The following is a 119176-nucleotide window of genomic DNA, read 5'->3' as shown; positions in this document are numbered from 1 at the left end:
ACCTATTCAACACTACATAAGATATTTGTCTTACTTTATACTTTCTCAATGGAAATATTTTGAACAAAATTGGGACCTAAAGATCAAACTTCAATCTCTTCATGTATTTTGATAAAGTCTTAAGTAAAAGTGGAAACGTCGATTTTTGTCTTTCTTTCAATAATTATAAAAAAACTATTTTTAACACAGAACAGGCCATAACATTTAGAACAATTAGCTGGATTTTATTTTATTTTCATTTCAATTTTACGACAAGCAGTTAATATAATATCTTCAGCCAAACTATGAGATTTTAATTTGAAAGCAATTTATTTAGTCACTTCATAGGAAGCTATCGGAGCTCTTAGAGACATACTAAATTGCTTTTCAAAAACCTTCACTTGTTTGAATCTTACAGATAATAATTTCCGAAACTAGCTTTCGTCCTTTGGTGACTAATGACTATTGTATGTTACAATTAGAAATGCAGTAGATGTAAACATGAACAGTCGTTTCTCAAACTATTATTTTATTATGACCAATTATGATGAGACTACACCACACTTATATCAGGTACGCACTAATTTTAGTTATTGAAATCCTTTAAATTTAGAAAAGTTTTATCTCAAGTTCTGTTTTCCATATTTCTCTTAAACTTTAATATTTTACTGTATACATTCATAAAATTTAGCGATACATTTCAAGAATCTTTATTAGTGGCAGTGAAGTTAGAACATTTTGAATTTAGTTTTCATCTTCCCGAAAGAATAACCAAAATGGAGTTAGTAACTTCTCATTTCCTAATCCAATATGATGCAAATATTTTTCAAAATAAAAAGAAAAAATTAACATTTATCTAATTTGCGGTTTTGTATTTTTTATCCTCATTTCTACACGAAAAAAGTACTAGAACAAATATTATAATCACATAACACACTATAGTTCAATTATTATATATACATCTCACTTGACCAAATTAGAGTATTAACAACAGCCATTACCCAATTTTTATACCATCCCAGTAAAATACAACAAATGATTATAAATATAAACGTTCTAAAATGTAATTATAAGAACTGTATTGAGTGTACTGAAAATAGGTACACTTATTTTATGAGACACTTGAAAAATGAGTTTTTTTAATGTCATCTAAGCCATCAATAACCAGGTCAAGAATAGTATGGCTAACCATAAAAATATCTTTGATAAGAATTGTTCTTCCATGTGTTGTTGAGTACCATGTGGACCTACTGTTCGAAGTTCACCAATATTAAAAGCAGATGTGAAGAAAGCAAAGGGAAAAGCTCCTATGCCAAATGACATGTGGAAACTGTTGTCGCCAAATCCAAATCCTGAAACAAAATTATTATAAATTTGCATTTTCCACGAGATTATCATTATGTATTAAGATAATTATTTTCTCTTAATGCAGTTTGTACTTTATCAATATCTATGCTTCTAAATTTAGGATGGGAGATATCTCTATCAACCAAACAAAGAATCACGAACCATAAGTAGATAAAATCTGTATCAATTTTTTTGTTGATATGAAGATTAAGTTCATTCTTTTGTTTGTTTTTAATTCAATAGAATTATTTATTATAAATAATTTGTTGTCTGCTAGAAAAATTTTCAAAAATTAATTCATTCGTTGTATCAATTATTTGGTTTTTCAATTCCGAAAGATCATTTTCAAGTTTGAATATTGTTTTTTGATTACAAACAATTTTATTATCAGAAAGCTTATGTACTAATTTATTTGTTCCTGGCTTATGAGTATTTTTTCTAAACACTTGATATTATTCTAAAGAAAAGTGGGAAAAATGTTCTTTTTTCGACACTGTAACAGGAAGCATCTTCTGTTATATATTTTTCCATTTTCAGTTTGATTTTAGACCAAATTTTTAACTGCTAACTGACCATAAGTTCTTGAGATGGTATGGAAGTATCCCATATTTGTACATAAATAAGAAGGAAGTCTTTGCCAACTAGTTTATGATCATTTTCATAGTGGGAGTGTGGCAAAATTAAACACCAGCCTACTCTATCAACTACACCAATTGTATCATCAATTAAGACTCTAATTGAACCTCTTACCAATTGTTTAACTGAAATTTTGACAAAAACTTATAACTGCTAGAAAAACCACAGAAGGGAGGCCCATAGAGTGGGTGAGATTCAAATTAGGAAAGGTAGATCACTGAGGTGGTGGAAAAAGCACCTGACCTAATTGAATAACATGGAGAGGATATTTTTTTGTTAAGATATGAATATGTAATGTCGACTTTGGAGAGTCATCATTGTGTAAACCTAAATACTCAATTGACTCAACAGCTTCAAATGAGTTGTTATTGACAATAAGTGATATAATATATTGTAAGATATATATATATTTCAAGAAATTACCAGGAAAGTTGATACCAGGTTCAGGTTCCGTTCTTTGTCCAGCTGGTCGAGGTGGTACTTTTTCCCTTGGGTCTTCCTGTTTTGTACTGCCCCTTCCATATAACGGCACAACTTTTTCTTTACTGATAGCAGCTTTACAAACTGGACATACTTGCTTATTAGGTCTGGTCTCTAACCATTGATGCAAACAAGGCCAGCTACACAGAAAAATTAAATATATTAATCCAATGGATAATACACATTTTTATGAAAATGCTGAACCATGATCATGTTTATATGTTTACAGTGTTAGGTCAGTTTTCAGAAAAAATGCAGCTTAGCTTTATACAATGATAATGGAATAAAAACGTAAATGAATGAGTTGACGATACTGTTTCTTAGACTTTATTGCATTGTTGATGCATCTTCCTACATCTACAACAATGGCCATATATCTCAACTCGGCATTAAATATAGGGATTAAGTATTAATTAAATCATTAAACAAATAACCTACTGGACCAAATTCTTTTTGCAATGCTAGAAAGATTCTAATTGAGATATTATTGTTAGCTACAATCAATTAAGGAAATATATCAGTACATTTTTCTTCTCCTTCCTAAAACATTCTTTTATAGTTGTAAGAAACAGTTTGCTAAATGATTCAGTTTATGGTCGAAATTATTTACTTTCAAATTTCTGTTGTGATGCACATAATCATTAAAATAAAATTTAGTTTCCTTATTATGTATGTATTATATACAGACATACACTCTAGAGACTATCACAAAGATTTTATTTATATTTGAAAATTGTCGCCCATATTATAAAAAATAAACTCAGAAATAGTTTAATACTAAGCAAAAATTTTACTTATAGACAACCTTCACCTATTAGTAATGTAATAATTAAAAACCTGGTCTAACAAATACTTATGTTAAATATATGACAAATCACAAACACCTAATTTAGTTTGTGTGAATAGTGGATAATAGATAACAAAAATGAACCTACCAAAACAGATGGCCGCACATACTAACTACTGCGTCTCTAGCAGTATCCAAACATATATTACATTCAAACATAGAATCATCCTTTCTTTCGTCATCTTTGGTGTTCGAATTTTGACTTCCGTCCCCAGTGGAGTCTTTGATACTTTTTTCTATACCTGATGCCATTTCATATAAGACTTGAATATTAACTTCTAATTAAAAGTTGAAATGACGTGGCCAAAAGTTGGTGTAGTTTTTTGCATTAGCTTCAATTGTGACCGAATGTGCTGGTCTTATCTGTTCCAATACTTTTATTGGTATTCATGCAAATAATTTTGAATCAGGTGATTACGATTAGTGTGTAGAACGTATGTATAAATAATTGTAACGAAGAAAAACAATTGTCAATTTGACATTTCTTGTTGCAATTTCATTCACTGTTCATATTATTGAAATATATACAGAGTATCAAAACATAATATAGTCTTTTACAACTTCCTATCACAACAACAAACACAAAAAATTATTAATCCCTTAAAAGTCAAAAGCCTATAGCCATTTATGTCAATTTCATATTTTTTGATAATGCAATTGTACCAACATATAAAATTTTGTCATTGTTTATCGAGGTTATACGCAAGCGTAATCTCCGAATCCAAGAAATCAATCTTTACCAACTTAAGGGTTAAATATATTGCTTGCTGGAAGGATATATATGTAATACTTACTACTACTGTATTACAAATATGGGGTGGGAAAATACTCTTTTGGGCGTTCCACATAGCGAATACGATCGTTGTGGTCAGGGCTTAAACATCACTCGTGACGTCATGATTAACGTTCACGACTCTTGTCACGGGTCGAACTGAGCGTTGAAAGAATTAGCGAAATTTTCAAAAGTAAGTAGACTCTAATCATGAGAATATGTATCATTATTTGATGCGGTGTGGGATATTATAATTCTTTCTGAAGCATTCTTGTGACGTGCCACCAAAACTTCACTATCGCCGCAGAAAATATTTTGATTTTACTTTAATGTAAATCAATTAGACACACCACTAAAAAATTAAACAACTTACAACTTGTAATATAATCTTTTGAAGCTTTCAGCCATTCCACTTGGGTTTACGATTATAACGCTATATTATAAGGCTAAGTAGAACGGGAAAGATCGTGTTTGTGAACGTGATTGTCGTGAGAGCTGAGAGCCAATTTTACAACCTATAGACTGGAGATTGATTTAAGGTTTAAACTCTGGCTTAAACCAAGAATAACCATATTGCTCCATTTTACAGGTCACAGTTAAATAGACATTTCTCTGTCAGTTGTCATTCGCGCGGAAATATAACCAAATTTGTTTAAGAAAGTTGTACAACTAAATAAAAATGAACAAGGAACAAAAAAGATCATGTAATTTCTCTGACAATGAAGAAGTAATATGTATTAGTTAATCTTGTAAAGAATACAAAGAAACAGTTGAATCCAAAAAAGGTTATGCGGTAGGAAAAGGAAAACGGTTGGGAGGAAATGACAAGATAATTTAATGCTATGAATATGTGGGACAATTTAAAGAACACTCGCAAAAAGTTTGCAATTGATGAACAAAATTTTGACAAAACTGGTGCCTGTTTCAGGCATTTTTATTTCATTAAGTGCTAGTCTTGCTATTGCTCCTGACACTCTTTTTACAATTTGGCATTCTGATGCCTCACTTATTCCTGCCAGGTCTTCAACTACTCTGCCATAACTATCAGTTGCAGTTTTAGTGCATTCAGGAATTGATTCATAAGTTAAATAACTTAATTCACAACGTTGAAAAATTATTAATTGACATAAAATATAAATAAATAAAGTGGTTTCAATAATCTGATTACTGTTATCATTGAATGTCAAGACTATATAGAACAATCTAGGAATTTGCCCTAAAACGAATAACTTTTTGTTATCTCGGCGCGCACAATGTTGATAATTTCTTCATCATCATCGTCCAGTTCATCAAATATAGTGCAAATCTTCAATCATTTTACCAAAACCCTTTATAATACTGTAAAAATGTAAACAATTTGAGAAAGTTAGGTTCGCATCCTCCGTTTTATGTTAAACTGGGGTTTAAACTACCCCCAGACCGTCGGTAACGTTTAAACTGAAGTTTGAGGTTTAAAGTTCACTTTTAAAATTAGTAGTAACGCCCACATTGAATATACGTATACTTCGAACGATTCCGAATGACTTCTGATTTAGGCTATGGAAGGTTGCTGGTACAGGACGGGAAAACGAACCGAAGCGTCCTCTCTCGCGTCATGAGCACAACTAATACGTTTATAGATTTGACGGTAGATGGCACTAAATTCAAATCTTCCGTCTAGTTACGATAACGATTGTTTCACGATACAATTCCATTGAATTGTTTTGAAAAATAACTCGACGAAAATTGGTCTTAAATATATTTTCATTCAAGACAGTTTTTTTCACATTCGAAAAAATACAAAATAAACATATAGACAAATACATGCATGAATGTATATATTAGAGCAGGGGTCTCCAAACTTTCCAGCCTTAGGGCCATACTGATTACTCCAGTAAGTTCCGAGGGCCAAAACCATATTATCATTGTTGCCGGTGGTAGAAAGTGGAATAGTCCACTGATGAAAAAAAAAGGACGCAACGTTTTAAAAAAGACTGCAAATCGGACTAAAGTCCGCAAAACGGCAACACTGCACATTATTAATTTTCCTGTCATTATCTGTAATTTCTAGATTAGTCGTAGAGTACGAGCCACGAGGAGTAACGTGACACGACATCTGGTGAACACAAGCGGAAATAGGTAGTACCTTCTATAGCTAACAGATGGCGCTAATAGCACGTACAGAATAATCTCGTTGGTTCGAGAAAGTTCTGTTGTCTTCCACTCACTTCTGGATGGCAGTAATTGGAATATATAAGAAGACAACCACATGTCAGTTCCTATGACACTGTTGTGTGTGCGTACGTCCTTTACACGTGTTTGTGCGTATTTGAGTTTAAGACATCTTTGTAACAGTATTTTGATTTGAATTGTTGCTTTTGTGTGTGATTTAGTAGTATGGAAAAGAAGCGAAAAATTGATTGTGAATGCAGAAAATTCAAAGATTAGTGGAACATTCAGTATTTCGTGATTGAGTCCAGTAACAAGGCGCAATGTTTGATTTGCAATGAAAGCATAGCTGTTCTCAAAGAATATAACATTAAACGTCATTATGAAACAAAACATTTTCAAAATTACTCAAAATATACAGGGAGTTTGCGTACAGAAAAATTCGAAGCTATGAAGCGCGGATTGAAATCGCAGCAAAAATGGACATGTTGAGTGGTTTTCTTTGGCCTTGGATGATTCATCGGATGTGTCAGATACTGCTCAGGTGTTGATTTATATTCGAGTAGTAGACAAAAGCTATGAATTGCATGAAGAGCTTCTTGATATGTATAGTATTCATGGCACAACTATTGGTACAGATATTTTTAAAAGAGTTGAAATGGCCATTAATCAAAAGAACCTTCAATGGAAAAACTCGAAATGTATTACAACTGATGGAGGCAAAAACATGAGTGGGAAAGATAAAGGAGTCAAAAACACAGTTATTTTGAGTTTTTGTTACGAAAAATGAGAAAATTTTATTTAATTTTCTTAATTAACCCTTATATATCCTACAAATGAATAATTTTTTTTTGTAATGTTACTGACTTTTTGACTTCATTTATGGATTTTTTTCGGAGTAAATAGAAACTTTAAACTCGCTCGAAACTATAGATTTTGTACATAACGTGTTTTTGCAGTAAGCCCACGATATAATTATGTTTTTAAAAAGTTTATGTTAAAAAAGAAGAATTTTTTTTTTTTGGTTCTTCCATATTATGACCAAAAAGGGTTTATTATAACGTTTTGTCGAACAGTAATAAAGTTGATTATAATCATCATCACAAAACGACGAATTGTACAAAGATCTGCTTAAGTATAATCAAGCGCCCATTAATATCTATTCGTTGATTTTGGTTCCAGGGTCAAAGTTAGTTGAGCTCTTAGTCAAATACCTAATGCGAGACGGCTTAACAATTCAAGTAGACAGTACGCGCTTATACCTAATTATGTAATGCATGGCTTAGCTTATAGTTATAGAATAGTAGACAATTCTTTTACATCCATAGGAGCTACTTCTTTATCCTACTTTCCAGGTGTAACCCTCTGTAGTAACCTATTCCCATTTTGAAGGGCATGAAGCATATCTTCAGACGTACCACACGGTACACTCTTCAAATAAACTGGTAACTAGGAAAATATAGATCCTGGCTGTATGTCGTTAGACAAAAGGCCAATAGAGAAGAGAAGAAGAAGAATAAAGTTGATTATAAAATTCATTTTATTTATACGTCATACAATACAAAATAATAGCTCCGTCTCACCAGCAACGCAAAGTCGAGAAATTGCATTTAAAAAATGCCAAAATTAGGTGCCAGGCTCAAAAATTAGGTGTTCTGTAATTTTCACAGTAACGGAATACTCAAAGTTGTGGTGCTAGAAACACGTGATACTAGCAACGCAATGAAAATACAATACATTGATTGTTAAGGTAATAAAATAAGGTGCTGAAGAATGAATATCGTGAATAGTAAATTCCTTATATGTTACACCTCGGGCGGCTTCTACTTTTATAACACCTAACCTAACCTAGTCTAAGAGTAGGTTAAGGTATGTTACGTTAGGTGTTATGAAAGTCTTAGCATCACGTTTTCCTAGCACTGCAACTTTGAGTATTCCGTTTATGTGAAAATTATAGAACACCTAATTTCTGAAATTGGCACCTAATGTTGGCATTTTCTAAATGCAATTTCTCGACTTTGCGTTGCTGGCGAGACAGAGCTGAAAATAATGATTCCATTAATTGATATTATATAAATAAAAATTCACTTTAACTATGTGGGTTACCACACAACAACCCGCGAGTGATCGCGAGGCTAAAAACCGTTCCAGTGATCGAGGGTTAACAAAAATAATTACATGATATTAAATTAGAATTCCCAAGAATTGGCAAATTTTATTTAATTGACGTCGATATAGTATAAATGTACGTCTATAGACAAAATTAATGATTGCATTTGCATCGATGCATTGTTTTGTTTATAGACGTTGCACAGATTTCCCCCATGGACTATGGAGCACTTGCACAGGTTGCTATTATCAATCGGTTGCCCAAGACACTAGTTATTAATCCTAGAGTACCAGACCGTCGTAATATTTACACGAACGCACGCACAATTTTACTCCTCCCCGCTAACTTATTCATAGATTTGTTCTTGGTAGCTGCACTGACAGAACTAGTTCAGGAAGTGTACACTAAAGCGTTCGTTGTAGCAGAACTAGCGCTAGTGTCAATTCAGTGAAAGAAAAATAGTTCACCCAGTTCACTGTACTGCTTGCACTAGGTCAGTTCAGCCAGTGCAGTGCACGACAGTGTAACCAAAAATCTTTTTTAATGTAATTTCTAAATATATTTTCTATATAATTAGCAACTTTGATGTGCTGTACTCTTCCAACTATTCCATAAACGGGATGTATTAAATATATTAACTCATTGTTTTCTAACAAAATCAATTAATAGATAAGATTCAATGTATATTTCTATTTTATTAACTATTTTACATTTATATATTTTTTCTTATCATTATTATTCTCATATAACAATTCTGAAAACGGTGGCACTACATCTTCGTCATCGGACGAATGTAAAATATCAAAAAGTACTAAATCGTTTTCCATTATTGTTAATACTAAAAGACCTAAATACAACAACAACAGAGGAATAAATTGGTACTGCTACTGACGACTATGCATGAAGGTGCAGTGTTAAATCCAACAACAAATAAACCAGAGATTATAACGCTACCAAAAGTGGTGTTGACACATTTGACCAATTATGTTCAAATATGAACTCCAATAGGAAGATTAGACATTGGCCATTGACAATTTTTTACAATATGTCAAATATTGCTGCAATCAACTCTTTCGTAATTTATAACTTCAACAGTAATAAGGTAAACAATAGAAATTTTATGCTCGAAATGAGTAAAGAATTTATAAAGCCCTGGTTACAAGTCAGAAAACGATGCAATAGTTTAAGAAGACCAAATTTACAAGATATTTCTTTTATTTTAAATCAAGATATGCCAGAACTCAATTATAAATGAAGCTTACTACTTCCTTTTATTACCCCAATAAAAAAGAAGAATGACAACTAATTTATTACATGAATGCAAAAAACTCGCGCTGATTGTTATGTGTATTGAGCAATAGTGTTTTGTTTCAATATAAGTTATCGTAACATTTACGACGGTCTGGTACTCTAGGGTTGAAATATGTAATAATCCTAGGTCTTATGTTTCAGGCGAAAAAAGAAAATGTAGATATAGAAAAGAAAGACGACTATTAAAAAAAAGATGTTTATTTGGAATTTGGCCAAGTCTGTAGGAGGTTGCTACCAACCACTCATGCAGAAAATCCCGGCTACTTTGTAGGTAATTTATTTTGTGGTAATTGAAAATTTCGTACAATACATTTTTTAAATGAAAATGAATCAATCACTTTTATTGATTCATTACCGTTCTATGTGAAGTATAGAATCGGGCTGACTAAAATTTTATTATATTATACCTATGAATCTGGAATATTCCCCCTTAAGGTAAAGTGGTGTAAAACGCCCAGGCTTATAACTCCCCCCGTTTTGAATGTGTCATTCAGTGCTTATAGCAACGTATTACTGAGTAGAGCTGCTTCATTTAGATGCATCAAGTTTTGTTGTGCAATTGCTACTGTTGTGAGAAATAACTTTTTAGGGTAAGTAGGACTGAACATTTGTTGCATAGTTTTATCAAAAATTCTGTAGTGCCTCTATTAATTGATGCTCTCAAATTGTGAAATATGTATGTGGTGCATGGTTATGCAGCCAAGTGTACTTTTTGGCGTATTTTATACGTATTAATACGCTCCAGATACATAGTGTTTTAAAAGTTGTAATCTATCTTTTTCTTATTCAAAATATGGGGAAGATTATCATAAGAAAAACAAAACGTGCCGTATGCATTGGAGCAGCAATAGCTACAGCTATAAAGTGAATAGTTGGGAAATGGGGGATGAATGTAGACAGCAGAGAATGTGGAATACTCTCCAGGACCATATAGGTTAGTGTCACACATACTTTTACTTGAAAAAGTGGAATTTGCCTCTAATAGAAATGACATAAGTAAATTAGAAATTTAATATAAAGGCTGATTTCACGGCTTCTTAAAGAGAAATAAGATTCTATCTTTTGGAAATCTGAAGAACTTTCATTGGCAAGAGCGCAGGGTATGAACTGAAAAGAAGTCGACTACTTTGATTTGTTACTTAGGGTATTAACCCAAAACGATTTGTTGGATAAGCCGTCCATGATATTCAATATGGCCGAAAATGGAATACAACGGAAGTCAACAAAAAAGCAGAACATGTCATTGCAACGAAGGGATCCAAAGATGTTTACTCATTATGTAGTACAGAAAAGGGTGAAAAAATTTCCCACATAGCCTGGTGCAACGGTGAAGGCAACTTCTTTCCACCGGTGTTGATAATGAAAGGAAAGTACATCAAGCCAGAATTCGCAAGACTGTCTCCAGGTTCCAGCGTTTACATGAATCAGAAAACTTCATACATCAACAGTGATTTGTTCATGAAATGGTTTCAAGAATATTTTATTCCCAGAAAAGGTGGCATTGGTAAAGCGTTATTAACATTGGACGGGCATGCATCCCAATGAACTATTGAAATTGGTTACGCAAAACGACGTTGTACTTTTATATCTCCCGAGCCATAAAACGCAAGCATTACAGCCTCTTGATAAGTCTTTCTTTAAGCCCCTTAAAACGTACTTTGCACAGGAGGCGAAGGCATGGATGCTCAGTCATATAAAAAGTAAACTTAACAGACGCAACGTTTCTACTTTGATAGGAAAGGTTTGGGGCAAGGCAGCTACTGTAAGTAATGGAGTTGCGATTCAAGGCAACTGGAATATCTCCATATGATCCAGATCAATAATTTCAGACCATATCTTCGCTATATCTGACGTAACTGAAATGGGAATAAATGATACAGTAGACCCTAAGTCCCAAACAAATGATCCAATACCTAAATCGACACCTGACTCAAAAGAAAAGGACCAAACGTCTAAACCAACAAAAAAGGACACTTCATCCAAATATCTTAGAGACCTTAATCCTATTCCAACCATACCGACCAATACATCTAAGAGAAAGCAGTGTGCCACAAATCTAACATCACCTAAACATAAAGTCAAGCGTCAAGTCTTATCGGATAAGAAGAAATCTAAAGGGAATGATGTTTTGGAACTAGAACTGAGTTTATCTGGCTCGTCTGCTATAACAACCAGTGTGAAGGAAGAAATCCTCTGCGAAAAATAAGATCTTTTACTCTTCCGATTCATCAGTTAATATGCGTTGCAAATCTTCAGAGGAGATTTCAGACGTTGAAGATACAGACACAGTGTTGAGTGTGGAGAGCGATGTTATTCAACTAAATCCAAGGATGACTGGATTCGGTGCATAATTTGCAGTAAGCAATTGCATGAAAGCTGTACCTTATATGCTAATATGTGCAACAGATGTGGCTCTAAGAAATAATTTGTCGCCTAAGGCTTATTTACCCATGGGGATGCTAATACCGTCCACTAAAGCATTTTTTAAATTTCATATAAATGAATTGTTTTTTATTTAAAAGTTAAATTCCAACAAAGCCTCGTTATTATGAAACAATAAAGTGTTACGTTATGACTTGGTTCGAAATAAATCTTAAGAAAAAATTTTTGAAATTTTGGGCGTATTACCCTACTTTACCCTATATCCGGTATATAGTACATAGAAATTAGAAAATGCAATTACTAGTAAATAATAAAATAAATCAGATAAAGTAGAAATAAGACATCTTCATTTTAGGATTGAACCGTGGAATGGAAACTAGTACAAGTTGTACCCCAAATTACAACTGCTGATTAAAAAATATATGTAATGTTTTTCAAGTTGTACTGGATAAAAATTAATACAAATGATTTAAAAGAAATTTCTTTGTAACCTCAGATAATTCCTGTGACAACAAGAAAAATAATACATTATGTCTCATTTTTTAACAAATTCGCCGTACCATTCAACTAGTATTGTAGGAAATTATCGATAATTCTCTTAACAATCACGTTTATAAATTTTTTTTAAAATTTTGAAAAACAAATCGTGCGGCAGTCCTTTCGAAATCTGATGAATGTGTGTTCTAATGATATTAAAACTTTCCTCTTCGTAAACCGAGTATGTAGAAGGAAGACCTAATTCTTCATATAATTGTTTGATTAATTGGACGGATTGCTGATCGTCGCGACCGTAATGTTCCTCCATTATTTGCCTTTGTGATGGTGTTGCTCGTTGAAGGGCGACTACTGCTAGCCAGCTGCATTTTCCGTCTCTTATATCAGTGCCTATTTTGCCTGTTACTGCGGGATCTCCGAATGTGTCCAGGAAATCATCCTGAAAAAATTGAAAACGTAAATTGTAATTATATAGATAATACAGATTATGACATAATGAAAATTGTTTTAAAGCAATTAACTCATAATGCTTTACTGGATCTATTTATTATAATATTATCTAAAAAAATTATAGATAGAGATAGATAGATAGAGATATTTTAAGAGTAATCTGCACTATGGTAACAAATCAAAAATAACATCTTTCATCAAAATCTATTCGCTTCTTAGTTTACCCAAATTTACAGTCGCAATAATGGCATTTGTACAGTGCCATTCAAAAGTTGATTCACCCTTTCTTATTCTTGGAACGATTATACATGAACTAGTGAAATTTGGAAACTGAATATTGAGGTGTTGTGAAGTTACCTACTAGTGATAATAAAAATGAACTTTGTAGTCTACTTAAACTACTTTTTAAAAATAATTTTCATTTAATAAACAACTCAGAATGAGACATACAACTCGAATTCTTATTCTACAAATGTAAAAAGTAAACATAGAAAAATAACTATGAGAATACAATGCAGCATTTTACGGTTATCTTGTTTCCTTGCATGTTTTCATAACTTCTTCACATTAGACAGAGTTTAAAAGTTCCAAATTTTGTGGACCATTCTGGATTTCTTGGCCTTGCTTTCTTCGAGTTCTTCTTGGTTGTATAAATCTTAAAGTCCAATACAAAATATTTACCTTTATATCAATCAATTTTTATTTTTGAATGTCTAATGCACTTTGAATAAGTTAAATTCGTCCAACTTTGTTGAATGTAATTTCATTTGATAATTTGATGTTTCGCATGAAAATGTTAAAATTGGAAAATTTATTAATGTTTTGAATTGTTTAATTGTATCACCGCCAATGTCGACTTCACACTCCAAAAGCAGGTTCTAAAATTAAAGCCGCTGGGTGCCAAATGGTGAATTTTGACTATAACGATCACCGAATTGTGAGAAGATTCGTTGTTCTGACGGAGAAGAATTTGTTTTTCCTTAAATGCGGTCGCTTTTTTGTGTGGTCCCTTTTTGTACAATTCACTGTCTTGAGTATGTTTTCGTTTCAGAAGTTTAAAAATTAATCTAGGTTTTATCTATAGTTATGAATAGACGAAAAAATCCGATTAATTTTACTCAAGACGCGTCAATAAAACCTAGGAAATGTTCATTAGAATTTCGTAAAAAATGAGCAAACCCGGGCATCCGAAACGCAGATAGCTTACACGTGCATATTTCTTTAGCAACTATATAGCAAATTATATTAATATCTAAGTATTAACATCTTAAGTTTAAGGTGGGAAACTTTTCGGATAGGCGTGAATACAATGATATTTCTCTGTTTTTGGATTCGTAATTTTGACATTTCAACGGTTAACTGCTGACACTTGAAGGCTCCTTTTGAATGATAACGGGCCCATTTTGATTGGAAATCGGATGAGACTTCTTGACAATTTTCGTCGAAAATATATAGGAGAGGTGGTTTGGGATGAGGAATTTTTGATAGAATTATTTTGAAAGATTTTTTTGAAGGTACCGATACCGTTAGTACAAACGGAAATAACTCGGGAGTTTCGCTTTCTACAATAAATATTTCAAAATTCGGATTTTTTCATATAAAATTCTATTTTTAGTTATTGGAAAATGTGAAAGCCGGTTCGATTTTCTCTAAAACACAGTAATTAATTGATATTTTTGAGCCACTTGCGAATCTAATAATCTACTAATCTACAATAGAGATTGTTGATTTTGTGCTAATATTTCAATATTATTTTTGAAGGGTTTGTTGATGTATATACAACATTGTTTGTAAAAGCGGCAACAGCGCTTAGAAGTAACAGTCAGTTTATAGGAGTACATAAGCTTTACAGTTTACCACAAATGATCAGCGTAGTTGGGTGTTGTACTGGAGAATTATATTTTATGTTCAAAATAAAGTGTTACAGTCCACTGAAGTACATAAGTTTTCTCTTAATCAATTTAATTGTACCTCTACATATTTTGGTCCAATCGATCGGATTGTGGTTACTCTTTAACAGAAAAATCCCATTGGAAAAGTGCATCAATTAAAAAGGGAGGTTAAAGAAGATACACAAAGGCGGGAACTCATCTCCATCATTAGCAGAGACGAGGAGAAGGTCAAGACAATGTGTTGTTTTCACCAAAAGTGAGTCCGTTCCTTTCATTAATCATATTCTTTATTCCTTATTTCATTCAAGTTATTAGTTTAAGTACTTCATTTGAATAATCATGGAAAGTGAACTTCGAGATTTGAAAATTAAGAAAAGTAATTTGAAAAGGAGATATACAAAATTAAAAAATTATTTCGATAAAATAGAGAAAACCGATATCAGATCTATATCGGGAACATCGGTCGACAGATTCTTGTATAGTAAATTTCGTATAATCGTATTTTATGCAATCGTGTACATTTAAAATGATAATTTTTTCATTCACTGATAGTGGAGAATTATTGGAACATCTTTTCGTTGGTGTAAATGTCGCCATTTTATTACTAATCTCATGATACCGATGCGTTAAACTAAACAAATATACTTGATAAAGGTCTAAAAATTTTGGGTAAGGCACCATTGCCCTTAGGGTGCATGGTTAAGCCGAATCTGAAATAGGGTTGGAATTGGGCAGAGGCACTAATAGAAGGTTGAACGGTACCTGTTAAACGCAAAACGTAACTGTATTAACTACTACCTAAGTAATCCCTGCACAATATTTCAAGACCTACACCTATGGCCAACACCGAAATTGAGCCGAACTGGACGGAATTTCCCATTTTATTGCTCTATAATGTCTGAAATAGACTATAATAATAAAAAATCTGGAAAAAAGGCTAGAAAATTTTGAGCCAATATTGCATGAATATTTTGAACTACAATCACGCATTGAGCTACTCTAGCAACCGAACGAAGATGCGGAAAATAACGAGGCTGAACAATTTGAAGATAATTATTATGAGTTCATTGGAAATATGAAATCAGTAATTGATACATATTATAACGAAAGTCGTTCTTCGGTCGGACGCTTCGAGGTTGGTTCAGTAACAAATAATTCTAATCGACAAACATATGATACAGTAAAGTTACCTACTATTCAATTACCTAAATTTGATGATCAATACAGTTCATGGTTCGGATTTAGAGATGCGTTTTTAGGGCTTGTAGACAAAAACTCTAGTTTATCAGATAATCCAAAATTTTATTATTTGCGACATTTACATGAAGAAACCTTCAATAGTCTTTTAGCCCTTAAGGCATTAGGTGAGGAGGTAGATACCTGGGATAGATTAATCATTTACATTTTGGTTTAAAAATTTGACATGATTACTAAACTAGAGTGGGAGTCATATAGATGTGCAGAAAAAAAGGCAACCCTTAAAAATATAAAAAAAGGTCGATCTTTTGGAGAAACTATCCACGGAGAAGATAAATAATCGAATGTCAAATAGAAAGGTTTCTACATCTTTTTTAACATCAATCGAGAACATAAATCAACATAGAAAATGCATTCTATGTAAAAACACACATACAATACAATTGTGAATAATTTTTTAAATTATCATAATCAGAATATCAGAAAAGTGGGTAAAATTGAGAGAGTTGAAATTGTACACCAATTGTTTAAAGCCGAATCACGTTTCGTGGAAATGTAGAGCAAAAAATGTTCAAAATGCCAAAAATCTCATAATGTACTACTATATTATAATAAACCTAGTGGTTGAATAGATTCAGGTGCTACCGAAACAACTGGCTACATTCCTCATAGCAACGTTCTGGCACAGCGACGATTTCAGTCGAGAATGAAGACGCTGCGAATAAAACGAACGTTTCACTGGTTAAACATGCTATTCAGAATCTATACAGAATCACTTTGATCGGCGGTTGTAAAAATAAAAAGTATTAATGGTGAGTGCGTAAATTGCAGAGCCTTATTAGATAATGGTTCTCAAAATAATTTTATTACCAAGAAAATGTGTCTAAAACTAGGTATACAAGCTCAACCGGTGAACTTTTTAGTTAAAAGAGTCAGTCAGTCCTTGGAGAACGTAAATAAACGGATAAATATTACATCATAATCTTGTTATTATGACTATGAAGCCAATATCGATTGTTTAGTTTTACCTACAATAACCGAAAAACTACCATTGACGTCTTTTGATGATGAAGTTAAGATGGGTGATTGGAGGAAATTTAAATGTTGCTTTTTTTGAAAACAATGTTAATTGCCATGTTAATGTAGATGTCGTACATGAAGAGATGACAAAATTTTGAAATGTGGAAGAAATTAAAAAAGCAACCATCCTTGTCGGCTGCACAACAGTACTGTGAAAATCATTTCAGCAAAACTACATGTAGAGACGAGTTGGGTAGGTTTATAGTGAAAGTTTCGCCTCGCTAGAAAAAAGACTTGATAAGGATTCCGAAATGAGAAAAGACGATTATAACTTCATTGATGAGTATTTAAAACTAGGACATATGAGGGAAAGAAATGTAGAAAATGATAATGATATGACGAAATTACCTTGTTATTATATGCTACATCATGGATTGATGAAATCGTCTAGCTTAACTACACGCCTACGGGTTGTATTTGACGGGTCGGGAAAGACGGATACCGGGGTATCTCTAAACGATATGCAATTCATAGGGCAAAAATTGCTAAACGACTTATTTGGTATTTAAATAAGATTTCGCAAATACTACTATGTATTGACGGGAGACATATCAAAGATATATCGGCAAAAATTGATTGCGGAAGAGCAATGGCGCCTTCAACGTATAATTTGGAGATCTTCACCGTCGGAACCATATAAAATTTATAAATTAAAAACTATGACGTACGGTTTAGCGAGTTCGTCCTATATAGCAGTAAAATGTTTACATTACTTGTCGGAGCAAAATATAGAGAAATATCCGGTTGCAAGAGAGAAAATAAAGACCGATTTTTATATCGATAATCTAATAACAGGGGCAGATTCAAAAATGGAATTAATTCAGATACAAAAGGACATTTCGAATATTTTACGCAGGGCAGGTTTTGCACTCAGAAAATGGTTGAGCGATAGTACTGATATTTTGAGCAAAATTAAACTAAGTGAAGGTCTAGATCTCAATATTTTGCAACTTAGCGAAAACGAGTCGAATAAAACTCTGGGAATTTTATGGAATGTACAATCAGACTCCATAAAGTATACAGCAACCAATATTGAGACGAATATTAAACAGGAAACAAAACGAAGTACCTTATCAGCAATATGTCAAATTTTTGACCCACTCGGTCATCTGGGTCCATACAGCCAGAGAAAAATATTGGCCTATTACCTCTAGAAATGCCTGTAAGAAAATTACTAGAAAATGTGTAATTTGCACAAAAGCCCAACCTAAAGGTTTACAATGTCTGGAGGGTGATCTTCCTGATGTTAGAATAAATGTTTATTCTCCACTTTTAAATTTTGAGGTAGATTTCGGGGGACCTTTTTTACTAAAAGATCGCAAAACACGATTTCCTAAGTTAATTAAAAGTTATTTATGTTTATTCATATGTATGAATACAAAAGCTTTACACTTATATATTGTTACTGAACTTAGCTCGAGCGCGTTTTTAGCTGTACTTAGAAAGTTCATTGGAAGGAGAGGAACTCCAGCAAATTTATTTTCGGGCAATGGTTCGAATTTTGTAAATGCCAATAAAGAACTTTCGGCAATGTACACTTTTTTAAAAAATAATCATGATACTATATCAAACGAATTATCCTCAAAACAAATTAAATGGTATTTTATTCCTGCCAAAGGGCCAAATTTCGGAGGACTCTGGGAATCGGGCATAAAAAGTGTATAATGTCACTTAAAGAGATTAATTGGGGAAAATCATTACACGTATGAGGATTTTTTAACCCTGATTATTCAAATAGAAGGAATCCTTAACTCCCGTCCTCGCGCACCTTTAGCCGCAGACCCCGATTATTTATTGCCGTTAACCCCAGGACATTTCCTAATCGGAAGGAGTTTTCTTAAATTTGGCCTTTTGCCTTTCGTTACCCAGCCAGATTTAAATGGTGTATTCGCGTATTCCCTCTATCGTTCGAGACCATAAATATAAGAAAAAGAAGCATTTCAATACATGTATGTTTTATTATTTTTTAGTACACGTGTGAAATAAGCTAGTTTCTTGGGTAGAAATGAGTGTGCAATCTATCATTTTCATAAGTGGTCGTAGGAAAAATAATATTACTTGTTCAAAGCTACGTTGCTACGTTTTTGTGTCAACTTCGATATTTTATAAATATCTATACAATGACATATTCAAAAAACCACATCAATATTATATAGAGAATTAATTGATCTGATAGATTATAATAGTTATAAAAATTTAGTCGAATTCATATATAGAATATATAATAAAAAAAAGTCATTTTTCAAATATAAGTGACTCAATATTACCACTAAGAGGCTTTATTATTTACTATACTTACAAAGCGTTGTGATAAAATTTCCAGAATATTGCGAGTATTTTAATTATTATAAATTACTTTTAGATTAGTTAAAATCTCTCACCTGAATCTGAAAAAATTCTCCCATTTCCAATAAAATCGTTTTCGCTTGTCTGTGCTGCTCTTCATCATACATATTCGCTAAATACATTGCAGCAGCAACTGGTAATTGGAAAGTATAATAGGCAGTTTTATATTTTACTATAGCGTTATATCTCTTCATAATAAACTGGTCCAGTCTGGGTTTTCCATTTTCCGTACAAAGACAATCTAGTGATTGACCCATCGCTGTTTTCAGTGTAATGTCATGGAAGAGTTCCATGATAGGTACGTAACAAGGAAGGTGGGAAATATATTTTCTCAAAATTGAGTAAATGCTATTTTCGACAAGAATAGCATCGTTTATAGCTATTAAACCCACACCCTTGTTCTTGTACCAACATGGTTGGCCACGACGGAGTTCTGAATTGTCCATAACGTCGTCAGTTATAAGGAAATATGCTTGTAGCTGCAAAAAAAAAAATAAATGGAATACACAATTTGCATTAATGCTTTAATATACAGAGTGAGTTTTATGTATGGAACGCCTCAATTATCTCGGAAGCAGCTTGTAAGATTTTTATAAATTTTTGTTTACAAAGGTCTTGTAATAACAATTCGAGTCAAAATTAGTTTTATTTTTTAAATTTTAATGCAATGTGTTTAAGATGTACAAAAATTTTGTATGCTTTCAAATTCCCAAATGGGGCGCCACTCAATTTTTTAACCTAAACTCAGAAAGGTATAGAAATAGGTTGAGGTATCTTTAGGAATAAAGCTACTCGTTAAGACGAAGTACAATGATCTATATTTAAAATTCGAAATTATAAAAAAACCCAGGTTAAAAAAATTACCCGCAAAACTCATGAGTTTGTCGGTTTACAGAAAATAATGAAGTAAATTTTACGACAAAAAAAACTATTATGAGTGGGTCTGACCTTTAGCAACAAATAAGGCTCCCTACTTGTAAGGAGAATACAAATAAGACCATAACCGTGGAATGCGGTTAGGAATTAAAGTTCAGTTAATTGTCCCTGACTAGGTAGTTTCACGAGTCGAAGTTTTATGTTAAATCCAAATCAAAGCCGTCTAAGTTTCAAACCCCAATAGAGGTCCTATGTCCAAAACTAAGTCTCTAAATTAAAAAGAAAAATATACAAAATGCAATTTGTGAAAAATTTTGCCAATTTATAGACTACTAAAACAAAATAATTTATAACTTTTTAATTTCAACATTTCCTGAATGCAATAAAAAAAGGTAGTCTAACCTAGTTCATAACTCAGTAATTAGAACTATTTCTGCTTTTACAAAAAAAGGATCTTATCTTCTTTTCTAACGAAGGGAACCTATATCTACTATCAAAAATCTCTGGGGAAATTAATGTTCACGCTAGCACGGTCGCTGACCAAAAGAAAAAGGTAACAATTGTCAAATTCTCAGTCGTAAACATCACGACTTCCGCAATTTAGAGCCAAATTTAAAAATCTATAATCAAATCTATAATTACAAATTCCAAATCGGTTGACAGTCAAAAGGAAAATATGAATGGAGTTAGCAGTAGACTTCTTGAGCAAAATCAGGTCACACGTCATGACGACAATCAAGCCAGGTGCAACAATAGCTCAATTCCAAAAACACCAGCTAACAAATCATTAGTCAAAACCTTTCAACCAACTGAACAACCAAAAATCAATATCCGCAAAATTTATAAAAATACTGCACAAATAACTTAATTCGTGAACAGTTAACTAGATGTTGCTCGAACCTTCTAAGGGGAAGCAACTTAACCTCAAAAGAAAATAAACCAAACATTCAATTTGTTTATATAAAAATAGTTCAACAAAAGGACAAATTATGCAAATTATCAATGTCATTCTTTGGTGAAGACTGAAATAGGCCAAAACATCTTTATTCGTTTTTTGAAAATAATTTTCTATCAAAATAGACTTATAACCAATGCAATTTATGAAAAGAAAACATTTAAAAAGTTCTAAGAATAAAAAGTTGCAGATATTTCATCGCTCATAACTAAATGAAAGTATTTGAAGTATTTTGAAATGGAAATAAAAAAGCAAGAAATTTATGTACAAATATTGACATCACATGTTTACGTGGCTATAGCACAACGCCGACTGACGCCTGAATGTCAACAATGGCGGAGTGTGTAGTGCGAGAGCTTCGCAGTCGCCTACAGCGCATCCCCGCTTTCTTCTGTCCGCGTAGCGTCTGCACCGAGCGATAATCATATGGGAGAACATTTTATTGATTGATTTAATTATCGTTGTTAATGTAAAATTAGAGGGTTGCTACTAATGTTTTGGGATAGACAAAGAAAAATAAAAATTTATAGCTGGATATGGCTTTATTGTTTTCCAAAATATTTCCCATTAAGATCAATACACTTTTGCATATGCTTGCACCAAGTGCGCGAACAACTTGTTGGATTTGGATCATTTTGGGAGACCCATACAGTCGATTGATGTTAAATGTCGGGTTCATATGTTTAAATCCATGTTTTGTCGCCTGTTACGATCGTATACGAGGTTCTGTGAAATGCTGTAATGAAATTTTTTTCAGCATTTCTATGCACCACTCGACATCTTGGTACATGTAGTTAATCATTTCCCAGCGCCATTCTCACTTACAACTGCGAAATCTATATTGTCGACGACTACGCTAGATTTCTACCTGACCAATGGTTCGCAGTTGGAAGTGAGGATGGGAAATATTTAACTATATGTACTAAATGCGACACCCTTTGACGTTGCCTTCAGTTCGAGTCTCAAACCCGAACGAGAGCACTTCTCTGATGAGACGTTATAATGTCGAAACTAGTCAGTAGTTACACCCTCTCCTTATAATTGGGGGCCATTGAGAATGTTAATATCGACAAAAAGGTCGATTTATATCACGCTCTTCAGAGGTGTTGTAATTCAATATTCGTCGAAGCATTAGCCAGGAAAGTAGTAGTTTTCTACTTTGAAGAACGACGGAATACAGTTTCGAAATTATTTCAGAGGTGAATAGTAGAAATCCTTTATTTTGATACATTTTCTTATTTCTTAGACCTTCTGATATATTAATGCATTTATATATATACAGTGCTTTTCAGATAAAAGTATCCACCTTTAATAACTTTTGTAATACTGGTATTTAGAAAAAATCCAAAAACACCTCAATTTATGTTGGAAGGGGCAAGCATTATGGCTTATTTAAACTTACTGGAAAAGCCACCCCCTCACCTCTAGCAGCATCCCCTTTATTTTTTTAAATTACTTTTCACATTTTTTATGTAAAATTTGGATACTCCTCTTTGAGCTGATTTCAAAAATGTATAATACTTGTAGGTTAAAGTGGATAGTTTATGAGATAAACAATTTTTCTTTTAAGAGCACAAATTTTACTTATTATTTACTTTCACCTTATTTGCCTGTACTAAAATGGGTTGTACAACAGTTCAAACTCTTTAATCTTTTTAACTGTGCTATTTATTCTACTTAAAAAATCCAAACAACAAAAAACTCTACTTTTGTTTCTCTGAAATGGTTTACTCTTTGCAAGAAAGAATTGAAATTGTAGGTTTATACTACCAAAATAATAATTGTGCAAGAGCTGCTGCTAGAATATTTAACGAATTACATGACGGAACACATGCAACTCATAAGTATGTAATTCAACTGATGGAGAAATTTACCACAACAGGGTCTGTTTGCAATAAAGTGCATAAGCGAGAGGGACTCGTAAATAACGAAGCAATCCAAGTGGCAATTTTAGGGCAAGTCAGCTTAGAGGCTCAACAACCCCAATCGTTGTCAACAATAAGTAGAGCGATCGGTGTTTCATCTTCTACAGTTTTCCGAGTTCTACATAAATTCAAGTACCACCCATACAAAGTTAAGTTGGTGCACGAGTTGAATGAAGATGATTTTGATCGTCGTCTAGAGTTTTGCGAATCAATGATGCAAATTATCAATAACAATCCACAATTGTTAAACAATATTTGCTTTTCTGATGAATGCTCATGGTCATTAAATGGCTTAGTAAGTAGGCATAATTGTAGATATTGGGCTGAAAGTGATCCACATATTATGCGTGAACTCCATACACAACATCCCCAAAAGTTAAACGTTTGGTGTGGTATCCTAGGTGACCACATTGTCGGACCTTTCTTCATCAACGGAAATTTAAATGGTGAATCATATCTTGAGTTACTCAGGGAACGGGTTGACCCACGTATTACAACAATAATAGAAAATGATGATAACCTTTCCGAAGATTTACTGGTATTTCAACAAGACGGAGAGCTCCCCCACACTATGCTATGCCTGTCCGACAATTTTTAAACGAAACATTCCCCGCTCGTTGGATAGGTAGAAGGGGGCAGATGATAGAGTGGCCACCCAGGTCACCGGATTTAACACCCCTAGACTTCTTTTTATGGGGGTATTTAAAAACAAAAGTTTATGCTACCCAACCAGAATCTCTGGATGATTTACGAGAGAGGATAGAAAATGAATGTCGACAATTAAATCCAGCCGTATTAAGCAATGTCAGAGAGGCATTTCAAAATAGATTATACCATTGTATGGAAGTGAATGGTACTCATTTTGCACACTTATTGTAACTTCATAATAAATAGCACAGTTAAAAAGATTAAAGAGTTTATACTGTTGTACAACCCATTTTAGTACAGGCAAATAAGGTGAAAGTAAATAATAAGTAAAATTTGTGCTCTTAAAAGAAAAATTGTTTATCTCATAAACTAACCACTTTAACCTACAAGTATTATACATTTTTGAAATCAGCTCAAAGAGGAGTATCCAAATTTTACATAAAAAATATGAAAAGTAATTTAAAAAAATAAAGGGGATGTTGCTAGGGGTGAGGGGGTGGCTTTTCCAGTAAGTTTAAATAAGCCATAATGCTTGCCCCTTCCAACATATATATATATATATTAATTATTTATTCGTTAGACCTTTTGATATGTTTGTGTTTCTAAATCTTGATTTTAGGTCTCTTCTGTTTCAAAATTAGTTTTTTTAATAATTATTGAAAAATAGATAGAACCGACGTTTCGACTTTTCTTAATCAAAATATATTTTGATCTTGATCAGTGAGTGTTAGTGTCAACAGTGTTCTTGGTACGCATATTATTTTTATTTTCTATTTTAATCATTTTACTTTTTTTTTGTTTCATTGTTTTTTGCTTTTCATTGCCTCGATGAATTTCCAAGGAGTAGGCAGAAAAAACATTGTTTTTGTATTTCTTATTGTTTTTTCTTTTATTTTTAGGAGAAAGATATCTTGATATTTTAACAAATTTAAAACAAAATTATTTAGACCGCTTGCTACCAGACGAATTAAACAATTTTTTTTATTCATGACGGTGCTCCTGCTCACAATTCAATCATCATAAATACATTTTTAGAAGAGCAATTTGAAGACAGGTGGTTATCAAATGATGGTCCTTTTCGGTGGCCCCTCGTTCTCCCGATATGACGCCTTTAGATTTTTTGATATGGGATCATATAAAACACGAGGTTCACTCACACAAGACTTAACAACTAGAGAAGATTTTGAGCTGAGAATTCGAAATTCCTTCAATTCCCTTTCTGAGATGATGATAAGCAGTGCGACGAGAAGAATTGGTCAAAAATGGTTGAATTCGATTAACTTTTGCTCCAAATGAACCGTATAGCTCAAATTGTTAAGTATTCTTTTAACAACGAGCGATTTCGATCGTGGTCTATTTGGATTTCTTACTGCAAAGAAAGCACATGTTCCTGTAATAACTTTGCCATATTTACTATGTATTAAAAGCAAATTTACATATTCTCTTTAATTTCTTACTGCTTGTATCAACGGGTCAAGGATCTGCATCCGTCAAATTTTTTACAAAAAAATTAATAATCCAAAAAATATGCATTTTTCGAAAAATGTTTTTGGACAAAAGTATAGTAAAATATTACGTAGATTTCAAAAATGTATTAATATACAGGGTGTTCTATTCAAAATAACAAAGTTACAGATACCCTATATATATAATATCATTCACGACCAGAATCAATATTTCTATCAACGTCAGTTTGAATATTGAATTTTGAATCCTATGAATTTAAAATTTTTACAAGAATTTATACAAGTTAAAGCCACCACAAATCTTAATTAATTATTGTAAGTAAAATTCTATTATTGTTATATATTCATATATATTTCTTACATTGTACTTGACCATAATTTCAGTCCCAGGTGACGAATAAATAAGTATTCAAAAGTTCGGAAAATATATCAAAGTTAATCTACTTTGGTGTTTCATTGCCACGTTCCCAATAAGTAAAAGATCTTATATATTATTGATAACTAAAAATGTTATATATGCTAATGTTTAGTTTTTGTTTTGTTCCTTGTTTGATTATGGTATCTATTTATCCTTTTCTTGAAAGTCAGTTTTCATTTTTTCAGGATAATTATTTTCTTCCAATGCAGTTTTTGCTTTTGAATAGCAAACCATCTAAAGTTTGGAAAGCTGATAGTTGGATAGCTTCATCCGTCAAACTTATAATCACTGTTTTTTGTGACATAGGATGGCACGAATTGAAGTTTTGAGAACCAAGTTGGTTTTGTATGACATGCTGTTGTTTTAATGTTATTCTTAATTCTATATAATGTGATATTAAGAAAATCATTATTCACTTTCCTCAATTTCGATTTTGATTTGAAGTTGTTTATGATAAGAAGTGATTTATGTTCATCTACAACGGAAAAAAGGATAAAATATTTGTATTAGGTTTGCTTAAAACAGTTTCCTCAAAATCTATTATTACTAATTGTGCTATAACACTTGATATGGATGCTCCCGTAATACAACCATTCATTCACTTCATTTGGTATTTCAGTATCCGTTGAATTTAAGATCAATTTCGATGTTTTTAATTTGTATTTTCAATATAAAGTTTTCCGTTCTTCCTCTACATTTTTTTTTCGAATTTTTGTAAAATGTAATTAGGAATTAATTTACTTATTTCAATTCTTATCTTTCAATTTTCATTTTGTAATTAGAGTTTTAGATTCGGTAACAGATAGTTGTGTGATTTGAAAAATAAACCTAAATAAAACGTGATTTTGCTATTCATGTTGTAAGCGAATATTTGTTTATTTTAAATGAGATAATTTTAAATTTGGAAATATAGGTATCAACTTGTCTTCTAAGCTGTAAAAAGATAAGTTGCTACCAACATTTTTAAATTTAACATTATCTATCTCAAATAAAATTTAGTATTACCTCTTTGAACAATTGTATTCAAATTCCTATCACCCCATTGTCTAATTATACGGAAAAAGATTTATATCAAAAAAAGAATATCAAAAAGACATGAGATTTCAAAGAAAAAATTGAAAATATCAAAACGAATTGAAGCTATAGAACTAACACTCAATGTTGGATGAGAGTGTTGGTTGTAGTGGTGATGTAAACAGTGTATTCAGTACTGCGTGTACTGGTAAAAGTAGCCAGCAGGCTTCAATGACAACTCCTGAACCAGATAATTCAGAAAATCCACAGAAGCGATGCTACATTTGCGAAATGAAGAAAAATCGCATGACTCGATACAAATGCTTAGAATGTAATGAGTTCATTTGTTTGGAACAAGCAAAAAAAATTTGCGCATGTTATTTTAATTTCATAACTATTATTTATGACTTACATGGAAAATATATTTGGTTAAAATTGATATTTTTTCTATTTTTCTCAAACCTTTAATGACCTTTTAGAAATCATTTATTTGGTAAAATGAAATACTAGTCTCTCACACGCCATGCGAACACCGAGAGTATAAAAATTGGCACGCCTAACAGAAGTTTAAATGAAGGAGACTTCCATCAATGGACGTCATCGGATAGGCTTAGAGACAATTGTCTAAAGGTATTTCTTTGACCACTTAATAGTGTGGGGAATAATATATTTCCATATTTTTCTTTTCATTTTTTTTACTTAGTTATCGTTTTTCGTTTTCTCTCATTTCTTTTCCTAAGTACTAACTAAGTACTCCAGCGTAATGTTCGTGCTCGCAACGAATCCATTTTAAGAGGGGGTCATAAAATAATAGCGTCCTTACATACTTTTTTTATACATTAACTACGTGTACTATATCGTTCTCAATCACTCACTATTTTTTAATTATTTTTAAACAGTATATTAGTTTATAAAAAAACAAATACCTAACTGACGCGCCAAAATGCACTTGTTGTCACATGACTGAGTGTGACATAGAAAGTAAGTAAAAAGCACAGATAATACAAATGTTTCAACATCGAAAGATTTAATCAAAACATAACCTTCGAAGCTATCATCTTTAGGACTAAATTTTAATAAAGTTCAAGCAAACAAATGTGATAATGACGTTATTTTAAAAAAGTCTAATTAGTATTACGCACGTATCTGCTTTTACTCCACGTATTTCAACCGGAGTAAATAATTGATTACTAGCAAAAAAGTAGGAACCATGAACACATCTACTTTAGGTAGATTGTCCGATCTTGCTTCGATAAATCCTATTTCGGCCATCATTTCAATTAGAATAGTCTTTGAAACCCTTACATAAACACAAATCGCACTAAATTACCTCCACTCACAACGTTAGAATGGCGTTTGAAAGGCGACACGCGCCGACCACATTTCAGTATTTACTTACTTTCTACGTCACAACCGCAGTAACTAATAGAAACATGTTTTCTGTCACATTGTTCAAATTATCATCAATTTATATTTTTGCGTTTAACAGGCACCGTTTAACCTCTTATAAGGGCAATGGTGCCTTACCCACAATTTTTAGACCTTTATAAGTATATTTGTTTAGTTTAACGCATCAGTATTTGCTGTTAAGCCGTAAATAGTGTTCACAGTATTATAAGATTAGTAATAAAATGGCGACATTTACACCAACGAAAAGATGTTCCAATAATTCTTCACTATCAGTGGATGAAAAACTTATCATTTTAAATGTACACGATTGCAAAAAATACGATTATCCGAAAAGTCCCAGCAGACCAGTAAAAGTCCTTGATGAAGACACCAAAAGTGTAATTCGAAGAAAAGTTCACTCTTTTTATTTTAAAAAATAAATACCCACCCTAGATAAGTTTTTAATGGAGCTTGGTCAGGATGACAGTATTCCGTTGATAATTAAAAACTTTTAAGGATCACTTTGAGAAATATGGATTTTGCCTGGGAAAAGCATAACCGTAAAGCACTTTTACTGAAAAGCGATGAAATTGTTTGCTGGCGACGAAAATGATGAGACATGGATTAGTGAAGGTTATACAGTACCAAAAATGTGGGAAGACAGAAGAAAATATAACCAGTGCTCGCCAAGCTTTCATGGAAAGCCTGTCAACGGGTATTAAGGTGCCTTCAGGTAAAGGGAAAATACTAATAACTGTCCATATTGGAAGCGAAGAGGGATTTTTAAAAGGTTTGCTAACCTTTCAGTCGTGCCATACGGGAGATTACCACGAGGACATGGATTCGGATGATTTTCACTATTTTGGTGAAATGATAGAATATCTTCCGGCTGATTCAGTAGTAGTTATAGATAACGCAAGTTATTATTCTCGACGCATAAAGAAGACTCCAACTTAATCTTGCAGAAACCAAGAAATTATTGACTGGTTAATCACCAAAAGTATTGAATTTGAAGATAATTTGATAACAAATACTATTAGCTATAGCAAATTTACACAAACTTCGTTTTATGAAATACGCCGTGGAAGATATAACAGAAAAACATAGTGTAACTGTGCTGCGCACATCGCCATATCATTGCGAACTAAATCCTATAGAACTTATATGGACGCAAGTGAAAGGATTTGTAGCAAGATATAATACGACATTCAAAATGAAAGACGTTAAGCTACTGTTTGATCAAGCCATTAAGGAGGTGACACCAGAGAACTGGCAAAAAGCAGTCCAGCATGTCATTAAAAAAGAGGAAAAAATGTGGGATCTTAACACTTGATCGATCGAACCGTCGACCCGTTAATTATAACGTTAAGAGGAGATGACAGTTCCTCAGATAACGAAGAATATTATGATTTTTTATAATTTAATTTCTGTATAAGGTATTTTTTGTATAATGTTCAATAAAAAATAAGTGTACCTAATACTACGTACATAATGCCTAATTTTATTTCGTTGAAATAAAATTTTTCCTTGTTACGAGTATCCAACGGGCACACCTTTGGCACACTATTTTCAGTGTTTGTGAATAGATAACAATAGACTAAATCCATATATTGACCCCAACCCGCTTGGTACTACCTGCACTTGATAAAAAGAAAGAATGAAATCAATGCCAAACTATAAAAGTGGCTTAAATATTCGTTGGGTCACTCTGTGGGCCCTTTGCATACCTGATGAGATTTTATTTCTCTATACCTTTCTGAAATAAACTATAAATATTCAAATTACCGACCACTACAAGGACCCTATTAGACGAGATTTAGTTGCTTTGAAAACGTGAGCACTGTGTTCCTAAGACATACTATTAATTGTTCTTTCTTTTGTTTCAAACTTTATATCGTAAACATTTTTTTTCGTGAAATAAACTTTTCATGTAATCTACCGACTGTTTTATTCTAAATAATACTCTACACAACACGAACTAAACCAGAACCGTGCACTAGTGCAGTGCTTTTATTTAATTAAATAAGAAACCTATTACTTATTTTATGATGTGCAATTACGGTGATATAGTGCTATTCTTTCCCGATCAGAACTTAATTTTTTGCACGGTATCTAAACAACGACTTGTTTATCAAAATCTTCTGACATCTTTTACAGGGTGCGGCAGCATAACTTCCTTTTTTAAAAAGTTCGCCATTTAGTCGGTAGATGTCGTAACGGAGTGCTAGTGGTCTCGTTCGAGAGGGGGGACTATAAAGTTTTGTCCCGGCACAGTTCAGTCGCCATCATGCGTTGGAACAGTGAGGAGCGTGCGTTTGCCGTTGAGGTTTACTTTTCGAGCGGATGTTCTGTGATCGCAACCCAGCGCGCCTTTCGGAATCGCTTTAATTTAGCCCCCTTGGCCCCTGTCCCGGACCGGAAATCAATTGTTACGTGGGTCACTACGTTCAGACAAACTGCAAGTGTGACAAGACGAAGAACTGGAGTCCCTCGGCCCATTAGATCACCGGAGAACATTGAGTTAGTTAGAACTTCAGTGTTGCGATCACCACGGCGTTCTGCGCGCAAACATGCGTCTGCCCTTGGACTTTCCGATCGTTCTGTGAGGAGAATACTTCATGATGATCTTCATTTTCATCCATACAAGATGGCAATTGTGCAGGAACTTTCTGAACGTGACTTCAATTCTCGGAGGAACGCGTGTGAGGTTTTTCTGGAAGTCGTTCCTGAGGACGCTATTGTTTTTTTTAGTGATGAAGCCCATTTTCATTTGTGTGGATCCGTAAACAAACAAAACATGCGCTACTGGGCTGATACCAATCCTCGACAATTGCATCAACGGCCTTTGCATTCACCTAAAGTCACAGTGTGGTGTGCAATTTACTCACGTGGAATTATTGGTCCCTGGTTCTTTGAGGAAAATGAAGTCACAGTGACAGTGAATTGGTGAACCGGTATGTAAACATGTTACAGGAATTTTTTTTCCCACGGCTAGATGAGTTGGACTTAGGGGACACTTGGTTCCAACAAGACGGAGCAACGGCACACACTTCAAGAACATCGATGGCTGTTTTGAGGGAACACTTCCCAGAGCGCCTTATCTCAATTAGGGGCGATTTGGAGTGGCCAGCCCGCTCTCCCGATTTGACCCCTTGTGATTATTTCCTATGGGGTTTTTTGAAATCCCGTGTGTATGTGAACCGTCCAAGGACCCTACAAGATTTGAAGACGAACATCCAGGAAGAAATTGCCAACATAACGCCTGCTATGCTGGCAAGAGTCATGACAAACGCCAGAAATCGGTTTACTCAGTGTATGGAGAATGGGGGACGTCACCTAACTGATTTGATCTTCAAAACTCAGTAAAACAAAACTTTATGTATGTGCCTGTATTATAAAAAACGAATAAAAATTTTCTGATTCATACAATAAGTTTTATTAACTTTTGAAAAAAGGAAGTTATGCTGCCGCACCCTGTACTTTAAATGACATTTTTCTATGCACAGGCAATAAACACAACTTTATTGAACCATATTTATTGGAAATAGTGGATTTTTATTGCACTAGTGAAATAAATATTTATAGCACTCATCTGTCATTATAGTACAGAGGTTTGTGATCAAGACAAACATAAACATTCTAATAAGCAAAATATTAAGTCCTTTTTCTGCGAGATTGTAATACGTTGAAAGAATTGCGGAATTTAATTTTATTGTTAATCATATTTATTATGTTCTGGGCGACAAAATTACACAAACGTAAATGCCTCAAACCAACGCGATCACGACTACTATGATTTAGATAATGCAACTCTGGAGTTCTAGAATTTTCAGTCAAAAATTAATTTCGACAATTAAACAAAGTTTAAAAATGAGTAATATTATTGGAAAAATAGATGATAGTGTGGGGAACCCACCAGAAGTTAGTGAAAAAGAAAATACAGCGTCATTAGAGAAAATGTGCTTCTTGCATATTTTTCAAAAAGATCGAAAGATATTAAACCCTCATCACTTTGGTCTGAGTACTCAAAGATAAGAGCTTGCCTTACTACAAAAGAAGATATTAATATTAAAAATTATAACAAACTAATATCATTTATAAAGTAGAACTCTGCAAGATTTCGGTAAAAAAGTCAAAAGTATTTGATAGGGGACACATTTACCAATTTCTGAGAGAAGCTCCGAATTCCCAGTATTTGATTAAAAAAGTAAGTCATTAATTATTTAGCTTTTGTAAGACATTTTAAAATTACTTGTTGTAGGTCGCTGCAATAATTGGAATCGCAGAAGCATCTCGTAGAGATGAGCCCCAAAAATTGAGACATAGAAGAAGTAGGTTCGATTTTAATTGTAAAAGTGCTAAGTTCAAAAACTGACAAGAAAGGAAGTTTTGTCATTAGAGGAGATGTTGAAAAAGGATTAAATTTGATCGATATATATCGTAAATACACGAAATTACGTCCCAGTCATATTCCACATAAACGTTTTTTCTCAATTACCGAAATGAACAGGTTTGCTAAAATCCCGTATGAAATTGCAAAATTTTTTAATTTGGAGATCTTGCGTAATACACAGGTCAATGCTCCAGTAGATCATTCGCAACACTTCTTGCAGATACTGGAGCAGATATACTAGAGCGAAGGATACGTAGAGCAATCACTAGCAAACAAACTTGATGTTGCAAAAAACATATTTCAATAAAAAGCTGAAAAAAATGATAATGTACAGATACCAAGTACTAGTACATTTAGAGAAGTCACAAATCAAGAAGTAGAATTAAAAAATAATTCACTAAGAAATATTAATATTGAAAATTGCGAAAATTGTACATTTACTTACTTAATGGTACTAATGTTTAAGTTAAATTATTCCTACTTACTAGTTCTTAACTTTCCCAATGTTAACCAACCCAATAATAGTGTTAATTAATTATTATGTTGCTCTTATATTACGCTTTTTATTTTTCTACACCTAAATAAAACATTTTTTTTCTTGAAAGTAGAAAAAATATTGTATGTAACTCTTCCAAATTTTCTACATCCGTTATAATATTCCCATTTTTTTTTCAGTTTTTTGCATTTATAAAGAATGTAATTTTTGAATGGGTCAAAAAGACTTAGGAAAAGGATTTTTCACGCTTTTGCGTTAAAAAAGTGCCGTTACGTGTCATTTTTTAACGCAATTATAAAATTGTTTTATCAAAATAATGGGCTGTGAACGCTTTCCCTAATATTCGTTCAAGAAAATCCGTTTCGTGTCTAATTAAAAGAAGTTTAGTATTATTATTAGTGATGGAGAGTAATAGTAAAGAATGTTTAAACTACACACCAGAAGATGTTGTTGAATTGGCAACTGCAGCGACTATTAATCTTCTCCCTGAGAAATCCAGGGAACAGTATTTAAAAGAATATAATTCTTTATGGAGTGGCGTACTAAAAAAGGTATAAACAGCTCCAAAGAGTGTTACTAGCATTCTTTGAAACAACATCCAAAATGTGGAAGTCTTCAACACTTTGGTCGACTGATTCAAAACTGAAAGGCACCCTAATGGTAAATAACGACGTAAACATCAGTAAATACCCGAAACTCATTGCATATTTGGAAAATAAATCAGTTGGCTATAGATCCAAAAAATCTAAAACATTTGTCCGTTAAGAAATTAAGAAGTTTCTGTTGCAATCTCCATCAACATCTCATGCATAAGGTATGACTGCAAAAAATTTTCATGCAAACTTAGATATTATTCGTATATAATATATAATATTTGATATAATATCTTTCAGGAATTATATAAAATACCGGAAATGTTTTAATTATCACAGTACCTGATACAAAAACTCATGTTCAACGTCGATTTACTGTTATTGGTGAAATATTTGACAATAAATTAAACTTGGTGATCGTTTATATAAAATATAAAAACCAACGACCCACAAATGTCAAAACAGATCATTTCTTTTTGCAGTATAGAAAATACAAAAGCCAAGTTGTAAGTATCAATACATTTTCAAAAATTCCCTCGCTTATCACAACATATTTGAATTTACCTAATCCAAAAAACTACACTGGGCATACATTTCAACGCCTTTTGGTGTCTCCGGTGGTGATATAATTCAACTAAAGAAACATGGTGGGTGGAAGTCCAACACTGTTGTGGAGGGTTACGTAGACGACTAAATGAAAAACAAAATGGATTCCTCAGTGAAAATTTTAACAAGAACAACTAGTTCGATTTAAAGCAAGATTTTAAATATTCACGATCCTACCAACTCCAATAAGTACTAATACAACCAACTATAGACGATGTTATTTCTTTGAACTCATTAAATATTGCCAATTCAAGTACCAATAGTAATGTAACTTCTTCTTCAATTCAAATTAATAATGATCAGTTGTACTTTTAGTATTACTATTACGAAATAAAAATTTATACAAGTCTTGTCGAATTTTTCCAAGTCTAAGGACGTAGAAAAAATTGTATATGAAACTCGTGAGTAAAGTAACTTTTTTCACTCGTAGGAATTGCCAAACCGTCCTACTTGTGTATTACTTTACTCACTTGTTGCATATATAACTATTAGTTTATACTATAGCGTGAAAATACATAATCTTGATTTAAAAAATAAATTTAGATTATTTCAATAATGACCGACTAGAAAGAGGAAAAATGTAGTTCCCTACGAAATCCAAAGCGCGATATGAAACGATATAAGGAAATCATATCGTGGAAAGAAAAAATGTTTTTCTTTAATTAGCACAATATCAACAACAAATCCCAGAAACATAGAACTGGTCAGTGTTTCCGCCGAAAAGGCGCTACGTTGCTGCTGGTTCAGGAACTAATCTAACTTCAGTTAAGTAGCTAGGGAATGGCGATAGGGAAGGTTTTATAGAAAATTCATTGGCAAATAGCAAAAAAATATATAAAACAGTAAGATAAAGGCGCCGGTACATACTGTGGCACAAAAAGATGTCCACAGTCAAATTATTCCTGAAACATCTAATGAAACTGAATAGGAAATTAGAGGAACGGCAATTTCAAGAAAATCGACTTTATTTGTGACATATCTGTCAAGTACGCATATACAAGTACGCACGAGCACATGGCACCATTAATAAAGTGCTTTAAATAAAGTTAGTCGTCTTTTAATAAGAAAGGTATTAGCTTTAACACGTTGAGATCCGGTGCAGTCAATAGGCATTAACTGCACTTTCCACACTGCCCATAACGATCTCATGGACCACAAGACGTATTTTATTTCGAACCTTCTCCGCGGACTATATTTAAATGTGTTTTACAGTTTGGTTGAACCGTCTTGGATCCTTTAAACATTTACTTGCACTTGGAGCTTCCTTCTTCACTAGGTAATGTGTTTATTCATTTTGGCGTCTTTGCTACCCTGATTTGGGAATCAGTAATAGAAAAAGCAAGTAACGTCGGCTTTTATAAAATAGGCATTATTCAGATAGTTTCCTAATGGCAAATAGAATTATCGGAACCTCTACAATATCTAGTCCGGGGAAGTAAGATCCAAAAATCTATCAACGAGAAAAATAATAAAAGTAGAGGTCACTATTTTTTTACGTAAGTGTACCGACCCCTCATCGCCTTCCTAGATTTTTGACCAAATCCTGAGAAAGCTCGAAACGCAGCTTGCAAGCACGTTTGAAAGCACTAAAATTCGATGGTATTTTTGCTTATAACTTTTTCTGACGTACTCGCACAAAAAAATCGTAGAGATCAAATTCATAAAAAATTTCATGTCCTACACGATAACGGAAGTCGATGTGTGAAATGAGAATTTTTTCGACTTGAAATTTTCCAAAAAATGTAAATTTTTTCGAAAGGTCGTTTTTTAACTGGCAATCATACTGAAAATAGCCGTATCGAGATCAAAACATATGGAAACATAGACTGTCTGCTTTAGAAAATTTACGTTTTTTCAGATTCGGAAAATTCAAAATGGCTGCCGCAAAAATCGGATATATATGCTTTTTTCTTTTCAATTACGCGTCCTTTTGGAAACATCAACGATATCGAAACGCGGTTGATTGCAATCGATAGGGGAAGTTATAGTTTTAGGTATAAAATAAAAAAAATTATAAATACGATAATTAGAAGCCGAGATGTAGAAGCTCAAAGTTCGCTTCTTACTGTGACTATTCAGAATTTTTATATTTTGATTGGTGCACTAGATTGTTACACCTGTGTACTGATTAAATACAGATTTGAAAGAACGTTGTGTAACTGGCTGCATTAAAAAAAATCAGTAATCTTACCGCGCTCGACCGAATCTGAGTGCGGCAGCTGCTCGGTGTAGTTGTAGGGGTAAGCGGTAGTACTCTACTAAAATGCATTTTATTCGAATATCTTGTTTATATTTGGATTTGTACTGATATTTTGCGGATCAAAGATTAGAAAAGACTTTTATTCAGTACAGGAACATAATAATTTATAACTAAGTTGGAATTTCTAGAGCCATTGGCGATATTCATACTGAAAACACTGTTTACAATACCACTACACCAACACTTACAATTACCTCTCTGACGCGCGTTTCGAAGATAATATCTTCAATTGCAATATACAATACATATACTTACAGAGTTCACATTTACTTGGATATTTTCGCTCTTTTTGGACTTGAAGGGCGTGGTTCTAGACATTCTATTTCGATATTATCATCAACACAGATATCTTCGTCGATATCAGCGTTACTATTCATCGCAAGTTCATAGTTATCTCTTTGACTCATCTCAAAATTACTACTTATAATTTCGCTTTCGATTATTTCATTACAATTATTTTTGCCTTCGCAGATTTTACATTAAACAATGAAGACCAACTTTCTTACAATCGCACCTGGCAGTAGAACAATATCTGATGCAAGAACATGAAATAATTTTCAATAATTCCTGAGATACAAGTTCTACTCTAGTAGTTTCGGCACAAGGCCGTAATTGTCAATAAATTTCCAATCCCAGTCGGTAGGCATTATTTTATCAACAATTGTTTTATCCTTGCCCCAAAGTTTACAATATTTACAAATTTAAATTTACCTTGTTGCTGTTACAACGGTAAAACTTTTTGGCACCTTTGTCTTTGCCCATTTGTAATAAGTAAATATTATATTTTTCGAAAGCTAATTGCATACATTCTAGAGGATAGCTTATAGAATAGTTTATCGCCGATCGAACTAATCTGCGTCTACATCGCACTCAAATTCGTTCGAGCACAGTAAGATTACTGATTTTTTTTTAATACAGCCGGTAACACAACGTTCTTTCAAATCTGTATTTAATCTGTGTCGAAAAAAATTTCATTTTACAAATTGACTTTAGTCATCATATATGGCATTTAATTTCGTATGAATTTATTCTCTACGATTTTTTTGTATGAGCACGTCAGAAAAAGTTATAAGCAAAAATACCATCGAATTTTAGTGCTTTCAAGCTGCGTTTCGAGCTTTCACAGGATTGGTCAGAACTCTAGGAAGGCGATGAGGGGTCGGTGCATTTGCGTAAAAAAGAATGTCACCCCTACACTTTTTTTAAATGCTTACTTCGCCGGACTAATCAGAATATAATCGGATTGGATTAAACAAAATCATTAATCATTAAATATATGAGTTAATTCAGAACAAAAAAGTTGAGAATTAAATAATTACAATGTGACAATTATTCTCCTTGCTCAATAACTGAAAAATTCAATAAAAATAATACAATACAAAAAAGACAACAATTATTATAACGATTGTAATCGTGTTCAGTGTTGTTATTTTTTTATATTTGCAAAATTCGTACCATCGAATCAACTAATTCAGCTGTAAAAGAAACCCTTCTCATTCCCTGGGTCAACAAAATGCGGCTATTCGGTTCAAAACCCAAGAAAAAACTTCTTCATTCTCCTCTTCGACTGTTAGCAACAGCGTACGATGAACTCCTTGAAATCTACCTCAACTTCCCCGATATCAATTAATAAAATTCCTCAAAAAGTAAAAAAAAACCCAAACCGGTTAGAGCCGTTTTTGCTTACAAGCTTCATTTTCGTTTTCTTCTGGCCAAAATCTACCTTCAGAAATAGTTAGGCAAATAGAACCCCACGCAACCACCACAACCCCAACCCTGCAGAGGAGCTATTCCTATATCAGGGCCTACTCCAACAAACCACCCTCCTTCCAAAAATCCTCCTTATCCTACCAAACTTTAACCAACGAATCTCTCTCTTTATATTTGCAAAATGTAATGAGTGTTAAATTAATGTAATTTAATTTAAGTATTTTTTCAATGAGGGTTTCCAACCTCAACCCCCGATATCTTTTCGTCTCGGCGAAAGAAAAAATAGTCACTCTTATCTAAGAAATTGGCAAAATCGCAGGCAGGAGTATGCTACTCTTTCCCTGGTAGGGAAGATGTTGGTCCAGAACTCTTCAAGAAATATACGAGAACAAATATATCACTGAGCTTGGTGTTTTGTGCAAAACGGAGCAAAAATACGAATTCGTGCCACTTTTTCTTACTTACTGTCGTGGCTCATGACTGGAGTGGGGATGGACAACGAACCAGCAGAGTGTCGTGGACCGTTCACACACAGTCACACTTACGATTTAGTTTTCCTTGGGTAGCCGACCGCCATGAATGAGCTTGTAATTGAAAGTTGTGCAGTTTTGTGTTCAACCTTTAGTGCTATTTTGAGTGAAAGATTGAGACAGTTACGTGGACAGATAAGAAAACGGAAGAAAAGGCGTTATTGAGTGAAGAAGTGAATACTGAAAAAAAATTCACAGGCTCAACATTTTGTTGACCATGAGCTAAGGATTAATCACCACCATAAAGATTTTAAAAACCTATTACGAATGTCTGAAGAACAGTTTGATTATCTCCTGGAAAGTGTATCAAAACATATTTTAAAATCCCCGGGGATCGCTAATTCTTTTCGCTGCGGCCAATCTTAAATCTCTATATTTGTAGTCTTTGCAGTTAGAATCGTACAATAATTCTAACTTAACTGTTTCACTATCTTGCTTCACTACTCGAGTACCTGATGGCTCAGACATCTTGAAAACTCAAAAAATAATCACCCGGGTCGATTCGTCAGAACCTGGCTAGCAACTGACGTATTCACGCCTGAATCCCATCGTGGGAAAGGGGCTTTACTCATAGTATGAAAGCTACAAAGCTGTTGGAAGTTTTCATCATAATAAATGTACTACAAGCCGGTAAGTAATCTAAAATATGTCTTTTTTGGTATAGGATGTCTCATTGCTATTAGAATGGAATGTATTTATTGAACTAAATTCGTAAATCTAAATTATCACATTTCATCACAAACTTAACAAAATGAAAATATATTATTCTATAGTATACAAGTTATCAAGGAGTGTAAAGAACAATTGGTGAGGAAGACCCTTTGAAATTTGTTGAATATGTGTTTGAATTATTTTGAAAGTCTGTTCTTCATGTTTTTTGTAAGTAGTAGGCAAGCTAAGCTGTATATACAAATTTTTGATAGCTTCAGTAGCTTCGTCTCCGGATTTTCCATAAAAGGTCTCCATTATTTTTCTTTGCTCGTTATTGACTCTTTGCAGAGCTACTACGGCCAACCAAGAGCATTTTCCTTCGTTTATATCCGAACGTATCGTGTCGGTTATTTTGTTTTTACCAAAACAGTTCAAGAAGTCCTTCTACAAGAGACGAAATTTTAAATCAGATATATCGGGATGTTTTGACAAGACAATTTTTTAGTCATCAGAACGACCAATAAACGTTTTTCCACATTTCAACATACAAATTATTACAATTATAAATGATAATACTGAACACTATTAACTCAGTAGCAATATTTATGTAGAGATAATTAATTTACCGCTTTCATAAATTTCATTATTTCAGTATTTTTTAATATGAACATTAAGCCGTGTCCTTCTGAATTACGAAGGGACACTGAAGACACTATTGGTTCCAAACGCGATACATGATTGAGGTTATCTTAACTGTTTGAGATTACGCCCATTAATACACTCATAACTTTGCTTTTCCAAAAGAAGCATAATTGTTGCGTGTTCTACCGACTGATAAAGGGAGCTTCGAAAAGGTCAAACGAATTTCGTAGATTATAACACTACCATAATGGAGAAATATTTTCAGCTTCACCTGCTCTTTGAGCTGAACTGAATTTATCCACCTCCTTAACAGTATTTATTATGCCCTTATTGAATCGCATCTTCGATCTGCCGTTCCCTTTTAGGGTAGGTTTGGTGCGACTCAATTTGTGCAAATCTTCAAACTACAAAAGAGAGCTGTTAGATATTTACTCAGACTAAACAGCAGGGAGCACTGCCGGGACTTCTTTAAAAGATTAAAAATTCCGACTCTTCCTTCCTTAATCATCTTTGTATCTAATTCTTTAGCACTCTTCTCCAACTTCAGAAAGATTATTGCACGGCTATTAAGAACGCGGAACATGACCTTTACCTACCTAATCCACATTCAGAATTAGTTAAGGGCTCATTAGTTTACAATGCAAAACAATGAACAATCACTTGCGAATTGAAATAAAATCAATATCATTTTTTCCCGTATTGCGCAACAATTTGAGGGCATATTTACTGGAAAGTGCGTTCTACTCTGTAAACGACTTTTATTCTTATGATATTGAATTCCGGGCTTGCTGCATACTGATTTAATTTTTGCTATGTAGTTATATACTAATTATTACCTATTACTATTACCTATAAGTTTGTTATTCATTGTGGTTTTCTCAGAAATTTTATTTGTATCTTTATTTAGTTATTTTTGTTTTTGGTTTTTATTTTTTACAAGCTTTTGTCTACAAATTGTAAGAATTCAATAATGATTCATTATCAGCATTTCCTTATATTTATAGTTGGGCTTTTAGTTAGACATTTCCTTAATAAGCAGTATAATATTTACATTTTTTACAGTAGTAAGATGTTTGTTATATTGTATAGTGTAAAATTTGTCAATATTATAGATTACAAGATGCATGGAAATGTAAAAAACACCATAAAAATCTTTATTTTCAACTGTTTCATTATATCACAAACATCGATTTGAATCACAGTTGAAATGTGTAAAAGTATTAGTTGTTCTGATAGCCTTGCATTGATCGTTCGTTGAAAACGTCGTCCAGTTCGGTACTTACCTGAACTTGGAAATACTGTCCCATCTCTAATAAAATAGTTCTAGCTTGCCTGTGTAATTCGGGATCAATCACATTAGTGAGATACATGGCGGAAGCTACGGGTAAAAGTAGGTTTAAATAACCCATTTTATATTTGGCTATTAACGAGTAATTTTTCATCGTCATTTTAGAAAAATTGTTCATCTCTCCGTTAGTACTCATAACATCCCTTTCTAAAGATTTTCCCATTGCATTATTTAATGCTATATCGTGAAAAAATTCAACTAAAGAAACGTAGTGTTCATGGTGAGAAAAATGCTCTTTCAGTAAATAGTATGCGCTGCTTTCCAGTAAGCAACTATTCGCTATGGCCTGTTTACCGACGGAATCAATTCTGTACCAAGATGGTGTGTTATCAATCGTATCATCTACTACAACATCAAATGATCTTAGCTGGAAAGAAAATGAAGAAGTCAACACCATCGGTAAGATCCCCATTTCGATAAGCTTTTTTATATGTTAGTAAGCAAGCTAATTAGATTAGAAAAAGCATTAATTGGGACCCAATATAACTTATTAGTTGAACTGAAATTCACCCTCTTTACAACCCTTCATAATTTAATCAAATGACGACTCTAGTTCAGACGATTCTGACTACCATTATTATTTATAAAGATACTTTGGAATTATTATGTTTTTTTCTTTTGTTTTATTTACAAACAACTTATTTTCCTTTATCGCTTTTGTTTTGAAATTTCGTTTTCCAGACAAAAAAACGACTCAGGTCACGTCTGGTACCCTGTCTAAACTAAACGCCTTTACAGGCAGGTACATTTTACTCGTCTATTTACATTTTATAATTTAATATTCAGTTGTAGCAACTAAAGTTAAGTTTCAAGTAGGACTCCAATTAAGTGCATCAGTCTAAATAACGGCGTATAAAGTCGTCCAATTTATAATGATTCGATTTATAAAATGAGGTATCTACGCTTATGGTAGATCAAACAAAATTGTCGGCAAGGGTTTTTATTATCTGCAATTGATATTGATTAGATTCTGCAAAAAAAAGTTACTGAAAATAATTTGCAGTTTGGAATATCGAGGAGGTAAAAAATATGGAAGAATGCAAAAGGGTTTATCAAAATGATTCCGTTTATCTAGAATTAATGCCTATCGTCCAAAGCCTGTTTATGAACGAATCATCGACCGAAATACATGACGCTTTTTCGAAAACCTGAATATATTTTCTATAACAGAGAGTTCAAGAAAGAAAGGTTTCATTACCAAGACTTTCCATAATATTCCAATTATGGAAATGCCAAATAAGTAGGACAAGTTTTCATTTCATTTTCATGGAAACTGTGACACTCTCTTATACAAAGTCAGTATGTAGATCATTTGAAAAAGATGTCTTCGCGCAATAAAAATTATTCATTTTTACTATATAACTTCCTGAAAAGTAAAATTAAAAAAAATCACATTTTAGAAATAAAAATCTTACTAAAATTTAACGTACGAAAATGATTCATGGCTTATTTATTTACTAATGTTATCTAATTTAAAGGTTATCAATAAATTTTCGATATGTTTTACTTTTTCTGTTATTAGCCAATAATTGAGCAAGGATTCGTGACAAATTCGTCTTTTTTTAAAAATAATAATTTTGAAAGCATGGTATCGATTTTATAAAATGATTTAACGCGTTTTATTAAACAAATAGCTGTTCATATTCTTTTCGCTAAAATTCATATGCATTATTCGCCTAAAAATAAAGTTGGTTGTTAATACCATAGAGTTTTTTATAGGAATTGATTTTAAAAAACCCAAAAGATATGCATAGATTACACTACATTATTTAAATGGACATGCGTCGCTAATGAACACCTGTCAAGATATGATTTGCTATCACTCTTGTGGGAGGTTATCCGATTGGTGAGTGACCTCTTCGATTGACCAATGTACTTCTTGTCACAATTTAAGCAAGGACTTTCATATACTATGTTAGGCAATTTATTGAATGGTGTTTTATCTTTTATTTTAGTAGAAATACATTGAATATTAAGGGTTTGACTGTACTCTATCTTAATATTGTATTGTTTGAAGATTCCAGAAAGTTCTGGGGTAATTGATCGTATAAATAGTAACAGTGTTTAAATAAGCGCGATAGAAATGTCAGAATCGACGTTTGCAGGTAATATTGGTTCAATATTTACCACAATGTCAGAATTGTTACACAAAATTCGTTTCAAAAGATATAAAAGGTATGAATTTTCATGAAAAAGTTTGGGAAGTAGTTTAAGGTTCTCTTTATGAAATATTGGATCAGAAATTTTAAAAACTATTTTTCATATGTTTCATTAAATTAATTTTAGTGTTACATGGGCGATATAAATGATAATTATGATATCTGTTATAAAAGCAGAATTAAATGATACAGAGCAAAAAATAGTTACGCCATTCCTAGAGGCCAAACTGCTACTAAATGATAAATTAGATATAGGTATATGAAATTTATGATTCAGGTTTCAATGTTTCCCTAATAAATTTAAAACTTTTGAAATTGAAAGGAAAAGTCAGAAAAACTGCTACTAAATGATAAATTAGATATATATGGAATCATGTTCCAAGAGCTAACTCTTAATACCAGCAGTGAGTGTGTTAGTGTCAACGGTGTTCTCGATGGTAAGCATATTATTTCTATTTTAATAATTTTATATTTGTTTTGTTTCAGCTTTCCATTTCCTTAGTAAAATTCCATGGAGTAGGCAGACTGAGGCCTTGGAATCCACCAGTAAAAAGGGGTGATTCGTTTCCTGGAGTAGGAAGATTGAGACCACGGAATTGGATCACTTCCTTAGTGGGAACCGAAACGTCGAGAATTTTTAAAATTTCTACGCGGTTCAATCCTGATCGCGAAAACCTTCTCGAACATAAATTTGACGTTTCAACCTGTTGCGGTCTTTATCAATGATCAATTTGTTTATACATTTCAATACTTTTAGTATGTCGTTGTATCACAAATGTAATTGGAATATTTGTATATGAAAAAACTAAATCTCATGAAATCAATCGATTTGCCACACTCCTGTGTTAATTTGAGATTATAAGTATTCACTGCTAACGTTATTAGATTTCATAGACTTAATATTAAGGATAGAGGGAGTGGTATATAAGTGGAATTTGAAGAGAGAAAACACTATCTATTCAACACTATACTCGCTATTAAAATCAAAACTTGTCATTCTTCTACTTCGCAATTCCCCCACCACTAGAAAATTCGACGTCACGGCGATTCACTCAGAATAGAGCAAAGAACAATAGAGAGTCGTATACTCTCTCTCTCTCTCTCTCTCTCTCTCTCTCTCTCTCTCTCTCTCTCTCTCTCTCTCTCTTTAATATTAACTCTGGAATATTTCCAACAAATTATAATGAAACCTTGACAATAATGGAATCCAAAGAAATCCCAGAATATTCATTATCAAGAGTTAAAATAAAAAAAAAACAATTGATCACACTTTTAGTAGTAGTAGATAAAACAAATAATTATAATTTTTCTACTTAATCACATATTTAGGGCAGATTTTCCTCTAATTATATGTCGGTCAATCTTGAATGTTGAATGTTTACGGACTGAAATTCTCTTACTTTCACAAGTTTATTATAAAAAATCGGTAGTATAGTAATAGTAGTAGTTCTAATGCTTATTTTCCACCAAGCGGACTTGACAAAAACAAAAAGCGAACTATCCATTTGAATCGGTTTCGTTTTGAAAGTGTTTCTACACGGTAGGGTTCCCAGCGAAATGTGTTTTTAAGTAACGAACAGAAATTAGTTTTATTCAGTTTACATAGAGACACCGAACAAAATTTCATGTCATGAGCAAGATTACCAGCTACAGAGTGTCATCCCAGCTCGGGAACGTTTTAACAGCACTTTAAGGTTCCTAGCAACAGGATATTCGTACCATACTTTAATGTATTAATTCAAAGTTTCGGAACCATCATTATCAAGAATTGTGCCAAAATTATTATCGAATTTATAAAGTATAGGGTTAAGCTAGGCATATAATAACAATATAGAGTTCATATTATGGGTGAAATAAGCTTTTATACGCACCAAATCAGACTACTACTAAATGACAATAACGAAAATAGAAACAAACTGATTCTAATGTAGATGACGTTCATACTAAGCTGACAAACAGTCCTAGAATAAGTGGACTCTTTGAAGTTAGCCGCTATACTGTTTGTGTTCGTAAAAACTCTATTTGCCGACTAACAAGTTTAGAAAACGCTCCAAATGTTCTAGAACAGTTCGCGGACAGTCACAAATGGACTGAGTTCGTGTTTTGTTTTTGTTCCGTCCGCTTGTTGGAAGCCCGACATAACAATGATTGCATAGACCAGGGGTCGGCAAACTATAACCCGTGGGTCACCGAATGACCCATTTTTATATTTCCAATGACCATATTTTTTTCTTTTTCCCAAAATATTGTTGTCGCAAAGTAAAAAATTTGAATACAGCGACATTGTCCGAAAAAAATGCTCCATTCCTCCATTCGTTATTTCAGTTGTATTTCAGTTAAAATTATAGCACGTGTAGTACAGTAGCACAATAACATTGACCTAGTGGCCTAGTGAAATGAATATTATTATTCAAAAAAATTACCATGAACAAACAAAAAGCAAAACGGAGATTATTTCAAGATGAGTGGACAGAAAAGTATGGGTTTATCGAAAACGGTGAAATGACATGAAGACGCGAGTGAAATGGCCAATGAAGATAAATCTGAATATATTGCTAAATGTGTATTACATTTTGGAAAACAAAATAAATTCTTAAAGAGTTTTTTACCAGCAACATTCACGCTACATCTGCCAGCTTTGTTGCAGCTCTTAGCGTTGGTACCAACGGAAAACCATTTACAGAAGGCGAGTTTTTGAAAAACGCATTCATAAATTGTTCCGAACACTTATTTACTGACTTCGCAAATGAAAATCAAATAATTGAGAGAATCAAGCTAGCTGTCAGCTAGAACAGTCCAGCGTCGCGTTGAAGATATGGACAAGAATATTGATGAAAAGGTCAAAAATGATTTGTTATCTTGTGACATAATTAGCATTGCAGTTGACGAAAGTACCGACATAAATAGTATTGGTGGGCTTACAATAATTATTAGATTTGCATCAATAAATAGCTTGAATGTTAATGAAGAACTATGCGTTCTTGTTTCAATGAATGACACCACCAAAGGTACAAGAGGTCAAGTACAAGAGATTTCAAATTTCAAAAATGGGCAAGAATTGGATTTAAATTGTTTTCCATAACAATTGACGGTGCTCCAAGTATGAAAAAAAACTGTTGGATTTGTTAAACTTGGCCGTTCACTTTTATCGTTTCATTGTATCACACATGAAGAAAATATGCGAAGGCATCCACACAACAACTTAAGGATGTAATGTAAAAAGTTGTTAACATATTATAATAACGCGATCAGTATTAATACACAGACGCTTTAAAGCTTTTTTGGAGGAAATTGAATCGAAACATGGAGATTTGTTATTACATTCTTTTATACGATGGTTAAGTCGGGGCAAGTTCTTAATAAATTTGTAGAGTGTTTTGATGGTATACAAATATTTCTTCACTAAATCGGTGAAAATGATATCGAACTCAATGATAAACAATGTTTTTTGTTCTTAGCAGACATAATGAACCATTATAACGATTTCAACGTACGACCTCAAGAAAATAGCCACACAATTTTGAGGACTGGAAGAGTTTTACTTCAAATTTGTTATTATTTGCAACTGAAATAAAAACTAAAAAAATTCATTTATTTCCCTTGTTAAAAAGGGAACATAAAAATGAAAATATCAATGAACGCAATCTAAATAATTATGTTCAAAAGAAGGATTTTGGTCATTAAAAGTTAATATGAAAGTCGGTTTCAAAGCCTTAAGAAACATGGAGAAATATTTACATTTATAATAAAGCTCGATGAAATAGAAGAAAATATTATAAATTTGCAGTATTTTGAATATCTAAGAATTGACAATTTCAGTTTAGAAATGATTGATTCGCAACATTATAGACGGATAAATTTAAGAAATTTATATAATGTCAATCTTAAACAAAAAAAAATATTTGCAATACTTCAGTATAAAATATTTAATCTAATAGCAAAATCAACGCACGAGAAAAACTGAACTGCACTCCAAAAACGTTCGTAAACAACTACTGAGATGTTGAATCGTATGCAACACCCTAAACCGTTAAACCATCCCTACTTTTTGTTCATACCGTCTGTGTAAGGGACTACGAAATAGAAAGAAAAGAACTTCTGGCAAAAATGATTTTAGTAGTTTTCATCATGCATAGTATTTGCTCTTAAGTAATTTCGCAAAAAATATTGTTTAATATCCTTGTTTCTTGATTCCTAATATAGATGTCCAGTTTTTAATAAAAAAGCTATAATTTTAATTTATGTGCTAAAATCGGCATTTAGTACCACAAATAAAAAAAATTTCGTGCTGTTTCCAAAACATATTATTGAAACTCGCCGAAATTAATATTAAAGCGTCTTCAAATGGCTTCTAAAATTAGATAAAACTGATTGGATTAATCTTCCGAAACGCCTTAGTTCACGAAAGGAAGTATAAAATTACCTTAAAGTTCCAAGTATTTCCATGACATTCCAATTATTGTTAAAAATTAAACTTGAAGAATGTTATAACACATTTTTTCGTAGGAAAAATATTTTCCACTGAAAATTAAATTAGCGCTAAATGACTGCGATCATTATAACATGATTAACGGTACAATATTTTCTTGAATAATTTTCAAAATGTACAAAGCTTCCCTTTTTATTATTTTTAATTATATCATCTGTAGTTTAGTCACATTGGTGTATTCGTTGCTGTTATTTTTGATTTTTCCAACAAAATTGTTTACAATGGCTAGTAAAAAATTAAAATGTGTTTTTTGTAAAGACAGAAATTGGAAAATAAGAACTTTCGTAGAAGATAAATTGAAAAAGTGTAAGAAAGTGCACACCGAAATATGATAATGTACAGTTACCGAAGCAAGTTAATGACACTGATGGATATCTCAAAAATTGTTACAGTAGTTTTACAGCTCTAATGACAAAATATATAATCTATCTGAAATTAATTTATCGTCAACGGTAGATATTCCCAGCATATCTAGTTCAATTTTGATATCAAATAGCTACGTCTCAAAATTGACATACAGAAGTTGATATCCAAAAAATTGACACTATATTAATAAATAATTAATAAATAATATTATAGAATAATTCGCTCTGGTTGAGGTTTAAAAATTTCAGCCATACTAAATATTTTGAAAAAACTTTTTTTCTAATTCAAAATGAGCGTCTGCCACAGTTTAAACAACAATAAAAATATCTGGCAATTATAGATTCATGTTGCAATAAAAATAATAAAAACAAAAAGAAACTTCTAAATGATTTGAAAAATTTTACTTATACAGTTACCTATACCTATACAGGTAGGATGTGGACTGATGAACTGCGTAAGAATAAACGAGAGTTTAAATTATAAAGTAATTCGGATAATTATTATCAATGTTACAACTCGCCGACTGAAGCTAAAGTTTAGCTGAGTATTTTTTGTGTTCATCTTTTTTGTGACCATTTTAAGCCGAAAATTTCTAATATGGCCTTGTTGTTTATTTACGTCAACTGGATATTTCCAAGAAGTTATATAATATGATTTAAATATATAAAGCGGAATTTTAGCAGCCGGAAGTCAGTCAATAATTTGATCTCATAGCAAAAACAATGGGATAGTTACGAGTGATCTAAACAGTGGATTTTGAATAAATTAGACGTGTAGTGTGTACATAAATATTAGTGAATAGTGAAACGTGTCAGTGTATAAATAAATTATGTATGTTAGATACAACGGGTGTAAAAATTACTCCCTAAGTATTTTAAAACTGTTTACGGATGCTCTATTGACTATGTGATGCCGACATCGTGAAAACTGCTCCATATTATAATATCCGAAATTCAAGTAACTTTTGTATACATTTAAAATGTTTTCCTCTTGTGAACCCTATGAAAATTCTGTATATCCTAGGCTTGAATCGCAAACCTCGTAACTCCCAGATTTTACAATAAACACAAAAAAGGATGAAAAAAGTTGAGTGAAGACTAGAACTGATTTTTTTAATAAAGGATTTAAATAGTGTCCAGATATCAATTTCGAAACATAACTGAAGTAGAACACTTCAAGTAAATTAGAACGGAGTGCGGTCAACTTTAAACAAAACGGCGGTCTGTAGTTCCAAAGTTTTCTGTTTAGACTTTTATATTGTGACGAGTTTTTCTGTTAGATGCGTTCAGAAATTATCTATCTGATGGTATCAAAATGTTGATATAGAAAAAAAAAAGTGTGGCGTGTAACGTGATTTGCGAATTAAACCAACGATAAATGTAATAATTCCTGTCTGTTTTGATTTCAAAAATCATTTAAGCATATTTCTTCATTGTTATTGTGTTATTTATAGAACTCAAAGATAAAACGCAAACATATTTCAAATAAGATAAGAACACGAAATCCGTTGTTGACGACATAATCACCTGATTCTTATTTTCAGTGCTTCGAACCAGGTACATATTTCGATTCCGAAAAGCCGTTTTTTAAAAAACTTTAATCACACCAAAACATTGCAAATTATGATTTTACAATCTATGAAATAACTTAATTCAACGAATAAACCAAAAAACTTCATTTAATGGTACTTCGCAACAATCCTTTTTTATATTGAAATTAATTTAAGTTATGTAATAGTTAATTGTTTACAAAATATAGTATATTTGCGTTTTAATTTTAACATCTACGTATTTTTCTAGATGTAACTGTCGATATTTTCTTTTGAAAAATTTGACCTTATCAAACTGAATACATTATAATACTATCTTTGTACGAAAATTTTCACGGAGTGTACAACAACGTCTCAAGATAATCTTTTCCCTGACGTCACTAACAGCAAATAGAATAAATACAAACTTTATAGATTCATACATTTTTGTTGACAGTACAAACACTAATATTTCCAATTCATACATTTATCTCTTAGGTAATCGCATCAAATTTTTAGTGCCTTATTATGAATTTATTTTGACTTCTGTCAGCTATTATTTGAAATACTGCCATCTTCAGTATTTAAAATATCATAACCATTTTTCAATAAAAATCGTAACAAATTACATTGTCTGTACAATGTAAAAGAAATTCAAGAATGAAGATCTGTTACGGCCAAAGCATTCGACTAGTAGTAAAAATTCTGGAAAATTATTTATTTCGTCAATAACCATTGAATCTGATACAGGGTCTTCTTCTTCTTCTTATTTTAAGACTGTGTCTTGTGTTTTCAAAGAGGCAGCCTAAGTTGTGACTGCGAGGACCAGCCCTCATACCAGCGCTTTGGTGGTCTTCCAGGCGTTCTACTTGTATTGGGTCTCTCTTCCTTTGCGATTTTCGCCAGTTGATCGTTGTTCATTTTATTGACATGATCTCTCCATGCTCTTCTTCTAGTTCTGGCCCATCTCACTATATCCGGAACGTCACACATTCTTCTGATTTCATTGCTCCTTATTCTGTCTCTTAGTGTTTTCCCTGTGATTGACCGTAATGTCTTCATCTCGATTGTTCTAAGAATCCGTTTAGTAGTTGCAGTCTCCGCCCTCGTTTCTATGGCGTATGTCATTACTGGTCTGACACAAGTTTTATATATCCGTGTTTTGCTTTCGATACTTAAAAATTTATTCCTCCATATCACGGTTCGAAGGAATCCTGATATCCTAGATGCTGCTGTTGTTTGCGTTTTGACTTCTTGTTTCAAGTTCCTATTGCTCGTGATGTTAACCCCTGAATATTTAAAAGACACAACCTGTTCTACACTTTTATTATAAATTGCCAGTTTGCATCTTCTTGGTTCTCTCGCTATTGTCAAGGATTGTGTCTTTTGTTTCGATATGATCATATTGAATTCTCCTGCAACTGTTTCAAATCTGTGTAGCAGTTTTTGCAGATTACCCTCATCTTCAGATATCACAACCGCGTCATCAGCGTAGCAAACTATCTTAAACTCATGTTTTCCCATTCTGTATCCTCTGCCTGCCGTTTTGGCTTCTTTTATGATTTCGTCCATTATAATGTTGAAGAGTATTGGGCTGAGACTATCTCTTTGTTCGTTGTTTACTCTTACATATGTGCTATTTCCGTTGTTCATGTCCCGAATGATGTCTATTGTCCTTTGGTTTACGCCTCGTTTTTTTAGTAGCTCAATGACGTCATGTAATCTCACTCTGTCAAATGCTTTTGTTAAGTCTATGAAGCACATAAACGCGGTTTTATTGTACTCTATGGCCTTTCCAGCAATCTGTCTTAAGATGAATATAGCGTCTATGGTTGATCTATTTTTTCTAAATCCCTGTTGTTCTTCGCTCATGCCGCTACTTGAGATTTCTTCTGCAATAATTTTTGTTAGTAATTTTGAAGTCGTGCTTAGGAGGCTGATCCCTCTATAATTATTTGGATCTTTCTTTTCCCCTTTTTTAAAGACGGGGATCGTTATGCTTATTTTCCATTCCTCTGGTACTTTTCTCTGGTCGTATATCTTGTTGAACATGACATGCATTTGGTCTATTAATTCATTGCCACCATATTTAAGAAGCTCGTTATTAATGTTATCCAGCCCTGGTGATTCCTATTTTTCATCTTGCGCATTGTTGCTTCAATTTTGTCTTTTGATATTAATTGTTGTTGGATGTCTTCTCCTTCCTCAGATATATTTTCTTGTTTCTTTTCTGTGGATTGGCTTGTTATTATGTCACCGTAGAGTTCATGGAAATACCCTTTCCATTCTTTTAACGTTATTGTTTTCGTGTGGATGTATTCATTGATTGGACTTTTGATGTTCCTTATCATATTCCAGATCTTTTTTTGTCCCCCATATAAGTTGTTTTCCATGTCTGATGAGTATTTCTCCCAGAATTGTCTCTTAATCGTTTGTATTTCCATATTTGTCCTATTCCTCACGACTTTGTAATCAGCATATGTAATTGTTTGACTTCTATATTGAAGATATGCTTTCCTTTTTTCTTCCGCAAGTGATTTGATTTCGTGTGTGAACCATGGTTTCGTGTTGGGCTTTCCGTTTAGGTTCACCTTTCGTTTGCCTAATGCCTCTTCTGCAGCTGTCCTTATATTAGTACTTAATCTTTTCCATGCTAGTTCTACAGTATCATCTTTCAAGATCTTGTTTTCATTTATTGCCTTCCTTAGTCTTTGCTGGTAGAGGTATTTTGTGGTATCATCGCTAAGGCTTTCTATGTTCAGCTTTTCTGTCACTTTCGGTTTGTTCTGGGTTTTCCTTTGTACGCAGTTCCGCATTATGGCTAGCACCATATGGTGGTTAGTCCCTGTGTTTACTGAGGTTAATGTTCTGACATCTAATATTTTTGAGGGATGAATATTTCTGTTTGTAATAATGTAGTCTATAATCGATTTATGTCCTCTTGTGTTCTCGAACATATACTTGTGCTGTTGTTTTTGGGGATAAAACGTGTTGTTAATGCTTAGTTCATTATGTGCACAGAATTGTATGAGTTGTTCTCCATTGCTGTTGAGTGTTAAACCGATTCTTAATTCCACTAATAACCTCGTTACCAATCCTTTAAATCCATTAAAATCCCCTAGTATCATAATTTCGTCTTGCTTCGGTATCTTATCCATGGTGATCTGCAGTTCATCATAGATTGAGTCTGTTTCTTCTTGACTTTTACTCGTATCAGGAGCATACACGCTTAATATATGGGTTTTAGTTGTTTCTGTAAATTTAAACGTGGTTTGTAGCAGTCTGTCGCTTATATACTTTATGTCTATTATGTTTTTGTCGTATTTCTCGTGCACTAATAGGCCTACTCCCGATGCTGCTTTTTAATCTTTTGGTTTCCCATTATATATCAATGTATACTCCGCGATTCTAAAGTTGCCAGCTCCTTTCTTTTTCGTCTCAGACAAGGCACATATGTCTATTTTATGTTTCTTAAGCTCTATTATGGTTTCTTGGTCTTTGTTAGCAATTGATGTAACATTCCAGGTGGCTATTCGCAATTGTTGTCGCTTCCAAAATCGTTTTTTCCTAACTTTGCCGGGTCGTTATAAGTTTTATCAGTCCTATCCGAGGCTACTTTCTTCGTTCTCTGAGCAAATGGCTGTTTTACATGAGGTAGGTAGCTAGCCTTGCCTTACAACCCTCCTCTTTTATCCGGGCTTGGGACCGGCAGCATGGTCGTTGAGCTACTCAATCCGCCCAACGGCCATACTGGCAGAGTGAATCAAAATACTATTACGAAAGCGGATCATAAAGTGTATTGAAGTAAATGGTGGGCATTTTGAGCATTTGCTTTGAAGTTTTTCATTTTTGTTTACAAATTTGTTATTGTTACATATTTAAGGAATAATAAAATTTTTTTATGAAAAAATTAAAATTTATTGAACTTTATAGAAGCAAATAATTCGATAACCGATTGAGTTACACGAATCAGAGAAGAGTAACTTTTTTTTTGTAGAATTTAACGCTTTTTAATATTTTACTTGTAAGTTTAGCCCATTATTCTATTAGGAATGTTAAATTAGATTGCAAATTATGATTCCTCGTGCCAAAAAACGTAAAATTACCAATTTTCAAAGAAAAATTGTGAAAACATTATTCGCAATTATTGCGAAAATAAAAATTTAAATTTAAATGCATGTTGAGCAGAATCATCAAATTTTGAGGTCTAGAATCTACAGTTCAGAGATTGGACATTCTTAATGAATCACCCTGTATATATATGACACACTATAAAAATATGGATAAATGTCAAACGGGTCCGTTCCTCCTTGTTAGCTTTGCGCATGCGCTGCGTTTTGAAATTGTTCATTGGCAGATTATTATTATTATTATTGATTGATTAACCAACATGTGATCTCACTAACCAAATGATATGATTTTGCGTTAATCGACGTTAATGGACAGCATGGGACATCGATCAACATCAAATGACAAATCAATAATTGGCTTCAATGGACGCCAATTCATTTCATTTGAGATCATTTGTCATTTCATAAACATTACTATGAGAATTTTCAAGAAATATTGAGTTTTCTTATTTTTGTTGAGATTTAGTGATTGCTAACGGTACCGAATGCTCTATAGTCTCTCAAGCCGAAAGAGCGACTTGTTTTTCTAATAATTTACAGTGAGTCCTGACTTTAATCGTTTTTCCATCCTGCTATGCCTTCAAACCCCAAATTAAATATGGTTGAAGACTGTTTAGTTTCTTTGATTTCAAATAGATGTGTTATGATCTGAAATTTGACTTTAGCTGGTATTGTTGTTTGGAACCATATTAATCAGAATAATGTATCAAATATATAACACCCGCATCTGTTCTTTTGTTATGTTCTCAGGTCTTTTCGCAGTATTTGTACTAGGGTGTTGAATTAATTGCCGACCTTCCTGGCCTGAAGCCGTCTTGGTAGTCACTTCGTATTTCATAGTTAGGTTAGTAGGTCAGAGACCGTTGCGCACATTGGTCTTCTAGTAAGCCCCCACTTAAACTTCCAATGTTCCGATGTTCTTGGAGAAGCTAATCAGGTATGTTGACTTGATCCTTGCACGTGTGATTGCTGGACATTCACTGATGACGTGGTCTGGAGTTTCTTCTTCTTCCATGCACCAGCTACATTCCGGATAAAAAAAATTTATCCTGATGAAGTGGAATTGCACTGAGCGTTAAATGAAGATGATCCTGACTGAAGACAAACACATTAAATAGTGATAAATATTCACAATTTTACGAGATCATTTAGCACTAGAAATAATTCGATTGCTGCTCAATCATATAAATCATTCATCAGTTATTAGAAGGTTGGTTGCATGATAGTGCTCCACCACATAATGTTGCTAGGGTTAGACCATCCCTTAACACTGTATTTTCACAGAGTACACTGAAGACGTTATAATGAGTGGCCGGCAGAGTCATCAGATTTATCACCACTGGATTTTTCTTTGGAGTTATTTGAAAATTTATAGTTTATAGGATTTACTTCAAACTCTCCAAGAATTGGAAGATGGAATCAGGGTCACGATACAAAATATAACCGAGAAATTATTCAAAATATGCTAAGGTCATTTGTTGACAGATTAGAATGTTGTTAGACAGCTAAAGGTTTAACCATTTATTGTAATAACTGTTGAGTTTTCACTTATAGTTCAATTTCTTCTTCTTACGACGCCACCTCCCTTCGAAGGTTAGCGATCCAAATGGCTATTGTCGCACGATTAACCGCAGCTCTGAAAATTTCTGTAGACGTCTGTCTGAGCCATCTGCGCAAGTCTTTCAGCCATGAATTTTGTCTACGGCCCATCGACCGTTTTTCTTTGATCTTCCCTTCTATTATCAGGCGGATGATCTCATTATATATCCTAGGTACTGCAGCTTTCTCCCCTTGATTGTCGTGAGAAGTTCTTATTTTTACCCATTTGCTGTAGGACCTCTAGGTTTGTCTTATGTTTCGTCGAAGATATCCCCATATTCGCCTGTAGGCGGCATCAATTTTCTTCTTTGTGGCCGTATCCATGGTCCAACTTTCGCATCCGTACAAAAGAACAGGAAAGATGTAACAGCGAAGCATTCTGGTCCGAAATTCCAGGCTGAGGTTGCAGTTTGCCAGAAGTTTCCTCATATTATTCAGAGTTTTCCGCGCTTGCTCAATTCTTGATCTGATTTCGAGTTTTGGGTCGCATTGCTGGTTGACGAGCGTGCCCAGGTATCTTAAGAGTTCATTTCAGATTAAATAAATATTCAACCCTACCATTAAATTTGATGTCAAGCTACTTAAAAAATTATGTGGCTGGTTTATGGCTATATCGACGACTGATGATGCGATAATTCGACGGGAGATAGCAACAAGGCAACTATAGATCCCATTTTTTATCTTCATAAACGTGCCCATAAACAATGAGCATAGAATATGTTATGGTGAACTATGATTCATCGCAAAACCTGAATTATGTACCGCCACTCTTCAGATACGAACTTATAACTATGAGTTGTTTGACACGAATTCTTTGCATGGATAATTATTTATTACAGCATATATTTTTAAGTTGAGTTCAGTATCTTTTTTTGATGTTATAGTTCTTCCAATATCAATTACGGAAGGCAGTTATGAAAGGAACAATTAATATTTCATAAATACGCACGACACTCATACCAAATTAAGAAATGAAAAATAATGTTTACTCCCCGTGTAAAATTCAGTAAACATCTAACAAACCTTCGGAGTACATGGACTCATCATCTCAACTGTTTACCAGTGAAATTATCGAATGTAAACATAATTTCATTTCTATTATCTGAAGCAATCGGGAGGCGTATGTACACAATTTATTTGAAATATTCTTGCTAGTCACTCTGCGATAAGCAGTGGCGTAGCTTGGTGAGATTTATTTAATTCATAAATTTCTTTAACTAAATAGAAATATGGCGTTCTTTAGAACAAGGACGAATGAAGACAATGAAATTGCACACTGTAGTGAGAATAAAGTCAGGAATGAATTTAATAATAAAGATTTAGATGTACAAACCCAGAAAGTTATTTTAAATATATTCGAATGTCTAAAAAAGGAAAATATTCAGCAATCTGATAATGCAATAATAATAAGAATTGCTGAATTAACTATAGTAAATAAATTTTCCATATATCGAGTAGTCACGAAAGGGGTTGCTGTGAATCATTCACAGAATTGGAAAACGTGTGAAGAAAAACTGAAATCAGTTGACAAAGCTACTCAAGATTTTATACGTAGGACAATTTATAGTTTAAATAAGGAGAACAGAGTTATCAAAGAAGAAGATGAGTATGTGGTATACCCCTTTACAACCCTTCATAATTCAATCAAATAATTCAGACGATTCTGACTCCCATGGTTATTTATAAAGATACTTTGGATTAAAATGTTTTTCTTTTGTTTTATTTGCAAAGTATTTATTTTTCTTTGTTGTTTTTTGCTTTAAAATTTCATTTTAAAGAAAAAATACAAATGGGATACAAAAAGGGTTCAGTTCACGTCTGATACCCTGTTTAAACCAAACGCTCTTACAGTTGGGTACATTTTACTCGTCTATTTATGTTTTATAATTAAATAATCGGCATGATTCGGCACAGGCCGGATGGAAAAGCCAAATTAGTGTAGACGTGTATTTCGGCCTGCCCGCTGTGCCGAAAGCCGAACCGAAGCATGCCGACTCCAAACCGAATTACGTCGGTACGGATCAAAGAAAACCGAACCGAATCAGCACAAATTTTGCAGAGTGGCCCTGCCGATCGGATTCTGTTGACCAAAACTCAACGTTTTAATTCAGCTGAAATTAATTGGTATACCAGGTTATTTGTGTACAAAAATTTAAGTAAGCTTTCCCAATGAATAACTGTTAGATATTATAAATTGTCAAACTATAATCCCAACGTAAAAGAATCAAAAAAACTTACCAATTCTACACACCACCCTAAAATGTTCGCCAGTCTAATATTCTCGGGCGTAAGATTTTCCGGTTTTTCTAACATCTTGTAAGCGATCACAGTAGACAAACCTCGTGTCTTTTTTCCCGTTGGAACGTTGTATTGTAACACGTGTGCGAATCTCTTCGTTACCTCCGGAATATCTGTATGTCGACCTGCGTCTGTTAAATCCCTTACTATATCGGGAAATATCGCCATGAATTCTCGGCTCTCATCTTTGGAGAACACAAAAGAATTGTTGTTAATGGGTTTCACTTCCGTTTGGATTGTAGAGAGGACTCTATAATAATAAGTAATCTAAGCAAAAGAGTTCAAAACGTGAAAACAGATATGTATAATAAATGGTTACAGTTCTATACGTTTCTTATTATTTTCGTACGCACAAAAATTTTGGAATCACCATTCAGTATAACAATCCGTATCCATATTTTCATTCTACCACTAATCAAAGTTAAATGGATTGTAAATTATATTTAGCCTTAGAAGATGTACAAAACGTTCTATTCTAAACTTTAGCACTCCGGCAAATTTATACATCAGAATCAAATATTTTGGTAATTATCTAAAAATCATCCCCCACCCTCTATCGACTTAGGGTTGTGGGGGGTGTTAGAGGGAGGTAATTACAATATATGGTGGAAGGTGGAATTAGCCATCGGTCATTGTTGTTAAGTGAGGTTAGTTTAGGTCTACTCAAGAACACTATTTATACAACATCTTTCCGCGCTCTTTTAACACTCCCCTTCAACAGCCCCTTTTACCGTAAAAAAATAGTTATTGACTTTTCAATTTTTCCATATATATTTTTCTATGATAAAATAATAATTACTTATGGTTACGTCAATTAACAATTATAATTGTTCATAATTCCACTGAATTAATTTCATATATTTTTCACATATTATTTTCACTATTTAGCTGCATTTTTTGTTTATATATTTTCGATTAAAATTTATAATTTGTTAACACACGTAATTCCGAAAATGTAAATTTTTTATTCATTAACCCTCTCTATTTCTTTAACAAGGGATGATCGACGCAACGGCTGGAATATTTTTTTTTGTGTTCAGTACACAGTACAGATAATTACCAATATTTTGAAGAATGAAATCGCTTCATTACTCGATTAAAATCCTGCCATGATTTAAAATGACTTTATTTCTATTTTGTCAGTCCTAAGCCTGGAAAATTGTGAAGGAACATTAATTATTTTAATATAATATGAGAATTTATTGCAACGTATATCTAAATTTTAAGTTAAATTTGAGTTGATTGAAATTTTGATTTATTTTCAGTCTATCATTAAGCTCATATAGCGTGGACAATAAAATAAATTGTAACATTATTCATTTAATGAAAAAAATGCTGCAACAGTTAAAGTTTTGTTCTCGATTTAGAATTTTTCCACTTATACGAGGATATTTTGAAAAATTCTTAGCCTACTATGGAACCAAACAAAATTTCAATGTCAAAATATTTTATTACTCAACATATTCTTCTCTTAATTGGATACATTTATAACAGTGAACCTGCAACGCCTCTAGACCTTTTGAAAAAAAATGTTTCTTCTTGCTCGGCAAACCAGACCTCCACAGTTTTTATTACCTCCTCATTGGAAGAAAATTTACGACCTTCTAAACTTTTTTCCAGTTGAGGAAAATCACGAATTATTTTGCATGGCAACATGATATTTGTGTGCAGGGCCGTTGTCTTGCGAAAACAAAATACCTTTAGATAGCTTTCCGCGTCTTTTCCCAAAAAACTGAAGTGAGAACTTTTCCAACAGAATTTTGGACACGAAACTTCTTAGGTCTTAGAGAAACAGAGTGTCGCCTTTCCATCGATTGTTGCTTTGTTTTTGGATCGTAGAAATGTACTTAAGTTTCATCTATAGTAACAATTCGGCTTGAGAAGTCTATATCGTTTTCAAATCGAGCACAGATCGAACGCGACGCTTCAACCCTTGCACGCTTTTGGTCAACATTCATACATTTGGGGGTCCATTTTGCACCAAATTTTCTCATCTCCAAATTGACATGAGCTATATGATGAACGCGTACGTATGAAATATTCAGTGCTCCGTTTTAGCCCAATTCGACGGTCTGATAAAATCATGTTAACTTCATCGATATTTTCCGGGACTGACACAGAACCTGGCCTTCCCGATCGGTCATCATCTTCAATGGAAAATTTACCTCTTTTGAAGCTTGCAGTCCAATTTTTCACGGTCGCATACGAAGGACATTGATTACCAAGGGTATTAAGCATATCTTCGTAAATCTGCTTACCTCTTAACCCTTTTAAATACAGGTACTTGATGATGGCTCGATACTCCAATTTTTTGATTTTCACAAATTTGGTGGACATCTTTTTTCTTTTAATTTATTGCGTAACTCTGGTTTACTTTTTTGACGTCAAACTTTACACTGACACTTCTAATAAGTTATTATTCGTTGCTATGGTAACGCAATATTTTGTTTATGCATGGTTTAGGCTAACTAGATATCAATACAGACTCGTATACCACAGTACACCACTAGGCAATAAGTAGCAACCACCAAAATTTATTTCATTTATTTTTTTGCCGCTCACTGTATAGATATATCGGAAACCAAAAAAATTGATATTAAACAACGTTTACATTCTGTTTATCTGTTTAAATTTTGTTTGTTCCTCCTACAATTGGTGCGATTTTCTGTTTGGCATCGAATGTTAGCGTACCCATGGTTTCTTCATGTAATGAGAAAAATTAATTTCACCGACCGACAAATGAAGATTTTTTGAAAGTTGTTTGTAGTTGAGCCACAAATATCACCAATTTATACTATTTTAAACACAAAAAACACCTACATATTTGCCCTATCACATCAGATTTTTTTAAAAGAAGGAAAAAGCATTTTTTTCAAAATTTATAGAAGTAATCAATAATCATATTACAAAAACATATATTTGAACATTTACAAAGAAAACATTCGAGTCTGAACAATGCTACAGGACTATTTAGAATGACATCTTTTACGTTTCGCGACAAAATTACGTTTGGGTGTAGTTTTTTTGTGAGTAACTTCAGTAATATCACGTGTCGGTGACCAGCAGTAATAGTAATCAGCCATCATATTCACATTCCATCGACCTTGGTACCTTGTCTCCATAGTTTTTATGTCCTGATGAAACCTTTATCCCTGCTCTTCACTGTTATCACCAAGATTATCAGGAAAAAAGTCCACATGTGAATCTAGAAAGTGGAGTTTCATGCTCATGCACACCCCAATTTTTGATACTTATCTAATAAGTTTGCAACCTTATTTTTATAGTCGGGATGTTTATTATTTCCTAGAAAATTGTTCCATCGAACACTCCTTCTTTAATTTTTGCTTCAGATAATCTTCGAAATTTTTTACACAGGTATTCAAAACTAGCATTGTTTTTATCCAATGCTTTAACGAACTGTTTCATCATACCGAGTTTGATATGAAGCAAGGTAGTAAAATTTTTTCAGGACTAATTAAATTTTTTCGTATAACGTTTTTTGTTCCTACTTTGAGATTTTGTTTTTGCTTTAAAGTCATAAAGTTTCCAAAAATATAACAAAATGTATCCGCATTATTATGACCCTTTCTTGAGGACATTCTGTTGTTTTAACAGTTTTTCAACAACAAATCATACATAAAATTTATTGAACACTAAAAGTAAAACGTAAGAAATTTTTTTAAATAAATACACTAATTTCAGTAAAAAGTTTATAAACAAAGTAACTGTAGAGGTTTATTTGCATGAAACCTGTTTCGAATGGGTGTGTCGTTGTTGCAACTAATATATTTTCTCACGAGAGGTCGCACGATTCGAGAAAAGAGCGCCAAAATCTAAAATTTAATTTATTTTAATCAAAAAATTTTAAATAGCCAATGTCTTAACTTTTTTAAAAACCTGATGTGATACGATAAAATGAGATATAATTTCGTGATCAGCACTACCAAATTAGTGGAAAAAAATAATCAGAACTTGAACAAGGAAAATGATGTCGGCCGGTGTTTTTAATGAGTTACCCAGTAGTTTTGCAGCAGTGCCAAATCGTTTGAATTTTAGTTATAAGTGATCTTGATAAAATACATTTACTATTGGAGTTTTGTAACATTTTTGGGTACTTATCATTATACATTTTTGGTACCATCTAAATGTTTTATTCTTTTGTTCCTGAGCAATCCGGTGATCTTTCGAATCTTACTAGTTAGAATAGCCGCGATTAAAATGGTTGTACGAGTGCTCAGCAGTACAACAGTCCAGTTAATATAATCTTGTTTCATACATATTTTTTTGGTCCTTTAAACTGGATCTAGACAATTTGGAACTATATGGAAAATAGTCTTTAAAGCATTAAACTTGAGTAAACAACAATATTTATTTCTGGTTCTGTGCGCGAAACTTGGCAACACACCGTCACGGCACCTTTTTTTGCTCTTTTCAAGAGTTGAAGTTTGTCTCTATTATTTCTTATTTTTGTTATACGACGGCATTTACAAAGTCACCGTTCACTTGAAAAATGTAGATATTTTCTATTCTTTTCATTCAAATATTATTAATTATTAATAAATAATGATTTGTTACATGTTTTCTCCATTTAAATAAGATTAAGAAATATTTTTATTCTGTATATACTTGATAAAACGAACTCATATTTTCAGTTCTGACAATTTGATAATTATTCCGCACACTAAATTTTGATAGATATTTATTTCAGAGGTTATAAAATAAAAAATTTTATCCATGATTGTTGTATAATGAACCTATTAATCGTTTTCTCGACCCTGATTATACCCATTAATCACGGCAGTCATTAATGAATCCATTAATTACGGATATCAGATGCTTACTTTATTTAGATATAATACTATATTGTTTTACTATAAAAAATTGAGAAAGTGAATAGTCGTATTTTCTGAACGGTTCAAGTAAATAACGATTGTGGACTTTATTAGAAAAATATAATTTATTTAATGAGAATAAATGAAAGCAAAAATGGTGTTGGGTATGAGAAATTCTACCCCAACCAACCGGTTAGGTAACAAACAATGCTGCCAAGAATTACATTAAAATATGCTTCAATTTCTAAACCAGGTACCTGCAGTTGGGAGGCATGGAGCGAACATCTACATTGAGCTATCAGCGACTTGAAAAATGCATGTTTCATACACCATGTTTTTCGATACAATTTATAAATCAAAGTATAGAAAGAAAATAAATTTGTTCACTTTTCAACAATATTGTTTGAACTGACAAATGGAATTATTAATTACTCTAAATAAATACCATCATATTGTACGATTAGTTCCATAATAGTTGTTGAGCTAAGCTATATAGATTTTGTGTTAATTATTATGAGATATTATATAATTATTATAATTTTCGAAATCTGATCAAAGAAGTTATGGAAAAGTCTACAGCTACAATATGTTCGTATTTTACCAAACGTAAAAAGAGCTAAAATTTCATTTATATAAACGAAAAAAAAAGAAGAATAAACTTCAGCAATACCTTATTAGAATGACAGAATATTTAAGTAGCGTTCCGAATATATGATTAGTTCCAAAAATAATTATAAATAATGATCATAAAAAGTCTAAAGGTTGCTACTGATTATAAAAGTGATTGTAATATATTAACTACAAGAGCTATTATACATTTATAAAAATTACAGCTATGGTACGACATTACCTTGAAATTAACATATACGTTTAATTATGCATTGTTCTTTGTTTGTTATATTATACAGAGTGAGTTTTATGTATGTATATATGTATATATAAATTTTTGTGTACAAGAATCTTGTGATACGGCCGGTATTATGGTGGTATTTACATTGTAGTCAAATCTTTCCTTTTTCTCGGAAAATAATGAACTTTGTTATTTCAAATGGATCACCCTGTATATTTTCCACTTTTCGAAATCATTATGAAATCTTATTATTTTTCATCGACAGTTCCCTATACCTAAATGCCATAATTTCGGAGTTACTGACTGTGACTGCTACAATATCAAATTTGCTGTTTCAATAAATTATTATTGTTGAAGTTAATTGAAAGTCACAATGGATCGTTTATCTATACAAGAACGATTGATATTTTAATGATATTAGGATATGGTGATAGACGTTGAAGTCAACAACGTGTAATCTTATATATTAAAAAAATTGATGATTTCCATTCCGAGTCCGTTCAGGCGTTCTACCCAACCGATTTGCTTAATTTTTTTTTTCAATGAAAGGTATTGATGCACAGATCAGCCATCAACCATAGGATTTCATCTAATTTTCACCATTCTCAAGTTATACTCACATGCGATTACCCCCTGTACATAACTTATGGGAGTTTTTCACATACACACGTTCTATCCTCAATATCTCAGGTTCTATTCAAGATAGAGACTTCGTTTTGGTTTAAGAGCACTCGCTGAAACACCTTCTTTCTTTTGAGTTTTTGAACACTTAAATCGGTTGGGTTGGAGAGGAGCTAGGCGCGGACATTCAATGTGGAGTTATGGATTTTTGTAGGTTTTTGGCAATTTTTCTACATTCAAAGATCTATATCTCAGGTTCTAATATAGCTACAGAGTTCGTTCTTTTCTATTATAATGATTTCTGATACTTATTTAATGGATTCGATGCGAGCGAAGCCGCGGGTAAAAGCTAGTATCTTTAATAATTTATATGATAACTGAAATCCCATAATCTACTGTCAGTAAATCAGTAAAAAAGTTTAACGAAACTGGTTCACTAAAAGATTTATCGAAATCGGGGCGCAGAAAAGCTGCATCAACTGAAAACAAATATTTAGATGTTTGTGTCCTGTTAGAAGACAATTCACACGTGAGTACGAAACAAATATCCAGGAAACATCCGTATTTAAAATTTGACGTGATAATAAATTCCATCCATACAAAGTGAAGTTGGTTCAAGAGTTGTCAGATGACGTGAAAAGTTTACAGCCTAATGATGGAAAAATGTTACAAGCAAAAGTATTCAAATTTTTTTATATTAATGGAAACGTAAATCGGCATAATTGTAGATATTGGTCACGTAACAATCCTTGTTGTATGCGTGAATCCCACACCCAATATCCCGAAAAACTGAATGTATGGACTGGAATAATAGGCGACAAAATAATTGTTCCCTTTTTCATTGAGGGTAACTTAAATGGTCCGACTTATTTAGGTTAATTGGAAAATAGTATTATACTTGAGTTAGCTCGGAAATTTCCAAATACAAGTAAGTATTTTCAATTACATTTGAAAAAAACTTCATTATTAGTAATTTTCAGAAAATAACAATATCCCAAACGACAATATTTGGCTACATCAAGATGGTGTCCGCGATCACCCGACATGAATCCTTTAGACTATTTCCTGTAAGGTCACTTAGAAAACATCGTTTATAAAACAAAACCTGCCAATATTCAGAAATTAAAAGATATTATTAACACAGAGATAAGAAGAATTGAGCAGTCAGGGATGCTGCAAAATGTATTAGAAAGTTTTAAGTATCTGCTGTAATCTCCTTCACTGTATGTTTTCTAAAGGTTTGTCTTCTGTTGTAGGTTTTTTGCGCCATGATTTGGATAAAGATTATACTGCACCAGTTTTACTAATTTGACACTAGACCTTGTTACGCGATTTGTAGTACTACATAAATTATTAAAGAATATTGAAATCAAACAAGTTTATTGAATCGTAGCCATCTAAATGAACAATATTCATTGTAACTTTGGTGGAGATACTGTAAATATAGCTATAAATCCGAAATTATGGCATTTAGGTATAGAGAATATCACATAAAAAAGAATCAATATTTCTTAAGGATTTCTAGAAATACAAAATATATAGGGTGGTCCATTTGAAATAACAAAGTTCATTATTTTTCCGAAAAAGGAAAAGTCTTACAACCATGTAAATACCACCATAACACCGACTGTATCACAAGATCCTTGCGCACAAAAATTTATAAAAATCGTACAAGCTGTTTCCGAGGTAATTAAAGCGTTCCATGTATAAAACTCACTTTGTATATCAATATCCCTATCGTAATTGTAAAAGATAGATTAATAAAAAAAAATAGAACAAAATTAAAAACTTTATAGACATACCTTGAAACGAATTTATCAACGCTATAGAACTTACAACAACATATCTCAAATTTGAGAATGAAATATATAAACAAATTGATAGTTGTGTTTGGAGGGCACAATTAGTAATAAAACATCTCGATGAAACTACCCTAAGCAAACTGGATATAAATATTCCATTCTTTTTCCGTTTCTTGTGACTATAAGTTTGGCTGATAGACCTATCTAACTATCAAATCCTGAATTTAGATGCTGAGCTAACAAAAAGTAGAAACTGCATTAAAAAATAATTATCACGAACAAATGATAAATAACATATTCAAGAAAAAGAAAAATAGATACTATAATCTATTAAGAAACAAAACAAAAACGAAACATCAAAACATTTTTTCTTACCATATGTACAAGGACTATTGAATTATTTTAATAAATATTAGTATAAGTCATAAAGGACATAATAAGTTATCCAAATATTTCACTAAATTGAATTATAAAACACTAAAAAACAAAAGAAGTAATATTATATAACAAGTGCCTTGTACTAATTGTGACGTTGTCTACATAAGGCAGACCTCTCAATATTTAGAAAATAGACTAAAAAGTCATCAATACGATAAAAAACTGCATTAACGAACCATGAAATATCAAAAAAACATAAATTCAATTATAAAGATCCAAAAAATTCTTGCAACGAAATCTAATACACGAGAGAATTTTTAGAAATGATTAACATTCAAAGAACAAGAAAGCTATAAATGATGTAAAAGACCTGAATAATTAAAGTAAAATTCATAGTTCAATTTTATAAATTTTAATGCCACCATGAATTTCTGGAACATGCAGACAATCCAAAAAGTTCATAACCATATCAGCTAGGAAGTCTGAAGAACTTCTTGTCATGACCAGAAATGAGGTCACTGCCCCGTTAAATACCACCTTAAGACGATCGGCATGGCAGAGGAAACAACTGCAGATTCTGCGAGTAAGCCATGGAAACAGCGGAACATCTACTCTGCGAATATCCTGTCCATTTCGCTAAAGGGATTAAGTACCCTGAAAGAGAATTATTAACACTTGGGGATGTAGAACACAAAAACCCCCAAAAAATAGTTTCCTTTGGGAGGAGTCTATGTATTTCGAACAAAATATCTTTTAAGTATAGGTGCAGAATGAGTGTAAAGCCAAAACGACTACACAAAACAATCTACTTTAATTACTTCGGAATGATATTTGGGTGAACTTAGTTTTATAGCTCTATCTGCCAATCATATAATTACGCTACCTTTTGTGTATTTGAATGATGTGAATTATAATTTAGGTACCATCAGTACCATAGTTTTTTGTATATAATTTAGTTTTAATTTTTCAAATTTGGTTTTGTTAAGTGCCATATCTAAAAAATCTATCTTTTCTATTTCCATGGTGAAATGGATTTCAAAAGTTAAATATATTAAAATCATCTAGGAAATCACTACATTTCCATATAGAACTGTAGCTAAACAGTTATCGACATATCATTTGAATAATAATACAATGAATTTTATATTTTCTAATACTCAATCTTCTACATATTCCATAATAATTTGTGTTATGCTTTGATGAATAATTTAATTTTTTTTACTTTATCTTTGTAGATTTTTTTTTATTTTGATTTTGATATTTTGATTTCTTTCAGTTTTATTAAAAGGGACTTCAAGTATTTCATTTTTATATGTAAAGTATCCAGGAAAGATTATAGGAATGACTATGCAATATTTGGAAAATAGAATAAATTGTCACAAATATACTAAAAATGCATCAAGTGCCTTATAGAAAATAAATTTGATTTTATAAACTCAAAAAATGTAAATCAAGATAAAAATTATGTAGAAATAACAATGAAGGAAAGATATAACTATTTAAAATAGAATAAATTTTTTAGGTAGGAGGACCAATTAGTGATGTTAAGTACTTTTCGAAAACATATTGAGTATGTAACTTTACTTAAGCACTGATATTAAAAATAAAAAATATTAAAACTAAATTGAAATTAACATTAAACTAAATTGTCTTGTTGATTTATTGGTTTATGCAGTAAATCAAGGATACATATGAAGAAACCTCCTGACACTGTCTATCAATGTTCCATCGTTTAAAGGACATTGACAACTTTCATACATTGCCTATTTTTTATATCAGTCTTAAAAATAATATAGGGCATTGAACAAATGTAAACAAAACAATACCACCAATACAGACTGGCCTAACGTATTCTATACTCATAACCTCACAAAATTAAGGAATTAAACTATGAAGTTAAAAGTTGGCGAACTCTTAGTTTAGTTTTAATTTAAATTTACTGTTAATTTTCTGCATGAGCTACAAGTACCATTTCAGTGGTTATAAACAAGTAATTTAATTTGTTAGTTAAATGGTAATTTTTTATTTTCGCTGCATAAATCAAGTTTAATTTCAACATAAATTTTAATACATGTTTTTTACAATTTTAACCATAATTTTTGATTATTTTAGTTATATTTGTTTTGATAATACTCCTAGTGAGGTAAGAAATATTAAGAAGATAAAATAAAATTCAAATATACCAATATTCACCTCTGAAATAATTTCGAAAATGTATTCCGCCATACTTCAAAGGAGAAACAACTACTTTCCTGGCTAATGCCTCGACGAATATTGAATTACAACTCCTCTGAAGAGCGTGATGTTAATCGACCCTTTTGTCTTTATTAACAACCCCAATGGCTCGCAATTACAAGGGTAGTAACTACTGACTAGTTTCGACGTTATTATGTCTCATCAAAGCAGTTTAACACCCCTCGTTAGTGCTTGAGACCCGAACTGAAGACAACGTCAAAGAGCGTCACATTTGGTACATGTAATTAAACATTTCCCAGCGAACGTTAAGTGGCGCCATCCTCACTTCCAACTGCGAACTATTGGTCAGGTAGAAATCTAGCGTAGTCGCCGAAAATATATATTTCCATGGTAAATAAGATGTACCAAATGTAACAAAATAAATTTGACCATAATTTCAGTCCCAGACGATGAATACATAAGTATTCAAACGCTCGAAAAATATATTAAAGTTAGTCCACTTTGGTGTTTCCTTGCCACTTTCCAATAAGAAATCGCTCTTATATATATATATATATATATATATATATATATATATATATATATAATAGATATAGAATATAGATATAGGTTATATATAGAATATAAAAATATGTATAGATGTAAATGTATAACAATAATAAAATTTATTTACAATAATTAGCAAAGATTCGGCGAGTTTTAAATGTTGTAGTTTCTTGTAAAAACATAAATTTTATGAATTTCAAAATTCAATATTCAAATTGACGCTTGATAGAAATATTGATTCTGGTTACTATAGAATAATTATTTTCATTGCTTAGCTTATGAATGACGTTGAATTTTTATAGTTTATGTCGTTATGAGTGTCGTTCAAATTTACAGGTTAGGCGAGGTTAGTTGGTTGTGAAGGGCGTTGAATTTTTCACAGAATTTGTTTTTTCGAAATCTAAATGTTATGCTTAAATTACATCAAGGTTATCTAAATCAGTTTTCTTATTGAAGCATTGATCATTCTGGGCAATACATATTGTATTGTTTTTTGTAGTTTTCTTCAGTTGTCATAATTTTGTCCTTCATGATAGACATGAGTCGCTAATGAACATCTATAATGATATAATCTGCTATCACTTTTGTGGGAAGTTATCCTGATCAGTGGCCTTTCCGACTGACCAATGTAATTTTTTTCACAATTTAAACAAGGTATTTCATATACTATGTTAGCCAATTTATTAGAAAGTCTAGGAGTAACTGATTTTATATATGGTAAAGGGGTATAAATAAGTGAGATAGATATCGGCTCAAGTCAGTGTCAGATGTGTTATGAAGATTTCGTTTCAAAAGATATGAGTTTTCATAAAAAAGTGTGTTAGGTTCTATTTATGAAAAATTGGATCATAAATTTTGAGAACTTTATTTTTCATGTGTTTGATTAAATTCATTTTAGTTTTACATGGGTGATATGAATGATAATTTATATGTTGCCCAGAACTTATTGGTTTCCAGTACCATTCAATCAAAATTTTATTATCATCTTTTATTTAGTAATGTTCACTTAAACATATGTCTAACAGCCCTAGAACATAAATGGAGTGATTAAGTAACAAATGCTGGCTTTATAGAAAAACTCTATTACAATTAATAACAATCATAATTATCAATACATATTTCTCTTATGATAATAAAAATTACCAAACAATCTTTGTAACACCAATGGGGTCTTCAATATCCCCTATATTATCAGATTATGTGATGGATTATATTTTGGACTTTATAATATCTGTTTTGCTTTTCAAATTATTCTTCACTGAAAAAATATGTATGATATCAAATATCATTCATATCACCAACGTTATACTAAGATTAATTTAATCACGAAAAATATTTATTTTGATAATACTGAAAGTGGTCGAAAAGTCAAAATGTTCATCTATCTTTCATAATTTATTAAAAAAAACTGATTCCATAACAGAAGAGACCTAAAATCAAGAACATTTAAAAACTTTGGAATTGAATTGAAATTTCTTAAGCTCCTGGATTGACATTTTTATTTTAATTTTATCTTATCTTCTCAATATTTCATTTCTCACTAAGAGTATTATCAAAAGAATTATAACTGATATAATCAGAAATTATGGTCAAAATTGTAAAAAACATGTATTAAAATTTATGTTGATATTAAACTTGATTTATGCAGCCAAAATTGAAAATTACCACATTAACTAACAAATTAAATTAATTGTTTATAGACACTGAAATGATACTTGTAGCTCATAGTTTAATTCCTTAATTTTGTGAGGTTATGAGCATAGAATACGTTAGGTCAGTCTGTATTGGTGGTAATGTTTTGTTTACAACATCCTTTTACCTTGATTACAGAAATATTATTCGCTTTAATACCCTGCAGTGTATTATTTTTAAGACTGTTATAAAAAATAGGCAATGTCTGAAAGTTGTCAATGTCCTGTAATCGATGGAACATTGATAGACAGTGTTAGGAGGTTTCTTCATATGTACCACAAAAAGGACTCATATAGGGAATTTGTATTGGTTTACCAGTAATTCATAATTATCCTTGATTTACTGCATATACCAAAAACTCAAAAAGAAAGTTTATTTTAATGTTAATTTCAATTTAGTTTTAATATTTGGCTGCATAAACCAAGCTTTATTTTCAAAATGTCAGTTAAATACTTAATATATTTTCGAAAAGTACTTAACATCACTAATTAATCCACCTACCTAAAAAATTTATTATATTTTAAATAGTTACATCATTTCCTTGATTGTTATTTCTACATAATTTTTATCTTGATTTACATTTTTTGCGTTTATAAAATCAAATTTATTTTCTATAAGGCACTTGATGCATTTTTAATATATCTGTGACAATTTATTCTATTTTCTAACTACTGGATAATCATTCCTATAATCTTTTCTGGATACTTTACATATAAAAATGAAATACTTGAAGTCCCTTATAATAAAACTGAAAGAAATCAAAATAACTCAAAAAAAATCTACAAAGATAAAGTAAAGAAAAATTGAATTATTCATCAAAGCATAACACAAATTATTATAGAATATGTAGAAGATTGAGTATTAGAAAATATAAAATTCATTGTATTATTATTCAAATATGATTGATTGATTGAAGTGATTTCATAGATGATTTTAATATTTTTAACTTTTGAAATCGAATTTACCATGGAAATAGAAAAGTTAGATTTTTTAGATATGGCACTTAACAAAACCAAATTTAACAAATTAAAACTAAATTTTATACAAGAAACCATGGTTACAGATAGATGATACCAGAATTATAATTAACATCATCAAAAACACAAAAGTTCACCCAAATATCATTCCGAAGTAATGACCAAAAATAAAATGTATAAGGCCTAGATCGTATATATACGGTCTGTATATACTCGTATGTAAAAAATATGGTACATATTTCATAGATTTTGATTCAGGCCGTATGCTCGATGGCAGTGTTTTCAAGCAAGTTGACAGTTTGCCGCTTTTTTGCTGTGGTTTACAAAGTATTTTATCTGAAAATAACCCGATTTGTGGTATTTCAACGAGGTTGAGTGTATTTATACTAACATGATACAGATTTTTGGAATGGAATTTCAAAAAGAAATGTATTTTTTCAATGTGATAACAATAATTAGTAACATAACCTCACCCAAGTTTTACCTATTAGAGAGATATTACGCGTGTTGTTTTTGACAACAATTGTCATAACATTGTTTTTTTGATTATTTAGGTTCTATGAACAATTGTATGAGCGAAGGAAAAACTCGAGACTAAATGTGCAAAAGAAGTCGCTTATCACCTTGACGATATTTTTACCATTTTTGGCACCCCTGTGGTTTTGCAATCTGAAAATGCCCGTGAATTTTGCAACTGGGTTATTGAGGAATTAAAGACAATGTGGCCCGAGCTAAAGCTTGGGCTTGTCAAACCACGCCACAGTTAGAGCCAAGGCAGCGTAGAACGCGCTAATCAAGATGTAGAGAGCATGCTAACCCCATGGATGTTGGAAAACAGAACAGAGCATTGTAGTCAAGCTTCAAGATTTATACAAATAAAAACATTCCCATATAAAGCCATTTTCGGAAGCAAACCAAAAATTGGATTAAAAAATTAAAATATTCCATTAGAAACTATAGACTGTGCAACAACTGAAGAAGACTTGGAAAATGTGATTAATTCCATTCATGCTGATATTGCTGGCAATGCAGAAATCGAAAGGACACAGGCAAGGTTTTAAAAAATGTAATTGTAAGGGTAAATGTCAATCAAAGAAATGTAATTCTAAATGCCATAATAGCTTAAGTTGTACAAAAAAATTAAATGTCCTGATTTGTATTTTTACGTATGTATTTTTATGTATAACTCATTTCTATGATAAATAAATAAAAAAAAATGTGTTTAAATATCTTAAAAATATACATATGGCGTAGGTGCAGCTGGGCCGTATATAAATAGACTAGACCTTTTATAAACGGACTAGACAGTTCATTAGAAGACAAGCTTCTTACACATATAGACTAATATCCTTAGTCCTTTTCTATACGGACTAGTCCTTTTATACATGGTCTACTTTTCATAAAAAAATGTAAATAATCGTTTTCGTAAACATGAATTGTAATGAAGTCTTTGTCAACTAGAGTATGAACGTTTTCTTATTGGGAATATGAAATTGAAATTCAATTAATCAGTATTTCTATCACAAGTCATTTTAAATATTGAATTTTGAATCCCATGGTTTTCAAGTTTTTACAAGAATCCATACAATTTGAAGCCACCGCAAATCTTAGTTAATTATTTCCCAGATAATGAATACATTAAAATTTGGAAAAGTTAAAATTAGTTTACTTTGGTGTTTTATTGCCACGTTCCCAATAAGAAACGTCTGATAGATGATTAGCTATTCAAAAAGCAAAAACTGTATTGAAAGAAATTAATTATCCGGAAAAAATGATAAACAACATATTCAAGAAAAGGGGCAACAGATACTACAATCAATCAAAAAACAATACAGAAACGAAACAAAACATTTTTCCTTACCATATGTACAAGGACTTTCACTACAACTATCAAATTATTTTAATAAATATGATATTAGTATAAGTCATAGAGGACATAATACATTATACATATAATACAAATATTTCAGTAAACTAAAATCTCAAACAACAAAAACAAAAGACGAAATATTATATATCATGTGCTTTGTACTAAATGTGAAGTTGTCTACATAGGGCAGACATCTCAGTATTTAGAAAATAGACTAAAAGATCATCAATATGATAAAAATATAAAACTGCATTATCGAACCATGAGATATCAAAAAAAACATAAATGCAATTATAGAGATTGAAAAATTCTTGGAACGGAATCTAATACACAAAAAAGAGAATATTTAAAAAATGGTTCATATTCATAAGAACGAAAAAGCTATAAATGATAAAAAAACCTAAATAATTCCAGTAAAATTTATAGATCTGTTTTGTAAATTCTAATAAAAATACAAATAAATTAATTAATGACTGCTCCATATTTTTGCTACATATTTTTGGGATAAAAAACTAAGGAAAAAATAAATTTCTATTTTTATTTAATTCTTATATTGATATTCATGATGTAGGTGATCTATTTATTAATATAAATAAGCAAATTGTTAATGTCAATGTCATATTTTGATGAAGATTGAAAGTAGTCAAAATGTCAACATCTTCTAAATATTAGTAAATAGCTTTATTTTGTAAATTCTAATAAAACTACAAATAATTTAATTGATTAATTACTGCTACATATTTGAGATGTAAAGACTGAGAAAAAATTTTTCTTATTAGAACAAATTTCAATTTTGATTTTATTATTATTTTGATGTTCATGATGTAGGTGATCTATTGATTAATATAAATTTGCAAATTCTCAGTATCAATATTATACTTTGATAAATACTTAAATAAAAGTCGAAACGTCAACTTTTTATCAATCTTTCCAAAATTATTAAAAAAACTAATTTTTAAACAGAAGAGGCTTAAGATAAGAACATTTAGAACCATTTTACCATTGAAACCAGAATCAATAATTTACTATTGATGTATGGAGTCAATTTGAATGTTGATTTTTTGAACCTTTGGAATTTAATTATTTTGTAAAACGATGATTAAATTTAATATGCCATAATCCTAAACTAATTAGGTCCCCAACAATGAAGACATAAGTATTCGAAAACTCTAAAATATAGTAGATATGTTTGGTCAATTACTTTTTTCTAATCATTATTTCATTACTTGAAAAAAATGGGGCACAATATTACCATTACTATGGGGTTTAATTGTACCGTGTAAATGTTATAAATATATTCTGAAGGAATAATTTGTTAATATTATAAAGAATTTTTTTCGTTTTAGGTAATAAAATGAGCAAATCAGCAGAAAATTGGTTTTTAATAACATGCTCACAAATGTTATTCTTTGCTCTAGGAAGTATAGCGCAAAAGGTATATAATGTAAAATAGCAGACATAATTGTGATGAGACTAGATAAAAATGTGTTTTTTAAAAAAGCAATAGGCTCCTCTCTTCAGCAGAACTAGGACGTACTATGACGGTTAAGGTATGTTTTAATGCAACCTGACTTGCATATACCACATGTAAATATACCTATCCTGAAAGAGAATAAAGCAAGAGGATTGAGCTCCTTCAGGCTGACAGAATGATTGACAAATTATTCACGCATCACAAATTTTCAGGCCCTTATTGTACAAGGGCTGTGAAGAAAGAACATACTAAATAACTATATATATTTCACATTTGTAAATAGGATTAATTTGATAAGCCTGACCTTGGGTTATGTAACTTTCATATGTTTTCAACAAAATACTAGTAAGCAATTAAGTATAAATACAATTGCAATATTTGTGTGGTAGATGATTATTAATATATTTATATCATTCTATTAACAAAAATTAAAATATTTACTTTCACCTTGGTATACTGGGTATTTAACATGATTTTCAAATCCTATTTAATTTAAAGAAATGAAGACATGAAGTAAAATTTATAACAAAAAAATATTGATAAGCAAAACAATTTTTTCTCAATACTAGTACAAATTTGATTATTACTCTTAAACCTTTAAAGGGTTTCTATTAGATTCCTGAATTTACAAATAAATGCATAAGTATAGATTGTTTCTGTTTATTAATTTTTGTATCAAATAAATGTTATTAATATATAATTTATATAAGTTTAAATTCAATATCTTTGAGTAAAGATTAGGTCCATAAAATAACTCAATGTAGGTACTTAATACTAATGTTGCTCTAGGGCTTGCTTTTATTTACATCATTTCCTGGTAATAAGAAATTATATTATAAAACTAAAATATTACTACCTACCTTATATTATTGTGACTACTATATACGGAGGAGTTTTCATTTAGTAAGTTGTCACGCTGTAAATTTAAAATTTTAACACCTAATTTATTGTGTTGATATGAAATGGAAACGCTATTTGGTACGCCGCAAATTTTACTAATTTGACATCGGATTTCACTAAATATTTCTCGACCGTTTCTAGTAAACATTAAATTCTTTAAAGACATCATTCTCCTCGGGAAATTCACTCAACACCTTGTATTTTCACTAATTTTATTAAAATTGAATGAAGAAAAAGAAACTTGTCTTTATTTAAATGGTATCACTTAAAAGAAAGAGATGAAATATAAACAAGATGCTAGAGATTTGATGTTCATTTGTTCGTTTTCGCAACGTTGCCAAACTTAAGTCACGTAGGCATTTGAACAGAGTCGGAGGAAATAAAAATAAATCAAATATTAAATGCGTAGAGGTGATATTAAATCTATGATTAAAAATCATTTTAAATTTTCCCATGGAAACTGTCGATAAAACGAAAATCTTATTGATCAATTATTATCTGCCTTTAATATTGAGAGTACATAGACTGTAGTTAGATATAATATGCTAACAAAATTAATATTCATTGGTACTTACATCTCGCTTTGTTTAAATGCTTACCGTATTTTATTTTTTTTTTATCAAGGGATATTATTGACATTTTATAACTTGATTGAAAAATTATATTCAAGTATCCTTTCTTATTACATTCCATTCATACTATCGAAACTGGACATCGACTTATATATTCAATTTTATTATATAATTATATATATATATATATATATATATATATATATAAAATATAAATAAAAAAATAAATTTAGTATATTAGAGTAGATATTGGGGCTTGGCTGAAAAAACGAGGGCTATTTTTAAAAATAAGAAAAGAGTCTTTAATTAAATCTTGCAATATGAAGATAATAAGGAAGTTTTAAAGTAGTTGCTCTCCATTAGCACAATTTGAGCACCCAATGAAGCACATGGATGCGCAAAACATTAAACGCATGTTCCAGATTGCTGTTTTTGGGATATGTACTTCAAACACAATCGTGTTTTTCCCTTACCCCCCAATTAACACATAAACATATATGTAATACTTCTATATGGACAAATTCTATAAGTGGAAACTGTTCCGTCTGAGAAAGACAGAATGGCAACGATTTTTCTATCCTCCGAGGTTCCAACTTGGTTCTGCACATTCTCAAGCATGCGCATTATAGATAAAGTATCTCGAAAGAGAGAGAGAGAAAATGAATATTATCGGCACCGTAACGTTTTTTCCCATACCAACTGTCCATATAGGATTATCACATATATATATATATATATATATATATATATATATATATATATATATATATATATATATATATAAATGATTGGGCTTCATGAATTTCAAACTTGCGCTTTAAACATAAACTGTAGAATTGAGGTTATGCAGGAATTTATTTAGATTTATATGCATGTATCACAACCGGACTTCTCAAAAAATATTCTCTTATATTATTAAATGCAGAAACAAGTTTAGAATATGCATTATTACTTAATAAAGAAAACTATTAAAAAGCCCAAGAAGCTAATTTATTGAGTATTAAGTATGGTTACAAAGGGTGCAATCCACTAATCGTTCACAGCGTCCGAAATACTTTTTTGGGCGTTCCACATAGCGACTACGGTCGTTGTGGTCGCGGCGAAAACGTCACTCATGACGTCATGACCAACGTTCACAACGACCCTTATCAAGGGTGGGTCAAAGTGAGCGTTGAAAGAATTAGTGGAATTTTCAAAGCTCAAGCAACGCATATTGCAACCATGAGAATCTATCTCATTATTTGATGCGATATGGGAAATTATTAAGCAGTTTTGAAGCATTTTCGAGATGCACCACCAAATATTTTACTATCGCCGAAGAAAAAATTTTGATTTTACTTTAATGTAAATCAGTTAAGCACTCCACTAAAAAATTCAATGATTTATAAACTATAACATAACCTCTTAAAGCTTTCCCTTTATTTTTTATGTTTCTACGTTCCTTAATATTTATCTCAGTACACAAAACGCCTCGCAATCCATTGCAATAGGGTTTACGATAATAACGCTCTGGACTAAATGGAATGAAGTAGTTCTGTAGTATACGGACAAGGCAACAAATTAGTAATTTGTGGTATGCTTTAAAAGTTGACAGTTAACACAAAACTCAATGAAGTTTGTTTTAACTGAATATTGCGTTCTAAGCTCATGAGCGTCGAACCCATGGGTTTGGTCAAAGAACATATCCCTGGTATGTTCTGTGAGTTGCGTGAATAAAGTGCTAATAAATATTAGAAAGCGGAAAGAGACTTCTGATCCGAGGTAATTTTCGTATGTAACAATAAAGGATGCAACATAGAAAAATGGGAAAAATTAAAGAAAATATATATATATATATATATATATATATATATATATATATATATATATATATATATATATATATAAATGAAATGAAATAGGTTAATAAAAAAGAATAAGAAGCGGTGGTAAGTAATTTAAGAAGGGTTAGGTTATGAAATTGGATGGCACGAACAGGTTATGTGTCCACTATCCAATATAGTAGAATAACAAAAGTAAATTAATAAACTTGAAAGTCAAGTGCTTTTGTTTGAAGTCAAAAATATAAAATAAAACAAAGTTATAATGAAAAATGCCTTTTGGAAAATATAGGATGAATCCTTTGAAGGAAAGAATTTTGACAACTGGAACTATAGGACTTGTGTCCTGTTGGACCAACGAAAGGTGAAAGGATCTATTTCACAGATACCTGATCCCATTACACCTGAATTTCTAAAGAAAGATAAGAAGTGTAAAGCTAATTCCAACTAGTTTTATTCACAAAAAATAACAATTTCCAGAGGCTGAATGGTGCTCAAAATAGTAAGAAACATAATTTTTACATTATTTAAATAGCTCTTATTCATCATTTTACTGGACCGTTTTATTGAGGTGGTCAAAACATTCATAAAGAACAATTATATAGAGCTACTGTAGCATCACAAAAGAACTATTTTCTAGCTATTATACAACTATGTAACTAAGTTGTTGTTCTCATAAGCTACTAAATAATTATAATATATCAGTAAAGCATTCTATTTTACTTTCTTTTACTAATCATTTGAAAGAGTTGCTGGCTTAAAAACTGTTTAAGGTGCAAGTAAGGTGAATGATATAATATTTGCAGAATTTGTCATTTTGTCTTGATCACGTGTATCATGGCATCTGTAGAATAAATATTGTTGATAATGAAACGTCATTTTTGACGAAAAAAAATTTACAAACAAAATCTACTTTACTGTGAAAACTTTTGCCTAAAATAGCGAAACCGTATATGAGTAAATCTATTGTTTTAACTTTGTTTCTTTCTTTTATATATCCATTTTCTTTTCATGTAACTGTAGCTATTTTTGATATATTTCTATCTTTCTTAGTTTCAAAAATATGCTTAGCTGCAAACTGCCCTTTTTCACATTTTTTTTGATTTTGTAGACAAGGAACGCTATATGTGGTACTTTCCTGCTTTCTCTTTTCACTAAAATTAATATTCTTATATTTGAATCTTTAAGAGAACCAAATAAACAGATATATACCATTATACCTTCATAATATACTCAGCTATGTTACCACCTTTCCCAAGGAAAAACTGTATATAAAATCTTATTTGGTTTGACCAGTGTAAGTTGAATTTGTCTCCATTTACTCTTACGTTTATATATTTTATGGAGAAAGTATGTAAACAAGGATATATGTTAGAAGAAGAAAAAATGAATTTTTTAAAAACATTAAAAGAAAACATGTAATAACTTGTAAGAACTTAGTTTTATTATTCAACACGAAAAAAAATGCAATTTTGTCAATGGTAAAGCAGTACATGTCAAATTTATTTCATTTTGCCATGTTAACATCAAAACCAAATCGAAAGGGAATAAACTGTTTTTATTTGTTTATTTACGTAAATTGACCCTTTAGAGTAGATTTATTAATATCATCAATTTCCCAGATGTTGTATATATATTTGGTCCAAAAATCATAGTGCTCCTTTCAAAGTTAACTAGATAGCAAAAAAATCAACTTTAAAGCCGTTTTTCTCAAAACTAGATTTTTGCACGTACTGTTTTCCCTTTGTATGCAAGAATTGTCTAATAATAATTCATAATTCTAAAAAAGACCCCTCATTGAATGTAAGCAAATTCAATTACTTTTAATGTTTCCAAAAAATAAAAATAACATTTTTATGCAGTTAATAACTTTTATCAGCATCAATTATGTTTGTTCTCTACGTCGACATGACGACCCTTAGACAATGTTAACGATCTAATACGAGCTCATTATGTAATTCTCAGTGATTTTCTTAGTTAACTGTTCGGTAAGGAGACTCAAATAACATGATCACTAACTTCTCTTTGGCATACAGTCGTTCTATAATCAACTTAAGTGCTAATATTATAATCACAACATATTCTGCTCATTTTATTGCCATATGTCATATTATGAATTGATTAACTGATTTAGGAAGAAAATGGAAAATGAATAAAGTAAATATAATTTAGGTGGATGGAGGCATAACACTACAGATATAATAAAGCTGAAATTGTATATTAATAAACTTCAATAACTATGTTAATTCATCTATTCCAGCGTTTCTAAAACTTTGGTGAGTGAAGCCCTTTGAAATGTCCACTTTTTCCGTGGAGCCATTGGTGCACTTCAATTCCATGGTTTGCATGAATAATTTGAAATAAAAGTATTTATAATTACCTAGAATTTTTATGTGCTTCAAAATTTAATTTCAAAATCAATTCAAATTTTCTCAAAATTTAAATAAGGTACCCAAACAGAATAAATATTAATAATATTGCTTTTTATTTTCGCAGATCTTTTTAATATAATGTTTTATGAGAGCTGTGTTCTCATGTCAGGTTCGGCATCTAATCTGTTGCGGTATTTATTTTTAGTAGATACATAAGCAGAGTACCCCGCTTCACACATATATGTAGTTGCAAATGGTAAAAGGGTTGACATGGCCTTTCTTGACAAATTGGGATATTCATTCTGCAAATTACACCAGAACGATGAATCTGTTGTCATTTCTATAAAATTCTCAAATTCCTCTGTTGACAAAGTAGACGGTTTTGTGTGAACACTAAAAGGATTTTTAAACCACAATGAATTTTGATATTTGATATCTTGTTCCTTAGGAAAATAGTAATTAAAGGCTTCTCTTAAACCTTCTAAGTGTTGAATAATTTCCTTTATATTTCCTTCTTCTATTTCGACACAAGCTTCTTCTAAAAAGCTTCTCACATATGGAAAACATTCCAAGTCGTTGGAGATCACACAAGTCTTCTAGAATCCTATTTTTATCTTAAAAGCAAGAACCTTTTCTTGTGCAGAAAATACATTTTCCAGTTTGCCCTGTAAAGTTAAATTAAGTTCATTTATTTTGTTAAAAATTTCTCTCAAATAGGCAATTTTGAACAATCAATTTCTATCGAATAATTGATCTTTCAATCCAAAATTTTATAACAGAAAAAATACACAGACCTCGTCCTTTAGTTCAAAAATCAGTTATTCAAGAACTAAAAGTAACAGACATTGAAGCTGTGCCCAAGTCAGGTTAAAACCCTAATCATGAAACCTCCTTCAGATCCATTTCTATTTTGTCAATTATATCTCAACTTGTTGAAAAGCTCCTAATATACAGAATGAGTCTACTTCTAAATTAAATGCCGCATCATTAATTTTGGATTCCGCCATCAACATTCTACCAACTAACAATGCCACAGAATTGTAGATAAGATCAACAGATACCTCAAAAACAGATCTTGCTCATCTGCATTTCTTGACATAAGTCAAATTTTCGATAAAGTGTGGCACATAGGTCTTCTATTTAAATTAAAGCATTTCCTTCTATCTTACTTCAAATTATTCAAGTCTTATTTAACAAGCAAACAGTTCAGAACCACAAGGCAGTGATCTGGGGCCATTATTTTATTCACTACATACATCAAATCTTCCTACGACAAAAAATACTATAACAGAAAAAAATTATAGAATTTTTCTTAACCATCGGACTTCCGTATGTAAAAGAAGAGATGTATGTACACTTCCCATGTCTGACAATATTTTGAATAAACGATTATTTAGCGGCCGAGACTTTATGAAATTTACAATTTTAACAGCATCATCGAGAGCAATTTTATAAGAGGAAGGCAACTTTTTTGCAGCAACTGCCTCTCTATGAATCATACAGTGGCTATTAGAACAGTTTCTGGCAGCATTTTTAATAAGTTGTACAGCCCCAATAATACGAGGATATATTGAAAAATTCTTAGCCTACTATGGAACCAAACAAAATTTTAATGTCAAAATATTTTATTACTCAATATATTCTCCTCTTAATTGGATACATTTATTACAGCGAACCTTCAACGTCTCTAGACCTTTAAAAAAATGTTTCTTTTTGGTCTGGAAACCAGACGACCACAGCTTTTATTACCTCCTCGTTGGAAGAAAATTTGCGACCTTTTTAAACTTTTTTTCAGTTGAGGAAAGAGATGATAGTCGGACGTAGCCAAATCTGGTGAATAAGGGGGGTGTGTTCTAGTAATTCAAATCCTAAATCACGAATTTTTTGCATGGCAACATGGGATTTGTGTGCAGGGCCGTTGTCCTGCGAAAACAAAACACCTTTGGATAGCTTTCCGCGTCTTTTCTCTTTAATTTTTTCCCGTAGAGTGGCCAGTAATATCGAATAGTAATTTCCAGTTATTGTTCTACCCTTATCCAAAAAATCAATCATGATTACTCCATGGCAATCCCAAAAAACGGAAGCAAGAACTTTCCAGCAGAATTTTGGACACGAAACTTCTTAGGTCTTGGAGAACCAGAGTATCGCCATTCCATCGATTGTTGCTTTGTTTCTGGATCGTAGAAATGTAACCAAGTCTCATCCATAGTAACAATTCGGTTCAAGAAGTCTACATCGTTTTCAAATCTAGCACAGATCGAACGCGATGCTTCTACCCTTGCACGCTTTTGGTCAACATTCAAACATTTGGGGATCCATTTTGCAGCACATTTTCTCATGTCCAAATTGACGTGAACTATATGATGAACGCGTTCGTATTCAGTGCTTCAGATATCCGTTTGAGCCCAATTCGAAGGTCTAATCAAATCATGTCATGAACTGCATCGATATTTTCGGGGACTGACACAGAAACTGGCCTTCCCGATCGGTCATCATCTTACATCTGCAGGTAATTGATGATGGCTCGATACTCCAATTTTTCGATTTACTGATTTACTGATTTACTTTTTTGTCGTCAAACTTTACACTGACACTTCTAATAAGTTATTATTCGTTGCTATGGTAACGCAATATTTTGTTTATGCGTGGAACTGGTCTAGGCTAACTAGATATCAATACATCCTCGTATTGCCAATCATAGCTTTTGCTCCATCGGTACATATATCAACACAGTTGTCACATGGTATTTCATTCTCTTCTAGAAAAGAATTGAGGAGATTGAATATTTCCATTCCAATAGTGCGTGTGGGTAAAGACTTGCAAAAAAAGATCCTCTAATATTCCGCTTTCATATTCATATCTAACAATGACCATTAATATTGCGAGCTCAGCTATATCAGTAGATTCATCCATTTGTAATGAACATTCGAATGATTCCAAGCGAAAAGTAAGTTCGATCTTTATATCGGTTGCTAAATCTCTGATACGCCAAGTTACAGTATCATTCGTAAGTGTAATCTTAGTAATTTTTTTTGCTAACTTGTCACCCATATACACTTTACCATATTTATAGCGGAAGGTTTGATAAGATATTCTGCGATTAAGTGGGCTTCACCCTGTTTTGCTATTTGATAGCTGACTAAATAGGACGCTTCAGTTGTATTTTCATCAACTGTTTTTGTGTTTTGAACCATAAAACTTTTCTGTTTTGAGAATTCTTCACTTTTTCACATGAAGAACTCCGTATTTTTTTTCCTTGAACTCGCTATGGATAGATTCCAATTGCCGGCGCTTTTTAGTTGGAACCATAAAGCTATTTAGAAGAACTTTACTGCATAAAACACATTAAGGATTTCCATTACTGCTTATAAATCGTAAAGATATACAATTTTCATCATACTTTTTAAGCTTTTTCGTAAGTGTTCTCGATTGATTACTTGTAGAAGAAATATCTGGCGTTTCTTCATTTGTAGTCATTCTATTTATAGCACTCTTATTACTAAAACCATCGCGGAAGGGGTAGTTGTTGAGTCAGAAGATGAAGAGTCAACATCTGCAATAGTACACTTTAGAGTACCTTTTTTGAGCCACCTTTACATCCTGCAACAAAATTTTGAAAATTTTTTTGATGCAAATAAATTACGACTTCAGCATAAGCTCTAGATTCTAAAACTTATTTTAGATGTTTACTAATTTTCACATTTTTATATTATGGTCAACATTGGAAAAAGAAACATTTTACTAATACATTTTATAGGTTCTAAAATATTAAAGGTTCGGTTTGAACATAAATCAATAAGTAAATACATACATACCTGCTTAAACACTTAATGTACCTTTAAATAAAATCTATAGATTTCACGTTATATCACGTTAGGTTACAATTATAAAAATAATAACCTACCACTAAAGGCGAGTTCACACGGAGTCGTAAAAAAGCGAAACAAATACGTGTATATACGCTAGAAACTTCACATTTGGTGGGTGTTTCACGACTAAACGGGTCGTGTTCACTCCAGCATGCCGTCATTGACGACTCCCACTACCACGACTATCAATTCACACCAGGCAGTGATCACGACTAATTCTCCTAATAGTAGTATTCTCGCCCAGTTTACGACTCCGTGTGCACGCGCCTTAATGATCAATGCAGTTTGCCCGATAACGATAGGTAGAGGTAGACAACCCGCACTATTAAACTCAAGAAGGAGCGATGATTCAAACAGTAATTCAACAGTAGAAGTTCCTATGAATATAATAGGACGATTGCTTTCGATTCATTTCTCAATTTCGTGGAGCGTCAATTTCTTTATTTTATCTGAATTCTGGAATATTATGAGAAAATCAAGTAAGCTTGACGGAGCCCTTGAATGATCACCACGGATCCATGGGGATCCGCGGAGCTTAGTTTAAGAAACGCTACTCTAGTTAATTCAGCAATTCTCATTATGATTGCATTATGAGATTGCAGAATATTTTCCTTTTCCAAACATTCGAATATATTTAAAATAACTTGCTGTGTTTGTATATCTAAATCTTTATTAATAACTTCATACCTGCCTTTATTTTCACTACACTGTGTAATTTTACTGTCTTCATTCGCTCATGGTCTAAACAGCGCCATATTACTATTTATTTAAAGAAATTTATGAATTAAATATATATCACCAATCCACACCACTGCTTATCGCAAACTTTCTAGCAGGAATATTTCGAAGAAATTGTGTACATACGCCTTCCGACAGCTTCGGCCAATAGAAATGCATTTATGTTCACGATTCGATGTTTTCATTGATAAACAGAATCCAAGTGGAAAGACGATTTGTTAGATGTTCACCGAATTTTATACGGGGAGTAAACATTATTTTTAATTTCTTAATTTAGTATGAGTGCCGTGCGTATTTATGAAATATTGATTGTTCATCGCATAACTGTCTTCTGCAATTGATATTTTAATAATTATATATACCGATATATTCTGAGTTACATTTAGAAAAAACGGGACGATTTCAAAATTAAAACTTGAAAAGACTTTATTTCGTACACGATACACATATATCAATATTCTGAATTGTCGGTTCAAATATGACTCGCCTTGCGCATGACGTCACGCTGGAATCAGAATGTTTTCGTGGACATTAAGATTAGGTTAGAGTTGGACGTATTTACCGGGCTTTTGTGAGTTTGTGATATTTTTTCTGTCAGAGGATACTATGGAGTTGACTTAACTGTCACTATATTCTTTTAAAAGATTCTTTCTATTATGAGATCATAATACCGTCGCTACATGCAAAAACATTAATCGAAACACCAAAGTAGTGACAGGAGCCTGTGGTCGAGAGGATAAAATTAATTTGAAATATGGTAAATGAATGTTGTATATCACAAAATAACACACACAAGTCCTATGTTTTTGTAATAATTATACTTATTTATTGTTGTTGATTCACTTGTAGAATTATAAACGACAGTTTCAGTCTCGTTGTAAATATGATACTATACCCCTTATTTATGTCTTCATAAGAGATGGTTGAATAACTTAATTCACAACTTTGATAAAACTATTTATTAACATAAAATATAGATAAATGAAGTGGTTTCAATAATCTGACTACTGTTCTCGTTGGATGTTAAGACTATATATGACAAGTTTATGCTCTCTTAAATACTAATTCTATTGTATACAAAAGTTATAACTAATTATATTTATGGTCGCCATGTCACATCAATAAAATAAGTAATTTGATAAGTTAATGGATATTATCCAATAAGTAGGAATAAGCAACAATAAGCCTAGAGGGACGGGTGGGGTAAAAAATCGAGTAGTGTGTTGTAGTGTAGTGTATCTATATTATATCTTGTCTATGCACGTTTCAAAACACGTTTCCGTCACTACTATAGTATTTGTGCAGTAGCGGTTTGAAACGAACGTATTTTTTTCTCGTGCCACAAACTATGTGTGACGAAAAACAGGAGCAACGTATTAATCTCCAATTTCTAGATAAATTGAAAAAAACTCCGTCTGAATTGTTGCAAGAAGCATATGGGGACAATTCTCTATCTCGTGCGCATGTTTTTGAGTAGTGTAAGCGCTTTAGTGACGGCCGAGAGCACTGGTCCCTCTGCGACTGTTTCAACTCCGGAAACATTGACCAAAATCAACCAAATTGTGAGACATATATTCTCGTTTGAGGCTTGTCCAAAATTGTTGATACATATGTCTTGGAGTCGTGATAATCTATTTGATGGAGTTTATACAAATCAGTATCAGAAAGTAAGGTTATAGGGCGACCAATTAAAAAATGTGAAGGTGTGAGGGGTTCTGAATCCGGGATTGGTGGATTTGAAATAAAGTGGGCGTGAATTCAAAATTCCCTCAATCTGTACCAAAAAAGAATAAAATTCTTCATATATAAATTGTTTGTTGTGCAGTATGTGTTGTAAATGATGTTTAGTTCTTTTGACAGCTGCTTCCCAAAGGCCACCGATATTTGGTGTGTAAGGGGGTATAAAATGCTACCCTATGTTATCGTTGATTTATTCATTGTTAAAATGATCTTGATTATACAAAAAGACCCCCAATTCTTTTATTTGGTTGCTGGCAACAACAAACTTAGTGCCGTTGTCTGGAAAAAGGTCTGATGGTATTTGACGTCTGGAAGTGATTCTTCTCAAGCAAGATAAGAAATATTCAGTTGTTAGGTTGGATGCCAATAGGCTAGTTGACAAAATTGGGAAATTAATGTAAAACTATAGCTTGGCATTCTAGTTCACCCCAAAAATATATTATTTTAAGAAAAATAGGTTTTTTACGTTAGTATTTTGTGTTTTTAGAAATGAGCTTGAAATTGACCGCGAAAAAGGCTAAGACTGTCATGGCGTCTTGAATGACGTCACACCTCGCTAAACAGCTGTGTTTGTTCATGACAGTCAATTGTGTTTTTTTAATAAATAATGAATTCCTCATATTATAAATACTGTATAGTGCCCCAATGTAAAAGTACCACGATAAAAACGCTAGAAAAATTATTCATATACGTTCCAAACAATGAAGAAGTACGAAGAAAATGGTTAAAAATGGCAACCAGACAAGTTGCTTTTGCTTAATCAACTAATTCCACAAATTATTTCTGAGAAGGTCATTTTGATGTAAGTATCAAACAAAACTTGATGTATCTATTTATAAATCTATAGTAAAAGGATGAATTTTGGAAAATCTACCATAATTTACCACACATAACATATAAAATGTTATGACTTCTAGTTAAAGTTATTGAAACTTTGTATTCGCTAACCTCAAAATCAGTTAAGTATTTTCATTCCACATTGGGTAAATGCGACTCTCTGACTAGTAACTGCTAATTAAATAAGACTTTGTTTCTTCTTCACATAATACTTACATATAAGTTTTAACACTGCGGACTTCCGATGAACAAAAATTCATTGCAAAAAATTTGTCAAGCATAACGGCGTCAATTTTGGGCAAATTACTGCAGTTTGCTTTGTTAAATTCCGATTCAATGGCAAATTATACCTGTCTTTCAAGATTAAACTAAAAACGAACTTTATTAATTCAACAATAATTGTTGAAAACTCGAAATAACCTGGTCACAGTGGAAACAAGCCTATTCTAAATGAATAGATTCTGTGCAGAAACAGACAAAAACGCAAACGCATGCTCGTCCTTGCTTATCTTTTAATGGAAATAAATCTGCATAGTCAATTCCAGTAAATTGAAAAAGTAATGCTGGTTTTCCTCTATAATCAGGTAAAAACTGGACATTGGATATGTAGTAAATGTTGGGTGAAATTGCCAAATTGCGTCCACCGATAGGCCAATAGAACTGCCTGATGGATACCAACAATAATTGACATCCTGGTTGTAATAATAAGTGATGCTTATGTATAAATAGTAGTTTTGTGAAAATGTGTTTTGAAAAGAGTGATATCGGATGTTTTTTTTTGAAAGGAGAGTGATGTGAATCTTAATCTACCTCCTAGACGTAATATACTATTTTCGTCAAGAATTGGTGCAAAATTGCTAAATTTATGTTTTGATGGTAATTGTTTTTTGGTTTTATAATGGCTACTTCAGAAAAACAATCTGATTGTGTTTTTCTAATTAATGTGACATTGGCATGATTTAATTCTATGAGTGTTAGAGGACCGACTATTCTGTTCTCTTTCCTTATTTGTATATTAGAAAAAATCTAACACAATGGCAAGTTATATGTTTCATTTTGTTTCAAACTTAAATATCTAGAGAAAAGTGGAACTTTTTCAATAGTTGTGACATTAAGTATGTTACTAGTTTTCTTTAAATCGGTTAAATTCATGTTTAAAATAGTGAGTAATCAACAGGTTTATAAAAAAAATCAGTTTGGTACCACCATCATTTTGAGTTTTCTGGTAAAACTCCTCGTGATGCTAAGTCTGTGGGATTTTCCTCTGTATTGACATAATACCAACTATTAATATCGGTAATAGTTTGAATTTTGGATGCATGATTTGCGATAAATGTCTGCAACTGTTTGGATTTCTTTTGAAGCTAACAAAGCACAATTTGCTAGTCAACAGTATACAGTATTACAAGTTTCTTTTACTAATTGCGCACCTAATAATTAGGCACATAATTCGAGCCTGGGAGTCGTAATTGTTTTTAAAGGAAAAACCTCTGTCTTTGAACATAATAAATGAATGGAATAGTTTCCTTGAGTATCTTGACTTCTTAAATAGATGCAACTGGTATAAGCTTGCATCTAAGCATCACAAAAGCAGTGCATGTCTAATTGGTGATTCGATTCGATGGCCACACGAGGAATTTCTAATTGATTCAATTGAGTTATTTGATTATAATATTGTGTCCAAATTACTAATAAATATTGCGGAATAGGCTCGTTCTATTATAATATAATCATAGCTTTTGAGTGATGATTTTCGCTACTATAATTACTAGACAAAGAAGACTAAGTGTGTCGTATATTTGGTATATAATGGAAAAAATTTGTCTCTTAGTAATAGAGATTCTAGAAGAAAATTTTTTTTATTGTATTTTAAAATATCTTATTTACTGTCTCATTGAACACCTAGGGTTTTGAAACTTTTAGATTCGCCTAAATTCAAAATCCTGCTAGGAATATCTTCAGGATCAATGTTTTGCAGAATGTCAGGATAATTTGAAACCCATTTCCTTAGAATGAAATTTGCTGACGATAAAATGGATGGAATATTAATACATTTAGTCATTGATATCATTGGAACCTGTTATTAAGTCATCCACATAAAAGTCTGATGAAATCGTATTTGATGCAATAGAAAATGAGTTTTGATTTTCGATAACTAATTGATTAATACATCTGATTACTAGTTAAGACGCTGACTTGGTGCCATATGACCCAGTATTGAGTTGGTATGTTGAAAAGTCTTCATTTGGGTTGTCTCTCCAAATTACTAATTGAAGTTGTTTATGATCATTATGTATTAAAATTTGCCTGTATATTTTTGATACATTAGCTGAAAAACATATTTGTAGAGTAGAGTCAAGATTTTATTTTGAATTTTATAGTCTACTAACTGTAAATCATTGAGACAACATCCTGAACTAGTTGTACTCGTACATAATCCACCAAAAATTAATCTAAGTTTTGTTGTGTAATATTTATTTCTTTGGAAACACCATGATGTGGAAAATAGTAATTTAGGCTGTTCTTGTAAGGATTATGAAATTCTGGATTTGATCCAAAATCAGCAGTATTTTCAAATGTAAGTTTAACAATAAATTGACTCTTAGGATGACGTAAAGTGGTTTCTTTCAATAAAGTTTCATTGATAGCAAAAACAGGTTCTTTGATCTCATTAAGCTCCTAGAATTTCATAATTTATAATTCTCGGGTATGTTTTTAGGTAAATTGCAAATAGACATTTTTATTGAACTTGAAATTGAGGCGTAGAATTCCAAAACCAGGCAAGTCCATTTTTAAAAATTTTTCATAGCTGGCCGATAAAGGTCACATATTTTTGTGTTATCAGTGAACAGCTAATGTTATCTCTTCTTTTTTTTCTTTGCCACTTAGATACCAGTCCTCTAACAGCAATACATAATTTTCGACCTTTATCGGCCAGCTTTGAAAAATTTTTAAAAATGGACTTGGCTGGTTTTGGAATTCTACGCCTCAATTAACTCGGGAATGATCCAGCTTAACTTTGTGTTTTCTGAAATAGGACGATTTTCACCTAGAGCGATTTTGCCTTCTAATAAAAGGTCCCAAAAGAGAGTAACCCGAATAATCATGTCGATATTATTAGACAAAATAAATTCGGGATCAGCTAGATTAAGGTTATCTGGAATACTGATTACAGAAATATCCACTGTTGTGGTTGATATTGGAACGACATAACAGTATGTATTGCTTTGAAAATTATTATAGTTTATGGAAATAGAATTCTTTTTTGTGAGGGTAGATATTGTTTGATTGATTCCTTTGATTGAAAAATTGGTAGGGATCAGTGTTAGGTTTAAACGCTTGCAATAAGATTTAGTGATTAGATTGGATTGAGCTCCAGAGTCTAATAATGCTCTAAATGCTTGAAAATTGCCTTGACTAGAACAGAACATTTGAAGAAACTTGAAGGATAGAAGAATTGTTAGAGTCCTGCATGACTGTTTGTTTAGAATTGTATTGATTGACTTGTTTTATTTTTTTAGTTGTATTAAATTGCACGTTTCTTTTGAATGTCCCATTCTCAGACAGTTTGAAGATAACTGTAGTTCTTTTACCTTGTTCCACCTTACATTGATGCTTAATTTTAAAAAGTCATTACATGTATAAATATAATGTAGACCTTCACAAAAGTTGAATGTTAATATATTAATCGATTAACATACTTTACTGCGACCCTGTATTTTTGGACTTGAATATTTAATTAATTATGATTAGTGTGTACTTTAGTTTGAAAATGAGGCTCTTCCAAATATTCCAATATATCTTGTAATTCTTTTATAAATTTTAGAAAATTGTACAGCGTAGGTAATTCAGATGAAGCATACGGTTCTTTCCATTTATTTTGAGATATTTTATCAAGTTTCTTGTAAATTAAATGAATAATAGTCATATCCCAAAGGGCTTTTTTGTAAAGCTACATTCCTTCAAGTGCTGTGGTATGTATTGAAATGTCATGTACTAAAGAGTATTATTTTTATTTTAATCATTTTATATTTTTTTCAGCTTTTCATTTTCTCGGTAAAATTCCAAGAAGTAGGCAGATTGAGGCCTTGAAATCTGATCACTTCTTATCAATGAACCCTATCCCCATCCTTCTCTTGATAATGGCTTTAAAGTGGAAGCCGAAATGTCGAAAATAATTTTTGAAAGATAGATAAAATTGACGTTTCGACTTTTTTTTAAGTCTTTATCAAAATATTTTGTTATTACTGTTTTATCAAAATATTAAGATAAAGACATAAAAGTCGAATTGCCAATTTTATCTATCTTTCAAAAATTATTAAAAAAACTAATTTTGAAACAGAAGAGACCTAAAATCAAGAATATTTTTGAAACGTGAACATATCAAAAGGTTAAAAGCCTCTAAATGTTCTTGATTTTAGTTCTATTCTGTTTCAAAATTTGTTTTTTTTTATTTATTCTTAACAGATAGATAAACATTGACGTTTCGACTAATTTTAAGCCTTTATCAAAATATACTGAAAATTTCCCAGAAGATGAATACCCAATTTTTTGAAATATATATATATATATATATATATATATATATATATATATATATATATATATATATAAATTTCTGCAATTTCTTATTTCTTAATCATATATTTCACTAGATTAAAATCAAAAACATCAAAAAACAAAAAAAGTAATATTATATATTAAGTGCCTTGTACTAATTGTGACGCTGTCTACATAGGGCAAACATCTCAGTATTTTGAAAATAGACTAAGAGGTCATCAATACGATAAAAAAAAGTAGAACTGCATTATTAACGAACCATGAGATATCAAAAAAACATAAATTCAATTATAAAGATTCAAAAATTCTTGAAACGGAATCTAATACACGAAAAAGAGAATTTTTAGAATGGTTCACATTTATAAGAACAAAAAAGCTATAAATGATAATTTAAATAAAATTTATGGCTCTATTTTGTAAATTCTAATAAATTTAATATATTGGAGTTGTAGAAACCAAGGAAAAATTAAATTTTCTTATAGGAACAAAGTTCTAAGTTGATTTTATCCTTATTTTGATATTCATCATGAAGGTGATCTATAGATCAGATAAATATAAATAAGCAAATTATGGTCAAATACAATATAAGAAATATGTATAACAATAATTAAATTTTACTTACAAGTAATTAAGATTTTCGGGGGCTTTAAATTGTATTGATTCTTGTAAAAATACATATATATATATACATATATATATATATATATATATATATATATATATATATATATATATATATATATATATATATTAATCATTTTAGCATATATACATCTATTTGCGGAAGTTGAACGTTCGACCATGTATTAAATACAACAAATCATTAAACTTTGTATTGTTATTGAGTATACTGTTAGAAAATGCGATTTATTGATGTATCTCAAAAACCGTTATCATGTCGCGTTGATTCATTAGCTTGACTAGCTTCATTTATTAGTTTCTTCTATTATAATTGAATAGTGTTTGGTTGAATGCTTTTTCATTTTCTGTTGTATGCGAGCGGAAAATAAACACAAAGCTTCTATTTGGAATATACATGTAAAGTGGAAAAAATTGTTTATTAACGAATAGTTACCATCTGCAGATGTCTCAATTTCACGACACATTGAAGTCATTTCATTTGAGAAATCTTGCAAATTTTATTGCAACAAATTGTTTCTGCATACTTAGAGGAAGATGAATAAATTATGAGGGTTGAATTTGTATTGTTCTTCAATGAAATTCAATAACTTCGAGAATCGTTTTGAAGAGTTTGATTGGATCTGATTTCTCACAACTGTTTTATCTAATTCATCTTATCGAGCCTTCATACGCAGTGGTGATATGATAACACCTTTATATTTGCTGGTATACTGGGTGTGTCATGAATCCTACGTATCCCAAACTTGCTTGGCTCTAGATCTTTTCAATGTAGAGATACCATTAGGGACGTTTGCTGGTTTTTGGTTGGTGTAGCCCTCAATATTATTACCTCACCATACAATCACTGATCAGCAACAATACGCATACCTTGGTTGTATGCAGCATTGTGGCAACTTTTAGTTTGCTCTTCTATGCACTCAAACAAGTTGAATATTCCACCTACATCAAGCATCTGGTAGCTATTTTTTACATGTTTGTAGGGTTGTAATTATTTTGATGATTGGTGTAATAAAGTTTTAAGTATTAAATTAACTTGTGCAATTTCATCCGCGAACCTCATCCGAGAAACATTACAATATGCTTCTTTTACTTTCACTTTGGCTACTATATCACTCTTGATAAATGTTTCAATCTGCTTTACGATGTTTTTCCCTTTGTTACCTTACAGTCGACCAAACCCGACTATCCTTCGCGTCCCAGTGAAGCAAAGGTTTTACCTGAGCATCTGTAAAACATCAAACCAAACATACTAGAAGAATAAGAGAGAATAGAACAGTTGATTCCACCCACTTGGCCGTTTTCCCTAGATGTAGTAGCAACACATAAAAAATCTTAAAACTCGCGCTCGTACAAGAGAAACCGTGGTCACAAATTTTTCGTCTTGGTATTTCAAAAAACTGTATAATTATTTCTAATAAATTCACAGCAGTGCGAGATTTTGTATTTGCTACCTGCTTCTAGATAAAAAAACTCCGTAAATCAGTCTACTATTACTATCAGGTATTTGTTTTTATGTTAACAAGTTACAAATGGTTTAAAGTGATCTATGTAATGTCAATCGTGTCCACCGATTGGAGACTACCGAGAATCGTTCCTGATGATATGATTTTATGTAGATCTTGATATAGTTCCTCATAATAGGGAACCAAATATTGTGCTTCAATCATTTCTATGGTTTTCTTAAGTGTGAAATAGCCTACGTTACCATGAGAAAACGATAAGATCTTTCTTCTAGCTCTTTTAGGAATTACCCGTCTCATGCCCTGATCAATTCTTCTGTAAAGTCGATAGCTACGGTATTCTTTGTATCTTCTCTGGTCTTCTTTAAAGATTCTGGCTGTACGATATTAAATATTAAAATCATGCATTGAAAACCATCAGCGGGCAATTCAGCATACCAAGTCTCTTTTTAATAAGGTTTGATTAATCGCAATCTGTCACCACTTTTAATTTTATTCCATTTAAATAAAAACAGAACTTCTTTAAATAACATACCATTTACAAAAATTATAACTCGTAAGAGTAATATTCCTCTTTTCTTTTTTTCTTGCTGTCACTGTAGTGATATTCCAGTTAAACCAACCTTACTTGCATTGCGTTGAACTTCTGTGTCAGCTCCTCTTCTTTGAATAGCTAAAACAGTTTTTGCTTAAGTTCGATGAAGCCTCCAAACAAAATTAAAATATCTTTTGTTAATGAGGCTCTAGGTTCTGCTATGCCAGCGAATCCTTTCATAAAACTCTTAGACAATTTTTATTTTATCTGGTCCTGGCTTGATATTTTCTTTTGTGATTTCGTGTCCCAAGTATTCAATTTTTGATTGCTGGAAAATGTATTGTTCAACACGTAAAGTGTTAAGAGTTTCTAAATTCACGTCATGGTGATAAACGATTACATATTTCAAACAGAGTGGACTCAAAATCTTATTCAAATAGTTTTTGGAACAGATTCCCCCTCTATAAGAATATAATGGTAGGCCGATGCCAAATGTAGAGTGATAAAGAATGTATTACTTTGAAGATTATCCCGAAGGTTATCTATTTGAGGCAAATTTGATATTATTTTTACAATTTTATTGTTGAGGAGAATCTAATCAACGCAACTGATTTCTTTAACTAATAAGAGAGGACTAGCATATAGAGAGTCAGATCCTGGATTATACCTCTCATTTCTTCATATTTCGCAAACGCCACTCCATAAGGCATACGGTAACGTTTATCAACGTAATAGCAGATGTTGTAGGTAAAGAATCTTGATACTCTTTAAGTATATCGAGTAAGCTAGAACGCTGTTTTTCAAAGCCAAAATAATTTCGTGATTCAATATCCTTAACATTGAATTACAAAAAGTAACATGATTTCGTGAAATAACAAATTTTGAAAGGTATATCCATTCCCTTTCTAATATTAACGTATAACGAGATGGAATTACGACAGTTGCGTTAATATGTTATTCTATTTTCTTTGATATTATTTTATTAACCTTATCTATTTGAGACACGGTCATCGTAGTATCTTTTAATAAACGTATCTGATTATCTCTTATAAAAGTCATATTTTCATTATTCATAAATAGTTGTCCGACAATAACTGGAACCTTTATCTTTAAATTTATTTTTGTAACGATGTAACGATGATAGAGCCTTCTGCATGTAATTTAGTTGGTATAGTTCTTCCAATATCAATTGCAGATTATAAAAACCCTCGCCGACAATTTTGTTTGATCTACCATAGGCGTAGATACATAATTTCATAAATTTATTATTTTTATAAATACTTTTAAAAAAATGTAGATCTTATGCGAGTTAAAAGGCAATCGAATCATTAAAAATTGGACAGCATTATACGCGGCTATTTAGACAGATGCACTTGAATGTAATCATACTTGGAACTTGGAAAAAAATCATTATCATACCTCGTTAACTAAATAGACGAGTAAAATGAAACTACCTGTAAGGGAGTTTGGCTTAAACAAGGTACTAGACGTGAACTGAGCCGTTTGTGTACCCCATTCGTTTTTTATCTGGACAAACAAAAGTCAAAACATAAAGGAAAATAATTTTTTTGAAAATAAAATAAAAAAAGAAGTACTTCAATTCCAAAGTATCTTTTTAAATAATCATGGTAGTCAGAATCGTGTGCTCATATCATCTATATAGGGTTAAATAAGCAATAGTAAGGAGCTAGTCTGAGAAGAGTATGACCCTGTTCTTTGCACGGTTTGTCAGTATAATAAATTTAGACCTTTAATAACAGTAAGCAATTCTTTGTTGCTTGTTGGGCCTTTCTTACGATCATTCACAGGAATAGGAATATTTTTTTTGAAATTTGAGCTTTGTTACTACTACTATTTGGTATCTTAAGGAGTTGCCACGAGTGATAGAATGGGTTGTCCATAACGACTACTGACTGTGGTGGAATGTTAGGTAAAAGATGTTCATTAAACCAATCTTCAAATAATTCTGCTGTCATATCTTCATAACATCATAATCAGCTCCATAGTTTCTATTTTTTTTAGCAGATTTTAATAATATAATGCAATTTTTACTATTGTCAACCGAAATTTACTACATCGTGACTGTCGTCAAACCATGTTTCATCTAGATAAATTATGTGTCTATTAGAACTCAGGTAGCCTTTTATTTGTCGCAAATAATCCTGTCACCATCGAACTATCCTTAACGATACAGTTATTACCATCCGTTTATTCAGTTTTTTTGTGTTTAAAACCACATGCTGACAAAACTTGACGCAATGTTTCTAAACTGGTATAATTGTATTTTGGATAATCTGCTACTTTTTGATGTATTACTTTTAAAGTCGCAACACTGTTTGCCTCATAAAAATGTTAATTATAAACTGTCCTACGTATAAGCTAGTAGCTACGAGTTGACTCCGAGACTTCGACGCGTGACAGTGAAGTGCAGTGAAAGCGGACTCAGGTAGTCAGATAAGAGCTGAAACTTTCTTTTTTTGCAAGTAGCTGTGATTTGACACAGCCTTTTATTTATAATGAAAGAGAATACTTCTGCACGAAAGAATTGTGTTTATTAAAACAAATTTGATTGTGCGGACTTAATCCGTTTTTCCAAAACAGCCGTACTGAGTATTTCAGTAAGATAGGAAAACCAAAACAGAGAGTAACTCCAAAAATAGGGAGAAACCCTATGACAGAGGATCGTCTGTCGAAAGACTGAGAAAAAGTCAAGAGACCACAATAAGACGATTAGAAGAAGTGAACAGGAGAAAAGAAATGGAAATTGAGTTGTTAAATAAGAAAACTGAAAAACTAGCTGACATTGAATTGTTGACGAAGACGATAAAAACAAATTAAAAATCTTGCAGAGATGATTATTAATAGAGATAAGCATAATAGCAATTTAGAAAAACAAATTGAAATCCTTAAGAATCAAAATAAGTCCTTAATGGACACAAATCAAGAATTGAAAGCCAAAAACGAATCATTGGACAAAAAAATACAAAAGATGGAAAGAAATCCAACTACAGCAGAAGTAGATGAGACGAAATCTCAACCCAGAGTGAACGAATAAATACAAAATGAAGACAACCCCTTGGAAGGAGAATATATAGAAGTGAAAAAAAAGAAGAAACCAGAGAGAAAATCTTCAGAGGAAGAAGATACATCAACGGACAAACAAGTCCAAGAAGAATTAGAAAAGATAAGAAGAGAAGAACAAAGAAAACAGACAAAAACGGAGAGAAGGCCACCTCCGAAAATACTAAAGTCCCCACTCATGTGGACAGCACTTCGTAAGCAACTAGTGCAAAGGAAAATCGATGCCCAGTGTAAAAGGGAATAAACACGGGAAAAAGAGGATTTCAACAGAATGAAGATACTCCTGAGCGAGTATAAGGAGATTGAGTGGTATACGTACCTACTCAACGAAGAAAAAGAGAGGAAGCTAGTCATAAAAGGACTGGCTGTAAACACCCCCACGTCGAAAGTAGAGGCAGAGCTGAGGGAAAATGGATTGAGACCAAGAAAAGTATGGCAACTGACAAGCCGTACACAAAGAAACGAGGACAACATCCGAAAATTACTACTAGTAGTAATTGAGCCCGCAGAGGAACAAACTTACAAAAAGCTGAGATACCTATACCGCACAAAAATAAGTGTGGTAGAACAAAAAAGGCATGACGGACCTGTACAATGTTACAGATGCCAGGGATTTCACCACGGTCAGAGCACGTGCAACATGGACGTGCACTGCGTGAGATGTGCGGAAGTGCACAGAGCGGCGGATTGCACACTAATAAACAGGACAGAAAAACCAAATTGTAGGAACTGCTGTGGAGAGCACCCCGCAAACTACAGGGAGTGCCCGAAACATCCAAAGAAGACGGAATACAAACCAGCCACGAGCACCACACAAACAGGTCGCAACTACGCACTAGCTGCTAAGAAAACGACAGGAGAAGGAACGCCCGAGCTACTGAGTGTGCAGACACTCATAGCAACACTCATCGCCCAACAGATAAAGTAAAACGGAGGACCAGGATCATTAGATTAAGTTAGGTTAGTAAAAAATTTTCAAAAACACAAAAAAAAATATAATAATAGAAAAAAATACATTTCACAAGATTCACCGAAGGTTTCACCGAAGCAACCCACAAGAGGACACCCCCCGACACGGTAACTCCGCATTTCACAAGCAAGTGCGGAGTTATACATCGGGGACAGCTATAGAGAAGACAGAGGACCACTCGGATTAGATCTTTTCTTGCCCAAGAAGGTTAGAAGAGGTTTACCCGAGGCAGCGAAACACACACACACACACACATTAAGACGTCCAGAACAAGAAGCCAAGAGTTTATAACCAACAGGCTAATCTCTCACTCGCGGATTTATCCGGGAGTGGATGCTTAGAGGGACGGGCTTTCTCACTCGCTCGTGTGTGTGTGTGTGTCCTACGTATAAAATCTTGAGTAGCTTTTTCGACTGATTTTAGTTTTTCTTTACATGTTTTTCGGTTGTTTGAATGATCCACAGCAACCTCTTTCGTGACTCCTCGATAAATGAAAAATTTATGTACTTTAGTTAGTTCAGCAATTATCATTATGATTGCATTATCAGATAGCTTAATATTTTCCTTTTTTAAACTTGCGAATGTATTTAAAATAACTTGTTGTGTTTTTATATCTAAATCTTTATTATTAAATTCATGTCTGTCTTTATTCTCACTACACTGTGCAATTTCAATGTATTCATTTGCCTATGGTCTAAAGAACGCCATATTTCTTTTTATTTAAAGAAATTTATGAATTAAATATATTTTACCAAGCGACGCTAATGTCTGCCAGGAATATTTCGAAGAAATTGTGTACATACGCCTTCCGACAGCTTCGGCCAATAGAAATGCATTTATGTTTACGATTCGATGTTTTCATTGATAAACAGAAACCACGTGAACTGACGGTTTGTTAGATATTTACCGAATTTTATACGGGGAGTAAAGATTATTTTTTATTTCTTAATATTTCTCTATTTATGAAATTATTGATTGACCCTCTCATAACTGTCTTCTGCAATCGATATTGGAAGAACTATTCTTCTGCTCTTTTTTATTTATTATAGACTTGTAGCTAGCAACAGCTTTTCTATTTTAAGGCCATAATGGGTCCAAAGCAGTTGGTTCAGAAAGTAAAACATTTTCAAAAATATTTGAGTCCACTTCTTTTTTTTATATTTTTCCTCGAAAATAAATACGAGATAGGTCATATCGTTAGACTTAAGGAAATTTTCTACAGTTGTGGATTGATATAATTTTCACATAACCAAAGTACAACAGTCCTTATTAAAACTGTAGTAGATCGAGTCTAAGCTGAACAACGACACAGAATCTTAAAACAGTTAACAGGTTATGAAGGCTGCTACTTATGTTTTGAAAAATGGCAACACTGATGTTTGACATTTTCGACGATAGTTACTCAAAACGTATTGTCATAGGAGTACTATTTGCTTCGGCTTTGGTGATGAGACACAATCATGAGCGACCGTGTTTCGTTGGTTTTCCGAATTCAATCTCAGTCGCACTTCCCTACAGGATAAATTTCGTGGTCATCCAAAATCGGATGTTGTGCCAGAAAATATCGATGCAGTGCATAACATGATATTACAAGATTATCATATAACATACCCTGAGATTGAGGCATACTTGGGCATTTGTTGTACTCGCATACATTCAATATTGCTTAAACATTTGACTATCAAAACGATTTGTTCGCGCTGGATACCGCATAATTTGAAAATCGGTCAAAGAAAAAGCTCTTGTGGATTGGTGCGTAGAAATGCCGAGAAAATTCAATCGTGAGGCCTCAAAAGACGTCCAACAAAAGTTGTTCACGCACGAAGAAATTCAAAGCAAATGGTCGCCTGTTTTTCGGAATAACTGAACACCGATCCATTACAACAATGGTCAATTCTGAACGGTAAACCAGCATTTGTTTGCCAGAAGTATTAAAAAAACTCAGGGAAACCAGAAGACGAATCATTCTCCACCACGACAATGCGATATCTCACATATCAGTTCAAACGAAAACGTTTTTGAACAGTCAAAACTTTGAATTGATAGGTCTTCCACCGTTTCCTTCTTATTTGGCACACAATGATTTCTTCTAATTCCTGCAGATCAAAAATAAATTGCAAAGTCAACATTTTTCTATACTTGAAGTAACGGTTGTTGCGTTCAAATCAAATGTTTTGGTGGTACCTCAATCGGAATGGAAAAAATGCTTCGATAATTGGTTCAAAAGTGTATTGATATTCTGAAAAACGATAAAATTATAATCAATTGTAAATATTTGTTTTTATTTGTCTATCTCAAAACTTAAGTGGCAACCCTTGTATCAGTAATAAATAAATAAATAAACATAGTCTGGTTATAATATTTATTTTTCCATGAATGCATAAATAAATTTTCTAACAACTACAACAGCAGCATTCTCGTAAGCAGAATATTCTATCAACTTCAGCAGCTTAATTTCAAATTAAATATTTGATTGGGTGTTTGATATATTCAAGGCTATATGAAGAAGCATCGATATTACACAAAATTCTGTATATTCTCAAAACTTTTTTCATTCCAATTCATCTCTGCTGAGCCTGAATCTTGCAAAGTCTTCAAAAACAATATTATCATCATCATCGTTAGCGAAACTCTTCTCATATCTTCCTTTATCAATAGACTTCATTCTCTTTATGCCTTGAGCACGTTCTTTATCAATAGTACCAGGTGCTGGGTGGAGAAGTTTAAATGGTACATCAGTTACTAACTCTCCTCCTAAAGTACCACAATTCAATTTTACTCTCAACGAATAGGAAATGACGATACCGATCGCATCGATAGGACACTTTCCATCCGGTACTAAAGTCGAACTGGCCAAATTTGCATCGTCGTCACGAAGACGACCATCCAGCGCAACACCTAAAGAAAAATTAATTTTAGATAAGAACAGAAAAAGTTTAATGTTACAAACCTCTGCGATCTTTGTTACTTGATGCAAGAGGTACTAAATACACCACTTTAGTGAAACTGGCTCCCGGAGTGATAGGACAACCCTCTCGAGTTTCCAGACTTGCAACGTATTTAGAAAATTGAGCATTCACCATAGTGACCTAAACAGAATTATGTTTTATTATCAATGTAATCGAAGTGGATGGGTGTTTTCTTTTAACCGATCGTAGAGAACGGATTTTACTAAGAAAAAACTAATTCAAAATGATGATACGTAAACCTTCTAGGTAGATGTTAGGCTGTCTTATCTCAAATATGTACTGGATAGCCAAATGACCGTGGTAAGAATCCACTAGGGTGCGTAATAATTGATAAATTTAAAACAAAGTTTTCTCTGGAATTCGTCTAGTTATAGTATACTAAACATAGAGACACATAAATCTTACGTCTGATGAGTAGCTTTTGACTGACACTTTTCCCTCAAACTCCTCAAGTGAAGTGATCAAGTAAAGATGAAAACTTATTTCACAAATATGTAATATATCGGAAACCTTTTACAAAAAGAAAGGTTAGTCTTGTCAATTTTGTTGCTTCATCATACGTGTATTGAAGAATTAAAATAATAGTAGAAACCGTAGATCGAGAACGTGAGCCGTAACGAAAAAAAATATTAAACTAATAGTCCCGTTGAATATTTTTTTTATTTCAGTTTAACGTGCCTCGAAAGCGCTGGTCATTGGCACACAAAAACAATCATAAGATACATAAGTTAAATAAAGGACTGTTACAAAATCTATTATAATACGTAAATTATCTATATTTTCTCATACAGCTTGGTGGATTTAAGAAACTCTATGATTTTCTTCATTTTAGTTAAGTATCTCCTTGAGGTTGGTTTTCATATCAAACTGCTGGTATGCGGTAGAGTATTCTCCGCAGTTAATGAGGATGTGCTTAACAGACACAGGAACTTGACAACTTTAGCAGACAGGACGACTTTGTGACGACATCAAACAGCCTTCAGTAAGTTTTGTGCGGTTGATACGGAGTCTTCTTATTGTCACAGCTTCTCTTCTATACAAAAAGTTTAGGGAAAGGTGAGAAGTAGATCATTGACAAGCTGAACTGGGATTTCATGAGGATTCTTTGTGGCTTCTTTGGCATGGCGATCTACAGATTCGTTTCCAGTAAATTCAGTGTGCCATAGAAACCAGATGAGAGTTTGGTAGGAATATTTTGGACTATTGGATGGTCGGTGAATATGGTTGTGATTGACTGTATGGATGAAAGAGAGTCAGTACATATGAAAATATGTTTATGGGGAGGAGAATTATATTTAAAAGCTTGAAGGATACTGTATAGTTCACCAGTGTAAACACTACACGTCAAAGGTAAGCGAAAAGAACTTATGAGTTCGTGGTTTGTAGTGACCGACACCGGATTCAGTTTTGGAGGCATCCGTATAGAGAATTATGTCGAAGGATTTTTTATGCAGAATTTCTAAGAATACTTTCTCTACAAGGACGCTAAGGGATTCATGTTTGTTGTAAATGGTAAGTGAGGTATCTACTATGGGAATATTTTTGGTCCAAGAGGGACAAAAAGGCAAATAAAGTGGAAAGGTCAAAGAGAGGTTGGTATTTTGGAGTAGAGGTGCGAGCAATTGAGGGATTGAATTTACAATTGTTCGTGAGTTGGCAGATATTGACGTGGTGATGAGTAGCGAATGGACAGGATTAGAAGGATTGAAAGATACTTTAGCAACATATGACAGGAGAAGAGAATGTCGTCTTAAGAACAGTGGTGGCTCTTTAGCTTCAACATTGACACTAGCGGCGGGGCTTGAGCGAAAGGCACCAAGGCAGAGGCGAAGAGCGGTGTTTTGTATAGAGTTCAATAAGTCAGTTTTAGACTTGGAAGCGGACACACAACCATAGTCAAGCTTTGAGCTAAACTATTAGCAGTATAGTTTCGATGGAGCTCCATTGAAGGTGGCTATGGGTTTTAATTATGTTCAGCCTCTTTAGGCAAATGTCTTTCACATCATGAATATGGTGATTCCAGTGAGACGAGAATCCAAAGTCATACCAAGCATTTTGCACTGATTCACAATAGGTAGAGGGGAGTTATCAAAGAAAATTTTAGGTGAGTAAATAGATATTCTTCGAGAGAATTTTATCAGCATGGATTTATTTCGAAAAAATGCTAATCCTAGGTAGGGGGATCTCTCTTGTAGTAGATTTATTGCGTGTTGGAATAGTTGGCATGTAGAGGGTACGACATATTTTACGGAAGATGGGAAGTTTTCACATAACTCATTTATTGTGATGATAAATAAAGTAGAGCTTAATACTGAACTTTGAGGGATGCCAGTATTTTGTGGATGAGGGAGAGCTTACCGTTTGCGGAATCCCTGAAAATTGTATCAGTTAGGAAATTATAGATGAATGATAATATGTTACCATGTAGAAAGCGCCTTCAAAGTCCAAAATGGTTGTAATGACGTCCTGATGGTTATTTAAACGAAAATTTTTTTGTAAACGATTGCTGACTTCAAAGGTCAAAATCTTTATTTGGTATCCCATACAGGATAGGGGTCTATATAGGCCCAGTCTTGGGCCAAGTATGTACAAATCTGGCTTTAGCTTGGAGGCGTTACTGGCCCAGACTTAATGGGACTCTGGGATGATAATAATGTCCCTTGCTTGGTTCACAAGCCTGGACCAGGCCTGGTTGCCTAGATAAACTAAAGACTGGTCTGTAACGCTGGGCCAGGCTGGTTGCTTGTAAAAATTTTTAATATGTTGTTAATAAAATTATAGTTTTTATTTATGCATTTTACTAATTGATGTACATAAAAATATTGGTTAGGTTAGGTTATAATTAACATATAAAGAATTGAGACTAATTTTCATTAATCTATTTTTATTGTCTTTTATGCATGAAAGAATTTTATTCATAAAAAATTATTACTTTTAATGTTAAGATATCTATTATGGATAAGATATTAGAACCAAACTTTATATAGTTATACAGAGCTCTGCCAAGCCTGGCTGACTTTAGGATGATCGAGGTCGGGTTACGCAGAGTTCAACCAGGCTTTGGTGAATATGGGATAGCCGAGATAAGGTTACCCAGACTAACTCGATTCAAAATGCATATTACAGATGATGAGGCTGTTACAGATATTATGGAAGACGCATTTTTCTACTGGTATATTCATGGCAATTTCACGCTAACATGGAATTGTTAATAATACGCTCATTTACCAATTAAAGTATATGTTCATTTTACACTAAGAAATCTCTTAATATTCTAGGAGTTAATAGAATTTGTATTGATAGGATTTAGATTACATCTTTATCGTGAGAATTTGCTTTAAAGGAATGGCGACGTAAATTGCAATAGTATGCATTGTTACTGTAGTGAAAATTCTCTTTGGTTGCAATGAATTCAGAATCAAGATCGATGAGTTGTCACATATAGTATGGTTAAATAGGCAGTTTAATGATAGGTCAGGTCATATCATTTTTTATCTAAAAACTTATTTCGTCAGCTCCATAATAATTTAGATCAACTTGCTTTGACTTTTAGTGTTGAAGCACCATCTCGTACCATAGTGTTTCGTTGATTTTTTGAATTCAATCATGGTCCCACAGGTCGCTACATGTTGAATTTTCTGAAGATCGTACAAAATCGGCTGTAGTGTCAGAGAGCATCGAGGCTGTTATATTGCAAGATCGTCATGTAACATACCGTGAGGTTGAGGCCTACTTGGACATTAGTTTCACTTGCATACATTTAATATTGTATGAACATTTAGCAATCCAAAAAAATATATATTCGCGTCGTATACCGCATAATTTGACAGTCGCTGAAAAAAAGCTCGGTTCGATTGGTTAGAAATGCTGAAAAAATTCAATCGTGGGGTTTCGAAAGATGTCTAATAGATCGGGACAGGCGACGAATCATCGATCTACGCCTATGAATCTGAAATGAAACAAACATTTTTCTTGCCAGAAGTGTTGCAAAAAATTAGGGAAACCAATCACAGAAGACGAATATTCTCTATCACGACAATACAAACTCTTACATATTAGTTCAAACAAAAACATATTTGAACAGTCGATGATTTCTTTTTATTCCTGCAGAACAAAAATAAGTTATGAGATCAATTTTTTTCTACACTTGAAGAAGCGGTTGATGCGTTTAAATCACATGTTTTGAAGGTAGCTCAATCGGAACGAAAAAAAAAATCTTCGAAAATTGGTTCAAATGCATACGAAAGTGTTTTGAAAAGCTATAAAGCCATACTGAATACACTGTTTACACCACCACTACACCAACCCTCACAATTACACTGTCTTACGCGCGTTTCGATATCCAAGATATCGTCTTCAGAGAGAGGTAAACAGTTTACCTACAGTCCAGTATGGCTCCAGAAAGTCCAACTTAGTTATAAAGCCATATCCAATTATAAATATTTATTTTTATTGTTCTCGAAACTTAAGTAGCAGGCCTCGTATGGATTAATGTATGTTTGAAAAGCTATTTCGAAATCGTATAAGTGAAGTATCTAGATATTGCATATAATTGCAGCGTCCGACTATCATTTAAAAATATTTTCATCGTCTGAAAAAATTAATATATTGTCATTCGTTATATTTAACCATAAGTGTCAGATATGTCCTCATTGATATCAAATGTTGCCTTTTGATAATGAAACCAACAAAAATGATAAATATAACATTACGGACATTTTGCAATAATTCCAAATTTCACGCTTGGAGCGATTTATTAAAAAGTAAATTTAATTTTTTATTTGATCTTACCTCACAATGCTGCACAACGTAAACTTTTATGTTTCTAACTTGCTTTCTCGAATTATTGCTGATCATAAGGTTGGCTCCAATTTTCTCTCCGTGGTAATATATGTCTTTGTCAAGAGTTACTTCCAAATTGATTTTTCCACTCGAAAAAGTGAAACCTTTCGATACTAATGAGCTTGGAAGACGACTAGCACCCTTGATGGCAGGAGCGTATTGTAATTTTTTGATAGCTAGCTGAACGATGCTACGTTTGTGACCTTTGTCATCTTCATTAGAGCCCACGTAGCATTTTACGTAGTATTCGACCCCGAGAGGTTTTCCTTGATCATCTTCGCCTGAATCAAATGGTAAATATGCAATACATACAAAATTTAAAGCCAACATTTCTTTGTGTTCTTGCAAATTCTTATTGAAATTGATATGTTACATTGCTTACCTGGTTGAAGTGTGACTGAGCACGGTGACATGTCAGGAAAGTTGAAGGTGAATGGATAAGCATTTGCACCTAATTTGGCAACGAGCTTCTCCTGTACAGGAGTTAGAGGCTGCTTTTCCTTTATAGGAACCAATTGTTCACTTGCTATTATCATTTCTTTACTGAATTTGACTCCCATGACCTCATCCTCCTCTCTACCATAACGGTAGACAGTGAGAACCTACAAATAATTGGAGACATTCAGTGTTGATGTGAATAGACTAAGGAAAGCTATGGAGCTAAGTAAGAAGAGACTTTCAGATAATTATGATAGAAAAAAAAGTAAAGAAAATCAGGACGAATCGAAGGAGGTTATAAATGATACAAAACACAACAGAATCGAAAGGGAACGGGGAAGAGCTTGAAGACAAAACAAGTCAATACTATCTGACAAACGGTATACGAGCTCTAAAAATAAATCGGAGAAATATTATTTTAATCTGTGTTAACAGATTTCTATTTTGATTTTGATATTCATGGGTGATTTAGGTCGAATGGTGAAAATTTTATGCTCTCAAACGCAATTTGAATCAATTAAAAGAGACCTAAAATTAAGATAATTTATCAACAAATATCGGAATAAATGATATCTACCATTTATCTAAAAAAATTATTTCGAAACGTCAAATTTTTATCTGTCTTTCAAAAATTATTGAAAAAAACTAATTTCAAAACAGAAGAGTCCTAAATCAGGAGCATTTAGAAGTATCAATTATCACAAAGTCATAAACATTATTAAAAAAAAAACTAATTTGAAAACAGAAGAACGTTTTAGAAGTTATATGCATTATCATAAATATATAAATTTGGTTAATTTCTTATTTCATAGACCTTTTGAGATATTAATGCTTCTAAATGTTCTTGATTTTAGGTCTCTTCTGTTTTAAAATTAGTTTTCTTAATAATTTTTGAAAGATAGATATAAAATTGACGTTTCGACTAATTTTAAGTCTTTATCATATTTTGGAAAAATTTGGAGAATTTTCGAAGTTTCAGCTCCAACTTTGGAGCCATTATCAAGAGAAGCGTGTGGGTAGGATAGGGTGGTTATTCGTTTATTGATAACAAATGATCCGATTTCGTGGTCTCAATCTGCCTACTCCACGCAACGAATCACCCCTTTTTTTCGGTTTATTCCAAGGCCTCAATCTGCCTACTCCTTGGAATTTCACCGAGGAAATGGAAAGCATCAAGAACATTGTTGACAGTAACACACTCACTGCTGGTCTTGAGCTAACTGATATACAGGGTGAGTCGAGAGGAGCGCACCAAACTCTAGGAGTGTATTATACACATGAAAATAATGTATAAAAAACTAATATGTTCTTATCCGATTTTCATTTGTTATCAAGTTATGGAGTAATTAAAAATTTTCATCACTTATATCTTAATTTTAACATTTTCAAAGTATGCCATGTTCGAATCTCAAAGGCATTTGATAATTCTGACGTTTTGATGAACTGTCAGTGTCCAGTGAACAGTAACTGAATGTTTAATTTCGAATTTATGTGATTGTTAGTGTTGCAAAATGCCAGATACTTATTCAAATTTAGAATATGCAAATATAGTGTTTGTTTATGGTTTCTGTAATGGAAATGCTACAGCTGCTGCTGAAGAATATCGTCAACGTTTTCCACACCAAAGATATCCTGATAAAAACGTATTTATTAGAGTTTTTAACAAATTGTGCGAGACTGGTAAGCTTCCCAGTGCTAACATATCATCTGAACGCGCTACTCGACAAGGTTTGATAGAATTAAAAAATATTCTGCATCTATAGTAGAAGAAAAGGCAACTACTAGCTCACGGAGAATTGCCACTCAATTGGGAAGTCCACAAAAAAGGGTGACAAACACACTCCACGAACAAGGCTTATATCCTTATCACATACAAAGAGTACAGCACCTACAACCAGAGGATTACGCTGACCGTATGGAGTTTTGTCTGTGGATAAATAATAATCACCATGTTGTATCGAGTATACTCTTTACGGATGAAGCTACATTTACCCGTGATGGCATTAATAATACTCGTAACTATCATGTATGGTCGGACGAAAATCCCTACGCAACAGTCGAAAGCAATTTTCAACATCGGTTTTCTGTAAATGTGTGGTATAATTGACGGTTATTTAATTGGCCTCACAACTACCTAAATTTTTTACAAAATGAATTACAAAGCCTACTAGAGGATGTTTCTGTAAATATTAGAATGCAGATGTACTATCAGCACGATGGAGCTCCTGCACATGTCGCTCGTCAGATCATGCAACATTTGGACGAACGGTTACCAGTGCATTGGATTGGTCGTGGAGGTCCCATTAATTGGCCTGCAAGATCTTCAGACCTCACATCACTAGATTTTTGTTTGTGGGGCTGGATGAAAAATGAAGTCTACAAAATAAAAGTGGACACACGGGATGCACTAATTAGACGAATTGAGAATACTGCAGCCCATATTAAAGAAGAAAGAAATGAATCAATTGGGAGAGCAACAAACGATCTTCGTAAACGAAGCAGAAAATGTTTAGAAGTCAATGGCGGTATTTTTGAACATTTATTGAAAGAACGCTAAGATTAAGAAAATTTTGATGTGATGATTTGTTTATTTGTTAATATGCTATAACTTAAAAACAAATAAGAACATATTAGTTTTTTTTACATTATTTTCATGTGTATAATACACTCCTAGAGTTTGGTGCGCTCTTCCCGACTCACCCTGTATATTCCAAGCTTTCGAATACTTATATATTCATCGTCTGGGTTTCGGCGGTTTTAAATGCTGTAGTTTCTTGTAAAAATATAAAATTACTGGAATCTTAAAATTCAATATTCAAATTAACGATTGATACAATTATAATTATAATGATAATTCTATCAAGTATCATAAACCCTGTATAGTTAAGTTATATGTATGAAATATGTAACTCTTCACATTTGAATAACTTATTCAAAATTATTGATATTAACAATATTATTCAAATTCAGTCAATTTTATGCAATGTCAACAAATACTTGTTGAAAATTATACTTCTGATAATCCTGGCATATTTCTTGGACCCATAAATTTTTCAGCTGTATTAGACGCAACTCAATACAAAGTGAGCACCTAAACAATTAATATTAAAAAAACCTCGAAGGAAATATATAAATGTCTTTTTCATTAGTCTAGGAAATTGATAGTTATCTTTTTTAGGGGATGAAACTAAGGACGTTGCTGCAAAATCTTAACTAGTAGTTGTTTTTAAATGTTTTCGCGATAATGAATGAGTTTGGAACTTCTTCGCTCCTGAAAGATAGATGCATAAGCAATTAGGAGAACAATTTTAAAATTATAGATTATTTGATTTAAAATTTACTTAACCAACTGATTGTTATGATGGAGTAGCTTGAAGAGCTGAAGAGATGCATGAAATAAAATCAATTACAGCAGAGATAGAAATAGTCTAATCGTAAAACTGTGGCTAATTCACCGACGATAGATTAAGTAGCTAATTTAAAAAAAAGATTCTAGCATAGTTATGTGAAAGATACGCCCCACGGGTCGCTTCCGGCTCCTGGGCCGTATCATTAGGGCCCACGATTACAATGTGTCACAGAAAGAAGAATCATATTTTTTTGAGCTTTTAGACTTCATTGGATTCCTCTACAGATGTTTTAAATACTCGTACTCTCAAGTATAGGTCTGTTTATAAGTAAGGGCAGCGCGTGCTTAGACAAGCGAGAGAAAAAGACAGTATCGCCATCTCTTAGCAGCAATCGGAAATATCCTATTATTTTGTCGAGAACCATAGAATCTTTCAGGCGCTTCGAGTCTAGACTAGAACCGTCCTTAACCATATAAAACGTGTGCATCGGCGCGGCGTGAGTCAGTTGAATCGAGTAATCGAAGCGATACGGTTGGAAAAGGATTTTAATTATACTGCGAGTTAGTCATTGTGAATGTATTGTGCATTTGTTTGTGTCGTGTGCGTGCGATATCCATAAATGTTGTGTCGAGTTCCATAATTGTTACGATTTTGGCATAATGTCACAAAAACATAAAGTTGATTCGATCGTAAAATTCGATTGTTATACTGAAAACATAAGATTCGACACATTGTCATCTTTAAAATCTAAACTTCAAGGTCAACAATCAACGTTTACTAAAGCTGATATAGAGAGAAAGATTATCCTCTGCTTGTTTTGCTATAAAATCTGTCTGAGAAGTTCGATGCTCGTACTACATTTTCGAATCGCATGTTCGGTATGGTTTGCCTATAGTTTACACCTCTTCGAATCTATATTCATATTACAAAAGAGCTATTCGTTATATTATTGGTTTAAGCAGTAGAACGCATAGCGAATTCTATTTTGAAAAACACAAAATTCTAATTCTCCCCGCTCTTTTTTTTTCATGCCTATCCTACTAGAAGAAAGAATTTACTTAACTATACCCACTTCTGGTAAAAAATTCCATCATCTTCAGCATGAAATAAATTGTTCAATCAGCTACCTTCGGAATTAAAAATGACAAATACATTTAATTAGTTCCGAAGTTTGACAGACATTTCTGTTGGAAGACCTCATTCTTCTGTGGCAGAATTCTACAATTCACCATAGACTCAATAGAATGGCATAATTCAATTAAGAGTGAAGATATTACTGTAAAAAAGATCCATATTCGAGGATACTTCTTTATTGCTTAAAGTACTTTTTGTCCTGTTAAGACAGATTGCCACATGGTGTTGAAATAATAAAAATTTTGTGGTTTCATTTATTGTTTTTATTTTTCTATTCTATTGCAGTTGGTGGCAAAATACTACGCGATCAACAAGTCTTAGGCAATACAAGTCCGGAGCTCGACGAAGCAGGTATCATATATGTATAAAAATTCACGGAGTAAAAATTTTATTTGGACTTTGTAAAATCGTATTGCTATGCTAAGGGTTGTGTAATAAAAGCTAATGAATATTGAATTCTGGTTTTAACATCACCTATTCCTGTGTATATGTGAGTTCAGTTTCTGATATTCACAGTTTTCCAGATGCTAAATTTCCAACAATTTTTGCGGTTGACAAAGTTACCCCACATTGTGTTTTTTTTTAGAAAATGGTTCCAACGTATAAAAGATAATAGACAAACATTTGCGTAGATCTGTTCTGTTGATTAAAAGTAATCAAATGAGATATACAGAACAGAAGCATCCAAAACCTTCAATATTTCTAGAAGAACCCTAGTAAATAAAGTTACAAGAAACTATGAAGGTCCTGTTGTCAGCAAATCGCCTCGGAGATTGAATGGTCCATTGACGACGTTATAATAGCCAGCTCTGAATATGGCTGCCTCCTAACCATGATAGAATTGCGAGTAGTGCTGAAGAGTCGTTTAGACAAAGAAGGTGTCGGTCTAAAGAAGCTCAAAGATAATTTTCCCTGTGTAGACTAGTGCAAAAATTTTATTCATAAACATAATCATGAATTATCCAACAGACAGTGCCAAAAAATTAAAAAACCAAGATCTGAGAAAAAGGATGAAGAAATGAACAATTACTTCGATAATTTAGAAAGAAACGTGGCAGAAATTCCACCTGGTTCCATCGACGAGACTAATCTGACAGACGATCCTGGATCGTCAAAATGTATTTTCAGAAAAGGGATTAAATGAACGCATTATGAACAAAGTCCTCAATATCCGTCATGTTTGCTACCGCTGCAGAGGGAACTTTGTTTGCCCCATATGTTGTGTATATTATAATAGAACCAAATCTGGATGGTTTGACCATTACAAATTTGAAAACTGGTTTACGAAAATGGTACCGTGGGCCAAAAAAATTGAAGGGCCGAAAGTTCGAAATCGGAAATAATCTATCGACTAATTTTAACATAACAATCATCAGAGAGTGTCAAAGAAGGTATTTGGTGCCGTATAATAATAGCCTACAAAACCAAACATCCACGAGACAGTACAGTAAACAAAAGCACTTTTCCTCATTTATTGAAAGAGCTCATTGAAGATATAGAATTAAAAGACGAACAAATTGATTCAGAGCAATGGGAATATACCTATGTAACAGAGAGGAGGTTCTTTATAGAATGCCTAATAAAAGATTTGATAGAATCAAGACTGATATTAGCGAGACCTTGTTGGATTTCCTTAAGGAAAATAGAGCTCCTTCAAAAGCAAGCATCCCAAAGAGAAAGAAGATGAAAAGAATTGAACCTCGAAAATCTGTTGCAAGTGAGGATTTCACGACAAGTATTCCCAAAGAGAAGAAACATGATAAAGAAACTGAAGAATATGACTGGACGATGGAAATTGAATCTGAGAACAATTTAGAATAGATGAAGTAAATGATTTCCACAAGACTGATGACCGCAATGACGAGCTTCAAGCCCATTGCTCCCGTGATATTGTAGCTAGCAAAACTGGAGATGAATCGAAATTAGTTGGAATTAAAAATTCCGATTTTCTATTTGTAGCACTCTTAGGGAGGAAAAAACAATACAAGCATTTTTTTACACAAGTTATTGACAAAGGAAAACACTGTTGTAATTTAATGTTTCTAAGAATAAAATCACAAAACAATCTTTGTTTTCCTAATATCGATGGCACAGGTATTCGTTTAGTTTCTTTTGTGACTTACTAGCTACTTAGAATAGTTAAGAATTATAATCATTTTGTTACCTAAGAGTTGGTTATTATTATTTTACCAAAGAGTTATTATTAATTTATAAGATTTGTTTGTAGACTTGCGAAAAGGTAAATGATCCTGCATTTTCTTAGAAATGTAATAATGAATTAAGTTTATTGAATTATTTTTTTGAAACACATTAAAGGAGATTGTTAACTTGGCCTATACGCTTAAAAACGTGCAATAATGCCAGAAAATTATCGGCAAAGTACCCCCAAAGTTGAGGTAACTTTGCCAACTTTTTAAACTTTTAAAAATTGGGTTCTAATTTTTTTCATACTATCTAATTACAAAACTATATAGCAAAAATATCAAATTTTCATATAGTTACAGCGGGCTTTATAATTCCCCGCAAAACCATAGATATTAAAAAAAAAACATTTTGTGCAAAGTAATCCGACTATACGGTACTATAGAAATAGAAAAAAGTAAGCAAGTTTCTGTTTTTCGTTTTTTGTGTCTTACAATTAGTTTTGAATGTATAGCTATTATTATATGTTCGTGAATGAAATATATATATTAACAGCAATAAGGAACTAAATAGCGTACCTGTCCAAAAACCTTCCTGCCTTGCAAATATCCATCTTCGACGACAATGACTCCATCGATGGGATCGGTATGATCTAAATGATCTATGAAATCTCTCTTGCTTAGATATACCGTGACTTTACCATTAGGTGTTGTTTTCTTGAAAACCTTTACTGCAACCACCATTTGTTGATTTTTAGATGAAATTAAAAAAGTATATAACTTTGTTTGAATTTACTAGTGGATACTTCCCGTAGAAGTGAAGTTCACAAGGGTTTATCGGTATTTAAATAGTTTCAAAAGGTTTCTTAACTCGATTATTGTGAAATCTAATTGGATTTCTTGGACTAATTGGGATGTACAGGTTTTTGTAATTTTGTTTAGAGTTATGTAAAAGATTATGCTCATTCTGTCACTACTGTGACGGTAACGATTAAGTTTCTAGAATCTTAATTTACGGTGTAAATGAGAAAATGTAAATTTATATTATTGTATTTTAAATAAAAAAAATCCATATGTAGTAATTTTATTTATTGAAATTTTGTGCTCAAACAATAATTTCTTAATTGGATCATTGCGGATAAAGTTCATCAACTAAAATAAGTGAGCAGATTATACAAATAGGATGAAGCTATTTTTATAATATCAAGCCTGCTGTTAAAATTATATACTAATCTAATTATTCCCGAATTTTTTGCATCATGTTCCGGAACACCCTGTATATTGATTAGACTCTTCACTTGTCCATAATAATTCATCAAATTTTTTGAAAACGTTGACGAAAGCTGCCAAATGTCATTGAAAGTGTCAAAGTTTCTCAACTGAAACGAAACACCCTATATTTTCCTATTTTGTTAAGTAGCATTTTTCTTTCTAATTTCAAAAATATATCAATACACGGTTTAGAGTAATCAGGAGAAACCTGGAAAATAGAAAAAAGTCAGAGAATTTATAAAAGTCAGGGACAAAATAGGTGTGATTCCACGTGAATTTGCTGACCCAAAGTCAAAGACGGAAAAGTGTCATGAAAATTGTCAAATTTCACCTATCTGGCAAAAGTATCAAATCGCACCATCCCCAAAGATTTATGAAGCGAAAAACCTACAAATCGCTATGTAAATACGGAATTTTGCATTTAGAAATATATATGAATTTTTACATCCGAGACACGTCTTCCTTTACCAGGAAAATCTGACTTCTCTTTCGAAAATATGAAACTTTTTTATCCTTTCCGAAAGTAGACAACTTCGCGCTCCATTCAGTACAGTTTCTCCATAAGTTGTGTACGGTTCATACTTATGATCTATGTATGGGCCGTTTAAAGTTGGCATGTTATTTATCCTATCCCTCGAAAAACACGAATAAAGGCGAACGGCCGTTTCAAATCGACTTTTTCAAATATAAAAAGCTCTGCTCAGGAGATAAAAAAGTCAGGGAATTTTAAAATTGAAAATTACTTTGAACCCTGCAATACTTCGGTTGCAGTGAACTGTTCTCGAAGTATTGCATATTTTTGGTGGATTTTGGCGCTCACGTTAGTGCTGTTAACATTAAAAATAGAAAAAATTTTAAAAACGAACGTTGTTGTCAGATGTATTTTCAAGGTAATAATGTCATCCTAAGTATATTTTCCTGTGGAAGATTAAACGAATATGTTAAATCTATTTGAATTAGTTAACCTTATTTAGGGCCCATTCACAATAGCTTCAAAAATATGTTTTAAAGAAGAAGAGCATATTGATAGTCAAAGACGAAACATCGTCTCAAAAGTCCGAGCTTTAAGATAAAAGAAGCAGAAGAGCATTTTATTTAAGAACTCAATAACACATCAACTAATAAAATTCAAAATAATAGCTTACAAATAATATTTTTATTTTATAAGTCTTCAATTTATTAATTTGTTTCTAGGCAGTGACGATATATGTGCCAGTGCTACAGTGTTCGGCCCTGTCTTAAGCAGAGACAACAAGCGAACGCCGCCGCGCATCGTCCGTGTGTCGTTGCCCATTTACTTATAGTCCGGGAGCCAGCAATCTCAAAAGAACTGTGATCGCAGAATTGCAAATTTTTTATATAAATCGAGAGCTATTATTTAGAGGAACAAAATGCACTCGGTAAGCATCGATTTATTTGGCAGAAAGTATGAAAAAAAAATAATTATTTAAAACAATTAAAAATTTTTTCCCGTCTTCGCGAATTTCGATAAAAAACGGTATTCCATAGGAAATTTTGTGAATTAATAAAAAAAAATCGGACTATCAATTTTATCCCCCAATCACACCCTTTAAATTTTTTTTATTAATTCACATAGTTTCCTATCGAATAGACCGTTTTTTATCGAAATTTTCGATTGCGGAAAAAATTTTTGCTTGTTTTAAATAATTATTTTTTTTCATACTTTTCGCCAAATAAATCGACGCTTACCGAGTGCATTTTGTTCCTCATATTAATAGATGTCGATTTATATAAAAATTTTGCAATTTTACGATCACGGGTCTTTTGAGATTGTCGGCTCCCAGACTATTAAAAATGTCGAACTATTAAGGACGCAGTATCCGTGTACAAGCTGCTTTAAATACTAAATCTTATCGTATACAAAAGCTGTAATCTTACTAATATTATAAATTTGAATATAAGTTTGTTTGTTACGCTTTGACGCGAAAATTACTTAACCGATCATCATGAAACTTTGTATACATATTCTTGGAGGTATTAGAATACTAGAATAATAAAATATTTGTCAAAAAATTTCAAAATCTAGCTCCTTGAACGTCTCTAACGACGGTAAAATAATATAATTGCTAAATGCTACTATAAATTATTAGCAATAGGAAGAAAAAGATAGTAAAGATATCCATTCCTATTAAGCCGTCTTAAATACAATGAAATTGAAACAAAAAGATATCAAGGTTCTGGTTACTTAAATATTTTCGACATAGTTATTGAGCAGATTTCTGATGGGCGCTTGATATGATAAATGGGTCGTCTTCAATATACTTAGTAAATAACTTAAGTGTTACATTTGGGTAGCAAATTATTATTAGCAAGTTATTTGAAGACCCAGAATCTACAAAAAAGCTTAATTTGTATTCAGGAAGATATATAAAGGGCTATTCACTTTACCATCTACATTATTAAGAGATATTATTTGTGGTTCTAAGTTCTAATTTTTGAGAAAAAAATCATTATTCTGACATTCTGCATTGAATAATTTTTCGGATACAAAATATCTTTGAGGTTGATTTTGGTTAAAATAATTTGCGAAATTTGTACCGTTCCTGGTATAAGTACTCGTTTACGTACATCTTTGAAATGTATCACGTGTAGAAACAGACATTTGCACTGAATTTGATAAATTTTGCTTGCATATTTGATTTGGTTTGTAAACGTTGAAATTTCTATTTTTATTAAAAGTTTGCTAGTTGGTTGGAAAATTTTGGTTTCTTTGGGTTGTGGTTGATTATTCACGGGACTCATAAGGAAAGAGTTTTGGGCTTGAAAGGAATTATTATTTGGAGTTTGTACATTTGTAGAATTTTTTTCTTCTATTAAAATTATCTCGATTATTAAAATTATTCATATTGTTAAAGTAATTTGGTTTTTGTTTATTTACATTGTTTATATGGAAAGTTTTGAAAATATTGAATATTATATTCATCTAAAACATATTATAGGGCTTGGTTTAGAGATTCAGGCTTCATACAACGTATAGTTAGTTCTTCCAAGCGGCTCTCTGAGACCTGACAAGAAGGTTTTCAAAGCTAAATTGTTATACAAGTCCTTCTTTAACAATTTATTATGTGTTGTTTCATGTAACTCAACGTCAGTGCATATTAAATTCAAAATTTGTAAAATTCTGTCATAGAATTGTTGAGGTCGTTCGTTATTTTCTTGCCTCGTCATAACAAGTTCGCGATTCAAGCAAGCCTCTTCTTTTTGATCTGCAAAATTTCTAGAAAGGGTGTCTTTAAATGATGTTCAAGAAGTAACGTTTTGAATATTTACAACCAGTTTAGCATTACGACGAAGTTTATTAATTTAAATTAAGGAACTAATCAAATATAAATTTTGAAAATAATTTGGTTTTTCTCTATTATAAAGTGATTCGTATATAGATTGAGTTCATTAACTATAAACTGTTAAGAACGCAGTATCCGTGTACAAACTACTTTAAATATCTACTTAATCTTATCGTATACAAAAACTATAATTAATTTTTTAATTGGATATTTATGGTTGTTTAGAGTAACATCAATATAAAATAAAAGTAAGTGATATGTTAATGGAACTTCAAGTGTCCCAGGGACACTTGGAATCACTCAACTATGAGGTTGATTCCCATTAGTAGTGGTAGGTAAACAACCTTAAGAACTAAATATTATCGTATACAATAAAAATTATGAACTATGTTAGACAACGAACATTTATGGTCCTTGACAGTCACATTAA

General features: G+C 32.3%; 3 protein-coding genes and 1 long non-coding RNA gene across 5 annotated transcripts; 1 reads left to right on the top strand and 3 right to left on the bottom strand.

The window, feature by feature from the left end:
* Positions 1-824: 824 nt before the first annotated feature.
* Positions 825-3974, bottom strand: LOC130446689 (E3 ubiquitin-protein ligase RNF185-like). Of its 2 annotated transcripts, XM_056783074.1 has the most exons (3): positions 3378-3974; positions 2386-2582; positions 825-1331 (listed from the first exon to the last, which is right to left on the bottom strand). In XM_056783074.1, exons 1-3 carry the CDS (start codon positions 3539-3541, stop codon positions 1129-1131), a joined length of 564 nt encoding a protein of 187 aa, XP_056639052.1. In that variant the 5' UTR covers positions 3542-3974; the 3' UTR covers positions 825-1128. The 2 variants fall into 2 exon arrangements, with proteins under 2 accessions (XP_056639052.1, XP_056639051.1); XM_056783073.1 differs by having other exon boundaries at positions 825-2582; positions 3378-3923.
* Positions 3975-9812: 5838 nt separating this feature from the next.
* Positions 9813-76408, bottom strand: LOC130446917 (farnesyl pyrophosphate synthase). Its single transcript, XM_056783439.1, has 6 exons — positions 76060-76408; positions 57902-58211; positions 41328-41759; positions 39520-39846; positions 19508-19951; positions 9813-12946 (listed from the first exon to the last, which is right to left on the bottom strand). Exons 1-6 carry the CDS (start codon positions 76266-76268, stop codon positions 12611-12613), a joined length of 2058 nt encoding a protein of 685 aa, XP_056639417.1. The 5' UTR covers positions 76269-76408; the 3' UTR covers positions 9813-12610.
* A 14621-nt stretch (positions 76409-91029) lies between these two features.
* LOC130446811 (uncharacterized) lies at positions 91030-92102 on the top strand. The gene is made up of 3 exons (XR_008910188.1): positions 91030-91262; positions 91874-92021; positions 92089-92102. It is a non-coding gene; the product is annotated as an uncharacterized LOC130446811 (long non-coding RNA).
* Positions 92103-101643: 9541 nt separating this feature from the next.
* On the bottom strand, positions 101644-115065 carry LOC130446259 (arrestin homolog). Its single transcript, XM_056782389.1, has 5 exons — positions 114749-115065; positions 107489-107708; positions 107056-107387; positions 102246-102384; positions 101644-102193 (listed from the first exon to the last, which is right to left on the bottom strand). The coding sequence occupies exons 1-5, from the start codon at positions 114911-114913 to the stop codon at positions 101847-101849; spliced, it is 1203 nt and encodes a 400-aa protein (XP_056638367.1). The 5' UTR covers positions 114914-115065; the 3' UTR covers positions 101644-101846.
* Between the last annotated feature and the right edge of the window lie 4111 nt (positions 115066-119176).

This window comes from Diorhabda sublineata, chromosome 7 (genome assembly GCF_026230105.1).
Source record: "Diorhabda sublineata isolate icDioSubl1.1 chromosome 7, icDioSubl1.1, whole genome shotgun sequence".
Lineage (NCBI taxonomy): Eukaryota > Metazoa > Arthropoda > Insecta > Coleoptera > Chrysomelidae > Diorhabda > Diorhabda sublineata.
Note: the sequence above shows the minus strand (reverse complement) of the source record. Positions and strands in the feature narration are given on the sequence as shown.

Coding starts and splice junctions, on each gene's coding strand:
- LOC130446689 (XM_056783073.1), bottom strand. CDS start 3,541: ATGGCATCAGGTATAGAAAAAAGTATCAAAGACTCCACTGGGGACGGA. Junction 2,583..3,377: donor ATGTGCGGCCATCTGTTTTG/GTAGGTTCATTT, acceptor TTTTCTGTGTAG/CTGGCCTTGTTTGCATCAAT.
- LOC130446917 (XM_056783439.1), bottom strand. CDS start 76,268: ATGATGTCTTTAAAGAATTTAATGTTTACTAGAAACGGTCGAGAAATA. Junction 58,212..76,059: donor AGTAGTCACAATAATATAAG/GTAGGTAGTAAT, acceptor TTATTATTATAG/AGTCCTCTCTACAATCCAAA. Junction 19,952..39,519: donor TTGATAACTTGTATACTATA/GAATAATATATT, acceptor TTTTTTTTGCAG/CTACAAGCATATTTCCTTAT.
- LOC130446259 (XM_056782389.1), bottom strand. CDS start 114,913: ATGGTGGTTGCAGTAAAGGTTTTCAAGAAAACAACACCTAATGGTAAA. Junction 102,385..107,055: donor ACGTTGTGCAGCATTGTGAG/GTAAGATCAAAT, acceptor AATTCTGTTTAG/GTCACTATGGTGAATGCTCA. Junction 102,194..102,245: donor AAGTAACAAAGATCGCAGAG/GTTTGTAACATT, acceptor ATTTTTCTTTAG/GTGTTGCGCTGGATGGTCGT.